Here is a 114,606-nt window from a genome sequence, read left to right as displayed (position 1 = left end):
TAATCAATAAGTGACAGAGTCAGTCATAAGTCAGCCGCCACAAAGTGGGGCCCACTTTCTCAGGCACGTTCCCAGAGAAAGCACGCCACAACAACTCTTCCCCGAAAGCATCTTTACAAAACAAAACAAAAAAAACCCAACCAACCAAGAACAACCGTGCCAGTCCCGTTCGTTCCCCAACCCTGCATCCCCCCCCCCCAAGGAGAAACAGGCTGCATGGACAAGTAGGTCCTGACACCTGAGATGGAGCCTCCCCGAATAGACCTTAACATGCTTGGTCAACGTCACTAATGCACCTATTTGCTGTGAAAACCTCCCGACAATAAGAATATGATCAGGGGCCGTCAGACGCGGGCAAGACACTGTAGCCCAATTGTTCATCTGTCAATTCTGGTTCCTTCTGGACAGTCCTGACCCACACTAATCAATATCTGTGGCCTAGATGAGAGCCATAATCTCCCCACAGTCTCGCCCCTTACTAACACCCCCCCCCCCCACCCCATTAACCCCTCAACCCCTAAACCTCCTGCTTTGTCTCTTTACAGTCACATAACAGGCAAACGTGTTATACGTCCACGTCCTGCATTTCCTGCGCTCTTTAGTTATGAGTCACGCGAGAAAGACAACCCAAAAAATCCAAGACTGTAGACTTCTTCCCACCGCTTGGTTTCAGAGCGAAGCTAAAAAAACCATAATGGAACGTCTCGTAAGTGTTTGTGGAGGCTAGGCCAAACCCCGAGACGCTTCCAAACCTGTTCCGAGGCCGCGCAGCGTGCGTCAGAAAGTCTTTTAGGGCGCCCCTCCCATAAGAGTTCAGCTAGCGTCAAAAGGTAGGGTTTTTCCACATAAAAGAGGAACACCGACAGAATTCCCGGGGGGTGGGGGGGGGGGGGGGGGGGGGGGCACTACATATGTATCTTAAATCAAATGAGCGCAAGACTAACTGTTGAAACTGTTAGATACTGGCTGTTTGTTTTTTACCACAACCGCCCACTGATAGTGCCTGAGGATTCATTTGTCATGGGTTTTTTTCTACACTCTCTGCCTTTCTTCTGTTCTCTTAAGTAAACGTACCAAGTACAAGAGGAGATGGGATCACCTTTCTATGCTACACTAACACTGTGAAATACCAATGCGTATTTCTAATGGGGTGTTGATCTGGCTTGGGGGTTTGCCCACACAGGTCAGTGTGGACTGTGTTGTTTCCTGCAGTGTAGCGTTCTCTGTGTTTGGGCCCTTTGGACGGTGATTCACGCCGGGAGACGGTGTGGGAAAAAAAAAAATCAGGAACAAGGAAGCAGGACTGCCTTCCTAGGGGCTCTACCCTGAACGCTAAGCCGTTTAACTGTGTCTGAGACAGATGACACTGTCCTTTAAAAATCCATCCAAACATTCTCACCAAAACTGTCTCTGACAGTTTAGAATCTGTCGTTTAGAGGCAGGTGCTCACTCACATATCACAGAGACCTGATGGCAAGATTATGAAATTAAAAAACACAAAAAGATAACCACACATCCCACCCTCCTAACATTCACTACAACAACGATAAAGAAATAAAGGAATTTGACGCCTTTCCTGTCCCCTTCCCGTATATCCGTGTATATATATATGCGTGTGTGTGTGTATGTGTGTGTATGTGTGTATGTATGTATGTGTATATATATATATATATATATATATATATATGACAATATTTATACTATCATTGCTTCTGAGTCAGATCAGTTTCTGTATGACTTCTGATAACATGAATTATTTGCTTTAGGCTGACACAAGTGCAAGTCATTTGCACCTGGACTTCAGGGGCCAACCCTACTGTGGTACTGTGGCCACCTTTAGAAACGCCTCTCTCTCAGCATTCTTTGTGCTTGTGTAACGCCATGGTGATTCAAACACAGCTATAATTAACAGCAGACATCACAGCAAAAGAGCAAGCAAGCTGGCACACATATCCACCCAGACAGGATCTGTGAACATCTCTCAACTGTCAACTGATTCGTTTTAAAAAAAAAAAAAAAAAAAAACACTCCACGTGGACCTGACAGGTCCTGCTCTGCACAGAGAGAAACGCTGTCTGTAAAACAGATAGAGAAGAGCGGAGGATGGACTATCACAATACAGTGTAGGCTGCCAGAAACATCCAAATTGAATAGAGATATGTCAGCATGACATCAATAGGCAAAATGCCATTTTCCCTTAAAGCAGACTTATTGTCTGTAACCTGTGACTTCACCAGTCTGAGAAGTCAAGGAACAAACTGGTTCATTTTGAGGACATGTCCCTTTAAAGACAGGCAGACAAGTCACGAGACTACAGTCTGAAGGCGAAGTGGACAGTGCAGTAAGTAAGAATACAGAGAAGTAATGGGCAGTGCTTTGTGAGACTGGCGAAACTACAAGGAAGTCATGAGGTGGTACTTTAAAATGTGGCACAAATGGCATCGCGCCAGCGCGTGCTGTGATGTGGTTAGAGAACAACTGACGTTCTTGTTATAACGAAAAGCGGAGGATACTCACCGATAAACTATTGCTTAACTATTTTCAATACAAAACTGTCAGATTAATACCGTTGCATGAGAGCTCTGTGCCATGACATTTCCCTTTTAAAGCTAATAATGATTATTATGGTGAGAAGATCACCATATCAGTTATGTGATGCGGGATTGTCACTAAAAATGAAGTGCAGGAGAATGGACAGAGCTCAGAGGTAGGATGAGTCTGAAGAAGGTCATCCCAAAGCCCTGACCCCATGAGGATTGGATGCTATTTTCCCACGGCGGGAGGTGATCTGAGAGAGGCTCGTTAACAACATCTGCCTCAGTTCAGGGGGGATTAACCCAAACCCTCTCACCCCAACCCCCCCCCCCTCCCCCCAACCCTGCCTGTCAGTCCTCACAGCCCACCGAAGGTTCATCCCCTCCCCTCCCCTCTCCATTTCGGACAGCCCTGTCCGCTCTACCTCCAAGCCGGCCTAGCCGGTCAGCGGGCCTGGTTCATCGACTCATTGCCTGTGTCAACTTCTCCGATTCCAGACATACTTATGTCACCTTTGCGATACTGAAACAAAACTGAAAAAAAAAAAAAAAATCCTCGAAAACAAACTTACTATTTGATATCCGCTTAAAAAAGCATCCACAAGGATTAAGTCTCGATCTGAAATATGTCAGTGGCCGATCTGCCATGGTTTTATTAACAATATAAAAACATGGTGTTAAAATAGGGCGTGAACAAGTGCTGCAGAGCAGGTCCTGCGAATAAAACATATCAAAAAGAAGATGTGTCACTAATGATGTCACTTGGCTGCATTACAAATTCCTTTGCTCTGACTCCCGAGTAACATGTCAACACCTAGAGACACAATATGACAACTCTTTAAATACATGTAAAGCACAATGTGGTGACATAACATCAGAACAAAGGTTGTGCATGCAGATTCACTGTGGTGGTAAAAAAAAAAAAAAAAAAAGTCCTTAACACACACATTAAGGCTGTCAACATACAACGCGCACACACACTCACAAACAAGGAATAGAATCTGGTTGCAGTTGGGTGTAAGCAGGTTGGTTTGGAGAGGGGGTTAAACAAATACTCCCAGTGAGGTCATTGGCAGATGGAAGTGGGGATATGCCTGCACTTGCTGAGTGGGCACAGTGCACATGCACATGATGAGGCAGAGAGAGAGAGAGAGAGAGAGAGAGAGAGAGAGAGAGAGAGAGAGAGAGAGAGAGAGAGAGAGAGAGAGTTCTTTTGGAGGGCCTCTTACATTGTTTTCATAATATATTTGAGTTCACAGGCACACTACATCACAACATGACAGTCACTATGTTAATAATCAGCTCTCGTGCTGAGATCGCGATAACTATACCACATTATATAGTTTACGCCATGATCATAAGTGTGTTTGTAACGTAGAGCTAAAGTTATTAATCCCTACATATATTTATACTTAAGGATGTCAGTCCATGAAACTCTAACTGAAAGACCTCTAAAATAACAAATATAACATATTTCGTTTTCGGATGTTTGGTTCCTTTTTGGATTAAACGCCAAAAATTAAAAAAAAAAAAACTCTTTGAGGTTTCTTGAAAGGAGAATCCCATTTGAAACATATGAGAACTTAATATGTTTATGAGGAGAACAAATTATATTCCTTTAGTGCAAGTTAAAATCGTCAGAGAAATCGAAATGATGGAGAACACTGTGTCCGCCAACTTTTCATGTCATTTTATCCACCTCAAGAAATCACTATGATCACAAAGTAAGACTGATATAGCGACGCATTATACAGATGGCTAAAGTCAGTTTTTTCTTAACTCACCACGGCAAACAGCATCTGACAGAGCTGGCCCGCACCGTCAAAGCTGCTTAATAGCACAGAAATGACCTGTAGAAGGTGATTAGCTGACGGGCGGTCGCTAGCGCGCTAGAGTGACTTAAGACCCCGTCAGTGAATGCAGGGAGGTCCAGCTAATCTCCCGTGGTTCATGGAGGTTGCACTGGACTAATTCCATTCACTGCAGTGAGCTCAGGGACAAAAATCCGCCAGCAAGTGTGGGAAGGGCAACGGCCAACACATACTGACCCTCTTGGTGGCCTGAGGGAAATTTATCCCAAAGTAGCCTGCAGGACAGGGCCTTCAACTTGCGCGAGAATTTTGGTCAGGTGCAGTCGGGCATGGCAGTCTGTATCGCTACTATTTTGACATTAACTAGTTTTTACAACGAGGAAGTTCGGGTCACATACACGAGAATGTTTTAATGGATGTGCTGCGGCGATGTAATTTCAAATTGCGGCAGCGTTTCAGGTGCAGCCTATCGAATATGTGAATGACGTGGGACTGATAGTTAGAGGAATTAAAGGATAAACCATAAGCCGTGCATTAAAATTCTGTAACAACAGAACTGATATAACTAGGTCACTGTAAAAGTTTACTTTAAGGGAGAACAAAGTTGTGCACTGATCATAAATATTCATACCGAGTTTAAACATCTTTGAATTTACTGAGTAGCCTACTGACTTTTAACATCTTTCAACGATGAAAAATACGTGACAGCGTAGCCGAACTTGATTTAAAAAAACGTTAAAAGCGTGCCATGCAATTGTGACATAAGGAAACGTTGTCACTATTGTAGAAAAGTTTGTATCTGGGGATTTTCATGTCACGAAGCTCTTAAGTTTCATTTCTTAAAATGCGCGTTGTGTCCGAAAAGTCATTTAGCCGTTGCTGTGCACTCAAAAGCCTTGGTGCACGTGAAGGTATCACCTTTACCTACCATAAACGGCAGAAAAATATATATAATGAACTTTCTGTCTCCATCAACTTCTTCCAAAAAGTTTTTTGCTATTGTGACTTCTAAGTTTGTAGGCATAACGAGCCAGGTCAGGCAAGAGAGAATTCAAATTAGGTGTTCCTAAGTCAGTATTGACCTAAAATCAAAATATGTTGACGTGATTTGTGGGTTGACTTAAATGTAGATGCATTAAATGGCCTGAAAATCAACATATCTTACATTTTAATTGATTTTTAATACCAAGGTATTGGCTCTTTAGTGACCACTGGAATTACAATTTCAGTACTGGCGAAAATAGCTACTCTGCATACAACTACACTTAATATTGTTTATACTACACAAAATAATGCTTGTCATTTCGGAAGCAGGGGAATGTGGCATATTTGGTATCGAGAGCATGGCTAAATGATTTCCCTTTGTTAACTGAATAGCACAGAATTGTACATTATAAAAGCGAGAAATGCAAAAAAAAAATCTGATGAAAGCTTGAAATATTTTTCTTTTAAAACAACAGGTGTCTGTCTCTCTGTAAATATAAGAAAGTTGTCGCCCCTTTCACTATTCCTTTTCAGTGTATAACTCCTAACACAATTTGTGGCAGTGCTGTTGAAATCTATGAATGAAATATGCAAATAAACTTTAAAGAAAAAAAAATAGAACTAGCACCAATATTCATTTGATATAAATGTAACCATTGCTTTGATGATGACAACTTCAAATGAAGGCACATTTGAGACTTCTAAGCGAATGAAAACAGCGCTTGTAAGTGAATGTGATCTATAGAGGAATTAAGAAATTACAGACACATTTCTATTTTACCTCAAAATCTAAAGGAAAAAAACTTTAAAACTACATTTTAATCAACGGATTATTCAACCAAGATTCGTTTGGCATTGGAGACAGCTGCATATTCCATGGGCGTGTTTGAATTCGCACTTTTCACACTTCATTTCACACATCGTTACAAATCATCATATTTGCCTTTCAGTTTTTCAGGCATTTCCCCTAATCGTGTCTTACAAAATTAATGTAATGTCTCCCCTTGATATGCACTCGTACGTTCAGCTCACTTCCTAAACAATGTAAATAAATCATATGTACAAGCATAAGTCTTCTTTTGTACAAATTTATTCATTTCGGAGTAGGAGATGGCCTTAAAATAAGTAGAAACGTCAGTTTAAATAAAACTCTCAACCCCACGATATGGGTTAACCTGATACTGTCAAAACGTCACAGAAAACAAAATTCACAAAACAAAAAAACGAAACATCAGTGAGAAGTACAGTAGTTCACAAGCTATTTTTTTTTAAAACAAATTACTATAAATAAAACAAAATTTGCGCTTGCGACCCGCACAGTCTTTCAGTTCAATAAATCTAGTTCATGAAAAAGACTACACAGATTTGGACACAGCCGACAAAACTGACATTCTACAAAATAAGTGTAAACATTTATGAGTGAACATACTTTCCCTCGTTTTTTTTCTCTGAAATACAACAGCCTCTTCATGAAGCCACGTGCCTTTTTTTTCATAAAGAGAAAATCTGATGGCATTTAAGTTAGAAGTCCAGTTCTTCTACCGTAGTTGATTGCTTTACAGCTTATGATAAAAAAAAAGCTCCGTTGCAATACAATTTACTTTGTTCGGCGCGACACTCAAGATGCAGTCCACGATATGTTGTCTTAAAATGATTTAAAATGGACAACTTATTGAGATTAAAAATATTTTTCAAACAAACTATTGAACCTCGATTCTTTTTGCAAATCAAAATGTTCAAGTATCCCAAGTACTCAGTTTTTTCCCCCCATTCAGAAGTCTTTCAAATATGAGTTAAAGGAAGCGTTCCGTTCACGCCCGTGCCTGCGCTTTGATAGTGCGGGTGAACACTATGTAACCGACTGGTCTGGAGTGTGGAGTGGTCGGCGCTGTCTCCCCCGGGAGGCAGGTACATGCTTATCATATCCCTCAGGTCACCCAAACAAGCGCGCTGAGAGTGGGAGGTTATCGCCGGTGGCGGAGAGCTTGGCTCTGTCTTGCATACAGAAGCCATAGAACCCAAACCCATTGCGCTGGAGGTCTGCTGCGTGTACGCTGGTGACATACTGCTGTACGTGGACGCTGCGTTCATGTAGGTCTGCGCAGAGGACATCATGGGATACTGGAGTCCCGCCATCTCATACCGGTGCATCTGCTGAATCTGGGGGCTGTTCATGCTGTGGTGCTGGGGATAAGCAAGTTGGTCCTGCATGAGGGAATATGCACTGTTTGTCCACCCATTCATATGCGCATAGCTGTCCATCCGCTGGCCGACTGAAACTGCATTGTTGACAGCGTTACCACCTGGCGCCAAAAGTCCTCCGGGCAAGGAATACTTGTCTTTCTTGAGTAAAGTCTTGGTCTTTCTGCGGGGACGGTATTTGTAATCCGGATGCTCCTTCATGTGCATTGCTCTCAGTCTCTTGGCTTCATCGATAAAGGGTCTCTTCTCCGCATCGGTCAACAATTTCCAGTCAGCACCGAGGCGTTTGCTAATCTCAGAATTGTGCATTTTAGGATTCTCTTGAGCCATCTTCCTCCTCTGACCACGCGACCACACCATGAAAGCATTCATAGGCCGCTTCACCCGCTCCTGGTCGTTGGCACTGTTGTTCTTGCCACCCGCCGTTGAGCCCGTATTGGACTGCGGGATTGGACTTTTTATCTCGGTTTCCATCATGTTATACATTCGACCGACTTTTTGAGTGTTAATTTGCACTCGCCAAAAAAAAGGTTAGTTTAAAAGTTTAGAGTAAAAAGAGGTAGCCTTCTGATAAACAGCCAGGTAAAGTTCTTAAGTGAGCTGTAACTATGCGTAAGTAAAAACTAGGTTATTAACTTCTTACTTGTCTTCGTTCCGCGGATAGCTCTACCCCGTTCGGCTCTGAAACAGAACTCTGCAAACTTGTTCGCCAACCTCAGCTGTTAATAGAGGCTTGCCCATGTGATTCGGATTGACAGCATAACAATGAGCGGAGTCCCAACCAATCACAGCAGCCCCTGTGATCCACCATACACACCGTGTGATAGCAAGAAGACTGCACTGTTTTGGAGGAAACCTAGGAGCTACGGAAAACAGACATTTAGGCTACACCGTTTTAGATTGTGGTTACTTTGATCTGTTTTTAGCGTAAGTGGTTTAGAATACTCCAATCCTTGTGCGGAAATGCATGATTTTTCATCAAAAGAAAAACTGAAACACTCTTCACCAACTTGTAAATGCCAGAAAAAAATTCTACACATTTCCTAAAATAATATTTTTTATGCAATGACCAATAAAATCTCAAAGTGTCCTAATTTACGCAGTTTAGACTATCTCGGACAAACATTATTGCCGATCCACCACACACAAAGAAGGCAAACTTATTAGCATAGGAACATCAAGCAATCTATCCAGTTTAAGTACTTACATGTAACTAGAAATTTTAACAGGTAATTCAATTGTTCGGTTCTGTTGCGGTCATTTTCGGTGTGCATTAATAATATCATTATTGTAATTGTAGTACGTTTTGGTAAGTTAATATAAGTGTCGACGCAAATACAAGTCCGTAGTTCTCTGACTATATAGTTTTTAACCTTGGATAACAGTATCAGTTTCATGATACGTGGAAATTCATAGACTTTACATAAGACGAGGTTCATCAAATGTTAAGGGAAAATTCCAATTTCCCTTGATTCCTCGCCATAAGAATGTAATTTAGGGTACCTGTCACTATCCAAATAGCATACCTGATAACATCATACTCAATCGACTGGAGTTACATTTGGGAAGTCACTTTTTTGTGACAAACAGGTGGCCGAAAGCATGTCCAAGGCCCCATAACGCATTATTATTAGGTCTATAGCCTTTCTCTTAAATTTACAGTTATACTACATCATTCGACTATAATCTTTTAAACTATATACTAACGTCTGAAAACATAATGGGAGTCTTCCAAAAAAATTACCACTCACACCATCTAAAAAAAATGATCTGCCTCTATTTTGTCTTTCTAGGCCTAAATGTAGTTGTACCTTTCTTCACCTGAATAATTATAAAACGAAATATTTAAAGTATTGATTGCCTGAAACTGCCTCATACAACCAATTTGTTTTATCAGTGTTAAGTGGGACATACGTGATCTACCGTTGCCCCCTAGTGGAGAAAACGTTATCCGGCCCACTGCTTGCAAATGTAGCATTCTAGTGCACTGCTGATGTGAGCTATTTCTCGTCATTCCTTGCGATATGCACAGGTAAGACACATTGATGTAATACGAGTGATTCGAAACTGGCATATATCCTAAGCGCCGATGTATCGTGCGTGTTCACAAACAAATCGAAACAGTAGTATCGTCACCCTGATAAATTCATGGATGAGGTTTTCTCTCTCGCCTTGGGCCAGCTTTACACCTGCAAATGATTATGAGGGCTTCGCCCATCAAGACCATCACCGCTTACCACTCAGTGCGCTACCCCTGGAGTGTGAACGATTTAATGCTTGAATATTCAAGAAGAGCATTTAACACTGCACACTAATTAACCTGCTTAATTCGGTGTTTAGGAAGGTCTCGCTTCACATGGAGTCTCGTAAGACCACAGGTTAGTCTATACTCAGCAAAATCTGCCCAAATATAATTTATATTTCTAGAGATGACGCTGATAAAAATCTAAAAACAACTATGCAGATCAATGCACAACATACTAAATACTAAAGCCTAAATACTAGCCTACCATTTCATAATACCGAGGAGACGGATTCTTTCTGTATTTTGATCTCAATCTAAATACCATAACAAGCCAATCTGACAGCTGAGTTTACATTCTACCCCGTCTTCATGAAGGGATACGCAAACGGAGAAATTTCAAGGCGTTGCGAAGACTCCAAAAAGGATGATCATTTCAGTTGGTAGAGGTTTTTATTAACTTTAAGGGAGTTTATATCAGCTCAGTGGTAATTTATTTGATCATTCAAATCTGGCTTTCTTTCAACCAGTTGGTTTTTCCTCCTTGTGCTTTATCGCTTTATTGTCCTAACAGCGTGGAAGGATGGCTAAGATCTTAAGTCGCAGACTAAGACCTCGAGTTTATTAACATCCCCATCGTTCACTGCTTCTCACGTATATAGTCGTCCGCGGGGAACAAACGTGAATTAGAAATATCGTGGAAAATATCAGCCACTCCAAATGAAAACATATAGCGGGGCACTGCTGTAGTTTGTCCAATATCCTTAGCAACTTTTTAACAACTTACTCTGCAAAACCGATGATTTTTCCGAACTGTTTTAAAGGACCGAATCCTTTGCAATCTGTTATGGAAACGGAGGAGACAGCGGGAAAAGGAAAAAAAAATCGTTTCCCTAGGCTCAGTAATGAGGACTTCTCATCCCCAAATTTCCTAATTAACGAATGCAAAGAGACGAGGACCACCAGCACAGCCTGCAAGTGTCCAACATCGTCGAGTTTTGTGCCCCATAGTTTCCGGACGCCACTCAAACGTGGGATGGGAAAGCACTGAATTTTCAATTAGGAAACCGTGCACTAAGCAACAAACACTTCATCGACCCTAAATGCTTATTATCATTTGCACCTGAAAAACGTCATTAAAGCGCTCCTTGAATAATTGCTCTTGATAAAAACATTATTGCTAATGACACCAATTAAACTAAATCGTGTCAATAAATTAATACAAAGGTAGCCGACATTTAATAAAACACACATTCATGAAATTTAAAATGATCTGCTGTTATGCTCGTATTTTGAGCATATATCATCTGCCATAACATCTCACAACGATCGAGCTGACGTCAATTTAAAAAGAACTTTTTAATTTATGGTAAAATTTGGGGAGTTGTTATCTGACATTCCAGTCATTAATGGTAAGAGGCGTCGGGTTCTGTGCCAGTGTAATCACATGTACACCGTATTGAAATGTATATATATATGCTAACATATATAACTATCAAATGTTCTTATTTAGCGAAATCAGAATTTATTTTTCTACGTGTATACAAACGCTGCTTCCTGTTTGACGTTTGCAATGTGCCATTCATGAAAGATAAGCTATTCAAAATGGAGGATTCAGGGTGTCTTAAAAAACGAGCATACACTTGATGAAATGTTCAATAATATAATTAAAACAGTATTAGAATATAAGTCTCTGTACTTTTCTAAAGTAGACAGGTTTGATAATAATAACAGATTTTGAAGGGTCTGTTCTTTCAAGAATGCTTCTTGCAGGAGGACTAACAATGACGGAGACAGTCGTGGTCACATGAATGAAGTCGTCTGCTTTAAGCTCAGCTTTTAAAGGTTAATAAGACAAAGGGAACTTTTGTGACGGGCTGCACGGCTCATTTCAGCTACAAAATGAATTAAGGTCGAGATTAATTTGCTCTTTCCGGCGGGCAGGCGAGGCCCGTACGTTTGTGTAGGTATCCTAAGGGTGTATGGTATTACATATCTGAACAAGTTCAAATGCTTATTCAGCTCAGCATAATTTTTACGTTTGAATGTGGACGTCACCGATAACACTACATTGGAAATCATTGCTTTAATGTCCATTTAAACCTTGTGGCCCTGTAATCAATAACTTTTTTTGTTTCAACTCAGTGACTGCGGACAAGACCTTCGAGTAACAGTAATTAACAGAGAATGGTTTTTCAATTGCAGCTACAATGGAGACGGTCTCATTAAGACTGGCATAATTTTTGGACTCAGTATGCAAATTAAGATGCAATTTAAGCACGGTCTGCTATTCCCATTGTGCTACAATAAATGGTTGCGTCCCCTCTCGTTTCAACAAAGGTAAAATCAAATTCACGAAATCAATTAAAGCGTGGACGGAGCATGACCCCTTAAAATTTAGAGTCATAATATTTGCATGATATCATAAGACGATGCAAATCTTGGTTGCAGAGCATTATTTCCTCAGTAGTTCTATTACAAAATATAGTTGTCAAAATGGAAATCGCTCTGGATTTGCCACAATATTTGTTTTGGAAATTATTAGTAGTGTACTATTATCTAAGAGGGAAAAAGACTCCCCTGAAAGTGAATGACACTTCTATACCATCGCAATTCTTCCCTGACGTGACAAAGCGGAAACTGTTTTTCTAAAATGATCTTGTTCTCGGCAGACTGAGATTTAAGTCGAAACAGCGGATATTTACAGCACTTGAGACGTGATTAACATATTTTTTCCTTTCGATTATCAAACTTTAAAGTAGCAAACCGCTGAAATGCTCACTTTACAGAAGGATATCATTCTTCAAACCGTTTTAATGGGAGAAAAAAATAATAACCACCTAATATCGATTTTGATTCATTCAGGCAGCGTTTGGGAAGGGTAAGACGGGAATTTTAACATTAGGTACAGTTTATATGGCGGTTCAAGCGGGCATTTAAAAGATTAAAACATAAAACCAGGAATGTAAAACTGTATACTTCAGCATATTTGGTTAGAATAGCCTAATACTTCTCGTTTTAAAAAACGTTGAAGTTCTCTGATCTCTAGGTCCCTGAAAGTCAATGGCTGATGAAGGTTAGTTTTCACTAAACAAAAACATGAACCAATGAAGACGTCCCCAGTGAATTCTAATAGAGGGATAAATTTCACCTAGATGTATGTAAACACTGGGACCTAAATAATTCTTCAGAAAAATGCCAGCTTACAACCCATTCTTCTGTGTGACTAACTGCGTATTACTGCATCTAACCAGTCCAGCATTTCACACATGGCCCTTATTTTCAACATGATAACATACACCCTTAGGCGGCGTGACTACGCTCCCTCCACAACAGCCAGGCCGCGTGTCACGGAATGTGTCACAACTGGGCAAATGTATACATTCACGCATCTTAATAATGCGGTGAGAATGCGTGTGCGGTTACGACTAGTCATACACTCGACGAATGTTCCGCGGCACACTGGATGACTCTTCATTTCATCGTGGCGGCTTTATCGTCGAAGGATATAAATGTCTTATTATGTGACAGCAGACCTGATATGTGCCGTAGGCAGAAGCATTGACTGACAACGCTGCATTATTCACAGGGATTTGCTGTTGCAAGTGTCTGAAAACGCTGAGGCGTCTGCAATTCGCAAGCATGTAGCTATACAAAGTGCAGCTTTGCTTCATCACGTGCAGTCTACCTCCTCAGCGGAGCTTGGTAAGGTAAAATTCCGTAAACGCGTCTCGGTACTGGCTAATGAATAAGACAAGATAATAATACAATCGCTTGAGAATTTGTATTCAAATGTAGGAGGAAAATATTAACTTCAATAGTATTGCCACTTGGTATGTTAAGGGGAGTTTTGATTGTGCATGCATAAAGCAAGACAGTGGACTAACACTCTTTCCATTCAAACTGAAGTCTACTGTCTCCACACCTTTTCCACATATTACTCATTTCTACGAGATTGTTGCAAGGAGGAGCTTTGGGTCAGAACATATGAGATTACAGCCCATGTTTGTGAAAGTCATACAACTCACCAGCAGATGCTTACAGGGCAAGATGAGGAGCCCTCCTCATGTGGGCACATTCTTGTCAGGAAGAGCGAGTGAATTTTTCAGGATTCGCTGCCACCTTCAAAAGAGCCAAAACAAACATTACGAGAACATATTAACATTAGTGCAGTCTACAGCCCACGCTGACATGGAATAAATTGTAGACTTGGGCAGCACGTCATCCGTCTGAAGAGACACCAAAGGTTTGGGTTTTTTTCAGTTCTTCTAAAAGGGGAAAAAGTTTTGCTTTGGAAAAGTGCAGAAGCACACAGGTGCCCCTGTTGCTCTTGCGTGAGTTCAATTAATTAATTTAAAACCATGTGTTTGTCAGTGTCCATCAGCGTTCTCCATCTGCCCACACACACAGGCAACATGCCCCCCCCCCCTCAAGCTTTCTCTCTGAACAATGTCTGAAGCTGCTGTCTCTCTTCTTCCCAACAGACCAAGCATATCCTTTCTCATTATCCTCCATGGCTGAGAGAGCAGGCCGCGGCTGCCGACACACACCCTGCCTGTAATCTCTTTAACCTGCCGCTGTCGGGAGCAGTCAGGCCGTGACCACCCATGGCTTTCCCTTTTTTTTGCCTTTCATTTTCCTTGATGTAGGACTGAACGCATCTTCCTGTCTCTGCCCCTCAGATAAGAATGCCTCAGTCTGCATGCATATGTTTGCAGAGTCCAGGTTATACACACACACACACACACACACACCTGCACACCAGATTATGTCATATTAAAGACATGCGAACGCTGCGCTAAAACACTACAACGACACTGCGCTACAAATTCTATAAAAACTAAAAAACATAATTATGATTCATGAATTTCCCTCAGAAATTATGAAAGGAGGGAATTGTGTGTATTATGGTTCCATAATATTAAAACCTATTGTACACTGAGAGAGATGTAGTAAACTAAGTCTGATGGTGACATTTGCCTACAGTCTCAAGTGACTAGAAAAAAATCGACTAGAAGAACTCTCGCAGAGGTTCCAGTCTTCTCTGGTAACGAAAGAAATTGCAAGTCATGACAACAGACCGTTTTAAAGTAAACAGATTTAAACTGGTATAAACTGAAAATGTTGCAACCAGAACAGACGTACGCATAAAATCAAGTTTAGAAAACTAGAGTGTGAGTGAATCACACCTCAGAGAGACGGATAAAAGGAAAGGCAAATTAGACGTGGACGTCATCTAGAGCCATGATAAACTGGGATCTTGAACTAACGCAGCATAAACTCAATAAACACACATCATCTTGAGAACGACAGGAAGCCCATTGAGTGAATATACAATCTCTATTTGCTGCCCTGCGACAACATTTTTTACAATGCCTTTTACATTCCAGTTAGGGGAAATATTAAAAAACAATATCAATAATACCGCATTTGGTATATGATGCGTTAAATGAAAATAGTTCTTATAACTACATTTATCCTTACGCACTGAAAGCTAATTTCAGTTAAATCACAGGTTAAATTTAGCAGAAAATTACTAGAAATATAGTTTTGATGGAGCCACTGAGAAAATGTTGCAGAGCAACCAGATGTCTTTAATTTAAAAAATGACATATTAAGTTCCATTTTTTTGTCGGTGATCGTTCAAAGTGGACAACTTTCACAGTTTAAGTGCTCTTTGGTTTCTTTTATATGTACTTAGTTGCCAAGTGTGCTACTCTTATAACAGCAGCTAGTTAAACAACCGCTATTCAAAACAGCACAAAGACATCGATAGCGAAGGGGCAGTGTTCACGACATATTTAATGATTTAATCCAAAAATGTGGTAAAGGCGCTAAAGAAACGGAAATATCTGTCAGTAATAAGCCAGGTATCGTAACTCCCTTTTTTGTCGATCGCACATTACGGATCACATGAATTTGATCGTTTTAAATGCCATTATTTCGTGGTAGCCTAATTACAGACCTCATTACTTCCTATGTATCTTCTGAATCATTTTCATGTACGACAGTTTCTCTAAAACAATAGAAACTTTCCTCTTTTTTTGTTTAGCAGAAAGTGCTGAGTCGTTCGTTTTTTTGCTTCTGCAGCAAGCCAAAAGCAAGCAGAGCGCTTTTGTTTTAAACATAATTGAGATCCCGCTAATCCGGGGCGTTTAAAAAATGACGTCTCTTTGTCAAGCTTTCATTAGTTTAAGATAATATTGTGAAAATGCACAATTAATTTCTGCAATATATTTTTAATTAATTAAATACACTTAATTTTGTAATATGATTAATACCACAAAGTTGTTATCTTTAAAATTTTCTCAAATTAATAGGTAAAGATAGTACGGTGTGCATTAATTGCAGAAATGGAAGCTTCAGCTGAAGGTAAAGCCAGGTTAACTAATTATGGAACGTAATTTATTAAACCTTTAAAAAAGAAACAAACACATATAAATGGACGTATTAATCATAAACTCCGTTACGTCTAATCTGGGAGTGATTTGGATGAAAATGACGAATCTCTGTTGCCCGCCAAGCACTTGATAATGCAGATACTGGTCATAAATTTAGTCAGTGTAAAAGGCCTCATTAAAAGAGGCATAATTTAATTAAGAGTTAGCCATCGCCCTCCAAATGTATTAATTACCTCGGGTACGATGAGATGAGTTTTGGGGATTACTGATGATTTCATTACTGCCAGTGTTCTCAGACTGCTGCAAACTCTGGTGGGAACCAGGGGACTGTTGACAGGATAATGGATTGGGTTGGTTGGAGATGAAAGTGGTCACCTTGCCAGAGGAAAAGAGAGAGGAGACACAGAGGACTACACTGGACCCTCAGAGGTGACCACAGTGGATCATACACATGCATGGGTATTGGTACAAGTAAGCTTAAGTCCATTATTTCTCTCTCTCTCTCTCTCTCTCTCTCTCTCTCTCTCTCTCTATATATATATATATATATATGTGTGTGTATATATATATATATATATATATATAGAAACTGTGATGAACATTGAAGCATATGTGTGTGTGTGTGTGTGTGTGTGTGTGTGTGTGTGTGTGTGTGTGTGTGTGTGTGTGTGCATAGCCATATATGATTTTTATTTTTACTTTTTTTTAACACAGAACTGCAAAAAGTGAATGACAGTGTGACAGTGAAATTGACTGATTGTCCATTTGGTCTCTAGTGAAGCTAATTGGTGGATCTCAATTAGCAGATCCATCAAAAATTAGTGCACCACATAAACAGACTCTTTCCCGAAACAAACTGCTGCTAACACTGCTGTGGACTGACAAAGTCCCCAAAAATTTCCAAACCATGGTCTTCACTAATCTAAAAAGGAAGAACATTTGGCATGATGACGGTCAGAGAACAAATGCCGAACTGTTTTTATTGATCAGTTCAGTTGTTTTAATTAGAGACCTTCAGGACAGCGTGGGAGGATCTCCTCTTTTCCATCTGAGCTGGAAATGACACATTCAGCATCAATACGGAACTGTTTGTTATTGAACACTGTAATGGCTAAACTTTATTTTTATAATGTTACACACACACAGACACACAAACACACAAGCACACACAAACGTACATACACACACACATGCACACACACACACAAACACACATGCACACACACACACACACACACACACACACACACACACACACACACACACACGAACATCACAAGAGTGAAAAGAGTGCAGTGAAGCTGACAGCTGAAAGCCCTGCAGACTGACGTGTCAATGGCAGACACAAGCTGTTGCTGTACTAGGGAAGAGAAGATGTCTCAGACACTAACTGCCTAGTTTTAATGACATCCTGACAAAGGCACTGAGCTACACAGAGAGAGAGAGAGAGAGAGAAAGAGACTCGCACATTATACACACAGAGTGTATGACTCTACACACACTGGCTTCATTCATGTTTGGGTCGTATTTTCGCTGCCTGTTTCTCCTCTCTCCTTTGAGAGTTTCTGTTAATGACAAGACAGTTTACTGTGTCTTCACAAGAGAAGAGTTTAGCCACATCATGTGTTAAAAAGCTGCATTGACTCTCAGATTAAACCACAAAAAGACACAGTAAACCCTGTTTTCTGTGAAAGACACTTCTCTTTTTACAGCCAGACAAAACATCAACAAACTGCCTTATTGGAATATGATCTCAACCTCAAAGGATTATTACCACGTGATAATTAATTCATAACCATCTAACCAGACAGACTGATGTTTAAACGCTTCACCTGACGTAATACATCATGGCTAGTGATTACAACGATCCCCCCCCCCCCCCATACCAATCATAAATTAAGAATCTTTTTTCTTTTTCTTTTTTTTAACTTTCTTACTCACATCCATGTCCACACAATCATAATAAAACAGCTTAATTCTTTCTCTCTGTCTGTCTGTCTGTCTGTCTGTCTGTCTGTCTCTCTCTCTCTCTCTCTGCAGTGACTGCAATAAACGTTGCTTTGCTGCCACCCCCCCACCCCCCAAACTCCCCCACCCGCCCACCCCTCGTCAGCCCTCTTTCTACCACTCCTGTCCCTAGCAGCAGCTCCAGAAAGACACTCACCTTGATTCCTTCGTCTCTCTGTGTCCTGTCCCGTGTGTGTGTGTGTGTGTGTGTGTGTGTGTTTGAGAGGGTCCCCTGGCAGCAGGAAGAGACAGAGAGAGAGAGACAGAGAGAGAGAGAGACCCCACAGGCTGCTGAAACAGCATACAAGAGCCTCCAGTCATACCCGTCCAGAGGCAAGAGAGAGGGATAGAGAGAGAGAGAGGGAGAGAGAGGAAAGCCAGCAGGCGGGCGGTCTCGTAGTCCACACAGCAGCACCAAGCTGAGCCCTCCCTGCACTGGGAGCCATCGTATTCAGCCAAGATTGCTTCATACAAAAGTTGACAATGCTCCAGTGAAAGCCATTGTTGATATTCAACATTTTTTAAATAGCTGAGCAGAATAGACAACATGGCAGGCCGCAAAACTTGGCATGGGAAACTGACCTGGAGCTCTCATCTGATCTGGCCTGCATGCAGAGAGAGAGAGAGAGAGAGAAAAAGAGAGAGAGAGAGCAAGAGAGAGTGAGAAAGAGAGAGAGAGAGAGCGAGAGAGAGAGAGAAGAGAGAAGAGAGAAGAAAGAGAAAGCGAGAGAGAACAAGAGAGAGAGAGCAAGAGAGAGAGAGAAAGAGAGAGAGAGAGAGCGAGAGAGAGAAAGAAGAGAGAAGAGAGAAGAAAGAGAAAGCGAGAGAGAACAAGAGAGAGAGAGCAAGAGAGAGAGAGAAAGAGAGAGAGAGAGAGCGAGAGAGAGAGAGAAGAGAGAAGAGAGAAGAAAGAGAAAGCGAGAGAGAACAAGAGAGAGAGAGCAAGAGAGAGAGGGAGAAGGAGAGAGACACAGAGAGAGAGAGAGAGAGAGAGAGAGGCAGAGAGAGACTCCATGAATGAATGAACACAAAGAGAACTTCTTCCAAGCTAAAATGTTCCTTGTATTCCAGTAAGACTGTATGTCAGCAGCACTTGAGCCTAAACTTGAACACAAACAACAGGCTCTGATGCCCACGTGTTGAAAGGGTGTAAATGGAGAACCCTTTCATTGTCATTGATTCTGATGGGAATTTTTTTTTTTTTGCTCACATTCAGTGAGCTTTACAAGGTCTTCTTTGCCTTGACTAAATCAAGAAGCAACATAAAATATAATGTTCTTCTGTGGTTACACGGTATAAAGGTGCACTGTCTCCCAGCCCTGAAAGCTGTTTTTCTCGGTCTACACATCCTAATAATCCACCCCGTGAAGTGCTTCCATTGGAGGCTTTAACAAATGTTCTGGTTATTGTCTTGATGGCTAAACTGACAGTTAATGGTGTCCTGTTGCTATCTCTGTTAATGTGATACTCACCTTAATAAAGGCATTTACTAAGCTTTTAGCCTCCCATCTGTCTCTACAGGAGAGAGCTTAGGAACCAGGGAAACACCAGCTAATAAGCCTGTTTTCAAAATGATATTATTTGTTTATAATAGTGTGTCTGTGTGTGTGTGTGTGTGTGAGAGAGAGAGAGAGAGAGACGGGGGGGGGGACAGAGAAAGAAAGACAGAAAAAGACAGATAGAGAGAGAGAGAGGTGCTACTCCTTAGGGAGTTGGCCGAAAGCAGTTTCAGGCTTCCAGGCAAGTTTTAATGAAAACTGAACTCCACTGAACCTAGATGATACACTACTGCTAGTACCTGTGACCCCGCCCTGAGAGTTTACCGAGGCCACCATTTCTCATTCATCCTCACGGCAACACCCATGTCACTGCCAAAGTCCCATCAGCCTTTCATTACTCGAGCCCAAAGCAATAAATTCAGTGGTGGCATGCACTACAATTTTTTTTTTTTGCATTCATGACTGAATCCAAATATAAGCATCAATAGATATGTGTCTCTGTAATGGCATCTGTGAAGTTTGTCAGCACATATTCATATTCTCTATACCTTTACACGGAAACCATTTCTGGATCTACTATCGCTCTGTTCTGCGATCCTGCTCTGTTCTGTGAACTTCTGTCAGGAGAGGTAATCAGTTTGTGAGAAGTTGGTAACCTTAAGAAATGACAAGAGGAGGTATTCTGGGCATGAGAGCAGGCGGAGGGCACTAGAGATGCATAATTACATTGATCAGGGGGAGAAATTACAGCTTTGGCAGCAAAGACTGGCCCAGTATAATCTTACAAGCGTGTTAATGCCTGGCCAGCAGAACGAAGGAGTGAAAGAGAAAGGGAAACGAAAGGGGGTTGGGGGGGGGGGGGGCGTCTCAGAGAGAAAAATCGGGAAAGTGTGAGGGAGAGACCCTACAGCGTTCTTCTTGGAAATCCACGTCAGCGGCACCCATCTCAAACCATTACCTGCCATCAAGAAGCATTAATTTTACTCTAGCATTGCACCCGAGTCGGCCGGCCCAACCCTCTCCACGCCGGGACGGATGGAGCTGCCTGGTGGGAAAATGACATTCTATCCTCCAGTCACCCCATTCACAGTAAATTGGCAAATGACAGGTCTCCGCCTCTCAGGTTTCAGGAAGTGAAAGGTACCAGCGCCGCAACACACCACGGCCCCCCCTGGGGGGGGGGTGGGTGGGGTGGGTGGCCGTGGAGATCGGAGAGAGGAACAGCTTCTTTTTTTGGGGGGGGGGGGGTGTTTCCCCCTCATGTCCCCTCTCCTTTTATAAAATGTGTGGAAGGTGAGCAGAGGAGACTGGTTGCCATTCTTCATACAGCATCAAAGGGAGCTTTATCTACCAGAGCACTTGTATCTTTGTGTGGTTAGAACCGCTAACAAACGGCCGATATCCAGGACCAAAAGAGACAGACAGGAAGAGAAACACCACTGTCAGCGTCACTGGCTTACCCAGATCACACACCCATTATAAAAAAAGAGAGAGAGAGAGAGAGAGAGAGAGAAAGAAAAAAAAAGAGGGTCTGTCACCATTTTTTTTTGTGAAGATAGATATAAACATGAAGATGGAAACCCATGTGTGGATGAAGGGGGGACGTCTAACAGAAACTGTCATCCTTCATTTCTCTTGGTTTGGAGTTTGCTCTGTAGTCAATGTTACAAATGCACGACATAAAGTTTTCTAAGAGAAGCAGGATTCCGGTTGTCTCAAAATAGACCCATGTACTGAACATTAGATTAAACATGACATTAGGGGGCCCCTGTACATTCCACCTACCAACTGAATTGCCCATATTGGAGGAGAAAAAAAAGAAGAAGAAGAAGAAGAAGAAGAAGGAGTAGAAGAGGAGGAAAAACAATGAAAAACTAAGAAGCTCTCATTCCAGTGACCTTGTGCTGCCATATCAAAGCACTGAGGCACACATTAGTGTAGGAGAGACATATAAAGAGCACACACATGTTAGTGCACAAACACAGACACACACACACACACACACGCACGCACACACACATACTGAAACAAAGACCACCTTTTCAGGGCCATTTGCAGCAGCAGACATAGAAGACGCATGCACCCGGTATTCAACTGCTAACCCTCTCAGAATGAAGGCTGCGGCCTACGTTAATTAAGTGCTAATGGTTGTGGCCCCGTAGAGAATACTAATTAGAGTTTCTTTTCTCCTTTTGGGTGAGTGTGTACTTCAGTACTGCTTAATGAGGGGAGGCAGGTATGTGTGTGTCATGGTCTGGGTTAATAAGGGGTCCGTGTTCAGGTCTCAGAGCTATGGGCTGAAGTAGTGTGTATGAGTGCATGTGTGTGTGTGTGCGTGTGTGTATGTGTGCATGTGCGTGTGTGTGTGTGTATGTGCGTAAGTGTGTGAGTGTGTGTGTGTGTTTGGGGGGGGGGGCAGAGAGGGGCTTCCTGTGTCTTGCTCTGTTTCTTGGCCTCCATGCACAATGAGGCCTGCTGTTAGAGGACCTGAGAGGACCCATACTACACACACACACACACACACACACACACACACACACACACACACACACACACTTTATCCCACTCTCTCTCTCTTTCTCTCTCTCTCTCATACAGACTCTCTCTCTCGCTCTCTCTCTCACACACACACACACACACACACACACACACACACAAACACTAGAATGTTTAGCCTCAAATACACTGCAGTTCAGCGGTGTCAGTTCATGGGGGGTCTGAATAAAGACGTGATCAAAACAGTGACTAATCCTCATCCAATGAGCAAAGACGGCTGAGGTCAAATGTTATAATTACAGGAACCTTTAACACAGGGAGATGCACATGCAGTCAACTATGCACAGACAATTCAAAGACCACCATAAAAAATTATAACTACTTCAGGACTTTCCTCATCCCACAAGAATACAAGCTAACTTTATTATAGCTTGTATTCGAATTACTATAGCTCACACATGTCAGGTACCATACAGAACATATGAGTGACAGTAGCCGGGTCTTATTATATGCTATGAATAAATGTCACTACTGCAAAAGCTCTCATGTATAAGCATGTATAAAATGAAACTTGCAAGAATACCTAAATTTGTCCAGGCGCAGAGAAAATGTAACTTTAAAAACTGCTTGCCATGGAGAAAGAGAGTCTAGTTTGTTAAAAAAAAAAAAAAAACCCTGCCTTCTTGTTTACCAGTAATGTAAGCAGATAAAAAATAAATAAACACATATTGTGTTGAGAGAGCAGACGGCCAAGAATCTGATTTGGAAGAGGTAAAATATAACTCTGAGAGTTAGCATGGGTGTGTGTACGTGTACGTGTATGTGCGCGTAAACACGCAGATTCGAGGGTGGTATTGGAATTACCTGGAGGAGATAATGGCCGTGCACTAGATTAACTTTCATTCCTTAAATGCGACACATTTAGGTAATCTTGTCCCTCAAAAACATGTCAATGGCTGAAAGGCTGCACTTGCACTATCAGGAGCCTCGGGGCTCCCCACACACTGATGCAGCTGGCAAGACGCTAGCGTAGACTGTCAAAATGTACCGCCAGATCTAGTTATAATATAATTGAATTTTCATATCAGAGGGGACCAGAGTCCCGGCAGACAATAGGAATGCTGAGTCCTCTCTGATATTGGCAAAGGCCCTTTGCCATGCGCATGAAATCGGTATGTAAATGTTCCCGCCGTTTTCTTTTTTTAAGGGCACTTGTGCCTCAGCAATGTACTACCAATGTGGTTTCCAAAAAAAAAAAAAAAAAATTGCAACTATTGATAAGTAGGCAGCCGGCAACCCTTAGACACCACCTTCCCCCCATCCCACGCACACACACACACACACACACACACACACCACCCCCCCACCTCCTTTCCAACCAAGCAGTGCTCCAGACATCCTAGCTCCCCCCCCCCCCCCTCTTCGGCAGTCCATTATTAAAATTGTAATTTATTTTTCTAAATCAGAACGACAGCTTGCTTTCTTTTCTCTGGTGCAGGCGGTGAATCAAGCCGCTTTAATTACTTTCGTAACTCCGCTGACCCTGGGAGCGAGCGCCTTTTCCTGGGAGAAAATGGGCCGCCAACAATGGCCCCTCTGCAGGCATGGTCGCCTCTGTTCATTTCAAATGCGAGAATTTATCAAGCCCACGACGATTCTCTATGATTTTCTTCACATGTCACCTCCTATCTTTTTCTACACCCTCGTTCGACCCCCCCCACCCCCCCCACCCACCCACCCACCACCCCCTCCTACAGAACCAAACTGCCCCTTTACAAACACTCACACACATACACACACACACATACAGAGAAAACTCATGGCCCTCCTACATGGAAAGAAGTTCTCCCGCTATGCTCTGCTTACCCAACGCGGGCTCATTCGTGTGCATTTGTTTGCGCTAAGGTGGTCTCAGGAAGCACACGTTGCCTGTGACCTCCCCGCGACCTCCTTTACATCCAGGTCATGCCCCGTTCGGCACAGGCACAGCCCAGCACAGGGACCAGGGCCGCAGTGCGGGGATCAACGAGAATGAATGAGCCGTTTGATCGACCCGCAGGCTCTAGACGACACAGGCTCAAGGTCAGTCTGCGGTTGTAAAAAAAAAAAAAGGATTCACAGAGTTTATCGACGCGCAGCGTGTCTGGCCACGGGTCGTGTCTGAGCCTGCTATTGTTACCTTACCTAGCAATGCGGCATCTTCACACAACATTTTTTTTTTTAAAAAAGACCACAAATACATAAAAAAGGTCTTTTTTTTTAAAAAAAAAAAAAACATCTTTTAGGTTCTGTTACATATGCTTGACATTCACAGACCTGATATTAATACACAAAGAATCAAAGGGTTTCACAGCGTGTTTGAGTTAACGACAACACCAGATCTGCCTTTTTTGCTGGCCAAAGGCCTCTTTCTAGCTAGCACTGCAGGCAGCCTTGTCTTATTAAAGGCACTAATAAGGCGTAATCGCCACTATCGCTCTCACCCTTTTTCCCTGGGCCGGCCGTGTTCCGGGCCTAGCCAGTGACCGGCTCACGGGGCTGGCCCGCCGGGTTTGTGGTGTTGGGCTGACTGGTCTGATAATTGAATGAGTGATTATCCATCCCATTAACAGACAATGATACCGAGCATACAGCCATATGTCTGGAATATTAATGAGTAGCTGCAGGGGCCATGATAAGAGGGTTGCAATGCCGTTGCAGTAATAGGGGTTAAAACAATTTAGCAGGTCCCACTGGTACAGCAGGCACAAAACTCAGTTTCTGTGTTAATTTCTCGGTCATCTGGGTTCACAAACCCGCGTGTGGTCACCGGTAGCAAGAATTCTAACAGGACTAAAAAAAAAAAAGTGATACTGAGGAGACATCAAACGAAATCTTTTACAGGCTTTGTTTAGCCAGCAAAATAGGATTACTGGCAAAAGAACGCAAGGTCACAAGGAAAGGAAGCACTGAATGTTATTAGGACAGGGCCAATCATTCAAAGAAAGAAAATATACATCCATGCCAGGTAGGTTTACCAGCAGCGCGCAACCTGCTCTTGAATCTTTTAATGGACAAAGCTGCAGGTGGCTAATCAAATACGTAAGTGTTCCAGCTAATCCTCTGAGAGTTTTTCAATGGAAGAGAGGTTCTATTACTGCTCACTGCCAATTGTCAGTCAAATGAATCAGGCATTTTAAGTTGTTTTTAAGTTGTTTTGTTTTGTTTTGTTTTGTTTTGTTTTGCAGGTGAATGAAGTGTTAAATAACACGCTCAATTGTTTGGAACAAGATCTTTTTTTTTTTTTTTTCTACTTGTCACAGTTCAAGTTCCGTGATCATTTGTCTTTTTTCTTTATGTAACCTTGTACAAAATTGTAAACATATGAATATAACTTGCGTTACTGTTTCAGAAACGCGTAAAGAAAACTCTCTCTTTCTCATAGTGTTGGTCTCTCATGTTAGGTTTGTGCTCAAAGAACAAATGTCACATTTCCCAGGAGTGTCTGAGTGGAGCAGCTGGATCACATAGGATGCAGCTGAGCTTGAATCGCCATCCCAATCAATATCTAACATCTATTAGCATCGGAGAGCAATATTTTCCTTTTGCCCGTGTAATAATTGCGCTTAGAGCAGAGAAGTACCTTATCTGATGAAAGAGAAAGAGCTGTTCCCATAGCGACTGTGAAAGCTATTGGTTTCCTTTTCAGAGAGATAATGAACTTCTTCTTTCCTCTTTATGTCACTCTTCCAATCTGCTCCCTGCCTTCCAGATTAAAGCCCATGCGTCCTTGAAATCATTCATTTATTCTATAACGTGACAAACAAGAGAGTGGGGTGAATCGTGACAATAGAATCAACATATAGGAGAGTTGCAACTGAGAGAGAGAGACAGAGAGAGAGAGAGAGAAAGAAATTGAAGTTTCACATAAGAGCTAATTCTCATTTCCAACTAATATGTCATATTCACGAGAAGGCAAAGACACACAGAAAAGGGAGAGACAAGAGGCCGTAAGCTTTGTGCGCCATGCATCACAGTGGGCTGACCTTTCAGACTGACCTCTCATTTGCAATGCATTTGCTCTTCTTATCTGCCTGATGACTTCTTTACCCAACCCCACGTCTTCCAGGGATCAACCGACGTTCCACTACTCCGCGTTCAAGGCTGCTTCACCCCATTCTGCTGGCCCACAGGAACACACACACACATACACACATACACACACACACATACACACAAACACGCACACACACAAACACGCACACACACATGCACACGCACACGCACGCACGCAGACACACACACACGCACACACGCACACACACAAACACACACACATGCACGCACGCACACACACACACACACACACAAACAAACACACACACATGCATGCACGTGCACGCGCGCACACACACAAACACACACACATGCACACGCACGCACGCACACGCACACACACGCACACACACAGAGTCAAGAAGAAAATGACACACTTGTTTTCGGAGGGCTAAAACATATTTGAAGAGAAGTATATGACTAATTCACCCACTAGAAATCTTTAATGACTACTGCCTAACGCTGAGGATTTCTGTAATTTTCCCAAAATATTCTCAGATGAACAAAGCCATGCACATTTAAAAGTAGTTCAGCAAAGGAGATGATGGCATATTTGCACATAACACCACAATAGGCAGTTCTACCTCTAATGGATCCACCGAGCTTCTCTTAAGTCACTCTAATTAGGTAATGGAAGATCATTTGTCTCTCAATTAGACCAAGTAGACTTCAGAGATGGATGTTGCGTTTATCCAGACGTTACCATGAAACTGTCTTCTCCTGTTAGGCTGTCAAACATTTGGAAAATAAATTAATCTCTGGTATTTTTCATTCTATGCAGAGAAATCAATTTACTTCAGAACCGTCTCTCTCCTTTCCTCCAACCTGCAAGGCACAGATGAACGGATGAAAAACAGAAAGGTTAGTCTCTGAAAAGACCCCATGAGAAAATCAGTTTGTTAATTTTTTTTTTCCTTCTTTATTGCAGTATGTCTGCTATGCTGTGACCCAGTGCTTTCAGCATCGATTTTTCTTTTCAGCAACCAAGTACTCCTGTCCTTGGAGAGAGAGAGAGATGTTTTTCAGCGCACATACATGCCGGGGTGTAAGAGCCAGGGAGTGTGGGCTGGCAGAGAGACATGAGGAGGAAGGTTCATCGCAGGAAACAAAGTAGAAAAATCAAACTTTAACATTGTTAATGTCATCAAACTTTCATGATATACGGTGCTACAGATATGCACACTTTCTTTTTTTCGTTTACATTGTACAGCGTGTGAATTTAAAACATAAGAGAGCGAAATCCATTTTGAATGAATTACCTTGAAAACTTCTCAGAAGTACTTTGCTCAGCTTCATATCTTAATGGTATTTAATGATTACTGTGTGACTTGGACTCCATTTCACTGTGGGTTTCTCAGAATCCAGGATAGAACATGAGGGCAGACTGAGAAGAACTATGACTGAACAACTTGTCAAAACTTCATATAAAAGACAGCGTTGAGCAAGCTCCTTAAATGAAATGTAGCAAGCGAAGGTACCAGTTATTCTGTAAAAACATAATTCAGCTACATGAAAGCTATCCTTCAGAGAAATGTAGATAGCCACAGTTCAAGCTAAGTTGGAACAGTAACTTGCTACACTGCAGCTACTTCATAACTGATGTTGTTTCTGAGGCTAATTAAAACAACGATAGCCAACTGCCAGTCAACAATTTATTCTAATAATTGTGTATTATAAAGCATAAAAAATACTATTCATATTATACTTGTCTTCATGGACTGGGTCTGCATCAAATGTATGAACAGCTCTAAAAAGGGCACAACATAAAACATTTAATATATTTTGAATTACGGTAAACAATGTGTGTGTGTGTGTGTGTGTGTGTGTGTGTGTGGAGGGGAGGGGAGGTAAATAACCTGTCCTTATTCACGGTACCACAATGGAAGTTTTTTTTTAAATTAATATCAGAAAGCAAGTGTCTCTTGGCTTGGAAAACGAGTCTTAAAACTAAAGAATCTTTCACAATCCTCTCGTAGAATACTGTGGAGAATTCTGAACAGAACTGAAAGTGCGAAAACTTGTGTGAAGTTCCAATGATTTTTCTAAGGGATTTGTCACGATTGCTGCCAACACGACTTGATTGGTTAAAATGTATACGTCGTCTGGGGAGATGAAACGATGCAGCGTTTGTAAACGTTACTTGATCGTTAAAAAGGCTATTCTACTCACTGCTTAGTTCAGCAGATTCATCCGCTCTCCAGCATGTTTATAATACCCGTCTGTCTGTAGACCTGGAATGATATTTGTTTGCCATTGACGATTACAATCCACATTTAAATAGGAGAGTTCATTGAATACAAGTACGGCACATACCAAGAGGAATAATAATCGCTGAGTTGTCTCTTCATAACTGAACTCAAATGACTTTGTCCTCTAGTTATTAGAAAGTAATAGCCAATGTGAATTTTGAAGATGAGTCTCGAGATTTTCGAGAGGGCATTGAGGACATCTCCTGGCCAAATGAAGAACTGGAGAATCTAGGTTTTGAAATACACTGAGGTGTGCAAACAGAAAGCGGTATTGTCAAAGTCGGTTATACTACAGTAATTAAATAAAGGGTTATTTATTTATTTATTTATTTATCTGTTTATTTATAACATAAAGAAAATGAACAACAAAAAATTAAAATGAATTTGAATGACATTGCAAATCGCGCGAAACGAACCTGGATGTATCAAAACAGAGAGTCACACAGTGTAACGCCACTATTCAGTATGTCACAAAGTTGATCCTAACATACCACTCTATTGCATAAACTGGAGTGAGTTCTGATTTGCTGTCGTGTGAATTTGACTGGTCAAACTGTAGCATCGGCACAGAGGGATAAAAAAGTTCAAAGAGTAAGCCATTTCCCGTGTCAGGGCTAAGGACCAGTTTTTGGAGAAGATAACAGATGAACAGATAAAACTTAGTGATAAGATAACAGTAGCAATAATCGTGTTTTCTCGACAACTAGATCCGTTCACGATATGATTTGTGAAAGTATAATCGCCCCTCTTGACACGTAGGCAGGTAGATAAGAACTTAGATAAAAGCAGAAGTTGATGCTCCGTATGAAAGGAGTCAGACAAATAAAACGAAAACAAAACAAAAAAATAAACTGAACATTTGGCTTCAGAACAAGACACCAAGGCGCTGCTGCTACTCCCCAATGACCTCTCGAGAGATTTTCACGATCGTCATCTCATGTTTCTAATGCTGATATATATATATATATATATATATATATATATATATATATATATATACACACACACACATATGTGTGTGTGTGTGTGTGTGTGTGTGTATCCATGTATGTATGTATGCTAAGAAACATAAAAATATAGACATACTTAGTAAATTTTGTCAGTTCACATTACAAGTTCTTCTCTTATGGATTGTTGTCTCTATACACGTATAACTTTGACCTTTCTGTTGTCTAACCCTTTATAACAGTAATCGTATTTCGTAACTGCCCAGTGTCATCTAATAATGACTAACAATGTCTTCAGATGTTGCAATATGCATCACTTGTGACAAGGCGTTGTGACTTGCACTCCGGGGTGGAAAAAATAAAAGTAGAAGAACTCTTGCTAAAAAGAAAAAAAAAATGCCTAAGTAGAGTTGAATTGACAACCGTTTTTGTAGATTGTAAATGAGTGACTATTTTTCTCTTACGTAAATACTTTTCAGGAGGGATGTTTTAACTCTACTTTGAGTACTTCTACTTTTACTTTTCCCACCCCTGCTTGTACTGTCATCAACGAGAAAACTCACAATGTCTCACTCACTAGCACATTTCAAACTTTACTTGGCGTGGTCAGTACAGAGAACAAAGGGGAGTTTTTAGAAAAGGGCTCATCAAACAGGATGTCAGTGACTCTGGCCTTCTGAGCCCTGTGCCTCATTTATCATGTTATGATTCAAATGAAAACCATTGATGACCAGGTGTTAAAACATGGGGTGGACAGAACGAAAAAAAAAACCATACGAAATTCTTGCATGGGTTTTATTGGTCTCAAGAAACTTGAATGAAATGAGCTGACTTACTCCCATATTTGCCCTGCGTACAAACTGCAGGGGCTCGAACAAGCTTTGTGTTTCACGATCTTGATCTTGAATAAGTTTTTCGACTGATTACAAGAGGAACACTGTCAAAGCAACCACTCTGAAATCGTTCACAACCTTTCGGGGTTTTAATTCACAGTTATTTGAATTTCATCAGCTTGTTTCCATATATGGGGAGGACATTGTGTTGGACGCACTGACATTTTGAAAGTGACATTTTGAAATAAGCCTCAATTGTTCTTCACATATTACTTTTTATAAACCGCAAAGATTATCAGACAACCAGCTTCCTCCTTTTAATTGTCTGAAAAGATGTTGGCTTCACGGCAAGTACAAAACGTACAGCGCTTGTCTGTAAAGCTTTTCCATGGTCTCAGGAAGTTTCCCTGTCGACAACACAGATGTTAGGGGGGGCAAAAAAAAACATTGTTTCTGTGCCATGTATGTGAATTATGTTATCAGTTAATATAGCGCTATTGTTCTCTGTAATTTCTAGTCCAAACACAGGTCTCATACCAGCCCATGTTGTATTTGATAAGTTCATACGTGCCCCCCTCCCCCCCTCTACCTTTCATTTTCAAATTTGTAGATGTGTTTCTCTTTGTTGATTTCATATTTCACTTCTCTTTGCATTTGCATGTTTTTCAGTTTAGTCACTTGATGAACACTGCACAGTGTCTTGGATGTTTTCATATTTACCGCAACGAGGGGGGGGGGGGGGAAAGAACTGTTTACCACATCGCTGCAGAAACCAATGTCATTTCCATATGACTGTCCCAGATCAGGTCAACTACGGCAGCGAAACATGGAAGACTCATCCTCACTTGTTCCATCTAGACTTTTTCCTCTCAGTAACACTGATCTGCAGACTGAAATGAGGTGTGCATAACTGACTGATGACTTGAACTTGTACACATCCATAACAGATCCGTCTTATTGTTGCAGCATCTCATAATGACAAATGAGAAATGATTAAGGTGTAGTGATTGAAATCTCAGACTATGAGATTAAGGGCATCAAACAGAACATATTAGATTATTCATCAAATATCATTTTTATAGTAGTAAATATAGTATCAAATACATATAGGCTGCAAGCCTTGGACCCGACCCTTTCATGTCTTATCTAAGTTGTTTTTTTCGACATCAGCTCTGTAGTAAACATAAACTGCGACGAAGACGTGAAGAAATTCCCGTGGGAGGGATCCAGGGTGTAGTAAAATATCAGGTGACTGAACACCCAGGGCACAACTTTCTGTGATTGCTTTGGTTTTGACAGCATTGATTGTGAAGATTAACACTACCTCCCACTGCCCGCCCAACCAACCAAACGACAGATCATCTCCCATTATGAAAAAAGGCCAACAATTTTTACTCCCTAGATTTTCTGGGAAATTTTATCAATCAAACCTCCAGACAAGGTACCTCCCTCTGTATCTTTCTCAAGTCAGAGAGAGTTTGTCTCTTTCCCTGATTTATAAACCACACACACCCATTAACGTACTGCATCATCCAGAGTTTTCCCACACTCTCTCTCTCTCTCTCTCTCGCTCTCTCTCTGCCCCCCCCCCCCCCCCCAGTTTAATTACACATCGGCCATTCAAATTAGTCAGTTAAGTTCAGTTAAGCACAACAGGTTTTATATAACAGTCAATCACAGACCATTATTACATTATTGCTAAAAGTGTGTTACAATGTCAATTGCAAAATACAAAATATAGTCTATACAATCATTTCTGACACTCATAATACATGACACTTCAGAACGATTACGAATAAAATGAGGGATAATTGAATCTGAAATGACGTAAAAAAAAAAATTAATTAAATCAATAAAATATTTATGACTAGAAATTGAAACAAAACGGTGTTAAATACAATGGACGTATAGGAAACACACAGGTCCTGTGAGCCTAGTTTTGCAATTCCAAATTTTGAACAATTCTTTACAGAATCGCCCAAAATCACAGTAGAACTTAAAGGATGCTTTTTGAAGCAAAAAAAAAAAAAGTCTTATCACAACAACAGGTTTGTAATTTGGAGAAAAGGAAGGAGTGTTGCAACACCACCCTGAGATTCTAAAGGCTCTGACATCATTCGCATTATCACTGTTGCACATTATAAAGGTCAGGGTTATAAAGTTGGGGTTGTATCTGAAAATGAGTAGTCTGCCACTGTACACACACACACACAAAAAAAGAACATGCCAAAGTAGTAATACATAAATTAGAAAGAAACCTCTGTGTTCTGCCAAAGAGTGGGCTGACCAGGGCAAAGAGGCGCCCCCCCCCTGCTAAAAGCATCTCCCTCTGATCTCCTACCCCTTCATCCCTCCATTATCTCCACACATTCTTCCACTGAAGGCAACCATCAGACGACAGCTGCGGCTGTTCCGCTCCCTCACTGAAGGACAAAAACAGCTGGCTGAGATTTAAAGCTTCCAGGAGGAATCTCTGAGGAACGCGCTCTGTTTCTGTTGACGGTGTACGCCGTCGCTCAGGCAACCACTCACCTTTTTTTCACGCCACCCCAGAGAGACGACCGTAGCTGGTCACATGTGTTTTCACCGGTGTCCACTTACACTGTTTTTCCTATTGGCCCCTTTACTGTGAAGCTGCGTAAATTGACTTTCTCTAGAGCAGGGATATTCAATTCGCAGTCCTTTAAAAGACCAGGTGCTACTTTCCACTCTCTCTTCAGTAAGATTCAGTTGTGATTAGGAAAAAAACAAAAAACAAACAAACTCAGACTCAAGGCTTCAACTCAGATTCAAACTTAGAGTTGAGTCCTGCTGCTCGACCTACAGTGGTGTTGGTTGCTCTGATGCTCTCATTGAGCAGTGCTACCACAGAGCTGAGTTAAACCCAAGAGGATTATCAAGATTTTCTTTTTCCTCCTAAGTGAGTACACAACATCTCTTTCAGCTGTAATGCAGCACACAACACTCTTTGTGCTGGCATTCCTACATAGTTACAATAAGAGGGTAGAGTCCATCGCAGAGGTACAGTGATTGTTTTGTTTGCCCTATTGAAAGTGGCACTGAACAACGGCTTACAAACCCTGACCACCAGAGAGCGATTTTAGCCAGTTAGACAATCACAGTAAAGAGAGGGAGAGAGAGAGAGAGAGAGAGATAGAAAGAGAGAGTGAGAAAGAGAGAGTGAGAAAGAGAGAGAAAGAGAGAGAGAGAAACAGAAAGGCAGAGAGTGAGAGAGAGAGGGGGAGAGAGAGAGAGAGAGAAACAGAAAGGTAGAGAGTGAGAGAGAGAGGGGGAGAGAGAGAGAGAAGAGAGAGAGAGAGAGAGAAACAGAAAGGTACAGAGTGAGAGAGAGAGGGGAGAGAGAGAGGGGAGAGAGAGAGAGAGAGAGAGAGAGAGAGAGAGAGAGAGAGAGAGAGAGAGAGAGAGAGAAGAGAGAGAAACCATCTGCTTCCATGGTGTCCAACATGATGAGCTCCAGAGAGCACTACATTAATAGTAATGACATCAGTTGAAAGAAAACTTTGGAGTAATCCTGGCAGTATGGAGAAAACGTACATCCCCTTTCATCTGCTTTCCTTTCATATGCTATCTACTGTTTAGGTTTTGGTCAATGCTGTAATTAACTGTGGTAAACTTCTATGGTCAGCTTAAGCTTTACATTGATGCTGAACCAGCCTTAAAGAATGGTTTCTGCATTGACCATCTTCTCTTTCTTCTCCTCAGAAGTATTACTTCACAACAGTCATCTCCAGTGCACTCGGTAGACGGAGACATATAAAAGTCCACGTGTAAACATGTCACCCCCTCTCAGATTCAGTTTGATCTTTGGGATGTGAGTTTTGATAAACCACGGCCAAGTCCTGCTTCTGATTAGAAGCCGTCTGCACGTAGGCGGCGGAACGCGCGTTTCGGAACTGTCTGTTAAAGGCTTTGATAAACTTGGAGCGATAATGGTCTCCCGCCAGAAAGTAGAGTATGGGGTCGATGCAGCTGTTAGCGCTGGCCAGTGGGCGCGTGATTTTATAAGTGAAGTTGACAATGTTGAGTAAGCGGCAGTCGGCGTCCAGCACCCGAAAGGTGTAGTAGAGGGTTCGAGTGACGTGGAAGGGGACGAAACAGAGGAAAAACACCACAAGCACGATCACTATGAGTTTAATAGACTTCTTGCGAGTGGAGGCGCCCTGCTGGCTATGGCGCAAGCCCTGGCGTGGCCGACAGAGAGCGCGTGCCATCAGGCAGTAACACACCATGATGACCAGGAAAGGCACACCGAAAAGCAGCACCATCACCACCGAGCTGTAGGTGACGTAGTTGTCGAAGTCCTCCGGACTGGTGGTGTCGTGACAGAGGGTGTCGTTGTCTCTTTGGGAGGTGGTCACAAAAATGAGGTTGGGGACGAGACAGATGGTGACCGTAACCCACACCAGGCCGCACACCAGGTGCGCGTGTCGCGGCTTTACCAGGGTGCGGGAGCGCAGCGGGTGGCAGATGCCCAGGTAGCGGTGTACGCTGATGCACGTGAGGAAGAGGATGCTGCAGTACAGATTGGTGTAGAAGAGGAAGCGTACTATTTTACACGCGGCCACCCCGAAAGGCCAGTCGTTCCGGTTGCCGTAGTAATAGACGAGCATGGGCAGGGACAGCACGTAGAGAGTGTCAGACAGCGCCAGGTGGAACATGTACACGGCACTGGTGTTCCAGGGACGCATCTTCGCCAGGAACAGCCATAAGGCTACGGAGTTGAGCAAAAGGCCCACCACAAAGACCAGCGCGTAAGACACTGGCAACAGGATGTACTTGAAATCCTCTTTGAAACGGCAGCTGTCGTTGGTCACCTCAGGGCTTGGAGCTGACAGTGCAGTAAATGGAGGAGAGAGGTTTCTGGGGATGTGGTCGAAAACAGAATCCATTTCCTGATTTAAAAACAGAAAAAAAAAAAGTCTGCAAGTATGTGATAAATTAAATTACCATTTTACTTCATACGATGTTTCACTTATTCATTTTAAAGTTTTATTCATTTTTTTATTTTTGCAAAACTATATATAAAGAAAATTAAAGTATTAAAAATATGCATTACATTTTAATAACTTTTCAGTTATTAAAAGACTTCAGTTTCTGTATCAGACTGAGTCCATGTTCGATCAGTCTCACTCTTCAGCGACCCAAACAACTGAGTAAATCAAAGTCTAAACGCAGCCGCAGCATTTCAAATAATCGTCAGGCGTCTTGAATTCACGGAATATCTGAAATTTCCTGTTAAATGTGATACTTTAAGAGTAGGAGAACATTAATGTTACTTACATATTATTTATCGTAAATTATCGTAGTAAAACTTGCCGCGTGTGAAACGTGGAAGTTGCTCAGTGCGCGCTATTAGACATCAGTATCAACCGCGTTGTGTAGTTTCAAATCAAAAAGAACAGAGAGGCGAGATATGTGTCACTTCCACTGTATGTTACTGAAACATAACCAAACATCTGAAATAAAAGTATTTCAAGTTTGTTTGTTTGTTTTTCTACATGGTCACAGTAAAGAGGAGACGGTTACAACTGAGACATGGGATAGTAGAATACGTATTAGAATTTACTATAAAAACACTTACTGAGTTCCTTGAGTCACACAGACAGTCCACACTTCTTCTCAGATGTACGGAACCATAGAAACGTTGTCATTTAAAACCCTAAAAAACTATTAAGTTTTCAATTATGAGCGTGCTTCTCAGCAGACAACGTGCGCAATACATGACTGCTGCTGGGTTATGCGCCCTCTGGCTAGACGAACAGGAGGGATGGTCTCTTAAATGTTGTCGGCCCGCCTCTGTTAAAATCGCTCAAGTGAGGCAAGTCTATGTCACTCACCAAACATTTCAGATAATCTTTCCGTTTTCACGGCGGATATTAATACTTGAGGTAATTCGGTGTCATTTGTAAGTATAGTAGCCCACAGTCGCTAAATCACATGATATTCCCCAAATGAACACTGGATGAATTAAAACATAATCCGTTTATATTTCCAAGAGTAAATCAACCATACTGAGGCTGGACGAGATGAAGTTTACCGCCAAGGGAGTTCTTATCTGAGATTCTGCGCAATGGACATGGGTCGTGTACATCTCATAGGCTATGTCAATACGTTTTCCCATCTGTTTGAATGGACTATAGCCTTTGGAAACTACTGAATGTTGAATGAGGTTTTTGGGGAGACATTTGACACAAGAGAATGTTGATCATCGTCTGATAAGAACTGAGACAAGCAGGTTACGTGGGAGAACACAGTTTTGTGGATGACGGTCGTGAATGACACTTGCCCGAAACCGCTAATCGCAGTGTCAATCAGTCCCACGTGATCACCATGTGAACTGTCCTGACTCGCAGACTGCAAAGGGGTTTGTGAGGTTACTGTCAAAGCCAGCGAATCCCTGATCTGTTTGCAGTCAAGTTAATATTTAGTAAATGGCTACAAGACAGTGGTACAGATAGACTGATTCTTGCATAAAGTAAAACAGGAGATTAAATTCATGCCAAGGCTAACAGTCATTTGCCAGATCATTGCACAATCATAAAGAAATAAACAGAGACGGGTCTCCATAAACCATATAATTATATTGCGGGGGAATGAAAGGTTAAATCAAACTTGAAAAGGCAACGCAGCCATAAAGTTCAATGCTGCTCAAAACTGATACCAGACTAAAAGGGGCAGCTGTGGCCTAATGTTTAGAGAAGCAGGCTTGTGACCAGAGGGTCGCGGGTTGAATCCCTACGGGCCGGCAGGAAAAATGTGGGTGGGGCTTCCCCTTCCAACAACAACTACCCCCTGGATGCTCCTGCTCCTGGTGTGTGTGCTCACTAGCACTAGCAGTGTCTATAGGGGGGGTAAATGCAGAAGTTAACTTCACACCACTCAGAAAGTGTGTGCAAACTTCCCCACATCACCTTGACACACTGATGTGGGGAATATTATTCAGGTAGGTGTTAATATAATCTATTTCTTTTTCACTATTATATATATTATTACATATATATTATTAATATATAAATAAAAGTTTGTTATATTAGTTTAGTATATTATTCTATATCTATACAAGTTCCATATACATGTTCTCTTTAACCCACAGCTGTGAAGTTATTTTTCGCCATGTGTTGACCCAGAGTGATATTCATTCAGGGCAGTAAGGCCGTGCCCCTGTAAAAGTACATTCGTGAAGGAAATCCTCACAGGGTACTGTAAATGAAAAGGGCAAAGTCGAATCAAAAGATAGATCTCTATCTTTACACAATCGCCCATAGAAAGAGAACAACAGGATGCCTGAGTACAGTCATGAGGTGTGAGTGAAAGGTGGGAAAAAATTGCCTCATGCTCTAGCAATTACAAAATACTCCACTGTAAACTATTGCATGTATAGCTGAATGCCTTTTCGCTTTGCAGCTGCCATAGCTAAATAACAGAGCCAATATATAAATGTATAGATGTGTGTGTGTGTGTGTATGTGTCTTGTGTCTACATTTGCAGTTATGAGAGACATAAAGACACTAAAAGATTGTTCATTTTCTATATGGTAGAGAGGGCTTAAGAAAAGGCCTGCAGCTTCACTCTGTGAGAGAAGATTTAGTCCACACCAAGCTCGGTAAATCTGGAAATGCGTAATTATTTCTGTTTAGCCCTTCCTTCCACCCTAAAACGGTGTTTTCTGGCACCGAATACTATACTTTTTTTGAAAACGCTCTCTGAGGTGCATATATTTGAAAACGGCAAGTTCGCATTGCAACGTGGACAAGGAATTATAATGCCAAATTATTCAGGTAAACATAACTGCGCATGGAAAAAAAACAACAAAATACACTATACATAATACTGTGTGAAAATGATCTAGGCATATTTCGGGCTGTGCGTTTTTCATTGCTTTTATTTATTTATTTGTTTATTTATTTATTGTTTATTTATTTATGTATCTATGACTCATTTGGTTGGTTTACTTATTGGTTTGTTTGTTAGTCACAATTCACCATGGTCTTCCTTCATATGCATGGACATTTGTTGAACATGCTATGCTAGTCCATGCCATTCTTTATGCAAGGGGACCTTCGGAACTTTCCTCTCAGGGCTCCTGGGTTACCACCTAGAACCCAGAGACCCAGAGGCCGTTTGTGAAAATTAGCCCCTGTTGCCATGGCAATGAGCCCCGCGTGCCTGTCCGGTCTGACCTGAAGGCCAGCCAGCCAGCCCAGCAGTGCTGGGAAGGCATGTGAGCCCGTTACAAAGCAGGAATGCAAGCAGAATAATGACTCACACCAATCTCCTCATCTGAAAAAAAAAAGGGTGTTGAATAGTCGCTGAACCCTCGGGAAAACAGGATCTGCTGAGCGTCGCCTCTTGCCGGAGACACATACTGTCAGTGAGATGGACGGTTCAGTCCAAATAGGATCACTCAGTGGTATTTTGTATCATATTGTCAAACGAGTGCAATGAAAAAATCACATCACAGTGCTGCTGCTCAGTCCATCTGTTTATCTACATTTAAAGCCTTAGCCTTTTTCAGGGGGTGTCAGAAAACAGCCAGAGAAAACGAAAGTGCACAAAAGTGGTTCCACTTTCAGAGAAACGGCCCTGTAAGCGTAAATTCATCTACAAACTAAAAACCACAGTGTCGAGAGGACTGGCAGAGGGAAGTGGTTTTAAACACCGGGGAGTTGAGACAGTGAATTTGAAGAAGAGGGCTGCGTGTGAGAAACAGTGAAGTCATCTCATTACCTGTAGTAATGAGTAACTCATATTGATCCCTATTTTTGTTCTCCCTCTTCCTCCATCTTTCTCTGTTTCTTTCTGTGCTTGGACGTACTACTTGTCCTCTCCAGAGCTGCCTAAAGTAGAAATTCCCCAGAGTTCCATAAAAATTGTATCAAGTGCAGGGGGACGTAGTTTGATCATTTTCGAATCCATTGCACAAACAGGAAGAACATCCTTGGTGCTGATAGTTTTACAGGTCTATGAAAAGACAAAGCAAACACAATGACACCTTACAATGTAGGGTGTTTAATTCCCCATAGCAAACAGCATTTCACTCCACACATCCTGGAGAAACATGTACAGTGCTTATTTTATTATTCTCTTTCTACATGTGATATTAACAGCTGGACGAGTTCAGTTGGACCAAGTCCATTCTTGTGGTTGAGAAATCGTGGACACAGCTGACACTTAACAGACCCTCAAGTTTATCTGTCTGTCAGTTAAAGTGAACAAGGCCTTTTTAACTGTCCACACTCATATCTCTTATGCTGATACAAATGCTGAAACCACAGATAAAAATCGAAACCACTTAGATCTGTAGTCCTTCTCAGGTTCCACTGTTCACAAAACACAACCGAGCCTCTCTGCAAACAATTTGTCCGTACAATATGGTTTCTAAAATGTCGTAAACCATTTGTCAGGGCAGTGGATGATGGTACTGATTAGGCTAAAAATCAATAAGGTCCACATGTCAGTAAATACATTAAAAGCGATGGGCCAGTACTCCATCTATTTAATGGTTGGTGTTCAAATGTGGAACGGTGCATTTGTCATGCTATTTTACACCTGGTGTAATACCGGGTGCTTTCACTAGTACCTGGCTACACCAATAAAAGACGAGCAGTTAAAAGGACTTGGGCTCTTTGTGATATGCACGGTTTGTAGGGCGAACATAATGCGCTGTGGACACACCACTGCTTGGGGTGAAGTTTCTACTAGAAGTTTCTATCAGAAACTTTACTGCCAGCTGAGATGTTTCCATGAGGATGTTTCTGTTTGGAAAACAAGTCCAATATTTGGACTCAGCACCACTGTCAGAGAGATACAAAGTGATCAACAAATAGAATTTCAGTAGATTTCATCATATTTAATGAAACCTTTCCTGTGAATTGATTTGCCTTAAGTGCAAACACATTTTGTGAGGCGATTAATATCAGACATAGGGAAAGAGATGGTTTAGAAGGTTAGATTTGAATTTATAGTTAGACCGAACTGTCTGCCCTGGGAACAATTTTTAGCCCATGAAAAACATCAGTGTAAATCTCAGGAACATTGTTTGCTTGCAGTGGACCAAAAAAGGTCCAAAACAACCGTGTAGTGTCTGAAGACTGTCTGTCTCTCTGAGCTCAATCCCAGATCTTGGGCAAGTTCTCCAGAATCCTCCTGCGGTGAGAAGGATTGGACACCCCAGCCGCACGTAGGTCTTCTTCCGTGATCCCGCTTTCAGAGAGAGAAAAGCCGAAATCTATAAGTCGATCTAAGAACATTTACTTTCCATAAATTTCAAGAACATTCCTGTCATTCAATCCGAAGAGGGTGGCAAGCCTCATGATTCATTTCTAGTTTCAACCATTCCCTCATGTAAGACAAGTAATAAAAGCGTACCAGTCCTCTCACCTGAAATAGTCCAGGTCATCCCAGCCGTTGAGACTGAGGCCAAGTGTGTAGCGCTGCAGGCCCAGAGTTGTGAGCAGCTCCTGGACAGTCTCTGGAGCCCCGTGCAGAACATCCACCTGTATAGAGAACCACACACCACACGCATAATCTTTTATATCCAGTTTTAGTAACTTATTCCAAGCTGAGAGTCAGTGACCTGAAACCCGCTTGATGTCATCATATGAAAATGCTAAAAAAAAAAAAAAAAGAAAAAAAAAAAGTTGCTTGCGACTCTTTAAAATCATTCTGCGTCAACGCTCAACGAACGAAAGACTATAGGCATCATGAGACCAACCACCCACCTCCTTCTCCCAGCTGTAGCTGCCTTCTGCTGCAAAAGCATAATCACATCCACGTTCCCTCTGCTTGGCAGTCCTGCGGCTGGAGGGGTACTTCCTGTGCACTGGTAAGAAGTCTACCTCACTCAGTGACTTAGCAATCTGCAAAGCGGTGAGTGAATTATCTCCAGTTGTTGCAGGGGGGTTCTCTGCAATCCAAGGGACAGAGGCCTCGCATAGGGAAACCCTGGTAGGAAGGTAGGGATAAAGGCTAGGTCCGTTACGTGACGAAACTGGCCGTTCCTGGTGCAATCTGAGATGTTCCTTCTGACCCGGCCCCTTGTGGAGCCTCTGCATGTCCCGAGTAATGACAGACTGGTTCACATACAAACTACCCAGGGGTTTAACTGGTAATACAGTCTCCTGAGTCAAGCTGCCCTTCAGTGCTGACGATTGCTGACACTGTTTGGATTGAGAAACTCCTCTTTGGCTGTGCAAGACATTGCTTTGGTCTGGTCCTGGGAAGAGCTGATAGGAGGAACCAAGCAGCGGTGAAAGCTGCCGGTCGCAAGAGGGAACGTAAGGGGGCAGGGACCCAGGAATCTCAATCTCGGTGAAGTCAGACCTGCGGGAGGATTTCCTCTCCTGGTTGCGACGACCGGCCACCCTGGGAAGCTGGAGTACCGAGTCTCTGGACAGCACCACATCAGACTCTGCACAGGGGGGCTGGTCCTCCTCCACTTTGCGTAAGATTGGCACCCCCTCAAAGATGAAGTAGGCTGGGTTGGTGTAGCTGTTTGGGGCTGACGGCCTTGGAGCTGACGGCGGTCTGAGCAGCGGACAGAAGTGAGAGTCAATGCCAAAGGTCTGAGGGTGACGGGGTTGAATTGTGACAGATGGTGACATCATATGACCAACAGAGCTTAGACACCTGTACAAATCATAGACTTTGCTCTGACTCACCGGGTTAGGGGTGCTCGAGTAGACTGCGGAGACAGCCGGCCCCTAACCAAGCCTTTTTCATCCTTCTCAAAGCAAAACCACTCTGCAGGAGGCAAAAGAGACACCGGTCATGTGACTGTTCCACAAATAAAGAAGACAGCAGTTTCAAAAGTCTTTGGTCTGCAGACAGACAGACAGACAGACAGACAGACAGAGAGACAGTGTCAAACTCACACCGAGAGTCTCGCAAGATCTTCAGGATGCATCTGGACAGGGTCACCAGGGGGGTGCCAAAAGAAGAAGCAGAAAGACAGAAAAGAGAAAGAACCAGGCACAGAGGAACCAAAAGAGGAGGTCATGGAAGATGCGCTAAAGAGGGGCCACGAATCAGGAAGTGACAGGAGACTGGCAGAATGAATGAAACTAGGTGGAGACGCGACCAACCGTAGATCCTCTCTCGTGTCCGACGGCGTTCTACGGGTACATGGACTTTGACTCGCCCGCGTATGGAGCCCATCTCTTCGCCCCTGTGAGTCAGGCAGGTCTCAAATGGCTCGGAGGTGCCTCCTAATAGGGAACGCAGTGCCACGCAGCATTCACCTATAACAGCAGAGTAATTCTGTTTGTCGTACCTGACTGAACTGAGGTCCATCCCAACCCAGTTCTAAATTCAACCATTCTTAGAGGAGACACAAACCAAAACTGACAGAAAAAAAAAAAAACTGAAAAAAGAAAGAAAGAAAAAAAATGTGAAACCAAAAAAAAAAAGCAGAGTTGCACAAAAAAAGGAAGGTGTTAAGACACACCATAAGACTCAAACCCGTCGCATGACTTAACAGAAAGCAGCAAGTGCTGGTCTCGAAGGTTTTCCATGTCTGAGACAGTGGGTTGGAGCTAGAGAACGGGACAGAGAAATATTATGTGCGGTGAATTGAACTGGCAACAACTGAGCTGTACAGACATTACAAGACTAAATCTAAAAAAAAAAGTGAAAAGGCAGGATCAATTATAACTGGATAATTTTATAATCTTTATTATATATGTTTTTTGCTTTAAAGGGAAAGGTGCAAACCTTGGGCAACTGTTTGGGGGACCATCCCAGTTTCAGAAACCCCGGCACATCACAACTCTGTGAGTCATTCTCGGCGGAACGCCGACTCTCTTCACAGGAAGAGGAGAACCAAAAAAAAAGAGGAAAGAAAAATCACTATGAGGAACTCCCATGTTTATCTCATGGCCCCTCGACGCTGAAGCTGAAACAAAGCAGTCAGTTCACAAGACTTCTTCCCAGATCAATTTCAGCTCAACAACAACAACAGTAAACAAAAAAAGAGTACCTTCAAGGCACCGGGAGTGAAACTCAATGAAGAACTTGGCCTTGCTGGAGGTTTTCACTATCGCCTCTATTGTCTCAAGTTCAATCCAGGCCCTGTCCAGACCACAGCTTGGGTCTGTATATACAAGCAGAGTGAGAAAAATTCCACATTTGTATTATGACGGGGGTAAACAATAAGCTGATGGAATTTAAACTGCATGTCTGTATAGTTTGGCTCTGGGTGTTGGAATGATTAATGATTCCTTCATTTTGGTTTTGTATGTCAAAAAGCTGTGCTGAGACTCTTAGAGGAGTGTTAAATTATTTAGGTACCACAATAGGAGCTGTGTGTCAATATAGTCTAATGAAAATATCTGACAGACATTTCTTTTATTGCTCTAAAAATGAATCGAATTTTTTGCAGAACTTCACTGAGGAAAGACTTCTTCCTAAATAAAACGAGCGACCAGCGAACTCCTAGTAACCCCAACAATTATTGAGAAATCGTCCATTCAGCAAATTTACAAAAATAAAATGAGGGAAGGGTGAAGAAAATCTTACATAATGTTCAGGGCTATCTTGTACCTCAACCAAAAATCTTGGTTTTGTAGTTTCTGATTTCATTAAAAAAAAAAAAAAATTGGTTCTAGAGTTTGTAATTTTCAAAAAGAAGACCCCTAAAATAAAAGGTACCGAGCATTAATTTTCTTTTATTCTTATTTTTGAAGTTTTGTAAATGTTTGCTTTTTGTGTTAAATTTGCATATGTTCAAAAAGTTCTGAGCTGGTCCAATTTTCCAGCAAAACCGAACCGTGGTTTAAAAACCAAGGCACAAACCGAACCGTGAATAGGGTCAACCATTACACCTCTAACAGCATTTCAGTGAATTAAGAGTATACCCGAAATAAACATTGAATATTTAATAAAAAAATATATAAATAAGTAAATAAATAAATAAATATGTTTAAAAAAAAAAAAGGTGCAAGTGGATTTGGGCTAACTATAAATGTTTATGTTTGATTTAACAGCGATGACTCACAAATACACAATCTTTATCGAGCACCCTATCGCCTACCTGCTTTAGAGTTGACTGGTGACATCACTCCTATTTGGAATGTTGCAAAAACAGGGGAGTGGTCACTGCTGAATATGTCATCAGTGCAACCTATGGGGATGAACAGCAATGCAAAGTAAGTTTCAACACTCCCTCAGCCAATGGGCTGTGATTTCTCTTCCCTGGGACAGAGCCCCTTGTGTGGTGGGCAAGATGTACTGCGAGAGCTGGGGCTGTGCACATGTGTTCTGAGAGGAATGAGACAGACAGGAAATGACTCTCATCGTGGGCCACAGACCAGGACCGGGGGTGAGTACAATTGTATCCTAAGAAAACCTTACGGTAAAACATGTACAACGTGACCGCAATCCCATTCCTCAAGGTCTGCTGTAGAAATAACAGTCCAGTGGTTTACTGCTTTCAAAACGACATGATGAACTTGAGAGAAATATTCACATCTTATCAAGGACAACTTATTCTCATCTATAGCCGCTTTTATGCATTACGAGAGCCGCACACTTTCCTCCACGGGCTTTGGTTAGTACAAACATTATTATTACACTAAAGGGCAGGCTAAACTTACCATAAGAGGTACAGATGATGTGAGTCTCTGGGTAGGACTTCCATAGCACCCTATCACACCATGAAGGCACATTGACCCGCACCTTAACACACATACAACAGTTATCAACATCAAATGTTTGCACGCACACGCGCGTGTGCTTATTTAGTTTGTGCTTTAAATAGCATTGAATAGCAAACAGACTACTGTCGATGTCTTAAAATCGTGGGCTGTCTCACTACCTATTTATGGATATTTGGATATTTTGGAGTCTGCCCCAGTATGGCCCCTGTGCATTGCAGTAACTTAAAATAACCACAAGGTGCACCTGCAATTATACACCTCCTTTTTTTTTAAACATTGCAAGTTTCTTCGCTTAAAAAAAACCCAGGATGACGAAAGTAAGCAGTCTCACCCCACTTGTCTTGTATTTCTGCCACAGGTAACAATCCCTGGAGCCTCGTTCGTACCGGTAAGTGGGCGGAAACATGATCTTCTCCTCCTCTTAAAAGGCAGAGAGAGAGACAGAAAAAAAAAAAACTGCGTTAAAAACTGCGACAGACTTACATTCGGTCGTACTTGCGAAAAATACCATTTGAGATAACATGCAAAAATTCATTCTATCCAGTATCCTCTGAAAGGATCCTGCTGCTGATGCTGCTGCTATAAGAAAGAGAGGAGAGGAAGGCGGATCTTACTGAAGTTAAAGAAAGCTTTCCTCTTATGCCTTTCACGGGTCAGCTGGTCCGCACAGATAAGCTCATCAAATTCTCTTTTTGACACATGTTTCAGAATGTCCTGCGGAAGACAACAGAGTGGTCTCACAGACATGGTCTTCCGCGCCAAGGCTTAGCCCGGGCCGTGTCGTGTTTTCTTTAAAGTAGAGCAAAAACTAGGTGCTTCAGAGATATTTATGACATCACAAGGCCAAAAGTGCTTGTGAGTTAACCATGAGAACCACACTAGAGTCAATTCACAGTTTTTTTTTGTGAACCATGAGAACCGTACGAGAGTAAGTACGCAGTTTTTTTTTGGGGGGGGGGGGGTGTTTTGATACAGTGGCTCTGTGTGAGCTTAATAAGTAATGCTGTATATAGATAGTATATAGAGAATGCCCAGTGACCTGCACGTCCAGGTCTAGACGATAGTTCAGATCTCCACACCAGAAGAGGTGAGTGAAACGTAGACTGATGTCAAAGGCATTGAGTTGTCGATCCCCTAACGACAAGAGCCTTAAAATGTCCAAAAAATTCTGGTTCCTCCTGGTAATGCATACAGACATATCAACACCATGTAAGTGACAAATCAAGAAATACCAAACACAGAGAGAGACAATAGCATTAAGTGACAGATGCGGTGGAGCATGCATGTAGTGCTACTTCATCAGTTTATGACTGTATGGCTATGGTGTCACAAGGTCGTTTGACAAGATAACGCTTATTGGATGAAGAGGAAAGCTCTAAGTATGCTTAAATTTAAAGATTACTGAACCATTTCAGCATGCTATGTTTACTTAGAGAGACACAGGGAGAGAGAGAGAGAGGGAGAGAGAGAGAGAGAACAGGCAGGCTGAGTGTGGAACGGGTGTGTGTACCTGAGTGCTTTCTCACTCCCTGAGGTCAGATGACAGTTCACAAAGCCCAGAGAAGTGCCGTTAAAGAGGAAAGAGACACCCACTGCCCCTTTGTTTCCTGCATCCATAGAAACAAAGCCAGTGAACTTCTTACATAAATAATCTGTTCCTCTAATTACTTAGGTTTGCTTGGCTTGGCCATGAGTGAATAAGCAATTAAGTGCGTGTGGTGTGTGTGTGTGTGTGTGTGTGTGTGTGTAAGAGAGACAGTGTAAGAGAGAGAAAGTGAGGGAGAATGTGCAAAATGCTGTACCAAGCGTGTTTCCCAGGCCGGTCTTCACACTAGCTGTGTTCACATGACTAATTCGTTTCTCATGTTCTGGCTTCACAAACACTGCCAGCCTAATGTTCCAGAGGGACTGTAGTGCCACCTGCAGGACATTCACATACAACACAGTTTCATAACGGCCAGGATCACACACTCCAGACAACACAATCCAAAACTTCAAAAAAGAACTATACCAGAGGTTAAAGATAGACGGTATGGTGAAATAAAGATAAAAAAAATGGAGAGATAGGGTGTGACTTCCAGATAAAGGCCTCTGTGTACATCTACTACATCTATTAACCTAATCTAATATATAAGCACATTTTAGCAATTGCTTAACGGTGTATTGTTACAAAGCTCATCTATATTATAGGAAAAAAGTAATTACTAATCAATTTAAAAAATTCACCGTAGAATTACAACGTGACCTCCTATATACTGAACTTGCACTCATAGCTTACTAGATAAACTGAAAGAAAGTGACTAAGAGCAAGGGAAACAGGCAGGTTTTAAAGTGAGAAGGCAGAGAGTGAAAGTGGGAAAAAAAACAAAAAGCAGGAGGACGCAGGGAGACACAGACCTGCTTAAAGTCAATGTTGGTGACGCTCCTGAGGGAGGCCTTGATGTGCTCCGCCCACTCTCTCTCTCCCTGCGGGTTGTCCTGGGTTCCCAGGGCGTAGATGTCATGAGGCAGAACGGCGACGGACTCATCCGGAGTCCGACCCAGGCCACAGCACGTCACCCAGGACTGCAGGTTACGGGGAGGAGGGGAGCTCCCTACAACCACACGAGTTTACACAATGACGTCCACCGACCTCTCTTTCTATTCTCTACTCTATTCTCTTCTCTTCTGTTTTCTCTTCTATTCTCTCTTCTGTTTTTTTTTTTTGTTTGTTTGTTTTTTTTGCAGATGAATGCATTTGCTCAGATAGCGTGACTGAAATTGTACAAACCAGTGATGCTCAAATCTTGTTCTGCTCATTTCCATCACAACCGGTCACCGTGGTTTCTATTTAACTGTACACACTTGTTCTTTTGGTAAAAAAAAATTCAACCTCCGGTTAAGAGGTGACAGTAAATATCCGTTGTTTGGATTTGGCTACCACTGGCATAAACACCAGAGAAGAAGTTTTCAAACTAATCTCTGCTCCAGACATCCAAGGTCACATGTTCAAATATTCCTGAATCCCTACTGTAAGTCTGAGAACTGTAGTGTCATAACCCATAACACATAAAACACGGGTGAGTTATGGTCTTTTGTCAGTAATACAGGAAGAGAGGAGGGCTGATTTGCCGTAACTAGTCCCCGGAGTAATGAAGCGTAGGCCGGCAGCGCACACAAAGCACAGAAGACATATGTAAACACACACAGACACAAAGGAAGTGTTGTTGGACTGTTACCCATGTTCCACGTGCCGACAAACACAGAGATCACTTCTGGTTCTCCCTGTGGGGAGTGTGTGGTCTTCATCAGCTGAAGGAGTTGACAAAAAGCCTCCCGCTTCTGAGGATTAACATAGATTGTTATTTTATTATTATTATTGTTGTTGTTGTTGTTGTTGTTGTTGTTGTTGTTTTATTATTATTCGATTTTTTTTTTCATAGGTGTGATTCTCAGAGTTACACTTTGAATGGAAGGTTGTGACACTGTGGAGTTTTTTTTGTTTGTTTGTTTATTTGTTTTGCTTTCGGCTGTTTTTTTTTTTTCATTCACTCTTTCACCTTCGTGCTCTCAAATAGCAGCTCTCTGGGGGGATTGTGGTGACTGTCAACCACCATCCTAAGTTTGGCCGGGCTGCTCTGAAACTTCACCAGCTGCAGAACTAACACACACACACACACACACACACACGCACACACACACATACACAGACACATACATACACACGCACGCACGCACGCACGCACACAGGCACACATACACATACACAGACACATACATACACACGCACGCACACAGGCACACACAGACACACGCAAGGACACACATACACACGCAGGCACGCATGCACGTACGCACCCATGCACACACAGACACGCACATACACACATACACAGACACATACACACGCACGCACGCACGCACACAGGCACACATAGACACACGCAAGGACACACGTACACACGTACGCACCCATGCACACACAGACACGCACATACACACAGAGAGGGAGGCACATAAAGAGAGAGAGAGAGAGAGAGAGAGAGAGAGAAAGAGAGCGAGAGGGGGGGGAGAGAGAGAGACTTTGGATTTAGAGTGGATTTTAAATGATGCATTCAAAAATGATCCTAATTTAAGAAACCAGTTGTACATCTTTATTCATCGGTTTAATAGTGTGATAAATAGAATCGCTGAGATTAATTTAGCTGAAGTGCTGACTCACTCCTGTCATGTGTGATGGTCTCCACTCCGAATGAAGCAGGCTTACTGTCAAACAGCAGCACACCAGTGTCCACATCCACTGACACTGTCTGCTTGCCATAACGAACCACCTTCACCTGAACATGTATATATATATATATATAATGCATGAATACATATGTGCTTATTGTTTCACGGTGCCTTACACCTGCACACTAAGCTTCATGAATAAAAGGAAAGCTTCATGGTGCCACTGTTACCTGAAAACTGTGCACCGGAATGGGCTTGGCATGGATTTTCATTGGTGCTGCAGGTTCAGGGGGAGGAGCTGCCTGCACACAGAGGTTGTGATTGGTCACTGCCTCCTGCAATGCCTTGAGTACCTGTGTAGAAGCAGCATGTATGAAGATAAGTCAGAGGATAAGTAAAGAATTGAAGATCTGAGCTTCAAATGATCTGAGCTTCAATTCTCAGATCTCAGATCTATACCAGTCCTTTCCAGGCTCACAGACTCTTTACCACTGTTATATTAATCAGTGTAACACACCTACAACTGTACAGATATTTTATCTGGGAAGTTGAAATGCTACACAGACTATATTGTGTCCTGTTTAAATGTCATCAGAAATTCCTGGTGTGCATATTTTTGTGAGCTTCATTGCATATGTGTTTGTGTGGTGTGCGTGTGTTTGTGTGGGGGGTGTGTGTGTGCGCGCATTTGTGTGGTGTGTTTGTTTGGTGCGTGTGCGTGCGTGTGCGTGTGTGTGCGCGCGTGCGTGTGTAAGTACATGTACCCTTTTTTCCAGGGAGGACAGCAGGTTACACAGGGCTGAGACTTTGTGTAGCAGATGATCGAGGGTCTCCTCCGAAGCCTTACACATGTTCTACAGAACAGAAATAACCAAACAAAAGCTAAGACAACACGTCGCAAGACAAGAGAGACGGAGCGTTTGAGATGAAGCCCTCTCACATTCATGATGCAATGATTCACAACAAACAGGATGAGACAGGTCCAGTGCATTTCACCTTAATTTATGTAAATGATTCAGTTTTGCAAACATGCAAAGCGTATGGTATTGGCGCACAAAAGTATAAATACGCCGGCGCAGTTAAAATGACCTACATACAAATACTGCACCTGTGTTTTGAGGCACGGAAGAGGGCAGCTCGGATGGTCAAAAACTTTAGCCAAAGTCTCCAGGCTGGACAAGGTCTGGTCAATTTCACTACAGACAACAAAGCAAAACAGAATAAAATAAAATAATAATAATAAAAAAAAACACAGATTTATTTTAACCCAGGACCTTCAGCTTTATTTGAGATTTGGAAACTATTCTGAGGGACATAAGATCCGTTTATTTTGTCACTTTCCGCTAATGCTTTAGTCCAATTTCGTTACAATGCAGTGTTGAGAGCGCTCGAATACATAGGGCGTATTGTAAATATATTCGTTGTTACACTAGTTACATTAGAGTTCTAGTGCTGTGATGACGTCTAGTGTTAGTGCTGTGATTCTACAGTTGATTAACACAGGGACTAAACAGTATCTGTGTGTGGTGACGGAGCTCTGGTGGACACTGATGGGCTTTTGAGGCCTGCTGTGGGGTTTACGGTACCTGTGCAGGCCTTGGCAGGCTGTGTTGAGGACGCGCTGTAACTGGTGCAGGCTCGTCCCTCCTTTTCGCAGACTCTCCAGGTCAAGCATGATTTCTCCGCGCAGATACTCCGTCAGCAATCCAGCCATCTCAGACGCCGCACTGCCAAAAACAAAACGGCTCGTCTCAGCAGCCCGCCTCCATCATTGCGCATACACACATCCAACAACACGAACTCTTTTCCCACAAAACTAAGAGAACATTTTTAACAAACTTTTAGATAATTGAGTGTCAGTAAAATGCTCATATGGGTTGTTTCCTAACAGCTACCTCAGTACACAATGGTAAAACCTATTAAACATTTTTAATGCCCAAAAAAAAGAAAGAAAGAAAAACTGAGTACTAACTGTACCTAGGTACACTGAGCTCCTGCAGTCTCTGCAGTAGTAATTGAGGGGCTGGGGAGAGAGGAGTGGGGTGGCCTGTAGGGGGCGCTGTAGCAGTGGTAAAGGTGGTGGAGTTTGAGCTCCATGCAGCCCCTGGTTTTTCATCATCACCATCTGGTGTAAGCAAAACAGCACCACCAGGATCAGACGTCACGGAAATGAGTAATATATAGCATAAGCTGTGTGTGTGTGTGTGTGTGTGTGTGTGTGTGTATGTAACCTGAGCTCTCATCTGTGGGCTCTATCTCTCGCCCCACTGGATAAAGCAGAGGTGTGACCAGGCCTTTGTGGGGGTGCTGATACCCTTGAACCAGGTCGCTCAGAGTCCGGAAACAGTTCACCTGAACCCCTTGAGTTGTCTGGAAGTAAACAAACACATCCGGCAGCATAAAGTACAATTAGAGTTGTCAAATTCCACTCCCAAACGCTCTGTTTCAAATTCCCCTAAACATGAATTCGAGTATTCAAAAGTGCCTCGACCAATATTGCAAAATAATCATAAGGTTGCCATAATTCAAGGCTGAGACAAAATAAGTGGGGTCAATTTAAAAGGTACTTATGCTTTTTTTTCTCTCTTTCTTTCTTTTTTCACTTTGAAGTACATGATGTATACATCAAGACGACATCAAATACCCGCACCCTGGCACACGGTCAGATCGGCAGATCCCACACACACACACACACACACACACACACACACACACACATATTTGGGCAGCCCTGCAAATAAAACAGCCAGCTTCCTGAAAGCTTTTTTTAGCAGCTAAAATTTTCAGAGCATGGTAGAAGAAACCAGTTTGGCAGGTATTATGTGCACTGGTTGCCAGAAAATCTCCAAATAGAAGTCTTTTTTTTCAGTAGACTGAGAGGATCTCTTGAAAATCGATTAAAGGGAGAGAGAGAGAGAGAGAGAGAGAGAGAGAGAGGCAGACTGGAGTACGAGGAAAAGCAGGAGAATAAACTTGGAAAATGGCTGCCTCTCTTCACTCACTTCCTAATCTAAGGCCTCTAACACAGCTCTTAAAGGCAAGCAAAACAGTACGAAACAAGGGACCCAAAAAATCCTATTTATACCACAGCTTCAAAATTTACATATTACTGGATTATTTGTATATGTATTTGGGTGTTTGTGTGTGTGTATGTGTGTGTGTGCATGTGTGTTGTGTGTGTCTAGAGGTATGCTGATATTTTGGTACAGGGACGCACACAATAAATTTTCAAGCCATCTTTAATTTTGTTGTTGAGTTCATCGTCTGTGTGATTAACGAGAACCAGGTGTTGGCTGTTCTAAAAGCCCACATTGGCACTGTGTGTCTACCCCAAACACGAACACCAAAACCCCAAGCATGACAAACACACGTCCTTACCCTTACGACCAATATCGTACATGTGTACACATAAACATACGCATACTACAAGAGGTGTCCATACACACGTACACACGCGCGCGCGCACTCACACACACACACACACACACACGCACGCACGCTCACACACCCATTTCATCCATTCTCTTCTGGTCATTGACCCTGCGTGTGGGTGGCTATGGAATCTGTGTGAAACACATAATTTACTCAGTGTTCTTCTAAGGTCATTCTCCAGACATGCGGCCACATTAGTGATGTGAGCTCAGCAAACCCATAACGGAACACAAGCGCTACACTGTTTCTTCCTCCTTCTCTGGTTTCATGTTATTCAATGCATAAAAAGAAGGCAAAATGTCAGGCATTTCCATTGTCTTGCTCGCAAAACAAATATCACAAAAAGTTTCCAATGTGTATGTCAGCATGCAAAGCAGCACAGTGACAACCTCACAAACTTGCATATGAGTGACAGAAGCAGTCACTCAGAATTAGCACTGAAATCTTTCCGAAGTAACTTCAGATTTCAAGGTTGATTTTTTTTTGGTTTAGATTCTCTCCTGCGTGCATGTGTATTGTATCAGATGTGAACGAATCATGCGGGGACACTTTTGTCTGGATGAGCTCACCTGGACGGCCAATAATCCTTCGGCGTCGGGAAGGATCCGGTAAGTGTGAACGTGCCGTTGGAACCTGAGCCAAAGACAGAAGCCCTTACTGCCCGCAGCACAATGCAAATACAACAGCATCAGTGTGACAGAGTAAATACAGTCGCAAGAGAGATGCAGAGAAACAAAACAAAACAAAAACAAAAAAAAACCAAAACAAACAAGTTATGTTCCGAATGAGAAGACAACTCAAATTTCTGTTTGTCTCATGAGACCCTTGACTTTACAGAGACTGTCTGGGGGTATAAATGCCGCGGTAACGGTCAGCATTAGACCAGATACAAGTGCAAGGAAAGCAGAGGAAGTAAGAAGAGAAAAATAGTGACACAGACGGGCAGAACCAGTGCTAACGAACAGGAACAAACGCTAATGACCAGGAGCAGAAGCGGGTCTGCTGCATCATGATCTAAAGCTACGGCCTACATTTTCGACATAAAGTGTCTCAAAAGGAAGTGCTGAGTTAAATGTAAAATGTCAGCAAACTGCATTTCATTCAATCAGTTCAAGAAGATCCCAAGAGGAAATTAAGCTTCAGCATTTTTAGTTACCGAAAACAAATGTGAGAGAGAAAAGTTAATTGGCTAGAATGTGTGTGTGTGTGTGTGTGTGTGATGGAGTGAGTAAGAGAGAGAGAGAGAGAGAGAGAGAGAGAGAGAGAGAGAGAGAGAGAGAGAGAGCAGCATGAGGCACAGTGCTCAGTCTTCAGGAATGTCTCTGGCGGCAGGCCGCTTTGGAGAGGGAACAGTGCGGTCACTGGAGCTCATTCCCTACTCCAGGGGCCGGGGGGGGGGAGAGGGTGTCTGGGGCCTGAATAATGCTGACCCAGTGGGGCCCAGCAGGGATTGCCTTAGCCTGACAGTGGTCTCCTGTCGCTAGATCCACAGAGCCCTGAGAAGGACCAGAACATTCTACCCAAAGCAAGTGCCCAATAGAACTATTCTGAGTCCTAGAATGATCCCTGGCAACCATCCATGAGGGCTTGATGGGGAACACAGACAGAGAGACTGGAAAATCTATCTACACAAGCATAAATACAGACATCAGATTTTCAGAGTCATTAGTCCTCTTCTGTCTGACTGGGACTTCCTGTTAGATTGTGAGGTGTGTTTTGTGTTTAAATGTCTAATAGCATTATTGTGAAGTGAAGCCAATAAAAGTCCCGCATGGGGTGTGGTGAAACGGGAAAAACACATAGAATTGGGGGAAAAAAAACAGCCATGCGGCCCGTCTTACTGTAGGCAAATAACAAATGAATGACTCATCCACCGTTTCTTTCTCTGGGGTTCTACGATGTTAGCATGACGCTAGTTTTAGAAACATTAGTGATACAGTTAGCTTTCAGGCAGAGAGCCAAAGCGTGACCTCAGCGAATTCTGCCAGTGAGCCATACATGTGGCTGTGTATGTTTATTACTCACAGTACACAGAGGGCGTAGGCTCCCGGCACCGACTCACTGTCCCTCACCAGAAAGCTCCCATCTCTCCCGGCGTGGGCAAGTAGATCCTCCGCCAGCACCCGACTGATATCTCGGTGGTACCATGGCGCAGTTGTCATGGCGATGGGGTATGAGTCAGTGTTCAGAGTACTGTTGTGCAGTTTCCCCCCGGGAGAGGGTTCCTAAAGCGTCCCCTCTGCGTCCCAAATTCAAGAAGTAGTTTCTACCCAAACGGTTTCTCCAAGTTAAAAGGAACCTAAGCAAAGACCATTCGCAAAATCCACCTCATTTGTCGTACTTTCTTCAAAGCTGCTGAGACTTCGAGCCTTCATCCTGCCGTCAGCAGAGGAATATGAGTCTGTCAAGCATCCTCATCCTCGCCTTCCTCTTCATTTGTTTGTTTCAGACACAACAAGTCTAACTCCTCTTATGAGTGCTGAGACAGCATATTCTGGTCCTACAGTCACATCTAAGGAGCTCTGTTTGCACTGTCAAGTGTGTTTGCCTTCCCACGAGTGCATGTGCGCATCGGCGTGAATCTCTAGGGCGGTTGGTTGTCTTCAGGATGAAAACTGGACATCAACTCAGATCCAAGACTGCGAGAGGATTCCGTGTAGTTTGCCTAAGGTCACTCACAGGACTGCGGGGAGAGGACGGAGACACAGAGGAGCACGTAAGGCCAATGAGATGAAAAATTAGAGAAATGAGATGATAGGACAGCCTCACCAAACACAGTAACAATCGCTGCAGTGACAGACGCACACAAACACACTCACACACACACACACACGCGCACATTCAAACATTCAAAATAGCCTATTGTGTCCGTCTGTCAGCACACCATATGCAAACACTAAAGAGAAGAGGAACCAAGAGCAAAAGCTAGACTTGGCAGATACAACTGAACAGTGGTGCGTAACCACCACAATCTCAAATGCTTTCATGCTTTTCCACTCACTTATTTAGCCTTATATGACTAAGGGGAACACCCCTCTGAGAAGTCCAGCTGAGGTATGCATCTCCCACCACAGTGCAATAAAATACATCCACAAGTCCAACGACAAGTCCTGATGGAGCTTTAACGTTACCTCCACGCAGGCCGGGGAGTAGAGCGCTAATTGTCCCCGCCGTGTGATGTCCTCATGGTGGTAGTGGACTGTCACACAGGAGTTTGTCTGCAACCCGGTGACTCTACCAGAACACAGGGCAGACACAGGAAGTGACTCTCCACTCCAGATGGCAAGAAAAGGAAGAGAGAAAGTGAGAAAGAAACATGCACTCGCAGAGAATTCCTCTAAGTGACTTCACTTTATCACTGGTGTGTGAAACCAAGCCCAGGCGATTGAGTCTTCCATCTCTGCCCAGTTTCTGGAACGCTCCGGAGCTAAAACAGAGTCTAACATGTACAGACATAAACACGTACTCTGAGATGGTCTCTCAGAAAAAAACAACAACAAATTCCTCGGTCTTCTGTTTCAGTTTGCCAGTGTTTCTCTCTCGTGCTCACTGTTCTTTTTCACTCCTTCTCTTGTTTGTTTCCCAATAGCTCTCTCTCTCTCTCACTCACTCACTCACTCACTCTCTCTCTTTCTCTACATGCGTGTGTGTCTGGAAAGCGAGCGGAGCAGCCCCTTCCATATGGATATGATCATCCCCCTCGTTTTGCGTCTAAGTTTTATCCTCCCACAGTCCTCGTCTCCCTCCACCCCCTCTTCTGTTCTCCCTCTCTGTGGAGCTCCGTCTCAGTACGAGCTGCAGCTATGCTGCGTTGCCTCTCTCTCCCCATTCAGCAGAAAAATTCAACTAGGCACAATACATGCACACAGACACTCACGCGCGCGCACACACACACACACACACACACACATATAACAACACACATTAATGCAACTCCACGCCCCACTTCCAAACTTCTGGGGAATTTTTTGTCTGTGTGGAGGCTATAAACTCTTCATTGTTTTTCCACTCTAATGTTATTTAGTGGAGGAAGTTACTGTCTGCTAAGCCCCTTAAGGCACCCACCCCGTTCCATGTTGTGCTCTCTTCTCCCTGCTCTGTTGTGGAAACAGAGCAAGGAAGGTCACGTGAAGGTACAGGTTCTAAGACGCATACAATAGACCTTCTGACGAATGCATTCAGCTAAATATTTTGACAGCAACCCCTCCCCACTGGGAAAGCAATGTAAAATGTCATATCTCATTACAAGAACACCAACAAAGTTCTTCAGCATTTCACTCGATGGAACATTGATAAAGCCTCATAACGGCGCTTCATAAACAGCTAAGCAGTAGATCAGTGAGATTTTATCAAAAGAGGATTAACCCTGTCTGGTAGACAGATAAATGAACCACATCATCTTCCCATGAAGGAGAAAAGAAAGGTTTAGATGGAACATGGCAAAAAGAGAACACAGGAACTACTGAAACTTCTTTGTTGTTCAGAGATGAATGAGAATTCTAGGCATATTCAAAAGAGCTTTCAAGGATTCAAATTAAGCTCTCATCAAGGGCTGAACTCTCTCCCAGGAATCCCTGTAAACACTTATGGACAATAATGTCTCATCAAATACGCAGCAATGAAAAAAACACAAAATTCATTTAGGAAGTGTTTGGATTATCGTGTCCTGCGGTATTTATAAATTCAGCTGTGGTAAACTGACATGCTAACGTCACAACTTCAAAGCATTATTTTAGGACTGTTAGTGAGCTTCCATGTGTTCAATCACAACCTGTTTCCCCACCCCAATTTTGTCATATCACAAAGCCTAACAAACCATTTAGGTGGATGGGAAGTTTCCACAACAAAATGAAACCAAGATGTTGAGTTTGCATGGGATGTGATGAAATATGACGGTTCCGAGAGGTATGATACAACTAATCCGGTAATGCCATCAAACCACTACACAAAAAAACCCCAAAATGATGTTTTTTTTAAAACCGTGGCGTACACTGAGGTGGACCTCAGGGCTTCCTGGATTAATCATAGTCCCTCAGTAGCAGATGCTGTGTAATGCATGTTAGCAATACATGAGAAAGCACTGTTTCCTGCCTTTATCCTTTTCAGTGCGCTTGGGGTCACTATCCAGCTTGAACCGTGGGTCAAAGTAATTATACCCGGAGGACACTGAGGGTGTTTAAAGGAACTCCATCTGACCTGGGGTTGTGGTTGGTCAAGTCTTGGCCTGTTTCACTTGTCCTGATTGGCTAAGCCCTGGTTGGCGTTAGGGTGTCAGGTAGTCAGGGTCATGTTCAGGTAGGTTTAAGGAGATCACACACTTTCGGTGTCAGCTCACGCTGGAGGCATTATGAGCATCGCTTGGATGGCAAAACACCCCAGTTGTCTGCTTATCACACACTCACAGCTTCATCCTTACAGAGCACATTCAAAGAGAGTCGTAGGGACTGTTGAATAAACGGCTGGTAAACTTAACTGACAGTTGGGACTAATTACAAGACTCTGTGCCCCAGCAGTCATGGCTCTTTCAGATTGTGTTTTATGAGTTTTAATGAAGCTTGTGGGACGTACCATTATTATGTTAAAAAAAAAGACAATTATTTAGCCATATTTTATTCAGTAACGCTAAGAAGGTCCTCATTTAGCCAAAATGAAAAAAAAAAAAAAAACATGAACGTGCATGACACGCAAACCAAATATTTATTTTCCAAACCAAGGAAGAAGTAAATAAACAAAGAAATGTACACATTAAGTCCTCCACCCTTCCCACAATTCCGATCCAACTCAGAATGTGTTTTGCTGACTCTGGTCCAAATGCTGATTCAGTGAATTTTTGTGAAAATGTGACTGTAAATGCAGTCAATTACACAAACTCATATTTTTTTGACAGCGCTTCACGACCCTTATTAAAAATGAACTTAAAACATTTCACCAGTGGATAATTCCAGTGCAGGGGTGGGGAACCATTGGCCCACAGGCCACAGTGTAATTTCATTGCATTTGGGAAATTTCAGATGAAAGAGCCAAACATGGCGCTGCTATTAAAATTTCCACACATTTTCCAGGCAATGAATGTGCAGTCTTGCACAAGTATATGGTGTAAACCTTACTTTTACTCGGTGCCATTGTTGCAGCATTTTTCACAATCTGGCCGCGTAATTACTAGCATCATGTTTTTCTATAAAATCAGTAGGGTGGTGTTATGTATAATAGTTATATTGATCACAAACACACTTGAAAATTTTGGAAAATTTCAGAGCCAGGTATAACTGGATAGGCCCACCTCACAAGCATTTAGTTGCAGACTTCTGGTTTTATATAAATTCACAACACATGCACCACGATTTGTGTTAGTGTTTAAAATTAACTTGTTTTTTTTTTTTTTTTTTTTTTTTTACGATTGTCACTGTTTAAAATCTGCCTGCCCTTCTGATTCTCAGGACTGAACCTCAAAATTCTCCTGTGAGTGGCAGCATCATCATTGCTAGCAGATATAACATAACTGATCACACGGAAGCAGCATCAGCTCTCGCAAAACATGTTAGAATTTTAGCTGTTTGGCTTGGTTTGTCTGTTTGTTTGTTTTTAATATAATGTACGTCATTCTCGTTTCATTCGGTTTTGTAATAGGGCTGAATAGCCCAGAAAGCATTCATTGAATCACCGAGCCCTGAGACCCCAGAGTTTCTCCACTGGCTTGTCAGTGTGTTTCACTTTAATATTTAACCAGCCGGTTAACTTTGCCTGTTAAACCTACAGTTAAAATGGGCATACATGTAGGTAGCGAGCTAGCCTTCAATACCTTCAGTGTGGGCACTACAGCTTTGTAAGTAGCGGTATCCTATTTACAAAAGATAAATCATTTAACTTTTGATTTACGCCTTTGTGTAACGTAAGGTCAGTAAACCATAGATGTCATAATCTATATATTTTATATTTTTATATCTTATGGAAGAACAAAGTTATTCTCACTGCACTTTGTACAATATACAAATCATACAAAGTGCAGTGAGAATAATTCATGCTAGCATGTTAGCCCCCCCCCCCCCCCCCCCTTCTATTTTTCTACATATGAAACAAGAAAAACTTCTATAGGCTTCTTAAAGTTCAATTGCTAAAATGCAACATCGTCATTCTTTGGTGTTTAGATGTGACTTTTTATGTTTTTACACCACTTTGTGATGTAAATATCAGGGTCAAGAGCTCCATGCCCTAGAAAAAAAAAACAAACACCCGTTATCATACTCCACTATGACCAGTGTTGGTACTTCATATATTTTGGATACACATCTTAGCTTATGCCTTTTATTGTTATGTCTTCAGTGAAGGAGGCAAAGCCAAATAATTCACAAAAAGATTTCAGAATAATCTTAAAAATGAAAACAAATTTCACAATAAGCACAGACATAATCACAAGGAACACGTAACATTCACACTGTGAATAAATAAAAAAATTAATCTATTCATTTATAAATTTGAATAATGTCCATCCATCAGTACTAGACATATGACACTCTGGTGCCTGGTATTGTTGTCTGTCTCATCTTTGAAAATGTCATGTGACAACTCACAATAACAGTTACATTATTTACCAGTTGACTTTTTAAGAGAATGAAATTTTGTGCCTAAGGCAGACAGAAACTTGTTAGAAAGCTACTCAGAGTCCAAATCCATGTCACGAGGTCAAATTAGACTTTGGCATGCCATCTGGAGGGTGTGCTCAGTCTTTACACAGAGCCAAATGTTTGTGCGGCTTCCTCAGACTTAAATCTGCTATTCTACCCTGATCTGATCGGCCCTGTGATCCTTGGTTTAAAAACTTTCATGATTACTCTCGTCAGTCAGAACAGGGGTGATCTTTATCTGGGAGAGTTTTAAAAAAAAAAAAAAAACCCAGATTTTACAATGCTTGGTCTGTGATAAAGATCAAAAGAATGAAAGGTGATTATTTTTTTTTCACGGAAAGATAATTTATTTCTCAACAAGTACAAATCATTCAGACGAGAGTAGGAATCTTTATCTTTAGTATTGTTACACAATGAGTAGAGTCACGGATTCAATTTTCAACCAGCGACCGCCTCACGACCACACGATCATATGACGAGATCTTATAAAACAGCTTTTCTTTACCTGTAACAGATTTACATAAAAGTGTATATTTCAGACCAACAAACGTAACAGCGGTCGTCTCAGACTGATTAGTAGAACACATTCCTGGCTACAAATGAAGCGTGAGAGTACAAACTAATCAATGTGAGTAAAAACAACGTTCTTACATCATTCTCATGGCATCTATCGAACTGTAATAAACGCACGTACTAACCTCTTGACCAAAAGAGGTACACGAGCCAGACTGCCCATGTCAAAGAGCAGCTTTGTCTTACGCCCTTCAAACCAATTAGAGGAACTATAATAGCGACAGGGCCATAGAATGTGATGTATTGTTCTTAGTCAGGATTGTCCTTCCTATCTTGGGTATTGTTCTAAGATCTGAAACAAAGAGGGTAAGTAAGCCAGTTACATCGTCCAAAGGCTAAAAATGAAGCCCTTTGTTTTCAGGTGGTACCAGCTCAGGACACCACAGGACACACAAACTGAACTGAAGATAGGCCAAGCGGTTGGATTTTGGCGTTGTATAGCTTGTTATTTCTACACGTAAGGGTCAAATTAATGTTAAGACTTTGTTTAAATGTGCTGAATTGAACTTTATTTAAAATATTGGTATTATACAAACCCCTCATGAAAAACTCAATTTAAATGATTATCATTCGTAATGTTGTTGTTGCTGTACGGACATAAATAAGTGCAGCCGATGACATACCCTCATAAAGAACGCATTTCACAGCAAAGCTCAATTTACTGCATGGTGACGACTTTCTGCTAGCTGTCTCTTTGAGAATTACAAACATTTTTCTAGAAGGAACAGGTTTTGTCATTCTTGCTATGTGACCAAAATACTCTAAACCATGTACCCCTGAAAACCTTAACGGTATGCCTGCTGAGACAACAGTTGCTCTGACTGTTGTAAGAAAATGGGTGACGAGGTCTAAGTGTAGTCTAAACGCAACAGAGGAGTTTGTCAGCTCTAGAGAGCAGTTGGACTCTCTTTTGGCAAATCAACTGTTATTGTTACCCTGCCCTCTTGACTCGTGGCAGGAGGCCTCACTAAGGATGATCCTAAAATGGAGATGCTAAAGTCTGATAGGTGGAGCCCACGTTTTATGCAAACAACGGACAAGACCTTATTATTACATTCCATTTAATCCAACCATACGCCACTTGTCGCTGCAGTTCATATTGTATACTAAACACTTAATCCCTTTTAAACCCCATAGTTTGTTTATTTTTACTCACGTTGTTCCCCAAAAAAAGCACAGCGTTAATGAGGTAATAGGATTGAAGCCAAAACTAGCGCTTTGTGTCAGGCTGGGTAAGCCGAAGGGAGGGTAGTCAGGGCTCGGTATAAAGGCGGAGGGGAGAAGGTGGCCCGGCCGCACTTCCTCGGCTCTCAGGGAATACCAAAGACAGATTACAGGCACAGCACAAGAGGAGACACCACGCCAACACTGACGCAGAGGGTAAGACCAGCCATGCTAATGGCGTTAGCCCGCGACATAGTGACTGTTAGACAGTTGAGTGTATTGGAGCAGAGTGCATGTTGGCAGGCTGGCAACAAGGCACAGTCAGTTAAACTGGAAGGCAGCAGCTGATTGGATGGAATGAATATCATTTTAATGAAAGTATGGTGGTATATCCAAGCTGCTCTTACATCATACTTATAAATAACTGCTTTTTGTTAGGAATGAATACTAACCAATCAATACTTCATTTGCTGGAATACGCGCACGATATAAAAAACTGCTGTCACTTCTCATACAAATATCTATAAAATCCCTTAGATCTAACAGCAAATGTAATTTGATTTATCCAGAATTTGGAATTGAAATGTAGTTCAACTCATTTAATGTTAACAGTGTTGGTTAGCGTGAGTGATCACACACACCATGGACCTTGCTCAATGAGAGTGGTGTGTCATTTCCACTTACTATTTTTCCCACTGAAGAGTAACATAAAGAGACACATCGTAGTTAAGAGGGAGTTGAGCAAAACTGGAACAGTACCTTCATAGTACCTTGGTTATGCATCAGCAAGCAAAACTGAGAGACAGAGAAAGAGAGAGAGAGAGAGAGAGAGAGAGAGAAAGAGAGAAGGGTGATGAACAGAAAAGACATCAGAGGAAAAAAAAAAAGTTGTACTGTACAGAGTCTCAGAGCAGAACAAGAACAGCATCATAAAAGAGACTAACAGTTACCCGCACGACCATTACCTCATATTGCATCTCTCAAATATGTTCTTAAATGTAATTTTATGTCACATCACAGCAATGCATATGATGGATCCTCACTTATGAATCAGTAAGGATCCATATGGTGAATCCATATTCAAACTCGAATCTATATTCTGGTTACATTCGTAAAAGGGTATTTGTGAGATGATAGTAGATGGGGTAACAATATTATGGATATTAGTCCCAAACTTTTCAGTCTTGAATCTTAAACTGTCCTGCGTTATGAACTGGGGTGTGTTATGAATATTACTGATGCTGTTGCTGACGTATATCTGCATAATCATAATCCAGTGCTTATGGATGCTAAGACTTACAGTTGGGATGAAAAGAAGATCCATTCAGACACAACAGACAAATTCTAATCCTGGAGAAGCTTTTGTCTTAGGTTAAGCAACACTTCATCGCAATGTTAATCTCAGCCTCCCAGATTAGCTCTAGATTAGCTCCTAAGGATTAAAATCTTTGATCGCCGAATCAACATTTGCAAGCATTTTAATCAAAACTGCCCATGATACAAATTGCATGACTGCCCTCTACTGGTATACTAATCATATTATTTTCTCTTTACAGAAATCCTTCTCTGACTGAACGCAACCATGTCAAAGTATGTATCCTGTTATTAAATTAAATGAAATATTTTGACTATTCTGCAAAAAAAAAAAAAAAAAAACTTGCTTAATCCATGTTCAAAAATCTGATTATCTGCTATCTGTGAGATTACTGAGATGTCAGATCTAAAGCTCCATTTAGCACTATCTTGGAATTGTTGAGACATTTTATGATTTGCCAAAGTCATTAAGTATTTATAATTAAATACCTTTAGATCCTGTATTTTCCACAGGATGAGATGTATAAAGGGTCTTTCAATGTCACCGGATAACCAGATTGTGACAAATCCCTCTTAGAATGGATTGACTGGATTTACAAATGAGTTTAAAGTAACCAAGCTTAGTGTATGTGGCTGGCATATCACTTCTTGGAAATTAAGCGAGGGTTCAACAGCAAAGTGTCAAGTGCCAACAGCAAAAAGTGCATTGGAGTTACATCACAGAAAGCCTACGCTTTTAGTCTCTATATTCTGTTTGAACCACCATTCTTCACACAAAAGCCTAAAAAAAAGCCAGTGACAGATTCTGATCCTGCATAATTTGAATATTCTTTAAATCAAATCTGTGTGTTTATTTCAGGGTTTATTATTTAACCAATGACCAGGTCTGTGTGTGCTTTTAAGCATAATCCATTAGTCAAGCTGACCAAAGTGAATGATTCTGAGTGGGATGCGAGGTGTCCATGTTAAGTGTCCAGCCATTGGCTGGTATTGCATAATGTGTGGTCTCAGAGAGAGGCCAATTCACTTATCATGCCAAGAGCAGCTGTACTACAGCAAGCGGCTACTAATCCAGGGTCTTAGCAGCAAGCAAGAAAGAGCAGACATCTCGCCCTGTAACCGAACATGACAGGGAGACAGTCGGTGCTAGTCACAGTCAATTAAATCAGCGAACACATATCACTATGGAAAGGCAATAAGTAATCAGGGTGAGTGCAGATATTCACGTAGTAATGCCACTCAGCGAAATTACACTGAGGTTGGTCTGGAGGAAGGTAGATAGTGCAGGTGTGGATTGTGGTTCCACTCCTCCATCAGCGTGAAGGGACTGGTTTTAAGTAACGATGGTTTGATAAACTGCTGTGAAAAGTGTTTGGTCTAACGTTTGCCTCTTTGCTCTCCCTACGACAGGGTCTTCAAGAAGACCAGCGGAAACGGCTCAGTAAGAATCAGCTGCTTTTACTGTTAATCAAGACACACGCAATAACGAAGTGACAGTGTGGAACTTGTTTTCTGCTCTCAGACATACTAAAAGTGTGTTGCATTCATCAGATTTCTCCTCTTCTTTCTCATCTCGCAGATTGCCCTCTATCTGGGAAAGAGAGACTTTGTGGACCATGTGGACAAAGTTGATGCCGTTGGTATGGCTTTGTGTGCTTGTGGAAGAAAGCGACTTCGTTTTGTAGAATTCCTTTCAGAGGAAAAGAAAAGTCGATGATCAACCCATTCCCCCTCTGATTTCATAAAAAGCAAATGATCTTTTTGACGATCGATATCTTGGTCATTTTTTTTTCAGTGTAACTATCTTTTTAAAGTATAGATATTCAATACTAATGTAAGAAGTGGTTGTGAACTGTGGGTACAACTGACTTGTGAGGGGAATACCTATTTCTGTCGTTTGTTTTGATCTCCAAAAATTCTGTTTTCAGATGGGGTCGTCAAGGTTGATCCAGCAAATCTCGATGGCAGGAAGGGTAAGCTAACAAACAAATACATTACATTGATACCGATTCACCCATCACGTCACTAAGTTCTGTGAGGGAACTTGATTTTTCCTCTGTTACAGTCTGGGTTCAGCTTGCTTGCGCCTTCCGCTACGGGCGTGACGATCTGGATGTGATTGGACTTTCCTTCAGAAAGGATATCTGGATACAGCGAGTTCAGATATACCCTCCACCTAGTGGGTCCACGCCACCCAGCACTGCAATGCAGGAAGCCCTTTTGAAGAAGGCCGGGGACCAAGGCCACGCCTTCCTGTTCAACGTACGTCATCTTGAGAGCTCCAAACGTTCCTGCTTCTAACCGGATCTGGGCATGCTCAGTGTTACTATTTATAACATTTCATTTCACCATACGACAAATCAACTAGCATCCTGTGCATTACAAGCATCATGAAAAAAAAAGCACCAAATTTAAAAAACAGAAAGTGGAAAATTGGAAATCCTGGTTTTCTTGGCTCTTTTTCAGATTCCCAATAATCTGCCATGTTCAGTCTCCATCCAGCCTGCACCGGAGGATGCTGGCAAGGTAGAATCATACATCTGTCTCTCCCTCTACCTCTCTCATTCTCTCTGTCTATCCTGCTGACAGTGCTTACCCCTTTATTTCTACAGCCCTGTGGTGTTGATTACGAAGTGAAGGCCTACATCGCACATGAACCAAACAACATAGATGAGAAAATTGATAAGAAGTATGTTTTACACTATGAACAAATTAAGAGTTTGATAGTGCTTATAGCGCTATAGTGAAATCACAGTAGCACAGAATCTGGGTCATTTAATGTAAGAGAACAGCCAAAATGTTACTGATACAAATATACATTGATGATTTAAAGACATTCTGTACCCAGAAGTTATGAAAGAAATTCATAACCGGGGTCGCTATAATTCCTCTCCACATAGAGAGAGAAAAATCCTCATAGTTTTAGACTAACTAAATAAACTTTTTATTCAACCTGATATCTGGCAGTGTTGTTTCAAAAATGCCCCCCCCTCCTTTCCTCTCCCTCCCTGTAACTTTCCTCAAGGGATACCTGTCGCCTCATCATTCGAAAAATCCAGTACGCCCCTGAGAAACTGAGTGAGGGACCAAAAGCTGATATCACCAAGCAATTCATGATGTCAGACAAACCCGTTCACCTGGAGGCCTCCTTAGAAAAGGAGGTATGTTTTCTTTATCATTTTTGACGATGGCAGTAATGCCACCATGTCCCGCATACCACATGATGATGGAGGTATCGTCGCACAGCTGAAATCAGTTATTCGCAATTTTTTTCCTGCTTGTTCTTTTCAGGTTTATTATCATGGAGATCCAATTCCAATCAAAGTGAAAGTAAACAATGAATCTAACAAAGCAGTGAAGAAAATCAAAATCACCAGTAAGTTCATCAGAGGGCAATGCAGACAACGTAGACATGTCATAGAGATGAATGATCAAAGAATACTGTTTCTATTATGTAAACTCTGTATGTGTGTTTGGAAAGTCAACACTAATCCAGTGCTTTTTTTTACATCAGTTGATCAGACCACAGACGTTGTGCTCTACTCTGCAGACAAATACACAAAAGCTGTTCTGTCTGAGGAATTTGGGTGAGTTTCTTTTTTTGTTTTGTTTTTATTTTTTTTGGTGAAAATTTCCTTTCAATCATGCTGACATGCAGTCACGTGCAGTGCTTGAATACAAACAGCATTTGTCAGGCTTACCTTTCCATAGCTTATCTAATGGTGCAGTATGAGTCATACGCATAGCTTTTTGTACCCCCCAGGGACCAAGTGAATCCAAACTCCACACTGGAGAAGGAGTACAAACTCACTCCTCTACTGGCCAACAACAAAGAGAAGCGTGGTCTGGCACTGGACGGAAAGCTTAAGGATGAGGACACCAACCTGGCATCAACTACAATGTCAGTCAAATCTCTATCTCAAAATCAAACAAAGCTTTACTGTCCCTTTTTATAGATGCGCTATACTGTTTTTTTTTTTTTTCAATCATCGGCCATTACTGTCACAGTGGCTTGTTTCAGTACCGTTACTGAGAACTCAGTAACTCAGCTTGGATTCATTATGCTTGGCTGAAATCTTAAGGTACTGATAGACAGGTTACTGAGAGACAGGTTACTGAGAGACAGGTTACTGATAGACAGGTTACTGAGACGGAACCATCCTCCCGTGGATTTAATACACTGTCTCAGAGGAGAAAAAGAGCTTTAAAAATGACTTTAAAACTTGGTGGCGACATTTGAAAACATGTTGAAAAATCAGTTAGTCTCATGAATGAGGCATGAATAAGGTTCACAATATTGAAATTAAACATCTTGCTCTCTCACAATGTTTTTTAAATCATTCGGTCTCTAAAGGCATTTATTCTCTGATACCTTCATCTCACTCATTTCATTCAGACTGCGACCTGACATGGACAAGGAAATACAAGGAATTATGGTCTCCTACAAAATCAAAGTTGCCCTCATGGTAGCCAGCGGAGGACTCTTAGGAAGCCTTACAGCCAGGTAACGGATACTTACTGCTCGCTAAAGAAGAACTCAGCATCACAACAGGATGTCATTCAGTCTCTAAGAAAACCTCATGCATGACTCTGTCCTACTTTTTATGCTTCTCCACAGTGATGTTGTTGTTGAGATACCCTTGATGTTGATGTCACCAAAGCCTGCTGGTAAGCTTTCAGCCTAATGTCACTGTAAATGCCAGTGCTTAAAAGAAAGAGAAAGAGATACACCAAATGGTTTTCCATTGGTGTTTCTATTTAAAAAAGAACAAAAAAAACACATTTGTTTCTTCTCTCCTTTCTATTTGTGCTGCCTCTCAATTGTATCCCCGGAATAGATGTGTAAGTACAGAGTTATCATTACATCCTCAACACTAAAGTCTTTCTATAAGAATATTCAAATTTTTTTTTTTTCTCCTGTGAAACCGCGACATTTGCAGCAAAGGTTACACAGGAGAACAGCCCCAGTTATAAAGGCAGGAGTGTGCTCATGCTATATAGTACTTCTAGTAGACTTAACAGAAACTACTGTACTAAAATCCAGTACTAACTACTTTTTAATTATATTATATATGGTATGTTACATCATGCCTATATACAGTACTGTTGAAAGATCCGATCACTGGCTGACTGTGGAAATCAGAGTAATGCATTCCCTCTTCTGTTATTTCCTTTTGTACTGATTCTAATTTTCCTGCTGGAAAGTAGGTTAAAATACTCAAGCAACAAATTAACACACTTCAGGATGACAGGTGTTATTATTATTAGAAACATCCAAAATAAGGTCTGCAAACATAGAGCTTTATCATCTTGCAGGATGTCTAGTTAAGCAGTAAAGTGTATTGGCAATAATTTCCAGCAAGACTAAAATGTGACTGAAATCATAGTAAACAAATGCTTATACCTTCTCTCTCTGCTTATGTTTTCTCCCTCTCTCTCTCTCTCTCTCTCTCTCTCTCTCTCAATGTCTTAATCTCAGCACGGATGTCAAACTTGAGTAGATTTCCCATCAGAGGATGATGAGGGAAACAAGGGAGCAGTGAGACCAGTAGAAGTACACACAGAGGCAGAGTCCAGACTCCTGGCAAGCTCAACTTTGTGTATAAGGCATAGATGAAATGCACTATGAAAATCATAAAAGTTTTGTTGTTGTTATTGTTGTTGTTGTTGCTGTTGTTGTTGTTAGAATAGGCTCAAATATCTAAGTATATAAGTAAACTATTTTAAATGTCACAAATATCTGTGCAAGATAAGAACTGTGTTGTGTCTCAGTACAAACGTCTGTACTTTTGCATGTCAAGATGAACTAATGTTGGTCTACTGAAAACGTTGGTCCCTGCCTGTTTTCTTGAAGATCCTGTAAATTTTATTTTCTTATTTCTGCCTTTACTAAGTGAACTCAGCATAGGTGTAATTTAGCTTGTTTCTGTGCCTGAAACAGTGCTGTACTCTGGAAGGAAACTGTTTGAGTTAATGCAGATTTGCAGATTTAAGATGCACAGTAAAAATCTTCTGATGTTGTCTACCTATTTACCATCTGTGGGGAGGGGGCTCTGATGGTTATTAAACAAATAAAAGTGGTTAAGTGTCTTGGTTTTTATTTTGAAATGACAGTAAATATAGGTAAATGTTTATTGCGATTAAAATACGATTTGACTGTGTTTCAGATATTTTATACCTGATTTGATCATCAAATTTGAATAACATAAATCTGTCTGCCTGGTTAATGTTTCCTTGACCTGTGCGGGAGATGAGATATTGTGTCCGTGTCCAATTTAAAGCCAGCATTAATGTGCCAATAAACAGAAATTCGAAACTGCAGTTGGAAATACTTCCTTCTCTGGAGTATGAAAGACAATTCGTATTCACATTAGTGAGGTGACGACAATGTACTTATGTATTTCTCATGAGGGAATTATTAAGTACAGTAAGTTTTTGTTTCAAAAAGGGAAGACGGGTGTTTTTTTCAGTAAGCTATGTATAATCACCGAATGTCCGTCGTTGTAGCACTCCGTCGGTGCGTGATAGCGAGCTAATTACAGAACAGGCAGGAGTTTATTTTCTATCGGATTCACGTCAACTGCACCCATCCATTCAGCTGCAGTGGTTTCTCTGACTCAAGGGCACGTAGCTGGGTAGTCGGAGCTACACCAGTGGCGAGGTAAGATGGCTTGAAATCAAAACAGACATGTGTGAGATAAACTATACATTTTGCGGAGACTACTAGGGCGTCTCTCTCGTCAGTGTAAGGACTCTGAATGCTTAAAACTCAACCATGAATCAAAAAATGAACTAGGTTGTACAAATTGAGGATATGGTGTAATGCGTCACCCGGTCTTACTACATTCGCTAACAACCGGCTAGTTGATCAGGTAGCTGTAATAATTTAGTGAAGTCGTTGAAAAATTACCGGATACAGATGAGTTCTCTGGTACTTGTTATCTTTGTGACCACTTATTTAGACGTTTTGTCACTCAGATGTATCCGGAATCATTTTAAATACTTAGCAAGCGGAAGAAAATAGGAAATGTGTAGCTTGCTAATCCAATGTATGTTGGTGACCTAGCTAGCAGTCGCTACTGTGTGCATTTAGATAAAATATGTGACCGGAACTTCACAAACCAGTCGTAAAAACAAATAATGCGTGTCCAGTTTGCGTGGTAACTGTGTTAATATATGACACTGCAACGTTACGCGGAGTGTGTTTTCAGTGCTTACAACTGTGTGGGTACCTTTCTGTAGCATCCGCTGCAGGCATAAAGAGCTAGTTAAGCTAAGCTATAGTATCGTAGCGTAGCTCTGCAAAAGCCATTTCTATATTTCCCATGATGCCTCACAAACACCACGATGGCCATTCTATTGCTAGTGTTTAGGTCACGTTGGCGTTTGACAGACGGGACGAGCAAGCTCTAGCTTGGTTTTAAGTTTTACCAAGGCAAGCCAGTTTTGCCGACTAACCTTAGTCGACCTTACGGTTAGAAGTGTGCTAATGGCGACATCCCTGGCTGCTTCAAATGGTCTCGACAGGCCGATGGTAGTTGATGATTTTAGACAGGACTTTGAAAGTGAAAAGCAGTGGTCCATTAGACGACACTTCATCAATCAGCATATCAAGAAGTATGGGGCTCATAACGTGAATCGTTTACTGTCTCTCTCAATGGTGTGGGTGAACCACGTTCTCTTGGGTTGCAAGTGAGTTTTATCTTTACTTAAGGCTAATAATATGGTGCATTTAAACAGTCTACCCACACTGTAGTCAAACTGTACCGTGTAACGGCTGCTTTATGGCAGGAACAAGCTGAGCTTATGTTTACTGACGGATTGGGTACTGATGGACCGTCTGGCTTTAGTGGTTGTTTTGGTGAAATAATCGCTTAAAAGCTGTTATGTGTGTTGTGATTAGACGAGTCCCCTTTTTGTTTAGCAGTCGTATGATAAAAGGAACATTCTCTTTAGTTTGTTAGCTCTATGCATTTGGGAATATGGTGTGAGACTCAAGGCTGTTTTAAGTAGGCCTACTAAATGGATGTAATTAGAGTAACTGTAATAGATGTATTTGTTTTTATTTTCTCGATGATAGGCTAGATCCGTGTTACACACGTATAGAGCGTAAATATCGAAGCTAAGGCAAATTAACTGTGGGAAAAAAAGAAATATTTATATATATATAAATATTATAAATATTTTTAAACATTGCAGCTATACACAGTTAATGTTGTTTACTTGTTCTATAAATTGTCTGCTCTAATATTATAGTGACATTACACAATACTGTGGATTCAAAATAATCAATCTGCCAATATGTTATTGACACAGCTTGTTCAAAGCCTCTTTTGAATAGTTTGAAAAATGTATGATGTATGCATGCAAGATATAGTTTATGTATGAAATGACACTCAACGTGGTGTCACTGGGTGTGGTAAACAAATTAGCATTAAGATTAATTCTGTGTAACCACAACTTGTTCTGGTGGACAGGTATGGCCCGCAAGTAATGCAGAAAGTGCTGGAGATGGCCGAGGGGACTCATGTTGGCGAAATGCGCTCCTTTGAACTGGTCCCAAGTGCTGAAGCAAAGAAGAGGCCAAATTCATCTGATGGAAGTGAGTCAGACGGTGCTCGCTTATTTTCTGTATTCACTTCATGACTGTGTGTTGATGTTCTACACCGATTGACTTGTCATACATTTGTAAATCGACAAGTGAAACGAAATAGTGAAGGACTTTGTGTGTGCCGGAGGACACTTGAGTAGCCCTCAGTCTCCGTGACCGCAGTTGTGCCAAGGCACAGACATACGATAGCACAGGTTATTTGCCATTCAGTATTGGATGAAAAATCATAAATAAAAAAAAAAAGTTGAGGGGAAAAAAAAAAGACAAGACAAAGCTTTGAAAAAGAACTTCATGGTCAGTGGCACTCAGCCTGTTAATCGATGTTTCAGCAGAATTTGTGCCGCGGTGAAAGACAAATTTATGAGCACAATAATTTGTATTTATTATTTTCCATGACGATAAATTCAAGTTCAGAATGTAAGCCTTTGCAGCGGTTTCATGTTAATACTACTTGCTGTAATAACAACAGTGCTTTTTTTTTTTTAGTCTTCCATTAAACGTTTCAGAAGGTTTCATAATGTTGGTTTATTTTGCCTGATTTTAGGAGAAGAACCAATGAGAAAGATGCCTGTGTCAAAATTTGGTTCCCGACCGCGATTCGAGCCGGTGCATTTTGTCAGTGGAGGAAGCAGTGGAGGAGGAGTAGGAGGAACTGATGAGAAAGAGAACGAGAAGGAACGAAGGAGGGGTGAGATCGACAATATGAGACAGCTAGAGCCCAACAATCCTCCGTACAACAATAACCGTTCTTACGGATTCTCCTCGTCCTCGTTTGCGAGGGGACCTGTATACGGATCTGACCCTTGCGCTGATCGCAGAGGCAGAGAAATGACGATGGGCAACACTAGCGGCCTAGGCTATCACAGCAGGGGGCCCGTTGTAAACTTCATGGGAAAAATGCAGCAGGACTATTCTGCCAGATACGAGGCGCACAATGCCAGACAGTCAGACTCTTCTTCTCAGCCGCACAGGTTCGACGGATACGGGGGTAGGCCCGGTGGCTGGAATTCTGGACGTCAAGGCCTGGGCTTCGGTCATCAAGACAGACCGTCCTCCAGCAGAGCTTTCAACAGAGTCTATAACAGCCCCGTAAGGAGCACCCCCTCCCCTCTTCCTCCACCCTCTCAGCCCACGCCCGTCCCTCCAGCCGTACTGGAGGAGAAGCAGAGGCTGATCGCGAGAGTATCGTCCGCCATAGCCGTCACCCTCAGAGACCCGGCGTTCATGAGCGGACCCGACACACCGAATTACAACTTCATCCTCAGCCGCAGCATACAGGCTTGTAAGACTAACCCCGAATACATCTATGTTAATCTGAGGGATATTCCGCCCTCTGACTTACCCAAAAACAGAAAAGTGCCCACTGACGGATACGCGTGTGAGCTGAGGTGTCAGAACGTTTACTTGGCCACGGGATACTCTGGCAGCAAAAACGGTGCAAGGGACCGCGCTTCAGAGCAGGCTGTCAAACTCTTCATGAAGCCGGTGGAGGTACGAGTGGTACAGCGCCAGTATAAGCGTAATTACGTCAGCGACCTGGTTGTTTGCCAGATGCAGTCGCCGACGCCAGCTCTCGTCCCGCCGTTACGCAACCCGGAGGACAAGCCGCCCCCAAGCACCAAGGGCCAGTACGAGCCCGACAAGCGCAAACACTGGTCGGAGTTTGTCATAATGGAGAACGCGCACGACGCCATCTGCATCCTAAACAACTCGGCCGCCTTCAACCGAATGAAAATCGATTACACTTTTGATCCGGTCCCTAACAGCAACATATGGCTTTGCAGCGTGTATTTGCAAGACGAGCTGATTGCACAAGCCAGAGGGACTAAGAAGAGCTCTAAGCATGCGGCTGCAGAAGAAGCTGTGAGGAAACTGCGAATGAATCAGGCAGCCCGCCAACAACAGCAACAACAACAGCAGCAGCAGCAACAGCAACAGCAGCACCTTTCACAAGGGAACCAATATGCTGAGTCATCAGGCGGTCGTTACAGCCAGCAGGGGCCAAGGAAGAAGCATCTGAGCGAGCTGGTGATCTTGGAAAACTCGGACAACGCCATTTGCATCATCAATGACACGGCTCAGTTCAACAAAGTTTCCGCTGACTACAAGTTTACTGTGCTGCCGGACCATCGCTGGAAATGCGAAGTCTATCTGGAGGGACAGTATGTGGCCACGGGCATCGGACCCAAGAAGACAGTGAAGCATATTGCAGCAGAGGAAGCCCTTGCCACTCTGCGACGAACTCAGGCAGTGGTGAAGTCCAACCTTCGGAAGGAGGGTAACGCGGACGCCATCTCCCGGAACCAGATTATGGCTCGCTCCAGCGAGGAGTCTATGCGACAGGAGATCAAGGAGGACAACATCGGGAATCAGCTGCTACGCAAGATGGGCTGGACGGGCGGCGGCTTGGGTCGAGAGGGAGAGGGAATCGCAGAGCCGATTAAGGTGAAGGAGCAGTTCACTCGAGAGGGGCTTGGTATGGATATGGACAGGCCGGGGAACCAGCTCACCAAACGAGATATCGAGGAGATCATACGGAATTACGCCAGCTCGGATCGTCAGGACGACCTGCGCTTCTCCACCGAGCTCAACAACGACGAACGCAAGCAGATCCATCTAGTATCCCAGAAATACGGGCTGCGGAGTAAGTCTTATGGACAAGGAAGACAGCGCTTCCTCGTGGTCAGCCGCAGAGTTCACAAGGAACAGCTAATTGGTCAACTTTTACAGGAGGGCCAAGTGGGGAGATATGAGTTGGTGAAACCTCAGGCTTCACACTGACTGGTTATGACTGCAAACACAAAGAAACCTGAAATGACCGTTACTATGGGCAAACCAGATAATTGTCATATTGTGTTTTTTTGTTTGTTTGTTTGTTTGTTTATTTGTTTAATAATAAAAAAAAAAAGTGTAAGATGTATTTTTCAAAAGAAACTATCAGGAAACACATCTGTTGCTTCTGCATTCCTGTAAGAATGATGAATTCACAGCTAGTATTTGCTATGGATACTAAAGACATCATACAGATTTTTTTTCGTTGTTGTTTTTTTTTTTTTTTTTTTTTTACCGACTTCATCACCCCTCTCCCGGTCTACGATATTTGTCATTTAACTGTTGGGTTTTGTCTGCTGTAGTCCTCACATTGGCGCAGTGTGACTAGAAGCACTGTGAGCCGCACATACTATCTTACTAATGTTAGTATCAAACATCGTATCAAACATTAAGGACTGTCCGTCGACATGGATGTTAATAGAGGAACGTTACGGCAGCGCGTGCTCCATTTCCCATCTGATCGAACATTCCACTCCTTCAGTTTTCAGTCAGTTCTCAAGGCATAAGGCCATCTGCCATCCATCTTCTTATCTATTGTAAGTTAAGCACTGAAGTGCAACAAATGTTAAATTATCACCCAGTTAATATAAAGAGAGAAGTATCATTTTTTAGCATATATTTAGTCTGGGGTTTTTTGTTGTTTTTTTTTGTCTTGTTTTCCAGGTGGTTAACAGTGATAATTAAGAAAAAAAGAAACAAAGTTAAATGGTTTCTGTGAAGTATTTTGATTCCCTCTCTCTCTGGTAAATGCACAAGCGGTAACCTCCACAACTTGTCTTTTTTTTTTTTTCTCCTGGTGTATCCTGTTAACCAGTCTGCTTGTTTTCACATAAATAGTAGTTAAACAATAAATTTTATCTGGTCATAGATTGCTGGCTTATGGTTTATTAAAATGAAGTTTTAAGTTCATTCTCTCCTCTTCCCCCTTAAAAGAATTTTTCAGTCTTGGTTTAATTTCACTGTTTTATTTACAAGAAGTGAGAAAATGTACAGTTTCTTACATGGGTTACTAGTGCAAATTTGACACTCTGGAACTTGATGTGCATTATAGAAAACTGATCACCCCAAATTGTTTAAAATGGACACTGTAGTAGAACAAGCATACAAGAGCGTCATGCCCAGGCAGTTGGATTAGTCAGCTAGTTTCCATGTGAGATCGGGAAACAAACGGCACTTAAAATGGAACTAAAGAAAAAGGTCAAGTCAACCATGCAGTTGGGGGGTGGGTGCAAAAACACAGACACACCACAATGAACAGAGGATACATACAAACCAGTAGGTTTATCAGTGCTATTTGGATACATTCTGAGTCCTGGGCATTGTGGCGAGGGCTTTACGTGAGTGACAACACACTCGTGTTTCTCTTGACAATCACCAGAGGGCATCAAGATATGTCTGAGAGTAACTTGGAAAAAGCATGATGAACATAAGCTAGCAATGACAAATTATCATGTATAAGGGTATACTGAATTCATAATTAAAAACAAGAAGAGCCAAACCAAATTTTCTTCACCCTAAACAGATCATCATAACTAATTACAAACTTTTTTTGTTGTTGTTGAAATTATGTTAAGTTACAAATTCAAACAGCTGGCTTTTCCTTGTTTACCCTCATCCACAGACATGAATTAATTAAAAAAAAAAAAATCCAGATAATCTCAGAAATTCAATTGTCAAACAGGAATATTGAGTTCAACTATGGATGAACACAGGTAACTGCAACACAAGCAATCACATGACTCCCGTTAACACCCAGAATGCAATCGGCCCATACAACGGCACTCATAAAAACCAAACAAAATATGATCGTAGGATTCTATTAAAAAAAAAAAAAAAAAAGGAAAGAAAATGGAAGCAAGTAACCCTGGTATAACATGGTACATTTAGTTAAATTATGGTGTACCCTTGTCCAAGAGGAAAATTCTGCAAGAAGAAGGAGACCACAACACAACAGCACTCTAACCTTGCAACAGCTACAGAACAGACAACTCTAAAGAGTAAAGAGAAGGATCGACAACATGGTGTATTTATTATTTTGTTTTTTGTTTCGTTTTTTTTTTTTCTTTTTTCACTCTCTCTCTCTCTCATCGTTATGGTGTTCCTCTCGATTGACGAGGTTGGGTATTGTTCATACTGTGCGAACAGTCAAGGGGGTCAACAATCACGCCAGCTCTGTTCCACGATGGCAGACACACGCTTCTCATACTCTCTCTTGTTCTCCTGGTACAGCTGAGCAGCCTGACTGTTGGCCGGGCTGTTTGGGTTGGGCTCGTCCAGTAAAGACTGAAACATTCAAATGGACAGATCACAACCTGGAATCTCACTTATGACACATAGCAGTCTGAGAAAGATCCAGAATGTGTCTCATGAAAATTTCTGTTCATTACCCACCCAGTCTATGTGCAAAATTTTCAAACATGAGTGTTTTATAACGTCTGTGTGTGTTCATTTATGCTTGATGTTGATAGCATACCTGTATAGAAGTTAAGATTGACGAGACATCATAAGTTGGACTCCAGCGGTTCTGAAGAATGTCCAAACATATACTACCGTCTGCATAAACTGGATGCAGAACAACGGAGGTTAAGGTTTCTCTCAAAATCATTAACAGTCTAAGTTGTCTTTTGGCTATTTTTTTCCCCATGTTTCAACTTCCCACACATACAACCCACAGACACAGCATGCAAAAGTGTACTGATTGTTTTAAAATGTTACAGTGCAGCAGCCTACACACAGCCCAGGTCTTGGCAGCAGTGCACAGACGCACAGATAGTATCTGTAAGAAGAGTGCTACTTACCATTTGGATGAAACATTTTGGAGACAAATCGAACTGTTGGAGGTTTGTTGGGATATTCTTCTGTAAATTCTATTGTGAGTTTGAATGTTCCTAAAATTAAAGAAAAAAAAATATATATGGATAGTGTCTCTGAAGTCCTATAAAGCCAGGTAATCAAAACTTTCTTGATTTTTTTTTTAATCCACTGTTTCACACATTCCATACTCATCCTACACCGATACTGTCGTGTTCTTAAAACACTTCAAAAGCTTGCTGAGGTTAGCACGGAGACTACGTTTATAGAAACAAACACTGACCAAGTACACAGCCATACTTCACATTGTTTCCAAACTAAGGCTACAAACAACAGAGGCTGAGCCATACTAGGTGACGTCCTTTTAAAATTCATCTGCTACATTTAAAGGCTGGATACACAAAACAATGTTCTGTGACATTCAACGAAAAAAAAAAAAAAAAGAATACAGCAGTGCACCTCACACAATCGCACCCCTACCTCGATCAAAACAATCAAGAACTGAGAACACCCTTGGTCTTCACGTATTCCTCACATCTCATACAAAAGTGGCTTGTGCGCCAGCTTCTATGTCGTCAGCACTCCCACAGCTTAACAGAATTAGCAGTAAGGACCATCTCTGTGGCAACAGTCTTGCCAGGGTAGGCACAAATTCTTACTGGTGCATAAGAATATTATAAATCTTTAAAGAATCAGGGCTCTCTAAAGTACTGGGTCACCTTACTCAAAAGCAGCTCCCAATAACAGAAACAGAAGAGCAAGAGACATTCAACAACAGCCGAACATTCAGGTCTCGTCTAAAGCAGCAGCCTGACCGGTGCTACACAATCATTTACAGTGCAAAACCTGATTCCTCACTATTATTTTATAGAACAGTTGCAATAGCTATTCTTACAAATATTCAGCCCTATTGTAAGTTGAACCCATGTCTTTGAAAGTCAATTGCTTACTGAGCAATACAGGATTAACTGCAATGTAATGTTAAGCATAATTCGATGGGTTTGAGACTGTCCTGAGCATGCTGAAAAGTCCGTATTTCAGGTCTAAATAGTCCATTAAGGAAGATGGCCCCATCATATTAATGGACAATATTCTGCACATGAACTGTATATTGGACCTAAAGTAATTAAGCAGTATTGTGATCCTTTCTGATCAGATACATTTGATCATTCTAGCCTTTTTAAACAAATTTGATTACATGTGAACAGTGTCTAAACACTGGTATCACAAGTTTAAAATCTAACATACATGAAATATTGCAAATAGTATGATATACGATTCTGACTGAGGTGGCAGAAAAAAGCCACCGGTCTGCACAGGTAGTACGTTTTTTTTTTTTTTATTTCATTGTTACTTACCATCTTCAAAGGGTGTTCCCTCCGGTCTACGTGTAGGAAAAAAAACAATTATAATCAATAGAATGAATCACTTATTGCAAGTAAAGTGTTGTTTCGTAAACAAAGGAAAATACTTGGGTCAATAATGCTGTGATGATATGCCTAGAAACTTACTAGTATGAAAGCAATTACAGGACATGAACTGAACTGTCTCACAATCGTCAACCGCTAATGATAGGGTAAGAAGTCTCTCTTCCACACCGATACAATACAAACGCTGTGAGATTCTCCCCAGAGAATAAATGCATATTTCATTATGAATACAGAACTTGTTACGAAATTTGAAGAACAGTCTACTTTGTATGGTAACCTGCGCTGATCAAGATAAGGCTATAAAAACCTTTCGGCTAGCGGCTTGACAGACGACAGCTACATTTTTTACTCTTAGGGAACCTTAACGGATTTAATTGAATAGTTGAATTCATACTTACAAGCATCTTACAGTAAAATGTAGCTACGGACTCACCCAAAAATTACTGCATTCCACACCATGATGTTGTTTTCTGATGGGGCTCCGCTAACTCCTGCTGGAGGATCCTCTTGCAGCCTGAAAATAAGTTAGCTTGCTATGTTAAGGCAGACACTTAAAATAATCATTGCTATGCGAATGACAATGATTTGGTAAACGATGTACACATTTCATCTTTGATTTCCAAAAGAAATATACACTAGATAACGACAGCGAATGTTGTTTTTGACAAGTTAGCTAAAATAAAAAAGAAAGTCGCCATGTTTGATCCGGCAACCGAGCGGCGTTAACTGTAGCAGCTAACAAGGCAGTTAGCTAGCCGGTTAGCACCGAACAACCAAGGAAGGCCGAGTATTTTTCCCATGTCGCTTACCTTTTAAAATCTCTCATTAAACGCCGTCTTGCTGGAGTTGACATTTTGCTCAATTCGAAAACAAAAACTTAAACATAAGGTATCGACGATGTCCTTATAGCGGCCTTCAAATTTAGAGTCTAATAAATCTCACTACTAACAGATATTCAGCCAGTAAGATTGTGCGGCTATCTAGCCTAGCTATTTTTCTCAGCTAAGCTGGACTCTAGTGACAAGGACGATACCATTGACATTCACGATCATTTTCATAGGGAAAACCGGATATTCGTATGCTGGGGCAGAAAGTCGTTTCGAGCTACTCAGAGTAAAGAAACAATGGAATGACAAGTATAGCGTTGTTTATGTACGAGTAATAAATATTTTTTATATCGAATATCACATAAAATATTTCCAATGCTGAATTTGTTTCACACACCCCCAAGTAAAGACACGTATCTACTGTGTCGATCTTGCAATACTTACGTCATGTGTTTGGCAAGCTCCTTATGTCTTGCTGAAGAAAAAAATAAAATAGTACAGACAATAGTCGCTGCGGCGTGTACCACAACACATTTTCTCCATGTGAAGTTTGAGAGATTTGTTTACACATGTATTTCATTTCAGTATTCTTAATTTGTACTTGTTAAAATAATCCAAAATTGTGCTGAGTTATGATGTGTGTGGTTGACCTACTGTGCAAATTTCAGACAATGAGATAAGGGAGCACATAAAATACATTTATTAAAGAACTTATAAAAATATAGGTATGATCCACAGCTTTTGTATTAACAATTTCAGGGAGTCACAGCAAATTAGATCAATCACCTCGAGGTGCCTTCTTCAGTTGGTGCGGACAAAGATTTACAATTCCGATTCACAGTTCAATATATTTAAGGATAATGCCACCAAAACGAAATTTGGAACAAACACATTAACAGTAGTGGAGAGTGAGCTTACAACCAAATCTCACAAGTTCACACAACTATAAATCAAGCAGAGTGGCGCAGCGGAAGCGTGCTGGGCCCATAACCCAGAGGTCGATGGATCGAAACCATCCTCTGCTAAGATAGTCTTTAGGTAAGGCTCCGTAGTTCAATGGTTAGAACAATGCCCCTTGTAAGGGGACGTGAATTAAATCCTTGCTAGCACCTAAGAGGAGTCGAATTTACTGAATTTCATTGGTTTTGTACCTGTACCCTGCACAATGACAAAATTGAATCTAAATGCTTTAATTCAGCCCTTTTAATGTTACGTTACTTTATATAAGTAATTACACGTTTTTGCAATGCACCACCGAGTAATTTGAGGAATGCTCAAGTAAACAACTGAAAAATTATTTAACTTTAAATTCAAGAGATATCTTTGGCAAGTTCCATCTCTATCATATACAGACATGCAGTGGAATATTACACAGAGTTAAGTGCTCATACTTTTAAAATATCACAGTTCTAAATGACATGTATGCTTTATGGAGCATTAAAACCACAATTCACCAATGGACATTATACAATGTCCTTCACAGTAACATTAGCTATAACGTTGAGAGCAGGTTCTCCAGGCAGAAATTCCCGCAACAAGAATGAGAGCAGCATCTAGAGACGGAAAAATCATGATAAAGGATTAGAATATGCATAGATCCAGTGCCAAAAGTTCATAAAATATTTTTGCAGGACCAACAAGATTAACCATATTGCCATGTAACTGCCTAAAAAATTTCAGTTCGTCATACAGATCTTAAGTTATGTCATTGTAATACTTACATAAACTAACTTCTTATTTTCCTCAGTGTCTTGGAAAATCTTAAACACAGTCTCAATCTCTGTCTTCTTGATGACAAAACTTGAACCTAAAAAAAAAAAAAAAAAAAAAAAAAATCAATATTAAACCTATTACATTTTTCTAATGGTTTCATTAGGTGAATTAGCCTATATCATTGTGTCTTAGACAATGCTGAAAAATGTATGCATACATTTCGCCAAGATGAGCTGATGAGCTCTGTGTTTTGTTTCATTCTTCTCCTCATCACTCCGTGGTGGTCTTGGTGTCTCAGGTGAACCTTTTGGCCACTGGTTTTCACAGAAGGTGTCGATGTACGAGGCTACCTGTGCCTCTGTGGGGTTCATCTTTTTCATGAAACTGTTCACTTTCCTATTGGGAGGCACAAATGTAAGACTATACGCTCATATACACTCCTATTGTATTTACAAATCAAGGCGGTTTTAAAAACTTACTTTTTTACCAATGGCATAACTGCTTTTAGAAGGGAATCAAATACGCGAAGGATGAAAGAATTTCCTGTGAAGATGAATGAAAACTGAAAACTGAATGTCAGAGTCACCAGAAATTCATAGTTACAAAGTCACTCCAATTTTTACAATAGCTCATATATAATCACTTAATATGGCCGCCAACAGCTAACCTCAATTTTAGTTGTAGTTATACCTGAAATTTCCTTCAACAAATCAAGTAAGGCTTTGGTAATTTCTGATTTCTCCCAGTTGGATTGATTGAGGTCTTTCTTCTGCAGTTGTGGTTGTCTTTGTGTCTCTTCTTTGGCCAATCTTTGCTTCTCCTTTTCCTTATTTCTGAGTTCGTCCTTCTTGTTTGACCATACACCTGATTGAATACACGGCGAGCCACTGATGTTTTCAGTATCCTCACCTTTAATAAAAAGTGAGTTTAAGTCTATATTTATCTGGACTTTAGGAATGATTGATTTAGCCTTACTCAAAAACTCATCTACACCTTCGGTAACACTCGACAGTCCTACAGAAATCATTCCAGGCTCTTGGACCGGTTGACCAGTTGAGTCTTCCACTTTGCCCTGTAAGACAGGCAATGAGGCTGGATCTACACCACGGCTGTTATCAGTGGGTTCGGTGTCAGAGGGGGCACATGCAGGGCTGGCTTCTCCCAGGTCACTTTCGCCAGGTACTTGCGGATCATTGATCAAGGCTGGCTGTACGGTGGGCTGCGCATCACCACAACTGGTCAGCATGTCATCAGGCTTTGCCTCCTCCTTCTGGCTGCTGGGCTGAGAGTCCAAACGGAGAGGACAGGTGAATGGAAACACTCATCATAATATAACCACTGATTGCAATTCAACTGCTATAAATAGAAAGCTAAGTGGTATATTGGGGGTTTCGTGAATATAAAGAAAGAAAAAAAAAAGCTGTTTTGAGGAAACTAATATTTATCAGGCTATCACAAAGGAACAACAGCTTTATTCACTGCCATGACGAGAATCACCAGCAGAGAGCAGCATCTCTATTTATTTCACTGTGCCAAGATGAACCTCTGAGTGACTGATGTTCAAATACATTTTTTGACAATAACACAAATAGTTCATAAGTGATTGTTGGTTATAAGTAGCAGCGTAAGGTTAAATCCGTAAGGTTAAGTCAATGGACCATTTTACTCAAAAAGAGCTGCAAAATTCTCCCAAAAGCATGCAAAATTAAGTTGTGTAGCATTATATCTTGAAGTGTCCAGCATGTTATCTTATAAATTATTAATTTGACAAAATATGATACTATAAACGACATTCTACTCTTTCTGATCAATGACAGAAAAGTTAATGTAATTTCTTATTGAGGTATCAAAAGTCAGTGAATGCTCCACCATGCTCCAAGACCACTGAGCTCCAAGACCACTGAGCTCCAAGACCACTGAGCTCCAAGGCTTACAGTTTCCTTTTTCATTTACATATTCTGGACTAGGTTCCAGCACTGTTCTCAACAATCAGGAAAAACAGGAATACCTCTTCTTCCTCTTGAGCAGGGGTTAGGAGATAGGCCAGTCCACTTAGAAGACTCCATACCCCCCCACTATGTTCCTCTTCACCTAGCAACCAATCAAGTGGGCAGAGGAACTGGAACACTACCAGACTGTGCCCTATCTCAGCATCCGAGACTAATGCCTGAGGAGAAATGAGATAAGTTTGAATAATTTAATCTCTTTACGTCAAATCTCTTCATCTCCATGCTGCTACCATGTTATCACTCAGCGATACCTGTAGAAAGTTCTCCAAAGTTGCCTTAGCTTCTTCTTCGAAATCATCATCCATTGGCCTGTCTGGATTTTCGATGATTACAGATATAGATGGGAAACTCGATGTATCCTGAAAAAAAGTAATGTTCAATACTGAAACAAAGAGTAAACTGACATCACCTGTATCAAATAATAATGATTTTATGACCAGAGAAAAACATTGTTAAGTGGTGTTCTCATTTCAGAATCACTTGCATTTAGGTATACGTTCTTATTCAATCAGATGATGATTTCTGGGGGGGGGGGGGGGAAGCAAAGTACTTCTCACCTCCCACATACTGTGGAAGTGGAGGATATCGGTTTGGGTTTTTCTCACATCCCACTGAAGGTTTTCTGGGTTGTCTTTCTCCTCCAAGTGAACTGTAAAAGACAGCTCCTCATTCTCCCTTTTCACCTGAGAAATGGATGGTCGTGGGTAATTCCAACTCGATTACAAATAAATAGCTCTTTCTCACTGCCCAGGGTGAGGTGAAATACAACTCACGTTTATCACCCTGACGGCCCAGTTTCCTGCACGCCACACCTCATAGGTCAGATTAAATTCAATGTCTTCTTGGGCGGTCGTCGTGTAACTGTCAGCATCACTGTCCTCCTACCAGTAAATACAAAACAAAAGCACAGGTAAGAGATTCTCCAAGGCTGTTTAACAAGTTTTTCAGTACAAGAGCCTTTCTACAGCTGTTTAATAAAACACTTTTTCTCCATATAAGTCAAATGCAACAGCTTCTCTTGAGCCCTTTAATAAAACAGTTTCTCTGTACAAATAAGTTTTAATGCCTTACATTTTCTGAGTCCAAGAGGCTGTTGATGGATCCTTCCCGACTGCTAGCGTTTTCATCATCTTCTAATAATGCAGGGCTCATTAATGCTGGTGCAAAGCATATCTGCTCTTTTTTCTTCATTTTCCTGTTCTTGGTTTTCTTTGACTTCACTTTATCAAGAAATTTTGACAAACCTTCCTTAAACCTAGAGCCTGCTAAAAAAAAAAAAAAAAAAAAAAGATCATGACAGTGCAATTTTCAACAGATAAGCTCAGTGCAGAATCGTAAACTGTCATGCAACTTTTAACACCTTCGAGTTCAACTGCTGCTTTTTCTGTTTCTGTTCGAGTTCCCTCAAAAGAAGAAATAACAAACCTTTCTTTTTGGCCTTAGTTTCACTGGTCTTACACTCCTCTGGGTCATCTGTCAATCTGAAAAAAAAAATGATCCCCATAACTACAAACTCCTAAGTAGCATACTCTTCAAAATACCCATGACACACTGTTTGCATGGGCTCTGTGTGACCTCTATCAGCAGAGTCACTCACCTGCCAGACTCTTCACTCTCCAGTGATGTTGGTGTGGCTCCTCTCTCTCCCAGTTCTTCCACTGTAGTCTTGGTGGATACTACATCCAGCTTGCTTACCACCAGCTGGTTCAGATTGTCTGGGTCAGAGAACCAAGTCACAAGCAGATCCAGAACTATGTAAGGGAAAAAAAAAACAAAAAACATTTCGTTTAAGATTCACTGACAGGCCTTTTTCTTCTCTGTGTTACTCTAGTTAGAAGTTAGTAATCCCCTCTTTTTATGTATGCAATGGTCTGGCCAAGCGGGTGTTACTGATCTAAGATAAATTTGCAAAACACCAACAAGTCTACACAAAAGGCTCTGGACAGTCATGCACTCGTTGCCATGGTAGCAGATGTGCGATGCTTTGTAGGCGCCCAGATCTGCTAGATGTGTGGCGGCAGAGGAGAGGAGGTCAAGTTTCAAGGGCGCTGTGGTTTACCACTCACACAAATCACGTGTGCTGTTTATTTCCGTACATATTTGAAGAGAACTAAGTATTTGTTTACTTCCATTACGTTCGCAGTATTAACCACTCTACGTTTATTTGATATGGTTATTAATCTACAGTCTACATTTGTTATGTCGACTGTTATTTCTCTCACACAACAGATTTGATGAGAAAGCAGAAAAAAGGGCAAAGGTGAAAAGTCTTGCTGATTTCGGTTGGGAATGTCGACTGGTTGCATAGTGTGATGGGTTTATGAAACATTGTGGAATTTTTATAGATTGAACTTTGCTTGTTAGAGGCCATCAGACTGAGACCATCATGAAATCTGTTGGGGAAACAAGCACATATTACAAATGAGCTATCATTGTGGAATAAAATAAAATGCTATAAATCAGACGACATCAATCATATGCATTGTTATCTTAGCAAGACTAACAGACATTAACGCCTTCTAGTAGGAATTGATCGGGGCAAGTCCTGACTCCTGTTCAACACTACTGACCTGAGACAAATCTAAAGAAACCAAAAATAAGTCAATTTAACACACACCTCACATTTTGATACTTTCTATTCCAGTCAAAGGCGATTACAGCATGTTTTGTAAGTCAACTATATGAATTCTCCCAAACTCCTCCCCCAACCCCACCCCCCAGGCTCAAGACAACAATAAGGCATAAATTCTCTTCAGCATTCCTACGGTTAGGCTTTCAATGGCTCTCCTGGAAACATACAAAGCCATACAACCAGAATGTGTGACAGTAACATGACTACAATTATCTGGAGCATAAGGGCAGTGATTGGAGGAACATGAAGAGAGAGGTGTGGCCTTCCACACCTGAAAGGTCGGTGACATACCCTTTTAAGAAAAGGAATTACATGTTCCTCTCTTTCTAGAACTGTGATACATGGAAATCATAAAGAAAAAAAAACCTGTCCAGATAACTTTTTCCAGTTTTGAGAAATACTCATTCACTCAAATAAATGTGAATGAGCATGTTTGATCTTGTGGTAAAGGCATGCAGTGAGAATGTATGTTTCAGTGAATCTCTTGGTGAGGAGAAGCTGATCTGACATGTACACAGATAAAACAGAACATCATTTGAAGTCAAGACATTGTTGTTTAGAGATGGCAGAGTTGCAAAAGCCATTATTCAAACTTAGGCATGCAAAAGGACACCACATTTAGCCTAAAGCTGGAAAAATGAACTTTTGAACTGAATTTAAGATGCCTTTGGAGAAAGTAGGAGGGGCTTTTTTTAAAAGTAAAGACCAAACTGCCAACAGTTAAGAATGAGGGTGGTTCTGTTATGCTTTGGAATTGGGCGACAGAGTGTAGCACTCAAACAGGAGGAAACATAGAAGTTAATGTCCCACAGTTAATCAATAAATTAAAAATGAAAAGCGTGGATACTATAGCAAGACAATTGTCTGACACAAACCTCAAAATCAACCCTGAAGCACTGTCATAAAACAAAAAAATAAGATTTTGGAATTTACCTAACTTGAAAGTCACCAGACTTGAAAAGTTGAAAATCTGCATTGATTTTGAATGCAATACATCTTTGTGATCAAATGACATCTACATAGTACGTATAATAATAGCAAAAAATATTTAATGTGACCATTCCCTTTCAGGAGGAATGGAAAAAATTCTCAAAAGCAAGAGAAACCTCTCAGCTGGTTAACAGATATAACTGGAAGTTGTTATATCTGAGAATCAGTTGTCCATTCATGTCTGCTATTACTTATCAACTGACAACTGAAATCAAACTTTGCATGTGATTATATGGGAATTTGCATTCAAATTTGCATGTTTCACTTTGTGAAACCAAGCCTCTTGGTGCACTTTCACTTGTCCACTGAGAGGCCAAGTTCACTTTTATCCACCAAGAGCCATAAACTTTGACCATGGAGTGCCATACTTTTACACACCAGTCTATGAGCAGTCTTTAACCCAAATAGGAGTGACTTTCAACATAACATATTGCTTTACAGTCCTATATTAAAAGGAAAACCATAATCAATCGGTGGAACTCTCTCTCCGCCTCTATAATTCTATAATGTTTGCATGCACTAGGTTTAACGGAGGAATGGTCCCTCACAGGAATCATGTGTATAACAGTTTTTTAAAACGTATTCATAGATTGGGCTGGATATTTTACACCTCTTGTTTTGTTTTGTTTTTTGTGAGGGAGTGTCACCATGGTTTTTGTTTGTTTGTTTTTTTTTCGTGTGTGTGTGTGTGTGTGTGTGTGCATATGTACATGTAAGAAAGCGAACCTTTCACGGCGACAATCTCTTTTAAGAGACAGTGGCAGAGGTCGAGGCCCCACAGGGACTCAGGTAGAAGGTTTCGTACCAGCACTTCAGAGATTACCCTGAGGACCGCCATTTCGTCAGCCCTGGAGCTGAACACTGGGGATCTGAGACCAGGAAACAGAAGAGTGTGAGAAAAGAACTGTCTATATACAACACACAGACCTGTGGGCATGGACTCACATTTCAGCTCCCAGCAGTATTTTTCCTTGTACGTGATTGGTTGTTCGTTTACATACATGAAAACAAAGCCCCTCGATGTAGTTTACGAGGAAGTGCTTATTACATATGGCCTTTTTGAGAGCGAGTGCACAGTGAAATTCAGAAACGTTCTAACTTATCGACACAGCCAGTTCTTCGAGAACAACTAATATTCAAGTTTACTTAAACTCTTTGCCACCTGGAGTGTAACCCACAAATGGATGGGTTTTCTAGTCCACTCTTTCCCGTCTCAGTCTGTGAGTGACAAGAGTCATTTTGTGTTTTTCAAATGACAATAACTTCATTATAGTGTTGTGCGACACTGAACTAAACATAACTGATTCTAAAACCTAAATACTTATTAGCTACACAACAGGTGGGACAGTGACAGGTTCATGCCTCATCTTCCGAATGACTTCACAGATATTTGTTAAGATCCAAAGCTGACTTCCCTGAGGCAAATGAATGAGCTTAATGCATGTTGGCATATGCTGTATATTAAGCTGCAGAATAGATGCTTTTTGAACAGCACCATAACTTGACTCTGCAGGACTTGGACTAGGCCGTAGTGATATTTGAACAACATTTTTGATGGATTATTTAAGCCTTGTGAGCCTTCTGAGCTTTCTGTTTTGGATTTGTAATCACTACGTCATTAGGTGATAACTCCACATAGTAGAAAATAAATGTTGTTATTATAGAGCAAAGTAACTTAGCTGGATGTATGAGAAATTTATAGTTGATATTTTTCAACCTATCACCTATAATCTCAAGTTACAGTAAACATATAGCTAGTGAGGCTAGCTATATGACTTTCAACTTCCTGTTATTGTGGACAGTGCTCACCCAGATTCTGAGTGCTTTGCATTGTGCAGATGCTGGGTGAGGATACGTATGCACCCCACACTTGCGGCACACAAGTCAAAGTCCTTGGTGTGCCCAATAGTCTTATCCACAAACAGGTCGACTTCTTTCAACAGTGCTCCATGCAGGGGCTGCGAATCCGTGGGCTCTGGGGCAGTGTACCATGGCGTGATTAGATGAGTATAGGCACACTCAAATACTGAAAGGGGAAAAAAACAAAAAAAAAAAAAAAGAAAACATTCACTGTGTTTGCAGGCTTGCTGGATTACCACTGAAGCAGTATCTGAGATGGCAGTGTCAGAAAATATAAAATACAGTCAGAAATTTGATCAGAAGAATGTTTTATTCCATCAATATTTTTCATGGACAAAGGTATGAGGTATACCAAGAAAACTGCCAAACCACATATATAGCTCTGCATTATCACACAAACAGGTCACCAATTTCTCAGTTCCGGTTTTTGGAGCACTATGTCTTAGTCATACTGTCTGTCATCATTGCTGAAAAGAGCAATCTTTAGAAGTTTCTATTTTACTATTCCTCTGTTAGAGTCAGAAGCTTTCACAATATATCCCTCATGGGACTATCAGCATTAAACCTCCACTACTGTCACTATTTTCACCAAAATTTTTTAACTGACTGACTGTTATTACTCACCCTGGTGAAGAGACTTCCTCACACTTGAATACTGTAAGTTTTGAGATGATTCTACGCTGGTTGCATCAGTCTCATCCTCGCGATGAACATGTTCGTCCTGACTTGTGTCCTGCATACAGTTGTAGAGAAAAATTCAGTATAGGTTTCCTGATAATGCTGACCAGTGTGAGACATTTGACCTACCAGCACCTATTTGATTGGTCAATAAATAAATACATAAATAAAGAGCACAAACAATAAGCATTTCAAAAAGTACATACTTACAACCAGTTCTGCTGACATTAGTTGTAGAAAATAGCCTTAGGTTAAAACCACTATTTACTGTATAAACTATGCCTGCAAGCGTGAATGTGCCCTCTTTTAACTTACTTTTATTACTAAACCATAAATACGGGTTGGTTAATACTTGTTTCAGTTAACTTCCAAGGACATTCTGAATGTTTGTACTTCTTTCAAAACAACTCATTCAGTTTATTTGTTTCACTAATCTGTTTTAATGAAAATTTAATATGAAAATTTATCTCGCTTAACTTGCAGACTTAGGGTATCTCGTTTTCGTTGATAAAGGTACTGAACAAATAAGTAATGTTAAACGCAAATAATGATGATTTGACATATGCAAACATATTATTTAATATAATTTGAAATGTCTTGAATGTTAAGTCGTGTCCTCCAAAAATATCAACAAGGTATAATCAGCGTTCTTTGTTTGAGGATGCAGCTGTGTTTACGGACTATGACAACTGATGATAACTCACACAACTTGAAACAGTTCAACATACGCGTTACTGAAGCACATACAAAGAAAACTTTAAAGATCACCTGAAGTGGCGGGTCTTCAACCAACTCATCCGTTTGTGTGCTGCTTTCTCGATCGGTCGTCCTAAACAGGCGAGGGGATAAAAGAAGACAAAAAATACACAAAGCCGACTGGACAGTTACTTGGGCTAAATCAGAAAAATACCACAGGAGCCCAAGAGTTACAGCGAGTAGGCAGCGCCACAGGTACATGTTCTTTGAGATAAACAGCCCGGTCTCGATTCTTTCGCTGACATTTGCATCTGTGCTTTTAAGTTCTTAGGGCTTTTTCTTTCGTCCTTCTGCTCTGTCATTCAGTAGCGATAGACCGTAAACCTTTCAGTGGAATACAACCGGAAGAAAAGAGTAACCTAAACACACGCTCTTAGGCTGGTGGGAGGAGCGGCTATTGAAGAAACTTAAGTCAGTTTCATTTTTTTCGTGTGTTGTAGCCTGTCGAATGTTTATTGTGTTTCAGAAAATTCTAGATACAAAAATTTTGAATGTAAAGAAAACCTAGTCATACCCTCCAAACACCGGCACTCGAAAATTACAAGAAGAAAACAGACACTTTCCTGTTAAAAACCAAACAATATCTAATCATCATCATATGTGACCACCGATCACAGCTGCGGCTGGACTGCAACGGACGAGTTTTCATTTCTTTCTAAAGCAATATGCCACTTTTCGCAGGGCTATACAGGCATGGGAAAGTTGTGTTTTTATACACTTTTCAGGTTTGTTACATTCACTAAATTTGCCGATGTATGGGTAAAGAAGCAGACCATTTACTGTCTAAAAAAAGCTATTGATGTGGTTGTGGAAATTGTGGTTAACGTCGGGGCTTTCCTGAAAGGTTTTACAAACCGCTGGACGTGGATGCAATACGCACTAGGCACGATCTACACTTGAAGAAATGTGTCATTGAAAATTCTGCGTACTACCATTTATGCTACTATTGCTTAGTTGATAAATTTCGTAGCACCGCCTGACGACGGGTAGCCTATTATTAGGATCTGTAGAGTTTTCGTGATAGAGGTTCAATCACTGATTCACACATCCCCTGAATTTGAGTTGTTGTTGTATTCATTTGCCACCTGGTGGCACTATCCACCTTTCCGTTTTGGTTGTAGGTTCCCCCATAGGCTGCAAAAGCCGTACTGATTTCAGTCCCGAGTTGTTGTATTCCTAATTAAACTACTGAGGCCGTTTTGTGTCTGTGAAAATAACAAAGATCAGGGGTAAAGTTATTAATTGACCGTCTTGTTTCACGATTATTTATTTACTGATTTATTTGTTTGTTGTTTATTTATTTATTCATTCATTTTTTTCATTCATTCGCTAATTATAGCCAGATTTTTGACCTGAGAGAAATTAAATGAAAATCACTAGGTATGTTAGGATGTTTCTTGGGGGGAATCAACTGTAACGTTAGTCTACAGAGTTCATTCAGTTCGCTTGTGCTTGTTACATTATTTATGTAGGCCTATTTACACTAAGCCGGTTTAAGATCAATGTAGGCTAATCAAAAATAACCGCAAAGTGTAAAACTGTAAGGGGGTGTTATGGACTCTTTCAGCGTCATTTGATCGTCTTGCACAGGCTTCTGTTTGAAGATCATGCTAATGTCCATGCTGTCAAAGAACAAAACAGCATTACTTTTTTCTTACCTATTATATTTTGTAACATAGTACTTAACTTCACCGTAACGATCTCTGACCCTGATTTTAACCATATGCGCACGCGACGTATGGTTTTAGTATGAATACAGCTTGTCTGAACCTCGGCCTTTCACTTCCAAGTAGGACTCATTGTGCGGATCAGTAGACGGCGAAGGACACACCTCCTACTGACACAGCTGTTTAGCAGATCAGCAGGTTAGATTAGCGTGTTTAAATACATTGTTGCCCAGGTAAGTATTATTAGGATATATCTACTGTTGTATGTACCGTTTGTATTTGTTTGATGACCAAATGACAAAAAAAGAATTTTAAAAAAACGTTGGAGTATGGCGATGCTTAATTACGTCATTCACTATAGTTCCGTGACAGGACATGTGCTTCGTGTCCTGCTCCTCGTGGGGTTGCGTAATCGGTGAAGTTTATGTTCGTTCTCTGGAATTCGTCTATACGTCCTTATCCAACCTAACCCGTGTAGATAATAATCAGACTTACTGAATCAATGATTAATTTATTTTGCGTTCTCATCACGCTCTATGAGTATAAAAAGAAAATGCGTGGAGTTCTGTACCCTCGGCTGATAGCCAATCATGTGATATACTCACCTCAACAGGCCACATGAACAGTACCGTGGACCTCAAGGAAACATGATACATCGTTATAAAATTGGTAAGCTTATTAATGGCCTGATTTATTAATGCCTTGAGCCACTCAGATGTTAAACAGGAGATGATATGAGTGTCAACATTTGGAGTTATTTGGCTGATGGTGGTTTGTAGTGGGATGTCATGGTTGACAGCTGTTATGATCATGTATCAAAACGCACTCAGCTCACATTACTCCAGTGCAGTGTATCTATTTGTGACTCCTGCAGGTTTACAAACACATGTCAACACTCTGACTGTATTTATCATTCACACATACCTCTCTACCACTGGCTAATATTTACAAGTTGTAGTGACAATGGATACAATCCATAATTATGCAACAGCTACTGAATGGTCTACCCTTCAACTGAGAACATACTTTGCCCAAACTAATGAACTGATCAGAATAAACAGCAGTAAAATGTGTGCAATCTCTAGTAGACAAGTACTTTGTTTAAGATCAGTATTTTATGAGCTTCTTTTAAAAAGGACATGGTGTTGCAATAGATCTGCATTATCCAAACCTTTCAGCTGCATTTGGCCCCAGTCCAATGAAAAGCCTGAATGGGTTTGAAGGTCATTATGGATATGAGAGTACACTTCAGGAAATACCAGATTCCCCGGTCACTTGGTGACGTCTGATGTTCATAGGCCCAAAGTGATCATTTTAATCCACATAAATGACAATCAGAACTTCTGTTGCTTTTAAAAATGTAAAAGAAAAAAAAAAAAGAAAGAAATGACACAAAGGAAAGGTATGTTTATTCGGTGGGTTGTCTTTATTAGTTATTGTGAAATAACTAAAAACAATCCAGCTAAAGGACCAGTGGATCGGCGCTCCAGACAGGGAGACTTTTTTTTGGGAATGACAATGTGGTATGGGATTAAAAAAAAAACAAAACAAAGGGGGAAACAAACGAAAAAAAACAGAGAATTGATTTCCCCAGTACAACTAGTACTGACATACTAGTTGGTCCCTATAAATAAGGCGGAATTGAAAGTCCTTCAAGATGTACAAGATATGTTACAGTTAAACATGTCACATTTACGGTGGACACAAAGGAGGGTTTTTAGATTAGTTTCTTCAGCTCATCGTACAAGACCAGCACAAAGGCACCACCCATGCCTCTGAGAACATTGGACCAAGCTCCCTTGAAAAAGGCCTTGCCACCCTCATCGCGTGCAATCTTTCTCCAGCAGTCGAGTGTGCCGCTGTACATGATTTCAGCTGCAAAGACAACCAGATTGTGTGTCTCAGTACAAGCACATGTCAATGATGACGCAAGTAAAAGAAACAAAAAAGGGAGAAGGGAGAAAAAAAAAAACCCAAAACAAAAAAACACCCATTTTACCTCCTTTACGTCCAGACTGCATCATCATACGACGACGGACTGTGTCGAAGGGGTAGGACGTGAGACCAGCGACGGCAGTCACAGTCTGGGCGATCATCCAGCTGACGATAATGTGAGTGTTCTTGGGATCCGGCAACATACCTGGGTCAAAACAAAACCTATCACTAACACATTCCCAAAAAGCCATACATTATGGAAACCAAGCCGAGACAATCTGAGGATCAAAGAAAGGAGTACGGGCATTACCCTTGGCTGTATCGTAGATGCCAAAGTAAGCTGCTCTGTAGATGATGATGCCCTGCACGGAGACATTGAAACCCTGGTACAGACCCCTAATGCCGTCAGACTTGGAAATCTTTACCAAGCAGTCACCCAGACCGTTAAACTCCCTCTCAGCTCCAGCTTTCCCGACATCAGCAGCCAGACGGGTTCTGGCAAAGTCGAGGGGGTAGACGAAGCACAGGGAGGTGGCACCGGCGGCACCGCCAGAGGCAAGGTTACCGGCAAAGTACCTCCAGAACTGGGTGCGCTTGTCCACGCCGTCGAGGAAAATCTTCTTGTACTTATCTTTGAAAGCAAAGTTGAGGGCCTGGGTCGGGAAATATCTGATGACATTGGCCAAGTTCCCTCTCCAGAACGACACGAAGCCCTGCTCCTTGGGAATACGGACAACGCAGTCCATAATGCCCTTGTACTGCTTGTCGGCTGTGATTTGTTTGCTGGCATGTTGCACCTGTAAACGAGTAAACAAACTAATTAAACAAACTTAAATCAAATACAAAGAACTCACACTCAATAGAACTGTTCAATGTAAAAGTCTGAATATAAAAATAGAATAAATAATCTGTGTTCAGTTTCCATTTATTTTAAATGATTAAACCTGAGTAAGCAAAATAGGTCTAGACTATGGAAGGAAGTTAAGTAAGACAGTCTGAATGGCTAGACTATGAACTGGCTGCTAGCAAAGTCAATTCAAAATGGAGGTCGGATGCGGCGCGGAAGAACTTGGCAAGGACACGTGACTCAACAACAGAAAGGGAACAATGTAACATATGAACTCGAGCGCCACTATTCACGAATGCGGCGTAAGGCAACACGGTAAATTTCACTGCATGTGCTACTCGTTCTAAATGGAAACGTTTAAGTTGCATCCCAAGTCTACGTCACAACCTTCACACCCTTCGCGTGTCGAGTCAGAACACAACTAAAATCAGCAGAGCGTCGAATTCCCTTGAAGAACATAATCGCTGCCAAAGTGTTGTATCATAGTGAATAAATCTTAATCTATAAGACACGTCACATTTTACACAAGAAAGCTATCAAACAACTAAGTGGTTTTGGGCCCTTGAATATCGGGCCTAAGCTCCTTGCGACCTTGGCCACTGCAAGGGTTTAGTGAGCTACTACAGCTTACGATACAACGAATGTGCGAAGCGCATTAGGGAAGTCGCCCTCCTGACTAGCAAACCAAATGAATGACCTAGCCTTACTTCACTGTGAGGTTAATTAAACGGCGACTTGTAAGTTCAACAAAATTTGAAAAAGCAGCGCATGGTTCGACCTTTTATGTTTCAAAAAAGGGACAAGCCCGAAAAATATCTGCTACTTTACTCATTATTCGTTCCACCCAAGTTCCAGGCCTGATCCATAGGATAGACCCTTAGCCAACCAGATAGCCAAGTTATCGCCTGTACTAGGACAGGACAAACCAGTCAGGGCCAGGATGCCAACAGGATAACTTACATTGAGCTCCTTTCTGGCGTCTGAAACACCCAAAAACAACCGGTCCCACCGGGGCCGCAAAAATATTCAAAACATGAGACACATTCTCTCCGCATTGGTGCTCTAGCCAATGCGCAGAAAATAGAATGGCGATTCGTTAGCTAGCCGGCTCGAGCTTTCCCTCGTTAGGTAACTCTTTGTTGCTAACGGATTTAGAACAACCCGACAAACAAAGATAAACACGTCAATGATATATCGTGGTTATCGCCTTGGACTACTAGAAAATTATTTGCCATGTAGTATTCTGCGTGATAAGGATGAGCTCAAGTCTAAGGTTAGTTCACTAGCCAGGTATGAGACATCTTGACTCAAAGAACGCGGTGATCCGATTTCTAAGATGTCAGCTTTATTTAGGCCCAGCACCTACCTGAAGGAGAAGCTTGACTCTTTCGATGGGGGCAACAGCTGTTTTAGAGATGGCAGCGGCAATACCACCGGCCAAGAAGTCCTTGGCGAAAGAAATGGCGGTCTCACTCATTTTCAACTGATCTTAAATGGAGGGCGTTTCAAGATGACAATCCCGCTTGTCGCAGGTCTACGGTGGCAAGCCGGCTTGGTCGAAATGGCCGATAAAAGAGCCGAGAACAGATTTTAAACTGCTGAGTCCGCGAGACAAAACGTGAACACGTACTTTGGCTTTTGATTGGTCCGTGAAAACTTTAGGGGAGGTGATTAATCTCTACACTCAGAGAATTTGACTGATAATTGAAAACGTTCTTCATGCTCTCTTGAAGTACTTTCTTGGAGATTTCAGAATTGTTAACAGTTGTCTATAAACAAAAATAAATAAATAAATAAAGCATGGCGCAATGTTAAATCTCAATGTAGAGATCAATTCATTTCATCAAGATCAATACGGGAACATTGTTTATATATATATATATATATATATATATATATATATAATACACTTTGGCGTCTGTGTGTGTGTTCGTGCGTGTTCCGCAAAATACACCCTGAAGAATAATGTGCCATTCGTTCTAATACAAATTTTGTGCCAACAATTACTCTTCAGCGTGGTTCTGCGTTACACGCACACCATTGGTCTTGAGTTAATCATCAGCTGTTCAGGCAGGTTGGAAGGTAAGGTCATACTTCCAGTAAAGTCCTTGACATGACCCTTCATTCTTAGCTCGCGGATCACATGACACCCGTGGCTCCATCAAACGCATGCCTGTGAGGTGCGTGTTATATTCTCTATCTCTATCTCTGTCTCACGCACAAACATATACACGTTTGTGTGTGTGAGACAGAGGGAGACAGAGGGAGAGAGAGCGAGATAGAATGCAACATACCTCATTGGAACCACACACACAAAATGTATCTTTATACATATATGTTTATATGTATAAACTCACTCCAACATATGAGTAGCCTTATTAGGAAATTACAGACACACAACTGAGTTCAATGTTAATTTTTGTTGAGCACCAACATATCTCATAATGCACTGGGAATTAGTTAAATACACATTTATGTTAAGTAAAAAAAAACACTTTCATGATTCAAATATATTACATTCAGCCGTGTAAGATAAACATGTATATCATATAAGGATGTACATATGATTTCAAACAGTTGGAATCAGGTTTTCGGTAAGACCTGAACATATCACGGTACAACACTGTGAAATCCCAAAATACTTGATCCGGAGTCATCATATTAGTTACATGAATTAAAAACCAAGAAAAAAGATCCAATGTTACACATAACTTAAATATGTGGAAATTTTAAGGCACATGAATACAAAAGACATTAAAACAGTACAAACACTAACGCCAGAGAGGGATTCGAACCATATAACTTACAGTGATTGACACTGAGCGGTTTAATTCATAACAAGTTGTCCAACAGAATTCCTGAGTGACACTTAAAAAAGTGAGTGCTTTATATTCCCAAAGTTTCAACTGTGTTTCAGATATTCAATGCCAGCTTACAAAAGCCATGCAGTCCCTGTTAACATGCAAATACTTCCAAAATACAGTCACAATGATGCGCAACAATGACTTACAGATTTGCTTTTTAACACTTAAGCTAGTATTGCTCAGGAGAATTCTTGTGCTTCAAGTATGGATGTGCAAAATTCACATGATTGTGCTGCTGTTTTCCAATGCAGTGAGGCTTAAAATGCATTTCACGAAAGCTGAAATTACAGTCATGAGTAATATTACTTATGGCTCATAAAAGGTTGCAATATCACGTTATAAAATCAGCCTTCATTCCATTGTGCCACGTGGAAATGCGAAAGACTCCTGATTTTTTCTTTTGACAGAAGCGTTACCATCGGTTGCCTATTGATGAACTCTGTGACTGTAATTTCCTTCTCAGGTACCGTTTGAATTCCTGCAGTTCGTGAGGACCCAGGCTCTGGTCCACGCCCGGTGTGAGCTTGTAGCTCAGTGGAGACACAATGTAACCGTTACGGTACAAACAAACTTGTTTGCACATTTCAAAGCAGCTAAACAGCAGACCAAAGTAAGGGACAATCTGCAAAAGAAACACAAAAAACATGTTTTGTTCATTTTTAATTGCAGTGTGACGCAGAAGTCATGGTTACCTCAAAGGCAAGATAACAGTAGCAACACCAGTACTTAAGACGTCCACACTCAGCTTTGGAGGAGATAAGATTAAACTAATACTTGATCATAATTTGAAATGTGATAATGATGCATTCAGCATCAGAATTAGACTGTCAGTCTATGACATTCATATTTCTTACTCTCACTAGGAGATTTGTAGGGGGTTGGGGGGGGGGGGGGGGGGGGGGGGGGGGGGGGTACCATCCCCCTTTTTAGCAAAATGACCAAAATGCATCCTCCCCGTTGACCTGCCATCCCCCTTTATACTCTACTGAGTAGTGTCAGTGACCAATGGGCCATCCCCCCTGTTAAAAAATAACAAATCACCTACTGCTTACTCTTATGTAATGTACTGCGTTGTCCCTGTCTCCTACCATCTAAACCCAATAAAAACACTCTATTAAAAAAAAAATGCAGGAGAAAGAAGAGAATGCTCATTCCAAGAAACAGAGAGAATATCTGTACCCAAGTTGTTTGTTTACGTCATTAGAATACCTCTGTTTGCATAAGATAAAACAGTAGGAGAATACTGTACAGTGCTGTACTGTACTATTACTATTCTTTTACAATATTACAAACTAAAACATATTAAATGTCAGTGTCTGTTTCCATGTATATGTGTATGAAGAACATCTAGGCCATATTAGAAAAAGTATGTGGTGGTCATCTGGCTAGCCCAAAATGAAAAGACGTGCAACTGTCATTTGCAAACAGCACGGCAGGTTTTGAAAAAAGGCACAAGGGTATATTGATTTCGTGAATAATGAGCTGTATTGTAAACCTGTGAGACTGATTATGTTGCTCACAAATGAGAAGAAATAAGTTTAGATGCACAGCACTTCCTGTCTTCTCAATGTAAAATTTTTAAAATGGTGTAGGAGGTTCCAAGGGACCACAAATGCTGTTGCATCCACAATGCATTTCAGCATCTTAGCAACACTAATTTAAACATTAAACAATCACTAAATTATCATGTCACAAAATATGGGAAACAGCTGAGTGAAGACTAAAATGGGTTTGGGTTACTGGTAACATTTAGACATCTTATGGGAGCAAAAATGATTTTCAAAACAGTAAGCTGTTCACAGAAGGCATGGATGACAATTACTCAGGGTTTGTAAATATAAAAACACCATGGCAAATACTTTGGAATTAAGAAAATAATCATTTAACAACTGATTTGCATTAGGTTTTTTGTTTGTTTGTTTGTTTGTTTGTTTTGCTCTTCTCTCATAAACATAAAGCAGCTCTTAGGATATTCCTCAAATTGACCAGTTGGCCTATGTAACAATAAAATGACATAAGACATATCATACCTTCACCATATTAGCTGTAAGGCCACTCCACAGAGACAGAAAGCCCTTGGTTCTGATCACCTGCCTAAAGCAGTCCAGCATACCATTAAAGTGCACATCCACCCCACCGAAATGCGGCAGACGAGAGCTCTGAGCCTGCAACAGGAGTAAAACCAACAGAAACGATCAGTAAAACAATCAGCAATCATTTTGGGAGGAGCTGACAGTCCCATAGTTCGTACTTACAATACATTTAATATAAGTGCAAATGTCTGGTGTGTCATGAATTTCCAAACAAAGTTCTTGCTTGAGGGCATTTTCTGTGTGCGGTTCTAACAGGGTGGGTCTGATCTAAACAGCATGAAGTGAGTCAATAAAATGATTCATTACTAGCCAATTAAGAATAAAATCAGTTGTATGAATCAGACACTTTGGAATGTCAACTTGTTGTACTTCTTTTTTAAAGCAAAAAAAAATGAAGAATCCACAGTGAAAAGATACCACTCCTACTTCTGCATCAGTACTCAACAATTTACAACAGAGAACCTTTAACCATTTGTAAGCAAAACATAGACCAAGCCACATAGACGGGTCTTTTTTAAGAGGGTTTTGGTTAAGAAAACATTTGACATAGTCTTGACAGAAACAGGACCTAGATCACAAGCCTGGGGCTTCCTTAAACATTCTCCCAGTGCTTTCCTTTGTTGACTGTATCTAGGGACACTTTTGTTTAGTCCTAAACTTTTCCAAGCAGGTTATGGAGACAACTGAGCTGATGTCTCGTCTAATAATATTACTTAGTACGCATCGTGTGTTTGGAAAGAAAACACTTTTAGGTGTATTGGGTCTTGACGATTCAAATTAATATTCTCATTAACAAAACACTCACTGTGTGTGTGTGTGTGTGTGTGTGTGTGTGTGCGCGCGCGCGTGACATGTGCAGTATATTTGATGTCCAAGAAGGGTGGAGTCGAGGGCAAATGGACTTGGTTGTAGATTCTTGAAGACATTTCACCTCTCATCCAAGAGGCTTCTTCAGTTCTGAACTGAAGAAGTCTCTTGGATGAGAGGTGAAACTGAAGAAGTTCTGAACTGAAGAAGTCTCTTGGATGAGAGGTGAAACTGAAGAAGTTCTGAACTGAAGAAGTCTCTTGGATGAGAGGTGAAACTGAAGAAGTTCTGAACTGAAGAAGTCTCTTGGATGAGAGGTGAAACGTCCTCAACAATCTACAACCAACCACCTAGAAGCAACGTCTTCAAGAATCTACAACCAAGTCCAGTTGCCCTCAACTCAACCCTTCTTGGATAACTATGACCAGGATGACTGAGAATCTTCACGGATTATCTTTGATGAACTTCTTGATCTTCTTGAGCTTAAACACTGCCTACACACTCACTACAGCAGCCTCAGGCTTCCTAATAATAGCTTGGCATTTCTACAGTTCTCTGGACCCTTTCATTGTGATATCTCTGATGAAATAATCAATTTATCAGAATCTCTCTTAAATGAACACTGATTAATGCAAGATAATTACTTGATTTCTACAGTGCCTGATAATCCACCTACTAGTTACAGTCTACGTAAAACAATCCTGACTGCAAAATTCTGCCATCTAAGGGGGAAAACAGGTACTACACACGGTACTACAAGATCAACAAGGACATCTAAAATTGCAGTAATATCAGAGATAACACAGTAACACAAAACAATGGCATATCAGAACGAGTCACAAAAAAAAAAAAAAAAACCCACTCATATATGAAATATTTAATCAATACACTTAGCATAGGCCCTGCAGATCATGCCCTGCTGTTTCATTCAGTTGGACACAGACAATATTCTCACCTGCATTTTTCTTTTCACGGTCTCAAAGGGGAAGGAGAAGGCCTGCGCAACGCCTGCAGCTAAACATCCATTGATGAAGTTCTGCAGAGATGTGAAGCGGAAGTGCGGTTCCTGCCACAGCTTGTCCAAATTAATGTAGACTGCATAGCAGCCGACAGAGAAAGGGACTGCCCCTGTTAGACAACGCCACAAAAGATCAAATTTCTCTTGAGTTTTTTTACAATTCAACTGCTCGTATGTCTTACATAATATTTCAGAATTTCCATTTTATTTAGTTTGTAAACAGAGGATTATCTAAGATTACTCTGTATTCTGTTATTGTGCTCAAACCTTCTCTTCCTTTGTTTCACATGAGTGCTTTATTGTAAAAAAGTGAAATTAAAAAGTGACAGTCAGTATGGAAAACATACCTAAAACAGTAAGGGAGAAGCCCCGATACAAAGCCAGAAGCCCTTCACGTTGGTAAATACTGGAAAGTGTGTGGAGCAGGCCTCTGTAGGTAGGCTCTCTGCAGTTCTGGGCAATAAACCTTGTCTCGACTATCTCCAGTGGATATGTGGCCAGAGCAGCAGATATACCTGCTAACCCTCCGGCCAGTATAGCCCTCCACTGTGTGATGTGTCCCAGTTCATCCATATGAAGATGGACAATCCTGACAGTCAATGAGGAAAATTCAAATCAGGATCTTTTTGTTCATTTACTTTACCCACATGTGACAAGTACTCATGTATACAATGTGTACATATATACAAGTATAGAATGAGACATATTACACACAGCATATTTACATAAACAACACTAAATTTAGATCTCAGTAAAATGACATCAACAGTGCATCCATCTGTATTATTATATAATTATAACTTTTGTTGTTATATATACTTATGAAAGCATACAAATGTTAAAAATTAACGTTAGAGATGTCCCTAATGTTATTGTTATGGAGTGTCAGAACGGGTATTGCGCAACTCCACCGCCCCCGAGTACATCCTGTTCCTAAGTCCCAAATAAGGTGAGGGTCCCCTTTAAAATATGCACACGTGTGACACCATGTGACAAGCTGAGTCAGCGTCAACGAGCAGTCGTGTTTCAATTCTTTGATTTGCTCAAATTCTGTTAAATAACACTATATGATATCCATGATGCTACGTACGAATTAATGAATGACAATCGTGCTTTTCAATTTTGCGCACTCAGCACATACCACGCCTGTTTCGCCCGAGCAAACGGTGACACCACCGTGAGCTGAGCTTTTCTGAGCTACTTGATTGGTCAAAAAAAAAAGGCGTGATTTCATCGGTGAACTACAGTGAACTTTCCTAGAAACAAACGCAAGCTAGCTAAATTGCTAGCACTTAAGTGCGACAAATTTGACTTACAGTAAAATTTAAATGTTGGTCTAAAGGGTATATTTAAAATAGGTTAGCAGTCAGATAATTTGATAAAATAAACTGTAATTGTACTACCAGCCAATAACAGCAGTTAGTTGCCTAATAAACTTCCTGTGGGCCGTTAGCTAACGTAGTTAATTGTTTACATTAGCTAGCAGAGGAGCAATGAGAGATACATTAGCAAAAGTGTTTCCTTACTCCTAATATTTAAAATGAATGACACCTTTTGAATGTAACTCACATTGCACTCCCTCCCATATAATAATTAATAAAAGATTAAAAAAAAAAAAAAAAAGAATAATCATTAATCATACTCACTTTTTGTAAGTTGCCAAATGTATGGCACTGTAGGGAAATAACCGAAGGCAGGAAATCATATTTCCCTTCCAAAATGCTCGCAGACCCTCATTCTGATAAAGGAGAAGAAAACTGTGCAGGAAGCCTTGTTTAGAATGAAATGTCCCCACTTGATTTAAAATTTTTACCACTTCAAGGGGAGACGTTGCTGTTTTACTAAAAACTCCAGCAAAACCAACGCAAAGGAAACTCTGAGTACTTGTTAATCTGTCATCCTTTTTCACCGTTGCCATAATGTACACGCTAAAAAATAGAAATAGATCAGCGGCTTCTCGCTCTTTGTAATATTGCTTCTTTAATCTACAGAATATATGTCTACAAAAGAAACTGTTAGTAATGAAACCGCTTGACTGTATAGGAAACCGCTGACGACATCAGCTGAAGACCTCTCACATTGGTTGAGTTTACAGTATGGGCGGGACGAGGGCACTGTAGTTTATTGCAGTTACAGCTGATGTGTGGCGTGATCAAAGGAAAGTGTAACGTATCAGAGTGTGTTTTCCAGTATAGAGTAGGGGGCGATATACGTTACAGTAATGCCCAAAAGAATGTTCAAGATAACCAAAAAAAGGGCCAGTTTGTATCTCAGTGGTTTAGGTGAAATTTCAGGTGTCCACATACGGCAGAAGTCTAGCTTTTACTTTCACTATCATAACCTTTGAGTACCGGTACGCTATAAAATTATCTGACTGACCAGAGTTAGAACACGTTTCTAATCCACCATTTTTCTTGTTTTTATGAGTTATATGTGTGTTTATCACCTTAAAAAGTACTTCAGTTTTACAGTGCAAGCTGCAGAGATACCTCCCCCCATGCACACAGACCAACCCAAGCCTCAGGTCACAATAAAGTCAAACAATAGAAGTTGGACCACCCACTTACGATTGTAGTACAAGACAATACACAGTGTGCCACACCCAAATTCAACAATTTTGAGACTGTGGGAGCTAATAGGACTGATATGGCGTAACTATTACATGTTTTAAGTAAACCTTTCAAACAAACTTTTAAACATAACAAAAATAATTTTAAAATAGATAAATAAACAAACAAATAAATAACAGCAACAACAACAGTAATGATATAATAATATTAACAACAACAACAACAACAATAATAATGATGATGATGATGATGATGATGATGATGATGATGATGGTGGTGGTGGTGGTGGCGGTGGGTGCGGCGGTGATAATTTAAAATAAAATAAGATAAAATAAAATGAAAACCCTCACGAAGACCAGAGAATTATTCAAAATGTTATGGGGGATGACTTTAAACGAACAAGAGATGTAACCGTTTATCTACAAACAGTGGGGAGTAGCTTTGTTACACCGTACTGTATTCGCAAATTTACTCGGTTTAATTACTCAGGACAACAGGTTAAACTATCCAGGCAGGACACGCATTGTTCACACTACCTTACAGAGATAAAGTGTGCGTTTTAAAAAAATTCCAGAAGATGGCGCTGTGTATCCACAATTCAGTGTGCTCCCTTCATTTCCCTATGTTCCCTAATGCCTCTCTAGTTCCTTTGCCTGTCGTGGGAAAGGATTATCTGTGCAAAGCAAATATGCGAATTTCCCAGTGCATAAATTTTTAAAAATGCATTGGTGTGGCAGATACATTTTTCCCCGGAAGCCCTCTACATAAACTTAAAACAGCTGCTGAGATTCTGAATATGTCTAAAAGTATAACTCTTTCTTTTTGAGTGCGGTGCGGGAGGGAAAAAGACATTCATTTACTAAAAGCAGTCACTAGAGGTCGCCAAGAGAACGATAGCTGCCTGTTTGCAGCGCTTTAGGAGGATCCACACAATGACGGGATGAGCATGTTGTAATAAGATGTGGCATGAGATATTATTTATTCATGATGTGACCACAATGAGAAAGCTACTTCAACTTTTGACTGGTGCAGATCTTGTAAAACGACTCTAAGGAATCATTTGTAATGAGGATACAGCATCACAATATTCCTTTTGTTTTATTGATCATATTTTGTTGCAAAATGGCATTCAGCATTATCACCTTGGCTGTGTGTCATCTGTCTGTGTATCTATACTCTATTTTTATTCATTTTCTTAGAATTATTTCTTTTGACCACTATGATACGTCACATATTATTATTACCACTGAGCAGGCCATAGGATAACTTTACAGAGGTGAATCATACTAAAATAGGAGTGCGAACACTCCTAATTTCTCAGCAGGATCTTGTTGTTCCTTTCCTGTCAGAGGCTGTGTTTGTTTTGGGCCTGTGTGCCCCTGCGAGGAGAAGTCTCCCTCCCCTGCTGGGTCGACAACCTCGGCTGCCTGTGAAGAGTCCACCCCCTGTCTGAGGCAGGGCCACTTGGCTTCTCCACAAAGGCTACTGGAATAACAGTGCCACGGAAAGGAAATGACAGCCTTTTCAAAAGGCTCCCTTCTCTACAGCCCCCCCCCCCCCCCACCCACCCACGCCGGGGGATGGGGTAGCGGACAGCGCGATGAACTGCGGGGGATGACTTTTATCACTGTTGTGAAATGTTGATCTTGAATGAAATAAATGTCTGCCAGTGATTCACATTTAAAAAATCAGTGCTTGCAGGTCTTTGCGAAGCAGTAGGGTGTGCAAGCATTTATACTTAAATTAAATGTAATATGATATAATCGGACAGACAGAAATTTTTATTGTTGTTTTTTATTCATATGCTGGTATTACGCGACTGTATCCCATAGGCTGCTTTTGGATCACAGAGAATTTCTTTTTTTTTTTTTTTTTCACCGTATGAGTTGAACTGGAAGTCCAGAGCGACACGTCTGGGCCTGTAAAATCCATTAGGTATCTGAGGGATCCTCTTGGATGCTCTTGTCATTGTGGGTTTGATTGAAGAATGGCAGAGAGGGAATGAGAATTTTCTCTAGTCTGAGGAGCAATAAAAGGCCCACTGCTTCCTTTGAACATGCTTAGAAAGGCTCCTTTGATCTCTCTGTCATATGCATGCGGTTCCTAACGCAAGATAATGGAGCGATGCTCATGAGAGATAAGTGGTGTGAAGTGTGCGCGTGTGCTGCCTCTTATCAATTAAGAAACTCTTAAACGGGACACCCGTGGTATGTGTTGCCACAAAGTCTCAAACGGACCGGTCATCTGCCACCCTCCACCACCCCCAAACACACACACACACACACACACACACACATCTTCATCTCTCTCACTGTCCCTCTCGCTACAGTTTCTGACATCCTTTGCACAGGATAGAGCACTGACTTCCTCTTGAATTACGTAGTACCCTCTTATTTGCTGACTCTCCTTCAGTTACTGCGTATCCTGGATTCATTAACTCGGGAACTTCCGGGTTTCCTTTGTTTTGCCAGTTCACTGTGCTTCCAGGAACCGCAGGTGCAGGGAGTGTGCATTGTCATTCACTGCATGCCATGAAGCACACATGCGCAAGTTTACCCTTGATCCCTCACTTTGAAATGGAGGTGCTGTGGGAACAGGGAGTAAACTGACAGGACTCTACCTCCTCTACTCGTCCTCTGTCTGTCTGAATCTCTCTCTCTCTCGCTCTCTCTCTCTCTCTCTGTCTATCTATCTATTTATCTCTCTCTCTCTCTCTGTCTATCTATTTATCTCTCTCTCTCTCTCTCTATCTATCTATTTCTCTCTCTCTCTCTCTCTCTCCCTCTCTCTCTCTCTCTCTGTCTATCTATCTATCTATCTATCTATCTATCTATCTATCTATCTATCTATCTATCTATCTATCTATCTATCTATCTATCTCTCTCTCCCTTACGCTTCACTCTCACTCTCTCCCTTTCACACTTTCGTGTTCGTATTTCATTATTTCATATAATTATATTTCAACTGTCAGTCAGTTAAGTCTTTGAAAAAAAAGAAGAACCTTTCAAATTTTTACCAGGCCAACTAATTCCATCTCTGAAAAACAATCAACAAATCATCAAAGCGAAGTGCTTAGACTTCAAGTAGAGTTTGTCAGTGCTCAATAGGGGGCGCTCTTTGCCTGTCTGTGTTTGAGAGCGCATAGGCCACAGCCAGCCCCTCACATTCTGGTGCCATGCTAGGGAGACAGCAGCCATAAAATTCTCACCTCATTATCAGGAGTTCAGTCACATCCCAGGCCTGTGTTGGTGGGGAGGGGGCAGAGAGAGAGAGAGAGAGAGAGAGAGAGAGAGAGAGAGAGTGGGGGTAGGAGCACAAGGGGGTAAAAGAGAAGGGTGAAGCTTTTTACTGACACCTTCCTCTTGTCTAGGCGGTAGATGGCCATACTGGGGCACTGTACATGAGCTGTGACAGAGGTCCTGAAATCGCTGTTCATATTGGCTGTTCTGTATGGTGGGCACTTTTGCTGTTCCCTTTTTTTTATGTGGCAGCAACTGTATGTATCAAATGAAAACGCCTGCATAAGACATTTTTGCTTAGATCTATATGGGATATCAAGACCAAATGATGACATTTCCGTATCAGTTACACATTTTAAATTTTCAAATGGCAGTTGAACCCATGACATTGCTAATAATATGATCAAAAGATATTAAAATAGCATCAGTCACCAGAAAGCAAGTCCATAACAGTTCATTTCCTGAGAAAGTAGACATATACCATATTTCCCTAAGTTGTTTTTTTTTTGGCTTGTTTGTATCTGGGTTTGATCGCTAGTATCACAAATACAGTCAAACCACTATTACAATTCATAAGAATCTTATTAAAAAATATACATACACTCTGCATGTGACAAAGAACTTTACTGGGTCATTTATGTTTCCTGTAGAAAGACTAATCAAGACAAATGCAGAGGTGCACTTTGATTAGTGGAAGACCCCATTGTTTCTGTGTAGCTGAAGGGGTGGGGATGCAGTGGAGAGCACTAGGCTCCCAGCAGCTGGTGTCCTCCTATCCTCACATGTACAGCCAATAAATCAATATCAAATCTAAAGTGCAGGAAGCCAGATGGTCTTCCTCTAGACCCTTACCCCGGCAGGTCAGAGCCAGTGTGGCTACTGTAGCCTAGGACCACAGAGACTACCCTTTGAAGGCTTAGACTTTCAACAGGGACTCCATGAATGACTAAAAGAGACAAATAAGCTGTTACGACTCAGGTCAAATCAGTGTTTGTGTTTCAGTGCACATCAAAGGTTCAGGCCTGTTTGATATGCAACCCCCACACCTTGATCCAGGCTCGGGACAGGTAGAAGGGTGGAGCAGTCCATTGAGAGAAGAATGGGGGTGTTGTGTGAGTTTCATCTCTCAGCACTTGCCATAGGGCTCTTGACCCAGACAAAGGTTCCAGCCTTGCCTCCGATTCCCCGCAGAGTCACCGGCCTCTCTTGCACCCTCTCCAGCTTGTGACAGAACGTTTTTGGGGGGAGCTAACCGTGTACTGTGGGGCTACCCCGGCCTACGGTTCTGCTAGGCGCCTTTAAAACCGTGTCTGCTGTGCGCATCGTCAAACATATGAATTACCATCAAAATATTAGGAGGGAGAGCATTCCATTGCCTTTGTTGTATAGATTATCTGCAAATCAGTGGTTTTTACCCCCCGAGTAAATTAAATTAAGAATTTAGACCTTAGAACGTAATGGCAGAGAGGCTAAAGAACAACAAAGGATGATGTAACTTTCTTTTTTTTTTTTTTACAAGCACTCAGAAAGCTCCTCTTGATGTCTGTGTGGGCCAGAGGTTAGGTTAAACAGTAGTTTGATTGAATGGCTGTTCACAGGCCAGTGTGAAATACCAGCTCCATTGCGAGGTGTGACTGGTGAGAAGGGGGCCACACTGGCCTTTGTGTGGCTCCCGGGCTAAATGTGCGGCCCCCATTGTTGAAGACTGACCGCCCGGCCCCTAAGACTCTCTCCTCTGCTGCTTTGTCCCAGGCTGCGTGACTATTTCCTTCAACCCAGGTCAGGGCAAGGTCGTGACTTTGGACACCTATTCCCTGTCGGTCTGTGCTGTCTATGTGCCTATAAATGCATAAAAATTGAGACTAGACATTTTTCTGACAGAGAAAATACATTATAGAAAGGAGTACGTCTATGAACCAGCGAAAAGAGGCTGCACATATTGTGTGAGAACGCAGTGCATGGGCTGCAGAAGAGAGTGAGCAAATAACTGAGAATTCAGGATACAAATAACAGGAGCAATTCATAATTTGTGTTAAAAGTTAAAACGACTTTAAGGTCGGTCAAAACAATATAAAATCTAATTTGTGACTCTGTACAGGATCACTGAGGAATAAGCTTAACACCATCACAGTACGGGCGATAAATTCAATGCCATTACTCTCAGTCAGTGTAAATAATAGTTTGAGATTTACTAGGCAGAGTTAACCTCCTAGTTAACCTTAATGAGCTATGAGATCATGTAGCCATTAAAGAGACAGGGGCAGTCTGCTCCCCTCTCCTTTTTCCTCAGGCAGGGGCTTATTGAGCCCTTAAGGACTGAAGCTCTTCTCTGTTGATAAGAAGAGGAAAGGCCAAAGTGCCATTAGGCGCTTGTGTATGCGGCGCAGGTCACCACAGTGCTGTGAGTGAGGTTGTGTGGAGAGGGGAGGGCAAGAGAGAGGAGGGATATTACCTGATAAGGATCACTGTGAGTCTTTGATCTTTAAGGGACTGATAAGTGGTTACAGAGTGGCATGCTGAGCGGACGAGCAAGGCAACACGACAGGTACAAACAAGCATGTCAGGCCTCAGAATTGGAGGTGACTTAAAAGTTAAAAAAAAAAAAAGAAGAAATCAGTCACATACAGAAGGAAAGACCGGTGAACAATTTGTCAATTTGTCTGAGTGGGGTGAAAAAGTAAATACCATTCACTTGCTCTCATTAGGTAAATTCTCCGCGTTCACTTTTGACGGGGTGCGCGTAAGACGAGGGTGTTAGCGTAACTGCATTCTTTGGCGGTGAGCAAAGATCTGACTGTTTTCTAAGCATAAGGTTTAGCAAAAAGAGCGGCCTAATCGAAGTCGCCGCTTAACGGAAGAAAGGACCGCGTTGCATCTTACCGGCAGCGCACCTAATGAAGATGTCAGAGAGAGAGAAACTGATGGAATCGAACAGGAACATTAAACAACGCAAAGCAACAACGGCAAAAAAAAAAAAGAAAAAAAAAGAAAAGAAAAAATGTAGCCATGTGGTGCACCACACATAATTTCAGCCACATTCCTCCTATAGCAAAGGGAACCGGGTGCTGGCTCCACACCGAGGACCATTAAAACGACACTCCAATGTCACAATACACAGGGCTGGTTTAGTGGGTGGTTGGGTGAGGGGAGGCGTGCTCCCTGGCCGCTGATTTAGGGCCTGCATGTGGAGACCAGACAGAGCCTCAAGTCGGGGGTGCGAGCTGTGGCCTGAAACAGATGCCTGTCTGTCTGGCCCTGAGGAGGAAGAGTGTGTGTGTGTGTGTGTGTGTGTGTGTGTGTGTGGTGTTGCGAGGGGGGGGGGGGGGGGGTTACCTCACTGAATGAGAAGGGGGAGCTGCCTGTGGAGCGTATGCGACTTCACCCGTCATCCTGGCAACAGCGCAGTAATAGAGTCATATTCACTGCACCTGCATCCACGTCTGGACGTGGAAGGACGAATTGTTGAAAGAAAGTGGGGGAGGCGTGTGGTTGTAACGATGTGCATGTGTGTGAGTGTGGCTTCATGTGATACTTCCATGAGTGTAACCATCTTTTTTTTTTTCACACAGAAACAGAAGCAGGTAGCACACCTCATGTCCTTTAGTTCATATCTTAAGCAACTGAATGAATGAATGAATGAATGACAGCATGAGAACTTTTAAAGCCCTAAAGGCATATTGTTTCCAGATTAAATGTTAATCTAAACATTACTAATCTGATGGAAAGAACAGGCTCTCTCAATCCGTGTTCAATAAACTTTTATGATCTCTTTCAATTTTTTCATTCTTTTTGTTCAAGCCCTTAAAAACCTCCGTGTTTAAAAAGAAAAAAAAAAAGCCCTCTATTTGTCCTTTCGGTACTATAGCAGCAATTACCAAAATAAACAAGATACAAGTCTCTATCTAAACTCCTCCTGAAGTATTGTAAGCAAGATAAAGCTGTGCTCATCCACACTCCAATTAAAAGGATTAAAATGTTAGAGGCCTCCATTATCAGCTTTCTCCCACTGACATCAAAGAGAACATGGAGTGAGAGCGCAGCTGGCCCGACGGTGTGAGTTTTCTTCTTGCTCTCGATGCGGAGGGGTGTTGTTTGTGCTGAGGATGTTTACCGATCCCAGGCAAGACAAACAACCTCATTCTTATTTGTGGGAGTTCTGCTCAAACACAGCGATGTGAAGGGTTCACTCAGTGTGAGAGTCAGGATGTGCTGCATTGTCAGCCTTTTGTTTTTCCTCTGCCCTTTTTTTTTCTTTTCTTTTCTTTTTTTTTATGTCTGATGCCTTTTTGGTAAATCCCCAAGTCTTTTCCAAAATAACAAACCTGAGGTTTCAGGAGTTTGTTTTTGATGAATTTTTTTTTGCACGTGATTTTGTGCCACTTTTATAAATGATGTCCCCCCCCCCCTTCCATTTATTAACGGTTAGAGTTGGCATTTAATTAAAAAAAAAGATTTTTCTTAAATTTTGAATCTCAGATTTATCTCTCAGAGCTGCTAAAATGCTTATATATTTGAGTAGTTTTGTTGCTTTTTATACATGGTTCAAAACAAATCCCCCTTAAACATGTGGCATCTTCTGAAACCCACAAATGTCAGCCTGTGCAAGGTGAGACCACAGGGTGTCACTCTCCCTCACTCAAATCTACACTTTGACCTCTGATGACAACTGCACAAAGCAGCAATTCAGACTTTTTATCTGTTTCATTTACATTTAGTAGTCAGGCTAACATTTGAATAACGTTCTTATCCAGAACATTAAGCATTGAACTTTGAATGTATTTCACAGTAAGAGGCTTATTACATGATACATATTGGTCTGGTAAAGGGATGATGTTTTAATGCGGCATACATGCAAAGGGAATAATGCCTTTGTTAAATGTCTTGATATTGTGCAGTTGTGTCTTCTTTATCAAACACACACACACAAAAAAATTCACCTAATAAAGACTGCTTCCGTTTTTTAGCTTTGTTTGAAATTCTGTCCCCTGTTTTTACACATGCTGCTCCCCAGTTTCAATGGTAAATAAACAGTAATATCACTGTTACGCTTAAATATGTGAAATACTGCACTGAGTAAGTACTGAGAGAATGGATCTGATACCATATAATAATATAACGTAATTAGGTTAGACATATATTCTGTGTTGTCAATATATACCACTGAAAACCCTGGAGAGTAAGAGAGAGTCTATGCCAAACGGTGAGCTTTTTTAATCAGCCAGTACCATTCTCTCACTTGAGCTCACAGGAGCGTAAATCACAATGGAAACAAGCCTAAACAGGGTAGTTTTTATGGGGGGGGGGGGCAGACTTCCTTTATATCCTGCCGGGGGTCAGCGGCTGACACTGTTCAAGTGTCAAAGGCCTTTTAACTGACTGGGTCCCAAACAAAGTATTATTACTTTATTGGGCATCATTTAGCTAGCTCCTTTACACTTTCTTCCATCTCAAAGTAGTGCTAAGCAAAATGAGAGGGAAAATATGTATCCAGTGAAGTTTACTGTGTAATGTTGCAATCTATAGTTTTAGGTTTATTTAGACTTACAGGCACAGCAAAGTACTGACGCTGTGTCAACAAGTGACGTTATGATAATTAATTTGGTAATTAAATTATTGACTCATAAAGTCATTAAACACAAAGTGCGCATGTGAAAACATCTGCCCCTTGAACTTGATGGTAACCACTCCAGAGGAACGACTTTCAATAGCAGGAATCAAGGCATTCACTCAGTGTGTAGTGGTAATGATCTGTGACATACCAGTTTAATGTTCCCGTAAAGCATGAGCAAGACGTGTTTGGACTAGAATGGCAATGCCAACATAGCACTTTCACTTTGAACAATCAAGTGATAAAGCTGGTAAGTCTTCTTTAACTCCATTGAGTGGACTGAGTTAAGGATGATTCTGTGTTTTCCTCCTCTGATACGTAAACAAAAATACAAACACAAAAAGTGAGTTTTGGAGCAAAGATGGTTTATGATCATGGCAGTAATGGTGTTAATAGTTAACAACTGGACTTCGAGCGTAACGATACATTTCTTCAAATGTTTTAATTCAATTTTGGTGCCAAAATTGGATAATGGACAAAACTTTCATTCTGACTGCAGGTCGCAGGAGACAGAGGTGACCCGCTCATTTTAACACTACCTGTACGGACTTCCTGTGAAAACGTCAGATCCGACTAGTTTGTTGTTCGAAACTGGGAATTCTCTGCGTCACCTATGTCAATACCTGAGGCGGTGTCCCTTTCTGATCATTTGGATAATGAAGTAACCTTTTTTTATTATTAAACAGGTTTTTACAAACCAATTCCACTCTCGACATTCGTCGAAGTTGGCAGAGATTTCCTATCCTGGGACATTCACTTTGGACTTCTTTGTTTTATTACTTCCGGAAAGCCCCTGCACAGGTAAGGCGAGTTTCGGGCTCGTGTAGCTGTCCAGCTTGTTCTCACGGTAGGTTCTAGTGCCATATTTAACACTGCGTAGCTTGTTCTATTTGATTACAAAACTGGTTGTGATCGTTGGACTTCATATAACACAATTAAACGTTTTGAAACTGTAAAAAATCAAGAGAGATATCACGACCTAATGTGACGTTTCGGCACACATCTTTTGTACAATGAACTATTAATTATATAAGAGGCGTGGACGACGACTTTCGTTTTAAGACAGGCTTGTAGACTGTATAACCTTTTAGACACATATATTTTCTTATACGCTAACCCATTATAACCGAAGACGTTTCAGAAGAGCGGGGAAAGTTTACTCTGTTGTCAAGCATGTCATCGGCAGCTGTCAGATGGGCGCTGAATAATTTATTGCGCCAACCCAAGAGGTAGATCAACTTCAGAGCAGTGGTCTACCCTTGTGCCCGGTGTCAGTCCTAATTATAGGAACAAAAGGAGCTGATTCTGACGTTTCATCGTGCAGTTTAAATTGTTCTGGTTGCTGAATCAAAGTAATCTGTGGGTCTAAAACGATCCTTTTACGTTTTTGTTTTAAAAGAGCCTAGGTTCATTCCTCGGCTTCATGTTACATTTTCAGATTTTTCAGGCTCAGAGTACACCTTCTGTGATGTTCTTATTCGACTGTGTGCACAATCATTTGTCTGCTGATAAGGGCAAAC

The 114,606-nt window shown here is 41.4% G+C and overlaps 8 protein-coding genes and 1 non-coding gene across 11 annotated transcripts; 3 read left to right on the top strand and 6 right to left on the bottom strand.

The window, feature by feature from the left end:
- Positions 1-7,111: 7,111 nt before the first annotated feature.
- sox3 (SRY-box transcription factor 3) lies at positions 7,112-8,017 on the bottom strand. The gene has a single exon (XM_030764966.1). The coding sequence runs from the start codon at positions 8,015-8,017 to the stop codon at positions 7,112-7,114; it is 906 nt and encodes a 301-aa protein (XP_030620826.1).
- A 25,704-nt stretch (positions 8,018-33,721) lies between these two features.
- LOC115805390 (P2Y purinoceptor 4) lies at positions 33,722-36,154 on the bottom strand. Its single transcript, XM_030765954.1, has 2 exons — positions 35,903-36,154; positions 33,722-35,213 (listed from the first exon to the last, which is right to left on the bottom strand). The coding sequence occupies exon 2, from the start codon at positions 35,208-35,210 to the stop codon at positions 34,098-34,100; it is 1,113 nt and encodes a 370-aa protein (XP_030621814.1). The 5' UTR covers positions 35,211-35,213; positions 35,903-36,154; the 3' UTR covers positions 33,722-34,097.
- A 4,276-nt stretch (positions 36,155-40,430) lies between these two features.
- inppl1b (inositol polyphosphate phosphatase-like 1b) lies at positions 40,431-54,778 on the bottom strand. Its single transcript, XM_030766396.1, has 28 exons — positions 54,642-54,778; positions 53,186-53,249; positions 51,416-51,554; positions 51,162-51,309; positions 50,771-50,911; positions 50,293-50,380; positions 49,949-50,038; positions 49,415-49,537; positions 49,177-49,291; positions 48,515-48,615; positions 48,194-48,296; positions 47,373-47,569; positions 46,778-46,895; positions 46,486-46,582; positions 46,015-46,153; positions 45,590-45,689; positions 45,307-45,395; positions 44,913-44,994; positions 44,374-44,440; positions 43,612-43,619; positions 43,298-43,411; positions 43,033-43,121; positions 42,767-42,854; positions 42,405-42,560; positions 41,982-42,063; positions 41,043-41,847; positions 40,702-40,817; positions 40,431-40,524 (listed from the first exon to the last, which is right to left on the bottom strand). Exons 1-28 carry the CDS (start codon positions 54,776-54,778, stop codon positions 40,431-40,433), a joined length of 3,690 nt encoding a protein of 1,229 aa, XP_030622256.1.
- Positions 54,779-64,521: 9,743 nt separating this feature from the next.
- arr3b (arrestin 3b, retinal (X-arrestin)) lies at positions 64,522-76,153 on the top strand. The gene is made up of 14 exons (XM_030765559.1): positions 64,522-64,547; positions 64,700-64,730; positions 64,869-64,929; positions 65,218-65,262; positions 65,355-65,551; positions 65,756-65,815; positions 65,902-65,978; positions 66,315-66,450; positions 66,581-66,665; positions 66,804-66,876; positions 67,053-67,190; positions 67,686-67,793; positions 67,908-67,957; positions 76,122-76,153. Exons 1-14 carry the CDS (start codon positions 64,522-64,524, stop codon positions 76,151-76,153), a joined length of 1,119 nt encoding a protein of 372 aa, XP_030621419.1.
- Positions 69,929-74,821, top strand: nkrf (NFKB repressing factor). Of its 2 annotated transcripts, none has more exons than XM_030793152.1 (3): positions 69,929-69,950; positions 71,767-71,891; positions 72,445-74,821. In XM_030793152.1, the coding sequence occupies exons 2-3, from the start codon at positions 71,783-71,785 to the stop codon at positions 74,679-74,681; spliced, it is 2,346 nt and encodes a 781-aa protein (XP_030649012.1). In that variant the 5' UTR covers positions 69,929-69,950; positions 71,767-71,782; the 3' UTR covers positions 74,682-74,821. The 2 variants fall into 2 exon arrangements, with proteins under 2 accessions (XP_030649012.1, XP_030649013.1); XM_030793153.1 differs by lacking the exon at positions 69,929-69,950 and adding an exon at positions 70,932-70,981.
- On the bottom strand, positions 75,688-79,944 carry ube2a (ubiquitin-conjugating enzyme E2A (RAD6 homolog)). 2 transcript variants are annotated; one of them, XM_030793154.1, is made up of 6 exons: positions 79,783-79,944; positions 79,407-79,487; positions 78,902-78,927; positions 77,531-77,620; positions 77,206-77,294; positions 75,688-77,015 (listed from the first exon to the last, which is right to left on the bottom strand). In XM_030793154.1, exons 1-6 carry the CDS (start codon positions 79,824-79,826, stop codon positions 76,887-76,889), a joined length of 459 nt encoding a protein of 152 aa, XP_030649014.1. In that variant the 5' UTR covers positions 79,827-79,944; the 3' UTR covers positions 75,688-76,886. The 2 variants fall into 2 exon arrangements, with proteins under 2 accessions (XP_030649014.1, XP_030649020.1); XM_030793160.1 differs by lacking the exon at positions 77,531-77,620.
- Positions 79,945-80,753: 809 nt separating this feature from the next.
- On the top strand, positions 80,754-80,825 carry trnam-cau (transfer RNA methionine (anticodon CAU)). The gene has a single exon. It is a non-coding gene; the product is annotated as a tRNA-Met (tRNA).
- A 12,683-nt stretch (positions 80,826-93,508) lies between these two features.
- slc25a5 (solute carrier family 25 member 5) lies at positions 93,509-96,448 on the bottom strand. Its single transcript, XM_030793677.1, has 4 exons — positions 96,254-96,448; positions 94,351-94,837; positions 94,105-94,245; positions 93,509-93,980 (listed from the first exon to the last, which is right to left on the bottom strand). The coding sequence occupies exons 1-4, from the start codon at positions 96,362-96,364 to the stop codon at positions 93,823-93,825; spliced, it is 897 nt and encodes a 298-aa protein (XP_030649537.1). The 5' UTR covers positions 96,365-96,448; the 3' UTR covers positions 93,509-93,822.
- Positions 96,449-97,288: 840 nt separating this feature from the next.
- slc25a43 (solute carrier family 25 member 43) lies at positions 97,289-103,703 on the bottom strand. The gene is made up of 5 exons (XM_030766064.1): positions 103,316-103,703; positions 102,017-102,258; positions 101,607-101,779; positions 99,782-99,916; positions 97,289-98,373 (listed from the first exon to the last, which is right to left on the bottom strand). The coding sequence occupies exons 1-5, from the start codon at positions 103,585-103,587 to the stop codon at positions 98,164-98,166; spliced, it is 1,032 nt and encodes a 343-aa protein (XP_030621924.1). The 5' UTR covers positions 103,588-103,703; the 3' UTR covers positions 97,289-98,163.
- Between the last annotated feature and the right edge of the window lie 10,903 nt (positions 103,704-114,606).

The sequence above is a fragment of the Chanos chanos genome, chromosome 2 (assembly GCF_902362185.1).
Source record: "Chanos chanos chromosome 2, fChaCha1.1, whole genome shotgun sequence".
Lineage (NCBI taxonomy): Eukaryota > Metazoa > Chordata > Actinopteri > Gonorynchiformes > Chanidae > Chanos > Chanos chanos.
This window is presented reverse-complemented; position numbering and strand designations above follow the sequence as displayed.

Bases quoted from the DNA above. Each gene is read 5' to 3' on its own strand.
- ube2a (XM_030793154.1), bottom strand. From the start codon at position 79,826: ATGTCAACTCCAGCAAGACGGCGTTTAATGAGAGATTTTAAAAG. The intron at 79,488-79,782 runs GTAAGCGACATG...ACTTATTTTCAG, and splicing joins TTAATGAGAGATTTTAAAAG to GCTGCAAGAGGATCCTCCAG. The intron at 77,016-77,205 runs GTATGCTATCAA...TGAATGTTTCAG, and splicing joins CAATCTTAACTTCTATACAG to TCTTTACTGGACGAGCCCAA.
- arr3b (XM_030765559.1), top strand. From the start codon at position 64,522: ATGCCACTCAGCGAAATTACACTGAG. The intron at 65,263-65,354 runs GTAAGCTAACAA...CCTCTGTTACAG, and splicing joins AAATCTCGATGGCAGGAAGG to TCTGGGTTCAGCTTGCTTGC. The intron at 66,666-66,803 runs GTAAGTTCATCA...TTTTTACATCAG, and splicing joins GAAGAAAATCAAAATCACCA to TTGATCAGACCACAGACGTT.
- nkrf (XM_030793153.1), top strand. From the start codon at position 70,947: ATGGTGTGGGTGAACCACGTTCTCTTGGGTTGCAA. The intron at 70,982-71,766 runs GTGAGTTTTATC...TCTGGTGGACAG, and splicing joins CACGTTCTCTTGGGTTGCAA to GTATGGCCCGCAAGTAATGC. The intron at 71,892-72,444 runs GTGAGTCAGACG...GCCTGATTTTAG, and splicing joins GCCAAATTCATCTGATGGAA to GAGAAGAACCAATGAGAAAG.
- sox3 (XM_030764966.1), bottom strand. From the start codon at position 8,017: ATGTATAACATGATGGAAACCGAGATAAAAAGTCCAATCCCGCAGTCC.
- slc25a43 (XM_030766064.1), bottom strand. From the start codon at position 103,587: ATGGCAACGGTGAAAAAGGATGACAGATTAACAAGTACTCAGAGTTTC. The intron at 102,259-103,315 runs GTGAGTATGATT...ATTGACTGTCAG, and splicing joins CATTTGGCAACTTACAAAAA to GATTGTCCATCTTCATATGG. The intron at 101,780-102,016 runs GTATGTTTTCCA...GTTGTCTAACAG, and splicing joins CTTCTCCCTTACTGTTTTAG to GGGCAGTCCCTTTCTCTGTC.
- LOC115805390 (XM_030765954.1), bottom strand. From the start codon at position 35,210: ATGGATTCTGTTTTCGACCACATCCCCAGAAACCTCTCTCCTCCATTT.
- slc25a5 (XM_030793677.1), bottom strand. From the start codon at position 96,364: ATGAGTGAGACCGCCATTTCTTTCGCCAAGGACTTCTTGGCCGGTGGT. The intron at 94,246-94,350 runs GTAATGCCCGTA...GTTTTGACCCAG, and splicing joins CATCTACGATACAGCCAAGG to GTATGTTGCCGGATCCCAAG. The intron at 93,981-94,104 runs GTAAAATGGGTG...TTGTCTTTGCAG, and splicing joins GCAGTCTGGACGTAAAGGAG to CTGAAATCATGTACAGCGGC.
- inppl1b (XM_030766396.1), bottom strand. From the start codon at position 54,778: ATGACAACTGCGCCATGGTACCACCGAGATATCAGTCGGGTGCTGGCG. The intron at 51,310-51,415 runs GTTACATACACA...TGCTTACACCAG, and splicing joins GCCCACAGATGAGAGCTCAG to ATGGTGATGATGAAAAACCA. The intron at 46,896-47,372 runs GTCTGTGTCTCC...AATGTCCTGCAG, and splicing joins CCAACATTGACTTTAAGCAG to GTGGCACTACAGTCCCTCTG.